The sequence below is a fragment of the Branchiostoma belcheri genome, unplaced genomic scaffold, assembly GCF_001625305.1.
Source record: "Branchiostoma belcheri isolate BF01 breed outbred unplaced genomic scaffold, Haploidv18h27 scaffold156, whole genome shotgun sequence".
Lineage (NCBI taxonomy): Eukaryota > Metazoa > Chordata > Leptocardii > Amphioxiformes > Branchiostomatidae > Branchiostoma > Branchiostoma belcheri.
The window spans coordinates 111,567-222,342 of record NW_017803002.1 but is presented as its reverse complement, the minus strand read 5'-3'; the positions used below and the strand labels follow the sequence as shown (position 1 = coordinate 222,342).

General features: G+C 41.6%; 7 protein-coding genes and 2 pseudogenes across 8 annotated transcripts in view; 6 read left to right on the top strand and 3 right to left on the bottom strand.

Moving 5' to 3' along the window:
• The window catches only part of LOC109465667 (multidrug resistance-associated protein 1-like), a 37,167-nt gene extending 12,977 nt beyond the window's left edge, over positions 1 to 24,190 (top strand). The window contains exons 8-29 of the mRNA XM_019763050.1: positions 384 to 575; positions 2,003 to 2,180; positions 2,540 to 2,797; positions 3,459 to 3,662; positions 5,431 to 5,577; positions 6,804 to 6,885; positions 7,503 to 7,569; positions 8,290 to 8,416; positions 8,837 to 9,013; positions 9,434 to 9,601; positions 9,867 to 10,073; positions 11,586 to 11,741; positions 12,715 to 12,931; positions 14,072 to 14,382; positions 15,499 to 15,698; positions 17,088 to 17,214; positions 18,437 to 18,538; positions 19,393 to 19,539; positions 19,994 to 20,152; positions 21,222 to 21,388; positions 22,475 to 22,669; positions 24,070 to 24,190. Coding sequence (XP_019618609.1) covers positions 384 to 575; positions 2,003 to 2,180; positions 2,540 to 2,797; positions 3,459 to 3,662; positions 5,431 to 5,577; positions 6,804 to 6,885; positions 7,503 to 7,569; positions 8,290 to 8,416; positions 8,837 to 9,013; positions 9,434 to 9,601; positions 9,867 to 10,073; positions 11,586 to 11,741; positions 12,715 to 12,931; positions 14,072 to 14,382; positions 15,499 to 15,698; positions 17,088 to 17,214; positions 18,437 to 18,538; positions 19,393 to 19,539; positions 19,994 to 20,152; positions 21,222 to 21,388; positions 22,475 to 22,669; positions 24,070 to 24,190 — 3,709 coding nt within the window. The remainder of the gene's footprint in view (positions 1 to 383; positions 576 to 2,002; positions 2,181 to 2,539; positions 2,798 to 3,458; positions 3,663 to 5,430; positions 5,578 to 6,803; positions 6,886 to 7,502; positions 7,570 to 8,289; positions 8,417 to 8,836; positions 9,014 to 9,433; positions 9,602 to 9,866; positions 10,074 to 11,585; positions 11,742 to 12,714; positions 12,932 to 14,071; positions 14,383 to 15,498; positions 15,699 to 17,087; positions 17,215 to 18,436; positions 18,539 to 19,392; positions 19,540 to 19,993; positions 20,153 to 21,221; positions 21,389 to 22,474; positions 22,670 to 24,069) is intronic.
• Positions 24,191 to 28,313: 4,123 nt separating this feature from the next.
• Positions 28,314 to 33,540, top strand: LOC109465681 (beta-1,3-galactosyltransferase 1-like). 2 transcript variants are annotated; one of them, XM_019763063.1, is made up of 3 exons: positions 28,314 to 28,413; positions 31,112 to 31,276; positions 32,434 to 33,540. In XM_019763063.1, exons 2-3 carry the CDS (start codon positions 31,135 to 31,137, stop codon positions 33,234 to 33,236), a joined length of 945 nt encoding a protein of 314 aa, XP_019618622.1. In that variant the 5' UTR covers positions 28,314 to 28,413; positions 31,112 to 31,134; the 3' UTR covers positions 33,237 to 33,540. The 2 variants fall into 2 exon arrangements, with proteins under 2 accessions (XP_019618622.1, XP_019618623.1); XM_019763064.1 differs by lacking the exon at positions 28,314 to 28,413 and having other exon boundaries at positions 31,062 to 31,276.
• A 2,329-nt stretch (positions 33,541 to 35,869) lies between these two features.
• LOC109465666 (tyrosine-protein kinase SRK3-like) lies at positions 35,870 to 41,202 on the bottom strand. Its single transcript, XM_019763049.1, has 7 exons — positions 41,199 to 41,202; positions 40,389 to 40,595; positions 38,463 to 38,644; positions 37,947 to 38,030; positions 37,275 to 37,492; positions 36,810 to 36,944; positions 35,870 to 36,461 (listed from the first exon to the last, which is right to left on the bottom strand). The coding sequence occupies exons 1-7, from the start codon at positions 41,200 to 41,202 to the stop codon at positions 35,870 to 35,872; spliced, it is 1,422 nt and encodes a 473-aa protein (XP_019618608.1).
• Positions 41,203 to 62,330: 21,128 nt separating this feature from the next.
• LOC109465697 (phthiocerol synthesis polyketide synthase type I PpsC-like) lies at positions 62,331 to 78,442 on the top strand. Its single transcript, XM_019763079.1, is given in 6 exon segments — positions 62,331 to 62,463; positions 67,713 to 67,857; positions 68,466 to 72,497; positions 72,500 to 75,294; positions 75,848 to 75,926; positions 77,334 to 78,442. Coding segments are annotated over 5 exon segments (7,236 nt in total). The 5' UTR covers positions 62,331 to 62,463; positions 67,713 to 67,769; the 3' UTR covers positions 77,576 to 78,442.
• Positions 78,443 to 80,008: 1,566 nt separating this feature from the next.
• On the bottom strand, positions 80,009 to 86,626 carry LOC109465665. The gene is made up of 3 exons (XM_019763048.1): positions 85,083 to 86,626; positions 80,899 to 80,959; positions 80,009 to 80,545 (listed from the first exon to the last, which is right to left on the bottom strand). Exons 1-3 carry the CDS (start codon positions 86,624 to 86,626, stop codon positions 80,009 to 80,011), a joined length of 2,142 nt encoding a protein of 713 aa, XP_019618607.1.
• Positions 86,627 to 88,370: 1,744 nt separating this feature from the next.
• On the bottom strand, positions 88,371 to 91,188 carry LOC109465676 (annotated as a pseudogene).
• Positions 91,189 to 103,764: 12,576 nt separating this feature from the next.
• On the top strand, positions 103,765 to 104,645 carry LOC109465664 (perlucin-like protein). Its single transcript, XM_019763046.1, has 2 exons — positions 103,765 to 104,168; positions 104,537 to 104,645. The coding sequence occupies exons 1-2, from the start codon at positions 103,765 to 103,767 to the stop codon at positions 104,643 to 104,645; spliced, it is 513 nt and encodes a 170-aa protein (XP_019618605.1).
• Positions 104,646 to 105,569: 924 nt separating this feature from the next.
• LOC109465663 lies at positions 105,570 to 108,517 on the top strand (annotated as a pseudogene).
• Positions 108,518 to 109,550: 1,033 nt separating this feature from the next.
• The window catches only part of LOC109465662 (C-type lectin domain family 10 member A-like), a 4,567-nt gene continuing 3,341 nt past the window's right edge, over positions 109,551 to 110,776 (top strand). Inside the window, exon 1 of the mRNA XM_019763045.1 lies at positions 109,551 to 109,737. Within this exon, the coding sequence (XP_019618604.1) occupies positions 109,551 to 109,737 (187 nt within the window). The remainder of the gene's footprint in view (positions 109,738 to 110,776) is intronic.

Here is a 110,776-nt window from a genome sequence, read left to right as displayed (position 1 = left end):
CTCCATGTAAAAAAGCCCGGTCTATAGGTAGGGTTAAATCAATCAGACCTTTATTCCACATTTCTGCCACACTTGGTTACGTACAGGTCACAACAAAACAGGATGAATGGACATGGTTAATAGATACAAAATCAACTAACTATCGTTATATAAATTCAACTTCTCCTCGCTTTACAGTTATTGTAGAAATAAACGTACAGATCTGTTTTTCGAAGAGTGGTTTGTCTAGTCGCATAAGGAATATGAATTTTTCTACAGTACTTAAGTGCATGAATAGGGGAATAGGTGCTGTACAAACATATACAGTTCATTTCTCTCTTTGCTCAAATTCTGTTACGAAATGGCGTTCGTCTTCTATTTAATAATAAGAATGTTTCCAACAGCTCACAAGACGTCCCAAGCAAAGAAGGATTCAAAGTTCCACCCAAGGACGAAGGCGACCCATCGAAAGGCAAGGCGGGCACGGTCTCTCTGTTTACGGCGTTGTTCCGCTGCTTCTGGCCGCTCGTTACCGTCACTGCTCTATTCCAGACGGTCACCATCATTCTGGGCCTCGCCGCTCCTCAGATTCTCAAGTAAGTGTAGCACCTTTTCTTGCGGACAGAATTGTTTTCTTGCTACAAGAACAGTTATTATTAGCTCTGAGTTTAAGAAATCTTTTCTTGTGTACAGAATGGCTTTCTTGCTATAAGAACAGTTATTATTAGCTCTGAGTTTAAGAAATCTTTTCTTGTGTACAGAATGGCTTTCTTGCTACAAGAACAGTTATTAGCTCTGAGTTGAAGAAATCTTTTCTTGTGGGCAGAATGGTTTTCTTGCTACAAGAACAGTTATTAGCTCTGAGTTTAAGAAATCTTTTCTTGTGTACAGAATGGCTTTCTTGCTATAAGAACAGTTATTATTAGCTCTGAGTTTAAGAAATCTTGTATTGTGTACAGAATGGTTTTCTTGCTACAAGAACAGTTATTAGTTCTGAGTTCAAGAAAACTTTTCTTGTGTACAGAGTGGTTTTCTTGCTACAAGAACAGTTAACTTATTAGCTCTGAGTTGAAGAAATCTTTTCTTGTGGGCAGAATGGTTTTCTTTCTACAAAACAGCTCTTACTTTTTTTTATTTTCTTATGCTAAAGAAGCTAGACATTATTTGTGTACGAACCTAAACTTCATATTATAAGAATAATATTCGTGGTATTGGTTCATTAGCTGTAAGAAAAAAAAATTCTTGGAATAAGAACAATGTGGGTTTCTTAAATTTTCTTGCCACAGGGGTTCTTGTTCAAAGAATAATATTCTTGCTGACAGAAAAAAATTCTTTGCACGAGAGAAAAACAGGAAAAACAAGAGAAAGCATTTTTAGAATTGATTTGATTTTGTAAAATCTCATTTGCATAATAATGAGAAATTGCTATAATTTAATATTGCTAACTACCAGGAATTTAATACTTGCCACATTTGGTAGTTTAGTGAAGGGGAATATCACTAAAAATAATTCATTTAAACCAGGACCTCATTTGCATTATGAAAAAAAAAGACCGACATTCCTCCCATTGATTACGTTTTTGTAATGAAGACAGTTATGCTAATTCTACGAAAATGACAGCGTGTTTCTATATTATTTTTCTAGGCTTTTTAAAAATAATTTTATTCAAGAAATATGAAATAATTCAAGTATTAAGAAACATGGAAGAAACACCCAAACAAAATGTAAGAACCAAGAATAACTAACATCAGTGTCAACTGAAAAAGTCTTAACAAACCACAAAAGCACTGATTTTTGGTTCAGATAAATGTACATGTATATATATCGTTGAATGATATCAAAATTTAAATTATAAATGGTGATATATGTAGTATGAGGCAAAACAAGTTATGTATAAGAAGGCAAAAATAAATAATTAATCTGAACATAAAGTTCCCCACTTACCCTGATACTTCTCTAGCTTCCCTCTCTGAGATGCAATAAGATACTCTGTCTTTTGGTAAAAAGATACTAATTTTTCTAGGCTTTTGATGGGCTTCACAAAAGACAAGGAGGAACACCAGTGGAAAGGCTATCTGTACACCGCTCTGTTAGCAGCTCTGTCAGTTGTCTATTGCCTGGCTGATACCCAGTTCCACAAGCGGTGTAAGACCCTAAACCTGCGACTCAAGACCGTTCTCACATCTGCAGTTTACAAAAAGGTGAACATAAAAACTTATGGATTTTTATGTAGATACCTATGGGGTCATGGATTGATGTTGCGCAACAGCGTTGTACAAGTGAGTTTCTATCACGTGTTGAACACGTGCGGGGCAGGACCTGTCTTAGCCAATCACAGTGTAAGCTTGATCCGCCCTAACCAATCGCAGTGCAGATCTACATGTGCTACTAAATTTGCCGCGTCTTTCAGAATTTCTCGGCCCACTCGAAAGAACCACGGTACCTTTCAATTCAGAGTCGGTTGGTTTTGTGTAGACCCATTTTTCTGATATGAATGACCACGGAGGTATGCATAAAAACCTTTTCGTACTACCCGAAATGTTTTGTTTCCTTTTGTTAGTCTTTGACAGTGACTAGTGAAGCTCGGAAGACGTTCACAGTCGGCTCCATCACGAACCTGATGTCCGTGGATGTCCAGAGGGTGGCGGACACCTGCTATGACCTTCAGTTCGCCTGGTCCGTGCCGTTCAGGATGGCGGGCTCGCTGTACTGTCTGTGGAACGTCCTGGGGATGACTGCTGCTCTGTCCGGGGCCACCGCCTGTGTGCTTCTCTTCCCCTTTTACAGCTGGATGGTCTCAAAGATGAAAGAACTAGAGGTACGGACGCTATTGTTTCTTAAAATAAAATCAGAATTATTATGAATCGAGTTTAAACTGTAATGTCCCACACTAGTAAAAATATATCATATGTACAATTTGTATGTCGTTCTGACGTAATATGACGTCATTATGACGTCATATTATGATATGGTCCGCCATCTTGGATTTTGGCCAATGACGTCATCAAATTAGCATAAATTATGCATTTTTAATTATAAAATTTACATATAATTATATGTGATGTTATTAATATTAAAAACTGTGTAACTTGACATAAAACCCATAAAATTCTGTTGTTAAAATGGAAATTATTAAATTTGGCAAAAAATGTCAGAAATCCGTTGCCATGGCAACAAGAAAAATCATAATCTTATTCCACTGATACAGATTTGTTGCCAACAATATTTTAGGAAAAGTCACCAAGTTTGGCGGTTCTAGCTCTAGCCGTTCAGACGCTATGTGACATCAAAGTTGCCGCGGGCACTTTTAGCCCCCCCCGGTCTAGATAGGGTTAAAACTAGGTATGAAATACTGATTAAAATGTGCTAATGTGACAATATCATAAAGATTGCCTTATTCAATTCAGAATATTTCTAGTTTTGCTGATCTGAAATCGCACTGGATGAATTACCTTTGATTTGCTATGTCATCTACGCAGAGAACACTCATGGAGCACAAGGACTCCCGGATCAAGCTGATGAACGAGGTTCTGAACGGCATCAAGGTGCTGAAGCTGTACGCCTGGGAACTGTCCTTCAAGGCCAAGATTGACGACATCAGGGCGAAGGAACTGAAGGCGATACAACGTTTAGGCTACACGCACGCCGGACTCGCCTTCACATGGAACGTCACAACTCCCCTGGTATGTAAATGTGGCTATTATTTAAGGGTTTATGACCCGCCCGAGGTGAATATGGTGTGATAAAGCCTTGTCAGTTGCTATAACCACAGAATAAAGCCATCGAGTGAGCACAGCGAATGAGGTGGCTTTATGAGGTGGTTATAGCAACTGACAAGGCTTTATCACACCATATTCACCGAGAAATGACAACGCTATTATCATATAGCTTACACGATAGCCTAATCCAGACTGATGAAGTGAAAAGTGACACAATGTACAATTTACCCCTTGCACATGCTAAATAGAACATAGAACATTGTTCCATCTGGAGTCACCTGAGGACACGGTAGGGTTCACGTTCTAACTGGGTCACGGGCAGGGAACAGGTGTTCTTATGGGAGTCACCCGAGGTAATTGGAACACAACTCAAGTTATTTTTTCATTTTTCAGAACTAGAGCTGTGTTCTATTGAGTCACCTGAGGTCATATGCGGGTGATTATTGGGTTGTTTAATGTATGGATTGTTTGGGATGAATAAATACCCGGTTTTGACTCTATTTGTGACATTACGGCGTCATAAGGAATGTGGAATGGAGCCTTCTGATTGGTCAACGTCACCCGGCTATATGATAAAGTGAAACAACCGAACACTACTTTCTACATTGTAAACTTTATTCTAGTAAAAGAAGTACTCTGTTATCATCTCTCTCCAACATAGTAGAGCTACAGCATCTCAATGACAGTTCCCTATGTTCCTTACTACTTCGAGGGTCCACATCACTCTCACACCTACAAAACTGTAATGTGCTTGATGTGGTTCAAAACTTCATTTACTGTACGGGTAGATTCTCGTAATTGATAGATCACCATCTTGTCTTTGTTGTATTTATCTTGTAACTATGCATGTATCTTGTAAATGTGTTTTGAGTAGAAGGTGTTATATTTTATTAAGCATATTTTGCTTTTTGCCCAATACTCAATAAATATATTATGTGAAAAAAAAAAGGCTCACCTGGTAAGGACGTAGATTCCTCATCACTCAGTTCACCAAAATTGACCTTCCTCTTCCCAACCTCATCCTACCTACCAAATATCATTCAGATACATTCATTACACCCCAAGTTATAACCGATAACAAAAAAAAGCAACCCCTGTGTATGATGTAATGAGAGTATTGAAGATGAATTTCACTTTGTTATGACTTGTCCCACCTATAGAAAAGAAAGAGATACATTGTTACAGACTATTACCACTAAGACAAAGTTCACCCTATCTAGTACACAGTACGATACATTCCATGAATTATTGTCATGTCCAACTACCATATCTGCTTACACAGGCCAATTTCTGTACACTTTATTTCAGAGAGACCATATCATCAATACATGACCATATTGTAACTCATATACTGTAGAGATAGTAGTTTATAGTAAGGAATGTAATAAGATAGTTATGTTTACCGAAGGAAAACCTATTGTTTTTGCTCTGTTTCTTCCTCTTCTTCTTCTCCAAACAGTGACCTCTGATCTGACCAATGACATGATTTGTTGACGTTAGTCACCATGGTGACTGGTGTTGGGTTATATAATGTTGCAATTTCATGGTCTTCTCTGCTCCTGTCACCATTTGCCAGTAGTACATGTTTGTGAATGTGTTTGAGTAAGAATTAACAGAGCAGACCATATCGGAAGGTAAACATTATGCATTTGCTTTGCAAATGTTACCTTTCTAGTTTAGCTTTGTAGTATTGTTGTCGAGCAATAAAATTCATTCGTTTCTTTCCTGTCAGGTTTCGTTTGCGATCTTTGCTGCGTACGTTCTGAGCGACGAGAAAAACGTCCTGGACGCGGAGATTGCGTTTGTGGTCCACTCCCTCATGGAAGGTCTGCAGTTCGCATTCGCCGTCCTTCCACACTTGTACAACAACATTCTACAGGCAAGTAGTACTCTGTAGTAGTTTCATTTAGTGTTTCTCTCTTATTTTAACTCATACCAATTATTATCATTATCATTATTGCACTGTATTTATAACTTATATTACCTTATTTCATTGCCATTAACTTATACCGTACATTGTTTGATTATCCTATTATTGTATTATTTCCATTTTCTAATGTATTTTTTCCATTTCTTGATTATATTTAATTTTGTATAGTTTAGAGGAGGGCCTAGTATAAGCATTCCATGCTTCTCCCCTCCTCCTGCACCTGTTTTTATCCTTGTTTTGTATTATTATTGTCTATTTATTAATGTGCAAACTTAATAAATTAAAAAAAAATCAAATAAAGTACACAATCATTTTTGGACGTAAATTCCCTATCTGATAATTCTTTAGAACATCTTTTACTTTACGGATCATCCTTTAGTAGTTTTGAGACTAGTTGTAAAATTATGAGCTTTACTCAGAATTTCATCATCAAAAATGGTCGTTTTGTATCTGATTGATCTTTTCGACTTTAATTATTCTACTCATGTCAGTAATTCTAAGAGATAGGGGTTGGGACTTCTTTTTTTTATTTACTTCAGAATTCACCTCTTACTACTTGCGCTAGCCTGTTGAATTTCACTAAACCCCAATTAGCTTGTTTCGATTTTGTATATTTGTTTATTTATCTATGTAAGTAGTATATCTCTGTTTAATCATTTTGCGTAGATGGCGCCGTTAATATATTAGGTTCCATGGAACTTGAGTTCGATGCCATCTTGTATGTTTTTATGCTTTTGTTGTTTTAATAAAAAAAAGCGCACAAACAATCATTTTGTTAGAATGGGGACAGGAGGCGGTACCGACTTCCGACGACATTTGACCTTGTACTGACGTAGCATTTGCGGAAAAATTATGTATCTACGGCACTTGTGTCAAATAGATGCACTTTGTAACTAGGCTATCTTCACTTATAACTTTATCATTTGCCGTACATTGTACTCGTGACAATCGTTGTGCAATAAACTTTGAATTTGACTTATAACGATTGGTAAAGTACCAATCAATCATCGTATTTGAACTGTTGTTATTTAAATAAATGAATAAAAAATATATAGTTTCATTGTTTCACAAGTACAATTGTGGCCAACTTTATATGCAACCTATAAAGGAAAGCATGAAAGTAACAGAAGATTAATATAGATATAATTTTGATGATTTTTATTATCTTTTCGCAGGCGAAAGTCTCTCTGAGCCGTATAGAAGATTTTCTTGGACAGGATGAATTGAATCCTGATAATGTGCAAAGAGCCGAGCCAGGTAAAGGCGATTTACATTGTACAAGTAGACTGGGCTTGTGCCTTGTTGCCTTAGGCCACAGCAAGTAATTTTTATGGATGACATAAGCGCGCGCATTAATTTTCGCCTGATTTTGGTAAAAAAACAACAAGAAAGTTTGTTGCCTTCTGACAGTGGTCAACATGCCGAAAATGGGCAAAGATGTCTGTTGCCATGCTGGAAGGTGGGTGTCAGATAACTATGGAGAGAGGAGACAAGAAAAGGCTCTGATTTAATGTTTTGTTTCTTACTTTGATGCAGTGATATGTGATGCTGCTGTATATATGTGATGTTCCCACTGAATCAAAACCATCTGTACAATGATTGAGTTAAAATTTTAAATTGTAGGAACCTTGTTTTTTTTCGTCCGCTCGCATTAAATTTGGAATCTGCGGAGGATGTCATCCATAAAATTTACGTGCTGTGGCCTTATGAGAAATTCCCATGTTTAGTTGGACCCGTGTGCCGTTATGGTTTTCAACAGTAAAGACGCCACGTCAAAACACATTATCATGCTGAATAATGAAACGCTATTTTACATATCTAACTTTAAATTTGATGCCAGCCTCGTATTAATAGATGCACGGTCTATTTTCCAGGTCCTCCAATATCGGTACAAGATGGAACGTTCAGCTGGGGTAGCAAAGAAGAACCCATCCTGAAAGAGTAAGTGGAACTCTATATGTTACTGTAAAGAAGAACCCATACTAAAAGATTACGTTCTATGTTTACTACTACTATAGGGCCCTTAACGTTATGCTCAAAATCAACATATGCATATTTGCCGCCAAGGGCCTTATTTTTTTTTAAGTCATGCTCTCCTTTTAAGAATTAGGGAAGAAATGTAACCTTTATTCAGTTTACTGACATATTTACTATAGTATAGATCTATACTATAATAGTATAGAAATGCATTTCTATCAAACAGAAACAATGTAATACGAACGTAAATAGATATTGGGACACTTTGATCTCACAGGGTGAATATGATTTATTAATAAATGGAAGATATGTAGATGTTATTCTGAGCAAAAGGTTTATTAGACTAGTGATCAGAGCATATTAATATTCATTCTGTCAAATTTCAGAACAGTTGTGATTTTTAGCCCTAATAATAATTTTTTTTTAAAAATCTATAGGGCCATATAATTATAATTATACATATTGTACGGCAAATGATAAATGATATAGAAATAACGAAGATACGATTAATCATAATCATGCCTTCAATTATCAGAGTTATCAAGCAAGGATTGATGTTTTTTTTTAAATCTATTGTACAGTGGTACTGTCTTTAACCAAGTACAGGAGAACCATCATAAATAGACAGGTTTTATGTGTTACCTTTAACAACGTCTAAACTTGGCTATTTTTGGTTTCCTGTAGTATCAACCTGAGCATCCCCGAAGGTGCGCTGGTGGCTGTGATTGGTCAGATCGGTTCGGGAAAGTCCTCCCTTCTGTCAGCTCTGCTGGGAGAGATGGAGAAGACAAATGGACGCGTTTCTGTCAAGGTATTGTAATAAAAAGACTACTCGTCCTTTTAAAGGGGCATTGTTTAACATTTTTACAGCCTACAGGAGGTGCGTGCTGTGTTTCCAACTTTAAAGCACAATATTAAGGCGTCATCTCCATTTCCTGAATGACACATATCTTCATCAATGCAGTCAGGTTGATTTAACTAACGTTTTTAATATCCGCCACCCAAAGCAACACTTCCGAACGTATGCCCTGAAGAAAGGAAAAGAAATAAAGAAGGAAGGAAGTTAGAGAAAGAATGAAAGGGAGAAAGAATAAAAGACGGAAAGAAAGAAAAAGAAAGAAAGAAATGAAGAAAAGGAGTCTATTACAGTGGTACTAGTAGTTAACAAAAAGATTAATCCTCTTCATCAGTATAAAATAATATTATCTCAATGCATGTTTTTTTTAATCAGGGAAGCACTGCTTACGTATCGCAACAACCGTGGATCCAAAACGCCACCTTGCGGGACAACATCCTGTTTGACAGCCCCATGAACAGGTGCCGGTATGACGAGGTCCTGGACTCCTGTGCGCTGGGACCGGATCTGGAGATGCTGTCGGGAGGAGACCTGACAGAGATTGGGGAGAAGGTAAGGAGAACTGTCAGTACCATCCTGTGTTGCGCTGTTTACGTTACTTTAGTAGTTTTCGACTGACTGACAGAGGGCGAGAGAGGGGGGGGGGGAGAGGGAGAGGGGGAGAGAGGGAGGGACAGAAAGATCGGGGGAGAGGGGAGAGAGGGAGATAGAGAGAGGGGGGTGAGAGAGGGACGAGAAACTTAAACGTTAAAACGCCAGCAAGAAAGTATTTTCATGTGATGCCAGTGGTGCTGGTGTACGTAATTACCTGCCTGCTTACCTGCCAAGTTTGCTAGTGGTTGTGAGTAGGTCGTAAGTCGTCGTGGTATGCTTGGGGTACAAACATCTAGTAACATTGCTCTAGTAACATTTCTCTTGTGTATATCATTACCTGAATGTCTAACCATCATCTATGCCACGATGTACCGTTAGGGTATTAACCTCAGCGGCGGGCAGAAGCAGCGGGTGAGCCTGGCCCGTGCGGTGTACAGCGGCGCGGATGTGTACTACCTGGATGACCCGCTCAGCGCCGTGGATCCTCACGTAGGACGCCACATCTTCGACCACGTCGTCGGTCCTAACGGCTTGCTGAAAAATAAGGTTAATTGATATTACCAAGACTATTATTATTATTGCTGGTAGAAAGTAAGAGGCATGGCTTTGTACAGGTGTTAATTGAGTTAACCCAATCAAATCCCAACAGCCAATCAGCAAGAAGAATAGAGGAAAGCTGTATGCCTATTGGCTGCTTGCTAAATGCCATTCTGATGACTCAAGACCGAATATGGTAACACACTGCTAAAGTACATTTTCTATTACACAGCTAAAAAGATAAAATGAAAATTGTTATGTTGTAACGTTTCAGACTAGACTGTTGGTGACCCACGGTACCAGCTTCCTGCCGCAGTGTGACCGGGTCATCGTCCTACAGGACGGCAGGATATGGCTCATGGGGGACTTCAAGACCCTAGTGGACCAGAACAGGGAGTTTGCTGAATATATCCGTACCTACACCAACATGGCGGAGGGAGAGTCCTACACCAACATGGCGGAGGGAGAGTCCTACACCAACATGGCGGAGGGAGACTCCTACACCAACATGGCGGAGGGAGAGTCCTACCCCAACATGGCGGAGGGAGAGTCCTACACCAACATGGCGGAGGGAGAGTCCTACACCAACATGGCGGAGGGAGAGTCCTACACCAACATGGCGGAAGGAGAGTCCCAGTCAAATGGTCAGTAGAAGAGTTTTGAGATACTGTATACAGTGTTGCATTCCAACACGTACTTCGCGAAAACATGTTTTAGAATGCAACATAGCAAGTAGAATCCATCTGTCTTTCAAAATGTGGTCTATTTCAAATCATATTTTGGAATAACACGAAGTGGGAGGCGTTGTTATTCCAAAATATGGTTTAAAATAGACCACGTTTTGGTACGAAATAACCAGCATTAGTGCCAATGCTTCCCATCATAACATTGACAGTGAATTTCGTTCTTGCAGAAAGGAACAAGAGGAAAGTAGAGGAGGGCCCGGTCATACCTGTAAACAAGAAGTGGTGCGACTCAAATGGGAATGTTAAAGATTTGACCAGGTAAGAGTTAGCCTCCTGTGCATTTTTTTGTGTGTGTGGTCGTCAGCCGCACCTGGAAGGTATGTACAGTAGGCTAGAGAGCACGATCACTTTTTTTTTATGTCCGTAGATTTTTGTAACCCCTTTAAAAACATATTGCTGGATTGATATGTTATCTTGTCCATATGTAGATTACCGATAATTCTTTAAACTTTCAGGGACCCCGAAGCAATATAATCAAAGACTGGATATTCTACTATTACTTTTTAGCTTTCCTACTAAAAATAAACATGTGAATAAAATCGTTTTTGTGCTTTGACTTTCGTCATTTTTCGTATATTTTTTTCATCCACATTTAACTAGCAGTAGAAGTCAAAACCTTAAGGCCCGAGTAATGGTCAAAATTTGAAACTATTTTCCGTTGTGTTTGCTTGAATTGATATAGATATCAAATTTAAAATTGACCGTCTCTGTTTAAGCATTTTAGAATATGTCAAAACATACTTGGAAAAGCCTAGTAGCTACACACTAGCAGGCAAAAGTGTGTATGATGTTGTATTAAAGCTCTAAGATAAAGATGATATGTTGTTAGGTGCGACCTGGAAGGCAGTGTTTAATGTCAAACTTAAGTGGAGCGGTCACGGCAAAAATAAAACAGCCATCAAAATTTACAGTAATTTTTACTGGCCTGTTTGGGCAGGTCATTTATTGATTGAAAAAATGTGATTTTTATTTTGGCACATTGTTTAGATGGATTGCCAAAATGATGGCTTTTTATTTTCTTATTTTTACCGACATTTTGGAAAAAATAATTTTAGATAAAATTATACCTTTATGAACACATAATACGTGCAGCATAGATTTGAAATAACTATGACGTATGAGGGTTTATCTCAAGAAAGGAGTTTTGGGCCAGAGGATTTCGGGAAAAGCTTAAAAATAAATTGTATCGACGTTTTCTCAGGCAAAACAGTTGGCTAACCAAACGTCTTTCCCTTCCCAGCACCAACGGACTTCGAAGGCGACTACAAGGTGAGAGCAAAGATCTAGGTCAAGACCAAAATGGCGGTCAAGATCAAAGTCAGCAAACACCAGTGGAGGAGCAGAGGAAGGAAAGTAAACTCATGCAGGAGGAGGAAGACGACGATATCGGTGGGCTTGGTGGGGTAAGTCCATGTGTACTAGTAGTAAATGGTTTATTGATAAACAAATAACAAATCGACCTTGCAGCAATAGCTGAATTGCGCCGAAGTTGACAATCATCAAGTACAGTAAATCAATAAAAAGTATATATTATTATACATCTATATACAAAGTTCAAATATTATCAACGTCATTAAAGATACTACAGATATAACGTGGTGGTTGATACTTAGTATCCCTGTGTTCAAAAGTGCTACTGCAATAACGGAAGTATCGTTTTGGGAGGCTCTGGGGTTTTTATGTTTGGCCTGCGCACAGAGTAGGGTATTAACTATTCTGTACCAAGGAAATGCTTCAGTCGTTCTAAAATCTAATATTTTCTAGATATTTTAACCAAAGTTCATGGCAATCCATCCGCGTCTTATGCAGCAAGTTTAAACTGTAATTTCCAACACAACAAATTGGACTCACCCAAATTTTTCAACTGTACAACTCCAGTCTTTGTCAAGGAATGAACAATCCACCGCTTCCGTGACGTCACGCAGATAACACACGTGACTCCGTGAGCAGTAGATCATAGGTTGCAGAAAGTCTGTGGCGCCCTCCGTCTCTGTTGAGGGATGGTTGTAATGCCCTGATGTAGATGGCCTCTTTAATCCCTCGTGCAAAGAAATCCAGTTCTGAGTCCAAGATTCTTGTAGTTGGAAATTACAGTTGTTGGAAATTACAGTTTAAGCTTGCTGCAAAATGACTTATACCAACACAGATGAACTTTCAAGATACCATCCACATCTTCATGAGTTATCTTTAGGCGTATACGATGCTAAATTACGAACAGTCAACCACCACGAACATCCAAACGCTACCAAAAACATATAAAACTGATAAGATCAACGAACCATCTCCTATATTGGTTAAGCCGTTGCTTTTAAGTATTTCAAGGCAACGGATTAAACATTAAAATGTTTTTTTTTTATCTTTTTCTACCGTTTTTAGATAAAGTTGTCAGTGCTTAGAGACTACATCAAATCCTTCGGTGTCGGCTTGTTCACCTGCTTGTGTCTGCTGAACTGTGGCCACCTCATCGCAAACAAGTACTCCGTCATATGGCTGAGTGACTGGACCAACGACAGCGCCACCAACGACACCCTGTCAATCAACCGGAACTATCTTCTACTGGGTGGTTATGCCGCACTTGGCCTGATGCAAGGTAGTGTGAACTCGGTAACACTGTTAGTAAGGCCACAGCAAGTAATTTTTATGGATGACATCAGCGCGCGCATTAATTTTCGCCTGATTTTGGGAAAAAAAACAAGAAATTTTGTTGCCTTCTGACAGTGGTCACCATGCCAAAAATGGGCAAAGATGTCTGTTGCCATGCCGGAAGGTGGATGGCAGATAACTATATGAAGAGAGGAGACAAGAAAAGGCTCTGATCTAATGTTTTGCTTCTTACTTTGATGCAGTGATATGTGATACTGGCTTGTATATGTAATGTTCTTACTGAATCAAAACCATTTGTACAATGATTGAGTCAAAATTTTAAAATGTAGAACCTTGTTTGTTTTTTTTCGGCTCGCCTTGTTTTTTTTCGCCCGCTCGCATTAGATTTGTATTCTGTGGAGGATGTCATCCATAGAATTTACTTGCTGTGGCCTAAACTGTAAAGACATTTATAATTCATTGATAGATATTCTGCTGGTGAATAGTTTCATTTGGTTGGTAAGTCATACAATAAAGAGATACGTTGTGTATCTCTAAGTAGATGCTTGCTTAGTTTGGGTGCCATAAGCGATAGATTTTTGATGGGGAGCAACCCTAATGTCCGCTGACAAGAGCATCTGCCCAAGCCATTTATCCATCACGATAATTAGAGCCAGGTTGCCTAATCGGTGAAAATTTGTTTGTTTGTTTCGCATAACCGGTAAACGGCCTCAAGGCATAAGCTGCGTAAGGCCGGACTGTAAGGTTTGAGCCACTCACACCGGGAAGGTCCCCTACTCTTTCGATAAGTGCGGTGGGTTCTTTAACGTGCGTGGGGTGTGGCTCTCCCCAAACACGGGACCTCCATTTAACGTCTTATCCGTGGGACGTCCCTAACCGAAGCTAGGTACTCATTTCCACCTGTGTGAAGTGTGGAAAGCCGTGTAAAGTGCCTTTTCCAAGGGCACAATATCGTTGACATGATTTTCCTCGATGTTTTGTCTCCAGGAGCCTGTGCGATGTTGAAACATGTGTGTGTATCTGAGGGTCCAGATTTGTCCTTGATGTTTTGTCTCCAGGAGCCTGTGCGATGTTGAAACATGTGTGTGTATCTGAGGGTCCAGATTTGTCCTTGATGTTTTGTCTGCAGGAGCCTGTGCGCTGTTGAAACATGTGTGTGTGTCTGAGGGCGCTGTCCTTGCCGCCAAGCGCGTCCACGACAAGGCCTTACACCACCTCCTCCGTGGACCGCTCCAGTTCTTCGACGTTACCCCGCTGGGTCGGATCATCAACCGGTTTTCTCAGGAGGTGGAGCGCGTGGACAGGGGGATTGGCGGGATGATCATGCACGGCATCTTTTGCGTCCTGTTGTCCTTCAGCACCTTGTTCATAGTCAGCTTCTCCACGCCACTTTTCGTCGTGATGCTACTGCCGATAGCTCATCTCTACTTCTACATGCAGGTACGGTACTTTTTTTTTGAATTTACAATTCGACATGGATAATATAAGACACGGTGGTGAGGTACTCTAGCTGTAGCTAATTTTAACCTCACCACCAGACATACAAGTATACAGCGACAAAAAAATGACAAAAAAAAACAGGGAACAGCAAATGGGTGGAAATGGCAACACGGTGATTATGGTAATGAATAATAATGAATGGTAAGGAAGAACATGTTTTGTAGGCTATGTAGGAGTTATATAATCTAATACAAACAGTTTAGTATCAATAACGTAAGTTTGGGTGATTGTCAAAATGATACAGTTTGTATCTGAGTGTAAATCGGGTGATCCTCTATGTAAAATGTTACATAAGAATTGTAAATCGTCGTGCGGCCATGTACATGTGTATGGCTCATTCTTATTAAAATGTACAAAATTCTGGTAACGGAGGTTACAACATCGCAACAAAAAAGCTACAGTTTTTAGCTTCATCTTTTAGGAGCAAGTGGTAACGAGTACGGTCCAAGCATTCAAAAGCTTGGCGACTTTGGTATACCGGTTTAAGTTTAATACTGACATAAAAAGTAACAAACAACCTTTACGGAGGTTATGTAACAGTCATTACTGTAAACATTTTGTGCACCAAGGCTGGCTACAAATGGCAGCAAACACTCATGTCTTATTTCTTTTGTCATATCGATTCTCGCGTCAGTATATTTATCATAATGACATGTCAATCCTTGTTCTATGTGGGTCCTCTATGTTGGTGGCGGTATAAGAATAAAAAGTTGAACTAGAGAAGTTGAAAGCAAATGCTTAATGTTTACCTTCGGACATTGTCTGCTCTGTCAATTTTTACTTTACAAACACATTCACACACATGTACTACTAGTATATGGTGACAGGAGCAGAGCAGACCAGGAAATTGCAACATTATGTAACCCAACACCAGTCACTATGGTGACATACGTAAACAAATTATGTCATTGTTCAGGTCAGAGGTCACTGTTTGGAGAAGAAGAAGAGGAAGAAACTGAGTAAAAACAATATGTTTAAAAAAATTACTGTGTCTTCACCACGTCTTTTGTTTACACATGCTGGAATTAAAAAAAAAAATATTCTTTTTCTTCTCAGCGATACTTCAACGCAACAATCCAGCAGCTGAGGAGATTCCAGTCCAAGAGCAGCACCCTGATCCACACCCACTTCAGCGAGACGCTGCAGGGGGTCAGCACCATCCGGGCCTTCAACCGCTGCACACAGTTCGTGCAACAAAACCGGGCAAGGGTGGACGAACACCAGACGGCATTTCACTCTAGCGGCAACGCAGAACTGTAAGTGTCAGAGAGAGGGGCGTATGCATATTACACTGCTGTACCTGTACTTGGTGCTAAAAAAACATCCACACTAGCGCTGCTGTCCCTGTCCTTGGTGCTAAAAAACATCCACACTAACACTGCTTTCCCTTTCCTTGGTGCTAAACAGTATCCACACTAACACTGCTTTCCCTGTCCTTGGTGCTAAAACAGTATCCACACTAACACTGCTGTCCCTCTCATTGGTGCTAAACAGCATCCACACTAACACTGCTGTCCCTGTCCTTGGTGCTAAACAACATCCACACTAACACTGCTTTCCCTGTCCTTGGTGCTAAACAGCATCCACACTAACACTGCTGTCCCTGTCCTTGGTGTTAAACAACATCCACACTAACACTGCTGTCCCTGTCCGTTGGTGTTAAACAAAATCCACACTAACATTGCTTTCCCTGTCCTTGGTGCTAAACAGCATACACACTAACACTGCTGTCCCTGTCCTTGGTGCTAAACAACACCCACACTAACACCGCTGCCTCTGTCCTTGGTGCTAAACAACATCGACACTAACACTGCTGTCACTGTCATTGGTGCTAAACAACATCGACACTAACACTGTTGTCACTGTCCTTGGTGCTAAACAACATTCACACTAACGCATTACATGTATTACGCAATCTGGTAGAAACGGCGATTCTATAGTTAGAGATCCCAGAGTACGGAGTCTCTGTAAACAGAAACTCCAATCAGGATGTCTGCCGATAGAATCACCGATTTTACAGAGATGCCGATTCCGTTAATAGTTTCCTCAGGTTGGTAAGACACTGAGTGACATTTATCAAATGTGAAAGATATTCTATGTGATGAGTGTTATTCAACTGAAAATATCAACAATCGGCATTTCTGAGTCAAGAGACTCTTTTTACGCAACCAAGTCTTTTATTCAGCCGACGTTTCGGTGCCCGTCTGTCACCTTCCTCGGGGCAATTCTGACTGGCTCACATTGCATTGCAGCACAGGTGTCGCTGCTATAGGTGCATTCCCAATGTACAATATTTACATATCTACACATATGCGTGATTGGATTACAGGGTAATGTATCTACAATGCGTTCTCAAACGTGCGGAAGTTGAATATATATACACATAATGGTGGACAGTTATTTAACAGTTACAGAAAACTAGGAACAGAATCCATAAAGCGGTTCCAAATTTACAGAAGTGTCATAATTACATGGTAGTCATAAAAATGTTCTAGCACCCCCTCCAACCCATTTTGTTACCAAAAGGTTATTCATCTATTTTCCTTTTGGTAAAAAAAAATGTGCAAGCACCCCATCTAACCCATTTCGTACTCAACCCAAAGCATGAACACTAAAAAGTGCTTTCCTTGCATTTCCGCCCACAGCTGGCTGAAGGTAGGACTGGACATGGCTGGAAGTGCCGCCACCTTGTTCGCTGCCCTGTTCGTAGTACTCGGACGGGAGAGTCTCAGCCCAGGAACTGTGGGATTATCTATATCATCCGTACTTCATGTGAGAATTCTCACCTTTTTTTCCTTCTTTGTCTATAATTTATGCAGCTTTTCGTATCCCTTCGCTATATGATGCTAATTTATTTGTTGCACTTAAAATTAACTTTCCATAAGTTTACAATAGATACGTAGATATGATCATGATTAGCGCTTTTATATTCCGTAAATTACGGATGATTGACTCATGGGCAATCAACTACAACACATGACTTTAGAACTACGCCTTTCTTAGCATGAAAGTTCATCTGTGTTGGTACAAATCATTAAGAAATAAAGACTAAGCTTTAACTTCCAACACTTAGATACAAAATTGGGACTTACCCCAAATTTTTGGTTGACTCCATCAACCTTGTTTACGGAATGGACCTGTCTACTCTTGGAACGTGACGTCAGAGACACGTGACCGTAGTAGTGGTGAACAGAGAACCCTAAACAGAGACGGGGGCGACACAAGTTATCTGGCACGTATGACCCGCTACTACGGTCACGTGTCTCTGACGCCACGTTCCAAATTTGGGAAAGTCCCAATTCTGTATGTATCTAAGTGTTGGAAGTTAAAGCTTAGTCTTTATTTCATACGCCTTTCTTGGTGAATAAGATTTTACAATAGTTGTAGGTTAGTTACAACTCCATCGTCAGATGCATGATCCGCCGCTCTGTGGTACCTGAAAGCAACCCTTTTGTCATTTGCAGTACATGAAAACTTGAAAAATATTAAAAAGTTATTTCTATTTTTGCAGCATTCAGCATTTAGGAAACTCGTGACTTGTTTTAACAGCAGAATGATGAGTTAACAATACATTTCCCTATCTGATAATTCTTTAGAACATCTTTAACTTTACGGATCATCATTTTGCAGTTTTGAGACTAATTGTAAAATTATGAGCTTTACTCAGAATTTCATCACCAAAAGTGGTCGTTTTGTATCTAATTGATCTTTTCGAATTCAATTATTCTACTCGTGTCCTATCAGTAATTCTAAGGGATAGGGGTTGGGAATTGTGCTCGTTGAATTCCACTTACTAAACCCCAATTAGTTTGTTTCGATTTTGTATATTTGTTTTTTTTTCATGTAATCAGTATATCTTTGTTTAATCATTTTGTGTAGATGGCTCCATTAATATAAGTTCCATGGAACTTGAGTGCGATGTCATCTTGTACGTATTTAGGTTTTTGCTGTTTTGATAAAAAAACAATACATTTTGTACTACTTCACATTACAGATTGACGGGATATTGACGGCGATAATTCACATCATAGGACGGATGGAGAGGAACATGGTGGCCTTCATGAGGATGGAGGAATACGCAGAGACACCTGCAGAGGTAAGGTTATGTTTTCTTACTTTATTTACTTTACTTAGGCCATTCGCCCCTCCCAGGGCATAGGCCACCGGTTATGTTCTTCCACTGCACTCGTCTCTGGGCCTTCTTTCTCAGGTCCTGCCAGCTGGTACTGATACTCTCATCTCCTCCTCCGTGTCCCTTCTCCAGCTGTTCTTGGGTCTACCCCTCTTTCTCTTACCCTGTGGATTCCAGGTCAGGGCCTGCTGAGTGATACTAGTGTTGGCCTTCCTCAGCGTGTGTCCTATCGAGGACCATTTTCTCTTTAGAATCTGTTCTCTGATGGGTTGTTGTAGACAAAGGGAAAGCACTCTCTTTGGAAAGAGTGCCACAAAGTGGTAGCTGCTATACTTCACTGTCCGATTTATTCAAGTGTTAATTAGCTTCTTCATTAGTTTATTTTGCTATAATTTTGTTTTTAACTGTATAATGGTTACCTACGTACGATTTGTTTATATTTATTTCTTCATTTGCCTTGATTTTCATTTAAGTATTTCAGTTCAATTATGATTGTTTTGTAGTTCTTTTATACATGTAATCTATTTAATTTGTGGCAGGAAGAACATAAAGAGATACCAATTATGTAAATTATTACCTAATTTGCATAATCAATGTGAAAATTCTGTGACTCATTGGTGAATGATGGGAATTTTATCATAAGGCCAAGAGGTTGTATAAGCCTTTAAGGCTTCATCTCCTCCTGCACAGTGTTTTTAATTTAATTTAATTTACTTCACCTTGTATCTAGTTTTTTTGTGCGAAATAAATAAATGAATGATAAAAAATCAAAATAGATAGTTTGGGTAAGTGGACTAAGTCCAGCTTCTGTTCTGCAGGCTGACTGGATTGTTGAGGACCACAGACCACCCGACCACTGGCCGACTGAAGGGAAGATCAGCCTAAGTTCGTACCAGACTCGCTACCGCGAGGGGCTGGACCTGGTCATCAAGGACATTACAGTCAACATCAACAGTGGCGAAAAGGTATATTCATGTAATTTTTTTGTATATTTGTTTATTGCTATAAGCTAGACCACAATATAATCGACTACAAGTGTACAAAGTTGCCTTCTGACAGTGGTCACCATGCCGAAAATGGGCAAAGATGTCTGTTGCCATGCCGGAACGTGGATGACAGATATATATGAAGAGAGGAGACAAGAAAAAGACTCTGATTTAATGTTTGGTTTCTTACTTTGATGCAGTGATATGTGATGCTGGCTGTCTATATGTGATTTTCCCACTGAATCAAAACCATTTGTACAATGATTGAGTCAAAATTTAAAAATGCAGGAACCTTGTTTTTTTCGGCCCGCTTTGTTTTTTTTTTCGCCCGCTCGCATTAGATATGGAGTCTGCGGAGGATGTCATCCATGAAATTAACAAATTTACTTGCTGTGGCCTAAGTTGTCTAATGAAAAGTGTTTTTTTTTTACAGATAGGGATCGTGGGTAGAACCGGAGCTGGGAAGTCGTCCCTCGTGTTGGCCCTCTTCCGCATCATTGAAGCAGCAGGAGGAGAAATCGTCATCGACGGGGTGAACATTTCTGACATCGGGCTGCACGACCTGCGATCACGCATCACCGTTATTCCACAGGTGAGTTAATATCACTACGGTAATTATGAAGCAAGCTTTAACTGCAATTTCCAACATAAAAAATTCAGTCTCATTTGACAAAATAAGAATCTTGGACTCAGAACCGGACTTCTCTGCACGAGGGATGTAACAGGCCATCTACATCAGGGCATTACAACAACCATCCCTCAACAGAGACGGGGGGCGCCACAGACTTTCTGCAACCTATGATCCACTGCTCACAGAGTCACGTGTGTTATCTGCGTGATTAAACTGAAGCTCATTTCTTGACAAAGACTGGAGTTGTACAGTCTAAAATTTGGGTGAGTCCAATTTGTTGTGTTGGAAATTACAGTTCAAACTTGCTTCATAATGACTTCTACCTACACAGATTAACTTTCAAGATATCACTACGGTAACTTTAGGCCCTGTTCAGACGAAACCGCGCGCTGAAAGCGAATTCGATCCACATTCCACAGAAGCAGGATTAACTCAGAAGTCCTGTCTGTACTGTATACCTTTGCATCTGTTTACCTGTACTGATAATAACTCGATAGGGCATGCATGTACAACAAAGGTTATCTTTATTGACAATCTAGATATGCAAAAAGCGATCACAAAATTAAGAATTTGTTGTCATAAATTAAACATAGAAATGGGTCGATACAAGAAAATACCAAATGCCCAAAGGTTCTGTCCATTTTGTCCAAACATGATCGAAAATGAGCACCATTTTATAATGGATTGTACACTATACAATGATAAGCGCTTATTGCTGTTCACCTTTCTTTCCGCTTGTTCAACCGATTTCAATACGTTAGATCCTATAGAAAAATTCAATTATATTATTGGGGGAGATAACCAATACAGTGATCAAATAGGAAAATACATGACCACATGTTAGAGAATAGTTAAACCTTTATTGTTACCACATACATATACTCTGTACGTAAGATGACGTTATCCACACATGTATTTAGCTTTGTTAGATCTTTAGTTGTAGACCATACAAAAGTCCCTCTACTTTTTTGTTGTGTCAATAAAGAATCTGTTTATTTCTTATAACACTTCACTCATCTATGCTACGCAGGACCCCGTTGTGTTCTCGGGCACACTTCGCGTGAACCTGGACCCGTTTGAGAAGCACACAGACGCGGAGATCTGGCGCGCGCTGGACCTGTCTCATCTCAAGGACTTCGTCACCGGCCTGGACAAACAGCTGGATCATCAAGTCAGCGAGGGGGGAACAAATCTCAGGTCAGTTACAGGACCAAACCATCGTGTGGCGTAGCGGCAGAGTACTCGACTCGGAACCCAGAGGTTCGAGTCCTGACATGCCACCGATCTTGTGCACTTTACACGAAAAGGCACTTTACACGACTTTCCTCACTTCGCTCAGGTATTGTATTGAGCATATATATTGATTGTATGGTACACCAAAATGAGTATTGTTGGTGGCGGCATCAATATAAGTTGAAAATAACTTGAGTGTGCCGTCACCACGTCTTGTGATTACTTGTTGTGATTACATGTTGGGATATACTGTATATATAAAAACATCGTGGGGTCGTGTGGCGCAGTCGGTAGCGCGTCTGGCTCACACCCAAGAGGTTGCGGGTTCGAATCCTGCCCATGTCACCTATCTTGTGCCCTTGGGAAAGGCACTTTACATGACTTGGGTAGAAATGAGTACCTAGCTTCGGTTAGGGACGTCCCTCGGATAGGACGTTAAATGGAGATCCCGTGTTTGGGGAGAGCCACACCCCATGCACGTTAAAAACACACAGAGTACAAATACAGGAGAGGAGAATACTCATTTTCATTTAAGTTGTTGCATTTGTCGCAAAAACTGAATGTATTGCTAAAAGTAAATATTTGCTCCACTGAGAATAGGCTGCGTCAATTCGACCGATGTTTTAACGTGAACTCCCACCTTTTATCATAAAATGATTTGGCCAATATGTCATTACAATATCTAATCTGGACGTTTCTAGGAGTCAATCTGAAACCCTCCTCATGTCAGAAATGCAAACACTCTGTGTGTTTAAGACTGCATTTTCATCACTTTGCAGTTAATATGATTTCTTTGTTAATTTTTGCTTTTTGTACATAAACATTGATATGCAAATTCAGATCCATTATCAATATCATTTACGTTAATTATCATATTTTTTTTAGTTTATTTTCTGTACCTTATTAATTTGTCCTGTTTCTTTTATTATCACGACGATTATGATTGCACCTAAGTTAGTTCTTTTACTTTTTCTGTTATTAAATATTGTTTCTGTGAAATGAAATGCAACGATTTCATTAATCTTGTTTTCCCCCATCTATATTGCACAGTGTTGGGCAGAGACAGTTAGTTTGCCTGGCTCGTGCCTTGTTGAGGAAGTCCAAGCTGCTGGTTCTTGACGAGGCTACTGCGTCTGTGGACCCTGAGACAGACGCCCTGATCCAGGCTACCATCCGGGCACAGTTCGCCGACTGTACAGTGCTGACCATCGCGCACAGGCTCAACACTATCATGGACAGCACCAGGTTTGACAGCTGTTTTATTTTATTCTATACATCTAGACGTTCCATACGTTCCAGTTATGGACATGCTAGGGTCATGAATTTTGGATGGTAGGTAGCTTTTGTTCTCTGGTTGCTTTTTCTAAAACTGCAAGACGGTTTCTTTAAAAATCTTCGAGAGAGGATAACTACAGTGGTACAGTGCTAACCATCGCTCACGGGCTCAACACTATCATGGACAGCACCAGGTTTGACAGCTATTCTATTTTGTGTTGGGCCACACCGAAATTTTGGATGGTAGGTAGCTCTTGTGCTCGGAAAGACGACACGTGAGTTTGGGTCCCCTACAGTAGTAGCTTGTTCTAAAACTGCAATATGGTTTCTTTAAAAATCTTTGAGAATGGATAACTAGAGAAACCGGTTGACTGTACAGTGCTGACCATCGCTCACAGGCTCAACACTATCATGGACAGCAACAGGTTTGACAGCTATTTTATTTTGTGTTAGGCCACACCGACTTAATTTTATGAATGACATCCTCTGAAGACCCCCAAACTAGTCAGCGCGGGCGAGTGAAAAAAAAGTTCCGCCCCCCCCCCCAAAAAATGCTACTAAACCACAGGAATACAAAGCTGGTATTGTGGTAAGTACATAGCGACGTATATTACAAGCCGGTACATGCTGGCTTTTTGCGGAGTCGTGGAGCTTCGGTAGCATGGGTGCCGTCCTCCAGAGTTACCGCCGGATCCGTATTGTCGCTAGCTACTCAGCCTAGAGCCAGTCCAGAGCCTCGGTAGACGTGATTTTTTTAGAACAGGTGAAAATCAATGCGAGGACGGATGTTATCCATAAAATTAAGTCAGTGTGGCCTTACCTTGAGTTATCCTATATGTAATACTCCTGTACTTTAGAACGAGCTAATAGGGAGCCCAAACTCATGCAACTTCTTTCGGACGACAAGGGCTATCTACCCTAGCATGTCCAGATCACAAGATACCAATTTCCCTGCAGCCAACTATAACAAGCCACGAGGGGCCAAAAATTTAAAAAAAAATATTTAAGCCTTCTCGTGTTATCCTGTTCAGTCACACGCACACACACACACACACACACACACACACATACACACACACACACACACACACACACACACACACACACACACACACACACACACACACACACACACACACACACACACACACACACACACACACAGGTGCACACACATACACATACCCACAGACACACACACACAGAGGTGCACACACACACACAAACACACACAAACAAACACATACATATACATACACACAGGCGCACACACACACACACACACTTATGAGAGATCTGTATATTTTGTTTGTTTTGTCTAGTTTGTCTGTTTATTCGTTATTTCTACACTTTATGTTTGTTCTGTGCAGGATCCTGGTGCTTGATGGCGGGAAGGTAGCGGAGTTTGACACGCCAGAGAATCTAATCAGTTCTAAGGGAATCTTCAGTAGTATGGTCCAAGATGCCGGTCTGGCAAAAGCGGAGTGTTAATGTAACAATTACGGAACTAAAAGCAAGGGTGCAACAAACTGCCCCCCTTTAATTGCACTACTTTGTATATGTGGGTTTGTGTGGTTCGTGTGGCGTAACGGCTCGACTCGGAACCAAAAGGTACCAGGTTCGACTCCTTAAATGGCACCGATTTTGTGCCCTTGTGAAAGGCAATTTACATGGCTTTCCTCACTTGACTCAAGTGAAAATGAGTATTGTCCTGTCCTGCATTTGTGCTATGTGCCTATATGTATTATGCCGCCGTTAGTGGCGGCATAAAATAAGTTGAAATAAGTTTGTCGTCACCATGTCTAGTCATAAAATGTAAAAAAAAAAATGTTGCTGTAACAAAAGTTACCTTGAATTTTACCTTGTAGGTACTTGCTACATAAGTGGAAAATACGAAATGTATCAGGAAATATTTACAGGGATGTTTTTGGAGTGTCGTAGATTAGACAACTTCTGGAGTAGGATAGAAAATGAAACACACATTGTTATTAATGATCAAGAAGTATTACTGGTGAGAAGTAGTAGTGCAAATCTCATAACTGTTGCTAGATACGCAATATTTATTTCCTGGTTAGAATGGAAATACGATTATAGAAAGAAAGATGAATGTATTCCTAATTTTTCTGAAATTGTGTCAAACTTATGTTTGATCTCCAGTTACATTGTAATGTATGATATGTATATGATTTAAGGGTTTTGATGTTCATTAGCAAGTACGTATACTCAGAGTATCGTAGATTAGACAACTTCTGGAAAAATGAAACACACATTGTTATTAATGATCATAACTGTTGCTAAATACGCAATATCTATTTCCTGGCTAGAATGTAAAGGAAAGAACAGTTACAGTTACTCAAGCAACTGGATATGATTTTGAAAACGTCAGACGTTTCAGCTAGTATCCACTAGCTTTCGTCAGTGACTGAGAGACCAGAGGGGGAAGCAGGTTTATATACACAACCTGTTGATTGATATGCAAATAAAGTGAAGTCGAAAAAGGAACAAAAGTCAGACAAGTCAAGACAAGATGATGCAAATTAGTCTGAAAGCTCCTGTTATACAGGACAGGAGCTTATTAAGTGTTGTCTGTCCTCGGGGCTGGGAGTGCCAAAAGATGATGTATTCCTAATTTTTCTGAACTTGTGTCAAACTTATGTCTGATCTTCAGTTACATTGTAGGTTCATATATGATATGTATATAATTTAAGGGCTTTGAAGAATAAAATCGTTAAAAAAACGAAAGTTACTATGTCAGTCCGTAGAATCAGACATCCCAACCAGAGCTAGTCTCTTTCGATGTAAATGTTACTGATATGCGACTCATGTCGATGTCAATCATATCTTAAAATGGTAATGATATGCAAATATCACTTATCTGTGACTAAAACTGATACTAGTAGGTCACTGATATATGCGGATGGTTGTGTTACGTAAATATGACCAATAGTAATGATGTAAATTTCATGTTATATGTAAATGCAGTGTTATATAAAGTAAGAAATAACTAAACGGATATATAAATAAGCTGATGTATATGTCACCGACTTAAAAAAGCTTAGAAACACTTTTACCTAATAATGTAGTATTTGGCTAGAAATCTTTTAAAATAAATTTCGTCTCTGGCAGCCAAATGATAGTAATGTGCTGTTCATTTTTTAACTTTCAAATTTTCAACTATTTCATGTTAGTAACTACAGTTATAAAAAGGGTTGCCATGCCAACGGGGTTCGACAAGTAAGTTTTGCAAAATATAGTAAATTCCGTTACAATAAATCTATGATGGAATATTAATGTCTGCTAATACTTACGTTGCCCTTGGCAACAACACTGACGTCAAAATGCCGTCATAAAATGACGTCATGCATAATTAATGTTGGTTGGCCTCAAATGCCCCCCTACCCCACCCCCGCCCCGTCTGAATAGGGTTAAGGCGACTCGAGAAAAAACGAGGCATGTCATATTTTGAAACCTGACCATTTCCAGGTCCAGTCTGGATCCGACAAAAGAGTAGACTAAGTGCAAAACAGCTCATCTCATGCTTTACTTAGTGGTCGTCACGTAACACGGCCGTTAGGCCACTTCAAGGTGAACGGTGATACCACCTAAATGGTATCACCACTCACCTGGGTTACGGGTTACCGAGTAGAACTGTAACAGCAACTCTTCTCCCTGAGTCAGAAACATCATGATTGAGACCAGCCCAATTTCTCACAAGTAGTGAGGACCAACTGACCCAATTGGAGAAGCAGGGGTTACGAGGCCGGTCGGGAAAATTCCCTACCCCATTTTAGACCATAATGGTTTGTTCCACTTCCACTCACGTGGCTTACCTAAACCGTGACATGTGATTGCGACACTTGGCATAGTTTCGGTCCTTGCCCCTGTCCGAGGCCGCAGAAACTGTGGACTTCGCCCGGGTTTATAGGCTCTACTGGGAAATGTTGACCCAACAACGGCTGTGTTAATAGACAGCGCCTGGATTTCGTATTTGTTTACCTTCAAGTCCACTTCCAAAGTACAAAGTAAGTACAAATATTGAATAAGTGTAGGTGTCTGTGTCTACATGCATGTGTATGTGTCCGTGTGTATGCCTATGTATGTATGCCTGTGTGTGTGTGTGTACATGTTTGTAGTTATGTATGTGCGCGCGTTTGTGTGTGTGTGCATGTATGTGCGAGCGTGTGTGTATTTTCTTGTTACTTATCACTTATATCCTTGAACTTATATCTTTGAACCAAAGAAAAATACTGAGTTCATCAAACTCTTTAATGGACGGATAGATTTTCCGGTAAAAACTGTCAACAATCTCAGTATGTGTGCTGTGTGACCATGTACCAGGATTTTTTTTAGGTAATGCTAAATTGTTTCACCACAAAGCTCTTTTCCACGAACATATGGCTGTCAGTCGATGGCGGCATTGACCGTTGGGGTTTTGACATGTTGTCTCACCCGTATCTACCTGTGCTGATGTCACAGCGATCTCGACCCCCAGTGAGCTCGCCCTCCCCGGGGCGAAATCTCTAGAGGTTTTGTCCTACCCGGGTCAAGGTCTCTAGCGATTTCGCCCTCCCCGCTAGTGATTCCCCCTAGCTCGCTCTCCTTTAGCGATTTCACCCCAATAAAAAAATCAGTTATTTCTCGAAAACTTCCATTTAAGCATGCCCATTTACACAGATTTAATACTAGTAAATAATTCTAATGATAGTATTTCGTTGTATTTTTGGAATCATGTTACATGTAAACACCCTCAAAACTATTTTACCAATGATCAGCTCATATCCTGTGTTGTTGAGATGCTGTTGGGCATAGAAATAGAGAATATTTCAACCAAGGAGGTTACTTTCTTGCTTCAACTGAACCCGTGACAATGTCGTTAGAATTGTTAATCAAATTTGTGTACCTGCCATACCTGCGGTACGGTGTAAAAGAGTAGACTAACTAAGGAACGGGAGGGGGGGGGCGAGATCTACGGAGGCGGGGCGAAATCGCTAGCAATCTCACCTCCACTGGAGGGTGAAATCGCTGGGGGACAAGATATCGCTGTGACACCGGAATGTTAACCTGATCTGGCGTTGTTTGTACTCGTCAACGTGGACTCTGCACGGGCGATTAGGCAGTGGCAACATGCTTTCCTGCTTTGTCACTGTTTGAGTGCGCTGCCACTCTCGTCTGCTCTGTTATCAGTTGTATGTTCTTGCCTGAACGAAGTAAGACCACCGTCCATGTTTCTATGAATGTGTGGATGCTTGATTTCCCCTTGTTTCAACCAAGCTTTGTGATAACACCGCGGTTAAATGTTATCTTCAAATATGATGTAAAGATCACGAATTGTTGGTGGACGCAGTAGCCAGTGTGTTGTAGCCAAGTTTTTTTTTTTTTTTTATTCCAACATGTAATCACCAGACGTGGTGACAACTTATATTAATGCCGCCACCAACACAGGGGACAAATACATGACAGGACAATACTCATTTACACCTGAGCTAAGTGAGGAAAGCCGTGTAAAGTGCATTTCCCAAGGGCACAAGATCGGTGGCATGTCAGGACTCGAACTCGGGACTCAAAATTCCGAGTCGCGCACTCTGCCGCTACGCCACACGACCCCACATAGCCAAGTTGCCCCCGACTGTTGGTCGTTTCCGTGTTCCACCGCTCGCCTCCATGAGGCTTTCACTGAATAATCTCCAAAGAGACGTGCAGTAAAATCTCCTCAGGTAAGTTTGCATGTTCTATTCTATTCTATTCTATTCTATTCTATTCTATTCTATTTCATACGGTACTGGGCAAAACCATGACTAGGGCAAATTCCCGCCCAGGGTGCACAGCTATTGCGGCCGGTTGGGTGCGGTGAATAAAAATGTGCATGACAACAAAATAGAACATACGTCGATAAAGGTTAGACATCCAGGTAAGACGATACGCCCAAAAGCAGTTACTCAAGGAGAGGAAACCAGAGGGGAAATGCAGGTTTATAAGCACAGACTATTGTCTTGACTTGTCTGACTTTTGTTCCTTTTTCGACTTCCAGGAATTTGTCTTCACTTTATTTGCATATCAATCAATAGGTTGTGCTTATAACCTGCATTTCCCCTCTGGTCTCTCAGTCACTGACGAAAGCTAGTGGATACTAGCTGAAACGTCTGACGTTTTCAAAATCATATCCAGTTGCTTGAGTAACTGCTTTTTGGAGAACAGAACATAAATTTGTGCGTTTGGTGCATGGGCGCAACGTAGCAATATCCGACTTACATCTGTGAGACGGGGTGGCCCAGGTGCAGGGCCAACCCCGTCTTGAATGTGTTAACAGATTGTTGTGTTACTAGGTGTTCGGGTAGTGCGTTCCACTCTGTGATGGTTCTCGGAAAGTAGCTGGACCTGAATATGTTGGTTTTGCAGCTGAGTGTTATTTATCGGAGGGGGTGGCGCCTTGTAGTGTTTAGCTAATCTCCAAGCAGATCTTTTGGTGGGGCTAAGACAGTATCAAATTGGCCAGTCTGTATCCATTTCCCCACCCAAGTGGGTGTATCCATTTCCCCACCCAGTCTGTATCCATTTCCCACCAAGTGGGGAAATGGATACAGACTGGCCAATTTGATACTGTCTTAGCCCCACCAAAAGATCTGCTTGGAGATTAGTGTTAAATAGCCTTGTTCATGTGAAGTCACCCAAACCGCGATTCGGGTAACTCGCATTCCGCACATCTGGTCCACGTGCCACACATTCCTTTGAAACAGTGTCCGATCACAATTCGCTTGAGCTACATTTATTGTTGTTTGATGAAAACACGCAAGGTAGCGTGTTATTAATGTCAGAGGTCAACGGCCTGCTTGATGATGCCCCCCTCCCAGCGTATCTCGGCCGAATGCCGACGTGGTCCCGCCAGAGGTGGTGAAGCTCGCCCTAGAACGGACACATTATTTGATCATTACTGCTCTTTAAGTTGCTGCCACGTAAAATGTGGTATTGCATATGAATAAAGAAATATCACTCCGTAATCCATGACCAGGCTAAGTCACATTGAAATCACATTGCGTTCAGACGCAAATCGCGATGAGGGAAAACCGACTCGAAACCACCTCTAGAAGTGGTTTGGGATCGAGGCGCTTTCAATGTGATTTGGAGCGTTCAGATGGAGCCACTTGAAACCGGCTTCGGGGTAAACCACATGTAAAGCGCCCTCAGTGACTTCACATGAACACGACCTATGTGATGTAGTCTTGTGTAGGTATGGCTACTACACTGTGTACGGCCTTGTAGAATAAGACCAGGCGTGCCTGTTTTCTTCTCTTCAATGCTGTTTGTACCCGTAATTAGCAATATGCACGATGGTCAGATTTGGGCCCAAAAGTCCCAGTCCGCTACTATGGAGATCGAATCCCCCGAACCCGCGAATCTTGTTCGATATGACGTCATTCGAATAGAGCGGGCGTTCGATCTGGGGTTACCCGCGGTCATTTACAGTAAAGCCGCTACAACCGGCTACTTCAAGCCCTTTTTACTTGGGAACCAAGGAACAGGAAAAATCCACCTTTCCACAAATATGAACCGTTTTCAAACATTACATCTATGCCGTGATTTTATTGTGGATATGTAACATGTAACGAAGCTACTGCCGTCATCGTGGGTGACCTTGAAGGTCAGAATTCTTGTTGACGCTGTTATAAAATCCAGGTCCCCATATCCAAGTGTCATAGCACGCGTGCAAACATGGTATTTTAACCATTCCCAAAAATCGCTCAAATTACCTCATTGAGGTCTTGTTTGGAAGAGCAACGATTTCCGCAGATTTCTGTCTTAGGGATTTTTTAAATATGGCCGCGATTATGAATTATCGGTATTTAAAGTTAAAACACTGCGTTTTTAGCTCTTCTTTTGACTGTAAGTCGAGTTTTAGTTAAAAATAAAAAAATCCTAAGACAGAAAGTTTAAATTTACTGTAATATTTCTAAAAATCCAAAAATCTAACCTTATTTTTAATTTTCGGGGCCTCTTAAAATCAGTTGTTTGGTTCTCGTGAACCCTTTTTGAAATCCGAAATTGATCTCATTTGGAAGCAAATTCACACAAAGTTGAGCAAAGACAGTGGAAGAATAACATTTAAGGTTAACATAATCACTTGTTACATTTTATTTTGACGAGTATTTACTCTCCAATTACTTTTGTTTATTTTCAAATTTTACCCGTTGCCCCCGGGCCGGCCCGGGACTCCCGCGCGGCCACGTTCGAACACGTTCTGTAACCCGATACCTCCCTAGTAATGCGACTTTAGCCTAGCAACCGACCGCCGTGATGAATGAATGAATGACTTTATTTCAACATAAATCTACAGAAACACTAAACATACAACAATTCATACACATTTTTAAAATACGTATTTCTGCACTTTGCTGTAACACTCTTCTCACCTTCCAGACCCGTGAACAGCAGTTATCAGCATGGTGCGCGTGAAGCTTCGACTCATACCGAAGACATTTGTCGTCCTGTGCATCATCACAGGTTCTGTGTATATCATCTGGTTACGGCAAAGCTTGCATCGCTGTCGGTCCTTGATTCAAAAGCATCGGAAGTCTTTAGAAGGTACATAAGCCTACTTGTAGCCTACTCAGGAGGCTCTTAGGTCTGGCCCTTCGGGGTTATAATGTGCTTTTTGTCACATAATCGGCATGCATTATGTCCCTTAAAGTCCGACCTGTAGGGCCTGCTAAGAAGGCTAGTACATACAGTCATTTGAATTGAAATTCGTTTCTACGACCGCTAATCACATACATTGTACCAAGACAAGTACACAAAACCACGCTGTAGTACCGTGGGAAAACGACAGGTGATTTTTATGGCTTCACCACTATGTGTTAACTCCATTAACAGCTGCACATAGCCATACCATATTGGAAGTAGGTACTGCATTGAAGTTTTTTGGTAGGTACATGTTTGTCAAACTTTCCTGCTCAAGCATTGGAATGTGGGGCATTAACGCTTTTTATCTTGCAAATGAACAGTTTGCATTATGCAAATAAAAATCCTAATCAATAGTGTAGGGGACAGCTATCTAACTGTTAGATTCTTAGTTATTTGTCACTTCACACCATATATTATATCGATGTAAAACATTGTTTCCCTTGTATTCTCCTTCTTTTCCTGCCATGTCGTAAAATGTGGTGAAGCCATGCTGAATTTGCTCCAAAGCAAATGTCGGCCTTTCTAGTTTTAAATCTATGTTTACACAACCACTAGTTACCTACACGTACAAATATCTTGAAGATCCATCCACAGCTTCTCAAGTTATACTGTTGACATGACTACAGACACACACCACAGCCACTCCAACATTGCCTAACCGAAAACATTATTACCCTTTTGACAATGGCAATGGTGGCATTAAAATAATTCAAGCGACTCGATAATTCTTCGAAAAGACCGCCATATCAATGACTGAGAACATTTTGATTCATTCAGTCTATAAATGAAAGTCATCTCATTAAAGAAAGTGGAATGCTATTTTAAAACGCTGCTGAATGTTCAGAGAATCTTTCCAGTTCTACAATTCCACTTGCATTACGTAATGCTCCATCTGATTTCTAGTAGGGTTCTTCGACCTTTCTCTAAATGATCGAAAATCATTAAGATAGAGAAATTGCAATTATCGCGTCAAAAGCATCTTAATAGAGACTCGAATTATTTATTCATCTATTCATTTATTTATTTATTCTTCCATTCTTCCATTCACTCATTCACAGTTGTCATCAATCCACATATTTACACATTCGTCATCAACAGTCCCGGAAAATGCAGCGGTTCAGACGTGTTTATGGTCGTCATGGTAACCTCCGCGCCGCATAACCACGCCCAGAGACACGCCATCCGTCACACCTGGGGCAACGAGAGTAACATTCCCGGAACTGGCATTAAAACTGTCTTCGCTGTGGGGACAACAAACGACGCTTCCACACAACAAGGACTACACTACGAAAACAAGATCCACAAAGACATTATCCAGGAGGACTTTCTCGATTCGTATAAGAATCTAACTCTTAAGACTGTCATGTGTCTAAAGTGGGCTTCAGAATTCTGTCCCAATGCCAAGTTCGTTCTAAAAGCTGACGATGACACGTTCGTCAATATATTTAGCTTAGTACGATATCTAAGGGAGTTAGATTCAGCGGCGGCGAAGCGGTTTGTGACAGGGTATGTTTACAGCGGCGCGCGGCCGATTAGAAGGTCCAATAGTCGGTGGTACCTCAGTACGGAAGTCTACCCCAGAAAATCGTTTCCCGAATACCCTGCTGGATTTGCTTACGTCATTTCTAATGACATCACGGGCCTGATCTACAAGGTTTCGATGACCTTGAAGTATATATTTCTCGAAGACGTGTTTTTGGGACTTTGTTTAGAAAGACTAAACGTGAACGTTCTGCACGACAAACGCTTCAACCCTTGGACGGGATCGCCGTCCTGCAAGACCGGTAAAGAACTGGCGTCTCATTGGGTCAAAACCCATGATGCTATGGTTAGGGCGTGGCATAACGTCACTAAATGCTAGGCAACGTAACTGTTGAAACTGAAATGGGATCGCTATTTTTAATACCAAGAAAGATGTGACTGTCTATGTGTAATATTTGAGAACGTGGCCGATGCATATTTTTAAAAATCCATTCATCGTTTTCTTTAACCTCCGTGGACGGAAGTATTGTGTTCGGAATGTTTGTCTTCTAGTGTGTTCCTAGTTATTTAGATACAACAAAGTAACAATGAGCATTGTATCCAGAACCGTGCATATCTAGTTTTATGCCTGATTGTGCTAGCGAGAGGACCAGGCACGGTTTTGTATAGCGTCTCCATATCCAAGAACGTAGATCTGCCTCTTGGCATGGTTCCAGATATGCGTGGACTATCCAGGACCGTGCTTGAGCATGTAACGTATCTCCGGTTTTCATATTCCGTGTTATGTTTTTGGCGACGTCTCAGGGAGGAGCCTAATGGTACAGTATTGTGTGCAGTTTGCAAGAATCCTAGGAATGGTACAGGCATTTTGTCCACAGGAATAGAATGTCCACGGGTATGTCTCTGACCCACATCTATGCCCACATTCCTGGAAACCATTGGGAAGACCTCTCTGCCCCGGATGGCCCTACTTTCTGTGACCCCAGGTCGTTCACTATACACTCAGGGGAGGAGTGCACTGTATCTGTCTAGACTTAACAGGTACAAAGTCTTCCTCAAAATCATACAATGATGGCAGTGCCATGCAAACAATAACCCTAACAGCAACCACCGTCTCCATGGCAATGTATGTTTTCATTGCCAGTCTTGTTAATTTTAGATAGCAGGGTCTCCTAGCTGGAACTGCAAGTGGAGCGTTTCCGCTAAAATAATATGTTAAGAATAATCAGCCAGAGTTGGTTAGAGTTCGTAGGCAAGTCTGTTGCATATTAGGACGGGTAAGGCTTTTACCTTTGACGGCTTACCATGTACGAGTAGTGTTGGTTGACCAGGTGACAATGGTGACAGCGCTAGAATCAATATTGCAAATCCCTGGAATGACACCCTGTACCCACTGGCCCAAAATTTGCGCCCAAATGGAAAAGGCGCTTTAAAGGAATTCACTCGTCTGCAGGTAAAAAAAATGCGTACCTGATTTCTAATAGCACGTTGAATTGAGGTGTTGTGTACGGGAAGAGCCACACGTCCACACTTCGAGCACGTTAAATGAAAAGTTTATTGCAAATTCGTGCCCGGAGGCTAATTGCAAATTACAAAACATAAAAGAACAATAAAACAGAGTATAAAATAACTATAGTCTACATGGTAAAGGTAGCTGTCTAGAACTATAACTATGTCTAAAACTATGTCTGGAGGGTTTGACTTCTCTTCTGTAAGCCATGGAAGACGTAATGCCCCACCTTTTCCAAAATTTGCTTATAATGATCAAGGCTAATATATACATGTAAGATTGGTCTCATCTATGTAAATATGCACTATATAGAGTTCTTTGGTGCAAGTTCATGCCCGAGGGCCAATTGCAAAAACACACATTGACGACAACAATGAGTACAGAATAAAACTGTCTGCTAACACGAAGTTCTACGTATACGATATACTTATTTAAACTACTACTAGTATGTCTACTTAGATCTAATAACGCTGGTAAATACGATAAACAAAACAGTGCCTCTTGTAGAACAGCCGTTCTATGGCATTTCTAGAATGTGTTGTCTCAAGCAATGTTTTAAAGGTTCTAATACTGTAACAAAGTACAGTAGGCGCATCATCACTAGACTGTTAGCTTGAAACAATGTTTAGAGTTGCATAGGTGTAACGAGTCATTCGGTGTAGCTGCCACCACGCCGCGTGCATGCGAAGTTGTGTGTTATACACCGAGGGGCGGTAATACCGGCCGTACAGATACAGATACCCAGACTGGACACTGCACTCAGATACTGTAAGATCTGCAACATACTCAAATAAAAAATATTATAAAATCTTAATCTAGCAGATAACCGTTTATATCATATCGTTCTTAGCTTTAGAAACAGAATCTATCTTAATATACAATATTATATACATCAACTTGATGTAGAAACTGTTACAGTAGTACATGCATAAGGTGTCTATATCCTTGCGATATACCAGATAGCTATCCTGAAGACACGTGGACTACTTCTATGCACAGTCTGATCTATTCTTACACGGCTCCGTGGCATCTTACCTTAAACTAGTGGAAAAGAAAACACCAAATTATGCAAATTAAGATTCTGTAATAAAAGGGGACCAAACATCTACAGAAAGATCCGACAGCCTGGAAAGTCCCATTAGAAGACAAACCTCTTGGATAAAATACAGAAAGAAATGTCTACATTAGGTTAAAAAAAATTAAAATTGAAATTAATACAACGGCCTCTATGTTATATCTGATTTGAAATAGCACGTTTTTCAATGTACAACACCAAAATACTTTGAAACTGACATATTCACTACATAATTAATCATGACTAGCATTAAACACTGATTAATACACTTCAATGGTACTAACTTACAACGAGAAAATGTAACCAGCCGTTCTATATGTACAGGACAATATTCAAACTCTGGATAAAGATTCCTTTTCTATTGTTTATAAATGCCTTCACAAAACAGTACTACATCCTGTAGATAGAACTGACTTCAAATAAGCCATTAGAAATAATGCACAATTTCTTCTGTTGTTGGAGGCATTTCTTCTTCAGCATCACCGGAGATGTCCTCAATTGTACCCGGGGTTTCATTTTTCTGTGCATTCGTTGTCTCTGGCAGCTCGGAGTCGGTGGAACTGTCGTATCCATAATTACTGCACCCGGTGGGATGGAGGATTCCACTTGTAATTAATTGGTCGTGGTCTTTACTTTCCGAGAAGGTATCTTGCTGCGTGGCCTTGCACTTGTTATCTGCTGTATGAGTATCATTGCCAGTGTCCACATCCTTCTCTATTGTCGCGGAACTGGCTGCTGCATTGGAGGACGCGAGTGAGTCGACCTCATCACGATCTTCGCTGTTGTAGACGTCTGCAGTGACGTGGAGTTGCATCCCCATCCGGCCCGACTTTGGGACGTCGTACGAGGTTTCAAGAGCTTCTGCTGCCTCATTCTGACCCCCCACTGGGGAGCCGGAACCGGGTTTGACGTAATCCTTGGCCATCAATTCTACCACAGCGTCCAGCTCATCGTAAAGCTCCTCAAACTCCGGGCGATCGTCTTCCTCCCATTGCCAGCACCGCAGCATCATGTCGTACCTATTGGGTATTTATATGTGTAAGTCATCGGTGATTGACAATGTTATAATTTTGTAAATGGAGTAGACCAAAGACGCAGGGTTGTTATCACCATTTTACATGTCTATCGTCTCTTAGTACACTACTAAACTTTATCTAACTTGTTGTATTTGTACACGTTTCAACATTTGTCTTTGAAATGGTTTTTCTTTAAAATTTGTAAACTCATTATGACCACTGTTATTGATCTTACTCTTACATGTGAAGAGGGACGTTATAAACCATCATGAATTATGAATTATGAATTATGAATTATTCTCAAGAAACAAATGTGAATGAAATAAAAAAACAATATTCTCCTTCACGTACAGTTCTTGTTTGAGGCCAGGCGGTCGTGGTTCGCGGTACCCTGTGCGGAGTTCCTCCAGGAGCGTGCGTTCCCGACCCGGATACGGCACGTTCCCGAGCGTAGCGATCTCGTACAGCACAACACCGAAGGACCAACTGGGCGTGAAAATTAGATTTGATCATGAATTATGCTAAAAAGACGTACCATATCATGATTTGCCTGTAATTATTGAGAAAATCAAAACACGCAAAATGAAGCTAGCTGCACACTGCGTCAGACATCCTCACATTGTAGCATCCAAGCTTGTCCTTTGGGAGCCTACAAAAGGCCAAAGAAGCCGGGGGAGAATATTGGTATAGTAGTAACTACATCGACAACCTCAGATTAGACACCAGCTTGTTCATGCTTTCAAGTCTGTTTTTTTCCAGGCTATAGTTAGTATACGACCCTAAATCTAGGACAAAACCAAAGCAATAACTACTCACACGTCACTCTTGCCTGTGTATCGGCCCTCTCGCATTAGCCTTTCCGGCGCCATCCACCTCAGGGGGATCTTCTGCTCCGCGTCCTGCCGCTGGTAGCCTCGCTCGTAGATGTCTGTTGTCAGGCCGAAGTCTGCGATCTTCACCACCAGGTCCTCTCCTACCAGCACGTTCCGGGCGGCCAGATCACCGTGCACGTAACCAGCCTGGGAAATGTAAGTCTGATTCGAGAGAGCAGAAAACATACAATTCAAAAAGTACAAACGTCATGTGTGAAATGGATGTACATGTATTCTGTCAACAAACATAAACAAATAAAAATGGAAGTTCATCTATGATTGTTACATGTTTAAAGTTAAAACTTGATCCAATTGCAACACAAAGAAATCATCTCAACTAGAGCTTTCGACCAGTCACGCTGGTCTTCCTCAGTAAACATCTAAACGCCATCTCACAACAATTGTAATTGGCATCTATTGCTAACAAACAATGAGGCTAATCTTGCCTATAAAGTGTGCAGTATGGGATGAGAATGTTCATTTGCAGTTCATGATAGAATTCAGAGCATTTAAGCGTATGATATAAGCTCATTCTGTTTACAAGGCTGTGTCTTATAAATACAGTATACATGCGTGTGTTCTCAGTGTTAATATTGTGTGTGGACTGTCTGCTTACCATTCCGTTTGCTATCTGCCGTGCTACCTGGTACATCTTCATGTCGTCAAAGTCATACAAGCTGTCTTGGAGCCTCTCATTCAACTGTAGATTTGCATAAAAAGAGTCAGCATGAATATAACTTGGCTTCATCATAAGGTATTATAATGGCTGACATAACACACCCACCAAGGGGACATTTAATTTTCAGACACTAACTTTTGGTAACTGCGAAATCGCAAATGATTGCTTGATGGGTTGCATAGCAAGCAAAACAATGAAATACATTAAGTAAAATGGGCCAACAGTTTCTAGATCTATCGAGCCATACACACAAGTTGAAATGTTGAAATGGGTGGCTGAAAACAACAAATTTGGCATATAACTTTACAAGTAGTTTCTTTAAACTTCAGTTACACATCATTATGGTTATTCATCAAACAAAATAGAGAGAGCAGCTTTTTGATAGTTTAACCATTACTGGCAGAATAAGAACACATTTAAAGATATCTACCTTAAAGTTACGTATACATGTACCTTCCTGCACTTGAGTAGGAAGTTCTTGAGGTCTCCATACGGCATGTACTCCGTCACCAGGTAGGGAGGGTAGGACAGTGTGCAACAGCCCACCAGACCGAGCAGGTTGATGTGGCCCCTCAGGGTGATGGCGGTGTCGACCTCTTGTATAAAATTCTGTATCTCCTCTTCTCTCGCGTTCTCTGCAAATTTAACAAAAACCTTTCAACAGTGTCCAGTTTAATTCCGGAATTCCAGTTTAATTCCGGACTAATTCCCATATCTCAGCAACCTTACGTCTAGATGGGCTAATATTCTAAGATATAGGTAAAAATGATGTAAGAAATACGTAATAGCCATCGGTGACCCTTTGGGAATTAACCCAATTCTGCAGAATTCTGCAGAATTCTGGGAACTGGGAATTCTGCAGAATTCTGGGAACTGGAGCCAGAATTCTGCAGAATTCTGCAGAATTGGGTTAATTCCCAAGGGGTCACCAATTGCTATTACGTATTTCTTACATCATTTTTACCTATATCGTAGAATATTAGCCCATCTAGACGTAAGGTTGGTAAGATATGGGAATTAGTCCGGAATTAAACTGGAATTCCGGAATTAAACTGGACACTGTTTTTCATTGTTGATACAGTTAGTGAAGCTTCACCGGTGCAATAGCTCAGGGGGTAGAGTGCTTGTTTTGCATTCGGGCCAGATCATACCAAAGGCTAACTTTCTCTGCTTAAGTGCTGTGTGCCATGCTTTCAGCCATTATTCAATTCAATTCAATTCTTTATTACCTTCGCCAAGAAGGTTATGTTTTCAGTAGCGTTTGTCCGTCTGTCTGTTTGTTTGTTTGTGAACAGCATAACTCAAGAAGCTTAGTATGCATTGTCATGAAACTTAATAGGTGGGTAGGTCTTGATGAGACCTAGAAATGATTAGATTTTGGGCCTCCTGGTGGCTTTTGTTGGTACTGCAGCAGAACTTCCGGTTTTGATATCTCACGATCTGTACATGCTAGGGTCACGAATTTTGGTTAGTAGATAGCTCTTGAGGTAGGAAAAAAGTGACATGAGTTTGGGCTCCCTAGCGGCTTGTTCTGGAACTGCAGGAGCATTTGTTAAAAAATTTTCGAAGGATGATAACTAAAGAACCGGTTGACGGATTGTCGTGATTTTTGGTATGTAGGTAGCTGAAGTGATGTTTGACATAATCAAACGGCAATTATGCAAATCAGGAGCTAACTCGCATAATTAATTTGGAAATTCTATAAATCTGCTTTGTTCGATAATAGGACTATGAAACACTTGTGACATGTATTTGAGAATGAAAAAACATTTGAGGATATAGATTATGTAAATGAAGACCTAATTTGCATAATTAATGGAAAGTTTTATAATTTCATAGTTGTAACTGCTGGGAATTTCATACTTGCCACATTTGAAAGAAGGCGAACAGCAATAAACATAATTTATTCAAATCATGACCTCATTTGCATAATGCATGAGGATGTGCTATACTAGTAATAGCCTTTTTATTAAGATAAAACTGTCATTGGGTGCAGAATATGATCACCCGATATAACCCATGCAAATGAGGATCTTATTTGCAAATCAATTATATTAATTTAATAATCAAAATTGTATAATTCCTTAACCGCAAGGGTTGACATCATTTGGCGAAGGTATGAGATCGTGGAAGTCTTGTTCAGATATCAAACATAACAAACATGACATACTATGTCGCCTGAATGGCGTTGGTATTTACAAGATAAAATGTAAAAAAAATTATATATTTACAGCAACTATAAAAACAGTACAGTAGGTGCACTAACTTTCTCCACTTAAGTGTCTTTCAGCCATTAAAGACGTGTGGCAAAATAAATCAACGAAGCTCGTAGCGTTAGTGAAGATATAGTATCTTAATAACTAGCTGACGTTGACTTACCACGGACAGTTTTGGCCACCACTGTTTGTTCCGTGAGAAGACCATCAACAGCTCTCTTTAAAGTCGCGAGGAAGACGATACCGAAGGCCCCTCTGCCGATCTGTTCATTCAGTCGCAGATCAGTCGGGTTTACCTCGTACTCCAGGAACTGTGGCCGAGCCGGCACAGGCGGGGGTGGTGGTTTGTCCAAATTTGTTAATTTTTTATCTGGGAACAAAAGCAGTGAAGCAACATTATGAGTGTCTTCAATAGGGCTCACGGTGTAATATAACACACGGCGGTCAATTTCTAGGGTAAAGTTTCCAATTCTACGAGGGGGTATCAGGTTACCGGGGTTCCACGCGCGGCTTCCGTGGAGCCAGTCTCAGCAGTAAACATTTTGTTAAGCAATAATTAACAGTTTCACGGGGACTGCCTTGTCCAAATGTGATAAAATCAGCACTGCATATACCTCACATGATGTTGTTTTTATTACAATGCTTAAATGTGTGTGAAATCACTCTCAACGCGTCGAATGCTTATTCTAGAACAATCGACGTCGATATTCAAACAACTGATTTAAACCGACCCCAAATCTTCCAGAAAATCCCCTATTTTTGCATTTTAGTGAACAGTATAACAAAATTAAGATTTGAGTCGGACAGTTTTCTTTATTTCAAAGTTAACTTCCAAGACCGATAATTCCAGAACGCCGCCATCCTTAAAAAATCCGTCCGACACAGGTCGAGATTTTTGTCTTACCTACAATTTAAAACATTTTTTAGGTAAATTGAACTTGTTTTTGTTGCGGTTTAAATACCATGTTTGCACCCATGTCAGACCGTGTGAGTAAGTGCAGGGGGTAACTTATATCCCCGTAAACAACAATTACGATCATCAAGGTCACACAGGATGACGGCAGTAGCTTCGTTACATGTTACATATCCACTATAAAACAGGGCATAGATATACTGGCCCGAAATCGGTTTATATTTGTGAAAAGGTGGATTTTTTACTGTTAGGCAGTACCCGTGTAAAAACGAGCTTGAAGCCGCGGGTTTACTGTAAATGACCGCGGGTAACCCCGGATCGAACGAACGTTCGGTTCGATTGACGTCATATCGAACATGATTCGATTCGAATGACGCCATATCGAACATGATTCTGTTCGATATAAAGGTTGGAATATTTGGGCCCAAATTTGACCATCGTGACAGTATTCATCATCGATATACCCACCTTTCGAAAAGTGGGTATATCGAAAATGCAAAACATATGCATTTGTACTATCATGAAAGTTCATCTGTGTTGGTAGTTACATGTTTAAAGTTAAAACTTTCGATCCAACAAACACTGAGGAAGACCAGAGTGACTGGTCGAAAGCTCTAGGTGAGAGATTTCTTTGTGTTGGCTTAAAAGTTTTAACTTTAAACATATGCATTTGTATTAATGGAAAACTTGCAGAATAGGTGAAATCAGTGAAGCTTTTAGCAACGCAACTTCTTATTGGTTGATACATACATGACTATTTACTCATTAGTTTTTTTGCGCATTGGTACCGAATAATAAAATGGCAAAACTGCAAGTATGTCATGATATCATATACCTAGAACATCTGGATGAAAGTCAAACTCTTCTAATTCAAGGTCGTCGTTTTGTCTCTTTCTGCCGCGCCGGTATCCCAGAATTCCCGCTACTACTCCCAGTACAAGTAGTACCACAGATGGCACCACGGCAATCATCACCACGTGTAAGGTGGACAGTCCCGCTGTTTCAGCTGAATCAGCTACTGGAAATACTGTACATGGAAGTAAGTATTCATGTGTTTAAAGTTAAAACATTTTTATCCAAAGCAAAGACATATCCTCACCTAGAACTTTAGACGAGCCACTTAGGTCTTCCTCAGTAAAATGACCCAGTGAGATTTGCCACGTGGCTTCACTTAAGTGTGACGTCAACACTGGGTCAAAGGAATCCTATAAACAAGTCAAACCTAGAAAAGCCACGTCTCACTTGGTTAGTCTATTGAAGAAAACCAGAGTGAAGGGTCAAAAGGTCTAGGTGAGAGGATTTCTTTGTGTTGGATCATATGTTTTGACTTTAAACATGAAACTAGTAGTAATTAGTAACAGGTACGCATTATTTCTATATTAGGGAAACTCAGAGACACCACTTAGATACGTTGTAACAGTCTGTCAAAAATATTAGAACTATACTTCACTTTGGAAAAATCTGAAAACTTAACGAAACATAATCATGGGAAACAAAAGAAAACACCCACGGGCGCATGTTGGCTGAGTGCCGCTCCAGGTCTGGTCCGACTGGCAAGTTCGTTCTTTATCGCCGCTGATCTCGTATCCAGCGTCACAGTAATACGTAACGACGTCCCCATAAGAACTACCGCCGCTGAAGTTGCCATTAGAAGGTGCCATCAGTGGCTGACAGAGTTTTCCTGTAACACAGTTAAAACGGCGTCAGGGCAATTAACTTTTTTTATTGGACAATGATGATAGCAAGTAGATTTGAAATATGTTTGTCTCCAGCATTGCGATATCTAAAGAAGGAGCAAGACATAGTTGAAACGTATCGTACTGTATATTCCAAACTAATTATCAATCACATTACAATATCACAATATTAAAAGCTGTCACCTACTGGAGCAAATAGGCTGCACACTGGACCAGCTCTGGTTGGTCTGGCAAGTTCTGTTTTCAGAACCGATCAGTTCGTAGCCTTCATTACAGGAAAAGGTGACTGTGTCTCCGTAAAGACGACCTTCTGTCCTGTTGCCGTTGGTTGGATGCGGTAGCTCTGGGCAGGGTTTTCCTAAGAGAGGGCGTAGGATGCTGGGTAGTTTTAGTTAGAAAAGGCTACTTGCAGTCACCATGCTGCAGAGGCCACAGAGACATCAACTAAGCACACCAAACCAAAGAGAAATGACTGAACTACTTTAATTGGGAAAACATGAAAACGCAACGAAACACAATCATGTGAAACAAAAAAAAACAACCCACGGACGCATGTAGGCTGAGTGCCGCTCCAGGTCTGGTCCGACTGGCAAGTTCGTTCTTCATCGCCGCTGATCTCGTATCCAGCGTCACAGTAATACGTAACGACGTCCCCATAAGAACTACCGCCGCTGAAGTTGCCGTTAGAAGGTGCCATCAGTTGTTGGCAGAGTTTTCCTGTAACACAGACGTCAGGGCAATGAACATATTTTATTGTATGATGATAGCAACAAATTGCTACTACGTCGATGAAGGTTAGACATCCAGGTAATACGATACGCCAAAAAGCAATTACTTAAGCAACTGGATATGGTTTTGAAAATATCAGACGTTTCAGCTAGTATCCACTAGCTTTCGTCAGTGACTGAGAGACCAGAGGGGAAAGCAGGTTTATAAGCACAACTATTGATTAATATGCAAATAAAGTGAAGACAAATTTTTGGAAGTCGAAAAAGAAACAAAAGTCAGACAAGTCAAGACAAGATTATGCAAATTAGTCTGAAAGCTCCTGTTATACAGAACAGGAGCTTAAGTGTTGTCTGTCCTCGGGGCTGGGAGTGCCAAATCCCAAGTGCCCGAAAGATCGACCCGTAGCCCCCCTTCCCTGTTGAGGGTGGGGTTGTACATTCTTTCATAGATTGGTACACCCTAAGGACCGACCTCACAAAGGTACCAAGGCGAATGTTATTTACAGACTCAAATGTGAGGAGCCCAATTGTAGCAACACCTACATCGGAGAGACAAGTCGACCACTCAAAGTAAGATACAAAGAACATTGCCGACCTAGTGCCAACGGCTACTCCTCAGCTATTTTCCACCACCTACAACACAACCAGGGTCACTCTTTCAAACTCGAGTCCACGGAAATCTTAGACCGCGAAACACGCTGGTGGGAACGGGGTGTTAAAGAGGCAGTCTGACTTTTGTTCCTTTTTCGACTTCCAAAAATTTGTCTTCACTTTATTTGCATATCAATCAATATGTTGTGCTTATAAACCTGCTTTCCCCTCTGGTCTCTCAGTCACTGACGAAAGCTAGTGGATACTAGCTGAAACGTCTGATGTTTTCAAAACCATATCCAGTTGCTTGAGTAATTGCTTTTTGGCAAATTGCTACTAGAATGTGTAAATTGATTTTCATGACAGGGTACTTGCAGATATTTTTGTCACCATCATTACAAATCAGGAGCAGGACATAGTTACAACGTATTGTACTGTATATTGCAAACTGATTATCAATTTGTCGATGAAGGTTAGACATCCAGGTAATAAGATTCGCCAAAAAGCAGTTAATCAAGCAACTGGATATGATTTTGGAAACGGTCAGACGTTTCAGGTATACCTTTCTTCAGTGACTCTAAGAGACCAGAGGAGAAATTTTGTTCCCTTTTCAAGACATCATCCTTGTCTTGACGTCTGACCGTTTCCAAAATCTTATCCATTTGCTTGAGTAACTGCTTTTTGATTATCAATTCCAATACACAATTACAATACAATAATGTTAAAAGCTGCCACCTACTGGAGCAAATAGGCTGCACACCGGACCAGCTCTGGTTGGTCTGGCAAGTTCTGTTTTCAGAACCGATCAGTTCGTAGCCTTCATTACAGGAAAAGGTGACTGTGTCTCCGTAAAGATGACCTTCTGTCCTGTTGCCGTTGGGAGGAAGCGGTAACTCTGGGCAGTCTAATTGTAAAGATAACACAAGATATATAGTATCTCTAGGTAGGAAATGGTACAATTACTATGAGAGAAAACCAGTTCTTCCTTGCAGTTCTAGAAAAGGCTGCTAAGGGGACCAAGCTTGAACGAATATTTTCCAGAAGACAACGAAATTCGTGACCCTAGCATGTCCAGATCAAGAGATATCAGAATCGATAAGCCATGTACTCATAACCAACCTACCAAATATCAAGACAATCCATGTAAGCCTTCTGGAGTTATTGTTGACACAGGTGGACGAACACACACACACACACAATCACACACACACAATCGCTACCAAAAAGATAACCTTAATGGCGAATGTATGATACATGATACTTACCGACACAGTTGGCAGTAACCGACCAGACGACTTGCGACTGATCCCCGTCCCTCAGTACCCACGGTGACATGATCTGGTCAGGTGTCATGGCGCAGTTCCGGACATAAGCGACGCCGCTGTTTTGTCCGATCGTGGAACCTACCATCCATCTCACGTCGTCTTCGACAAAGTAGAGAAAGTCTCGGTTATCTGTGTCACTAACGTAGACAGGTCTGCCGCCACTGGTCTGGTCTGTTCTGGTGTAGGTCGTCATGCGGGAGGGTTGGTAGTCGGCACCGCCGTGCAGACGGACCCTCGTACAGTTTGTAGCGCCCCCTACCGATTGCGAAACTGCTACGCCAGCTGGGACCTCATCTGAAATGAACAAGGATAGAAATGCAGACTCTATATGGCCGCGATTGTAAGCTTAAACGGAATGTTGCAAAAAGGTTCTATATATGACTGGTTTATTATAGCAAAGACATACATAATACAGCAAATTAAAAGCTTTTAGTCGGACGCTTTTTTCAAATTAAGCAGCTTTTGCAATTACTAGTGTATACACAAATAAAAATGTATCGCTCAGCATATACATAACATCGGTTATGCACCAACTAATACAGATTTTATGTTAAAATTTACAACAATTACATTGATATAACTTAACAATGATAGGATAATGTTACATAGTATACAGAAAAGATAAAACGTATAAACTATGTGCTTATAGGGTATTCAGAATATTTAACATATTATATATTCATATATTCTAGGCAACCCCGATTTAAAATGAAAAGAAATTGCTATCTCACGGTTAGATCGTCCTTTCATGTTTCTCTATCTTATAAAAAAAGCTAAATTTTACATATTAGCACGTAAATGTTGGGGATCAGGCGTTGTCGGATCCATTTGCATGTGGTCATCAAATATGGTTGGTGTTACGAACCAGAGCAGGCGATCTTCACATCCGGGTTCTCTATCCACTCCTTGCGGATATACAGACGGAACGTCCCGTTGATCTGGTCAGCGTAGAGGGCGGAGTCCCGGACACGCAGGCCCCTGCGGTCAAACTGTGGTCCCACGAACCACTCCATGGTAGGCTTGTAGTACAGGTAGCTGCAAGTGACGCTGCTGTAGTACACGGGCCGGTCACCGTGGGTAACTCCCGTCATGGTGTAAGACGTCATCAAACCGGCCCACGGAGTGTCGGAGTCGCCATATAGGACAACCGTGGGGCATCCTGACACAGACAGATAGTAGTAAAATAAGTGAAGTGACAGGTTAATGAATTACCATAAAATTGGCCTGATCTGCATACATTACATACGTATACATTTTTTCAACATGTGTCCAAGGTATCCCCATATAGAATTTCAGCTCATTCGGATTTAATACTAACTACAGGGCTCCAGATCCCAAAATGTAATTTTTTGCCTGAAAATGGCCTGAAAACCCAGATAAAACAATGATTTCAAAGGCCTGTTTCTATAAAATGAAAAAAAAACTGTCTGGGGGTATTCTATCTTCATGACAAATTTTAGCTCATACTGCACACCCGGTGGCGTCGAGTGGAGTAGTGGTTTATAGAGTAATCGACTGTGAACCGGGAGACCCGGGTTCGATTCCGAATCGTACCCGGGACATGTCTAAACATGCGCCCGACGTTGTGCCCTTGGGAAAGGCACTTTACACGAATTTCCTCACTCCACCCAGGTGTGAATGGGTACCTAACTTCGATTGGGGAAAGTCGTATTGAGGTCACCTTGTGGCGCCGAATGGCAGCCGCACAGACCCTTGCGAAAGTTCCACAAAAAAATGATTGTGGAACAAATATATGTGTATCATTTGTATTATTTGATTGTTGTAAGTGCTGTGATTTGTATTGATTATTATGTAATACCCTGCATCAATTCAGCCGTATAAAGGCTGCGACTGCACGGATACTGTTTGGACAATAAAAACCATTTATTATTATTATTATTACAACACAGAAACGAATATGTTACAAATGCAAAAGCACCGAACTATCTTTGTTTGTAAAGCAGTAGAGGAGAGAAGGATAAAATACTGCACATTCAGTTCTGTTCGGACGCGTTAGTATTTGTAAAGAGATTTTTGCGGTGTTTTAAGTTCGCTCTTGAAATTATGCACAAACAGAAGATTCAGACGATAATGATAAGGATAACTTTTATGACCAATTGCAAGATGTGTTGAATGATATCCCAAACCATGATGTCAAGATTCTTATGGGAGACTTCAATGCAAAAATAGGTGCACAAAGAGCAGGACTGGAGAGCACTGTAGGTCCACATGGATCAGCAAAGAAAACAAACGATAATGGAGAACGTCTACTGTCCTTCTGCAGTGAGAATGGGTTGTGTGTGGGGAACACATTCTTCAAACATAAAAATATCCACAAAAAAACATGGCGATCCCCAGATGGAAAAACAACAAATGAAATTGACTATATCTGTATTAGTAAACGATGGCAAAGTGCCATCCAGGATGTGTGCAGCTTCAGAGGGGCTGATGTAGGCTCAGATCATTACCTGGTAAGGGCAAAGATAAAGTTGAAATTGAAAAAGACCAGGAAACAGAACACAACAAAACCATTTGATATTGACAAACTCAGTAAAGATGAGATATGTCAAGAATTTACCCTGCAAGTTAACAACCGCTTCCAAGCCCTAGAAGACAAAGACGAACCAGAAACACAATGGAAAGACCTACATGAAACAATTACACAAGCTGCGAAGGTTGTTATTGGAAGGAAAAGAGGAACAAAGAAAGAGAGCTGGATTACACCAGACACACGGAAACGCATTGATACTAGAAGGGAAATTAAGAAAAAGAGAGATAGTGCAAAGACACAGAGAGAGCAAAAACAAAGGAATAAAGAGTACAGGAAGATAAACAAAGAGGTAAGAACACTGTAAAATAGACAAAAACACCTGGCTAGAGAACAAAGCCACAGAAGCACAAAAGGCAGCTGACAGAAACGATACAAGAACACTCTACAGGATTGCCAGAGACCTCAGTGGTTCCAACAGTGGCACTGGAGTCCCCATAAAGGACAAGAATGGAAAAACCCTACTGTCAGAGGAAGAACAAAACCAGCGTTGGGCAGAACACTTCAAAGAGACACTAAACCAACCTGAACCACAGGAGGTGTACACCTTCCCAGATGTTGACGGAAACGAGTTGGATGTAGATTGTGACAACATCACAGAAGATGAGGTTGCAAATGCAATCAAAAACCTGAAGAATCATAAAGCTGCAGGAATAGACCAGATCCCAGCTGAACTCCTGAAGAAAGGGGGGGATATCATGCTGAAGAAACTCACCAAGCTTTGCAACACATGTTGGGAATTAGGAAAGACACCCCTTGATTGGAGAAAAAGGCGCCATAGTGAAGTTACCTAAAAAGGGCGACCTAAGCGACTGTGGAAATTGGAGAGGGATCACCTTACTTTCAATACCAGGAAAGGTATTCTGTTCTGTATTGTTAAATAGACTAAGAAAGGCAGTAGATAAAGAACTCAGAGAGGAACAAGCCGGCTTTCGACCCAGCAGATCCTGCATGGACCAGATACTTACCTTGCGCAACATCATTGAACAGAGTATTGAATTCCAGAAGCCTGTATGGATAAATTTTATCGATTTTAAAAAAGCATTCGATAGTGTACATAGAGACTCGATCTGGAAAATACTTAAGGTGTATGGTGTTCCTGGAAAATTCATACAAGCCTTTAAAAGCCTGTACGAGGGATCCACCTGTTGTGTAAAGGTAGACGCAGGGTACACCGACAGCTTTGACATCGTCACCGGAGTGCGACAAGGATGCGTCTTATCTCCCCTACTGTTCACTGTCACCATAGACTTTGTAATGCGCAGGGCAATGGGTAGAAGTGACTTTGGAATACCCTGGGAGGGGGACAGACGCCTCACGGACCTAGACTTCGCCGATGACATTGCTTTGACAGCAGAGTCTCAGCCGACTCTTCAGGACATGACAACATCAGCAGAAACAGAAGCGGGGAAAGTGGGTCTAAGGATCAGCTGCCAGAAGACCAAAGTTATGCAGGTGGGAGATCAACAAACGAACACAAACCTGCACATCAGTGGAGAGCCTGTTGAAAACGTAAGGCAGTTCACATACCTCGGAAGCACCATGACAGCAGAAGGGGACACAGACACAGACATCAGTGCCCGCATAGGTAAGGCAGCATCAGTCTTCAGAAGGATGAACCCAGTGTGGAACAGTGGGAAGATATCAAGAGTGCTGAAAACCAAGCTGCTACAGTCAGTAGTAATACCAACTGCACTCTATGCATGTGAAACATGGAAGATAACAACAAGAATGCGGAACAAGCTGGATGCCTTCCAACAACGATGCCTCCGCAAAATTTTACACATAACATACAGAGACAGGATTACCAACGAGGAGGTATACCACAGAACTGGTACAAAACCACTCAGCATCACCATCACCGAGAGGAGGATGAGATATGCTGGACATGTCCTCAGGATGACCTCAGACCGACACGCCAAAACATCTGTGTTTTGGAAACCAGAGGGCAAAAGGAAAAGAGGGAGGCCTAAACTAACATGGCGACGTACCCTTCAAAAAGATCTGGAAAGCGGGGGGATAACATTGAAGGATGCCGAGTCCCTCGCCGAAGACAGAGCAGAGTGGAGAAGACTTGCTGCCCAATGTGCCTTGCACGGGAGGAACTAAGTCTAAGTAAGTCTTGAAATTAAGCATGGTAGTACATTTACAGTGGCATCAGAGCGTTTATTCTTGGTTACACTGTGCCTCTTATTGTTGGCATTGCAAGGTCACGGAAAAAATAGTACACAACTGTATAGCGGCCACTGGCCAGTATGCCTCTATCTCGGTTGGGTTAAGGCAGCCTATGGCATACTATGAGTAGTATTTCATACATATACCTGTAACTTTTGATAGCTTGGTCGCACCACAACTAAACTTCACGCAGTTCTAGTAGTACTTGAAACACATTGAATAAAGGTTATTTTGTTTTTACTACTTCTGAATTTTTGGGTTAAAAATCAACATTTTGGTTAAAAAAAGCTGTTTACTTCATGGCTTTACGCGCAAGCGGTAACAACACCTTTCATCATGATATTTTACAAGTAGAAAGCCAACCCCCTATTTATTATTTTTGTCCGAGGCTATTTTGTTTTAAATGACAGTTACATTGTTTCTTTTGGGCCAAAAACGACAGAAACAGCTATTTTTCTGTCATTTTTCGTTAAAAAATCGCCACAGTTAAAAAATATCGACTTATATGCAAAATAGCCTCGGACAATTTTGATAAAAAAGTGATAATACGTAAACATGGATTACTCTAAAGATCAATTATGCTGTTTTCAGCTGCGCGTAAAGCCGTTAAGTCATACTCCGTGAATAAAATGCGTAACAAATGACCGCAGGTAACCCCGAATTCGAAGACGCGTTCTATTCGAATGACGTCATATCGAACATGGTGGAACATGATTCGGGTTCGAAACATGTCTGTGGCCATCGTGCAGACACACGCCCGAACTCGAACATGAGTATCAGCCTAGGCCGCCTTAACCCAACCGAGATAGATACACGTCTTCTCCTATTGTTGTAACAGGCCAATTACTGCATTAGACAGTCTGGGGTCACGTGGCGAGAGCACGTGACCCAGACACGTCATTGGCCAAATCCTGACCACGCCTCCGCCATGCAGATGTCGCTCCGCCCTTCCGCGCGCACTATAAAATAGCGGGACTCGCCCTAGATCCAAGTTCTTCGCCTCTCGGAAGCTCCGTCCCAGCACACCGGTTTAGGTTAGTAGTAGTTTAGTCTAGTAGTTTTCCCTGCAACACACTCGACTGTACAGGTAATTGGTTTCCGTTCTCAGTCTTTGCCTACTTTTAGTATTGTGTTTCACTCTGTAACTGTTCCGTTGTATAACTTTGTATTTATAGCTCCATTATATGTTGCATTGCTTTGTATCTTATACCGCCGTTAGTCAATAAAGTCACATCAAATATAAATCGACCTGGCTTTGGCGTTACTTAGAGTGAGAGTCTAGTAACTTGTTCCTTAGGGTGAGAGTCTAAGGATTGTAATCGTAACTGTAATCGTAACTGTAATCGTAACTGTAATCGTAATTGTAGCCCAAATCCTACCTACACAGAAAGACCGTTTGTTACATTGTCTTGTCTAATTTCCTTCGCTATGAATGATATGTTTTCAATGGCCTTCGTGTGTGTGTAATTGTGTGTTTGTGTACGTGTGTGTGTGTGTGAGTGTTTGTAAGCAGTCAATAAGATATGTTGCCAACTTCAAATATCTGGGGTCCATGATGGCCTCTAGCAGCTATGAGATGGCCAAGAGGAAATCACTTGCATGGACTGCTTTTTGGAAGCTGGAGAAGATCTGGAGAAGTCCATCAATCTCCACATCCACTAAACTCAAGCTTTTCAACAGGTGAGAGGTATATTTTATGTTGTAACATTTTACTTCCTAATGTTGCGTTACGTTTCATTCATATACTAGTGATTAAAATCAGATCTAGTAAATGTTGCGGTTGTAAGCCATGTGTTTCTGGTTCACTACATGTCTGTTCTATGGTTGGTATTCTCCAGCTCCGTCTTGTCAAAACGACGTCTGCACTCTCTACATTTCTGTTGCCAAATAATGTAGCATTTTTGAAAATTATGGTTCTAAATGGGTCACAAAGAGTCATGATCGAGGAGTTGGCCATGTATCACAGATTACGATAATGTCAACAGTAATTTCCCCATAATGCCAACGTTATTGTGATCTTGGCAAATGGGCCTCAGAGTAGAAGAATTCTTTTCGTCTTTATTGAATACAATTTTGAGAGGCAAATCATTGTTCTGAGAATGTTTGTCAGTCCTTCGGATGTTTTCATATTTTTACATAAGATTTTTGTCAGTTTTGTCTGTCAAGGTTGACGGATTGGTTTTAAAAAATCGTCACACTCCCCAAAGTTCCGGTGGTGCTGGCTAGAACCGAAAGGACGACCGAACCGTTCGACTAGAACCGAAGGGACGATCCACGAAACGTGAAAAGCCTTATAAGCTTCCTTTTAAGCACCTAAGCTATAGTGGTGTCTGCTCTTTTGTTGTGAGGATGAGCATGTACCATGACCGACTCGCAAAACTCTAAACAAATATGAAAATGAAGAGAAGAAAATCTTTTAAATACGCAAGTTTGATTTCTTATCTAGAGATAATTGCCACAACAGGTGATGCACAAAAAGGACCGAAGATGCAACTAAAACTAGATTCACCTCTGTCTACACTGACATGTGTCATTTTTCGCTCAGTGGAACGTATGATCCTCACGTATGGGTAAATACTTTCATATAGCGGACATTCCGTACTTCTGTACTGTACAATAACAGACTTATTCGGTCCACGAAACGAGAAAAGCTTCTTTTTCAGCACTTGATCCATATAGTGACGTCTGCTCTTTTGTTCTGAGGATGAGCATGTACCATGACCGAATCGCGAAACGCTAGACAATATGAAAATGAAAAAAAAATCCTTTAAATACGCAAGATTTGCTCCTTCTATTAAGCACTTCATCCATGGTGAAAGCACTTTATCAATGGGACTTGCAGATATTTTTGTCACCATCATTGCATCATTACGTAACAAATCAGGAGCAGGACAAAGTTATAACGTATTGTACTGTATATTGCAAACTGATTATCAATTTGTCGGTGAAGGTTAGACATCCAGGTAATAAGATACGCCAAAAAGCAGTTAATCAAGATTAGAAACTGGATATGATTTTGGAAACGGTCAGACGTTTCAGGTATACCTTTCTTCAGTGACTCTAGGAGACCAGAGGAGAAATTTTGTTCCCTTTTCAAGACATCATCCTTGTCTTGACGTCTGACCGTTTCCAAAATAATATCCATTTGCTTGAGTAACTGCTTTTTGATTATCAATTCCAATACACAATTACAATACAATAATGTTAAAAGCTGCCACCTACTGGAGCAAATAGGCTGCACACCGGACCAGCTGTGGTTGGTCTGGCAAGTTCTGTTTTCAGAACCGATCAGTTCGTAGCCTTCATTACAGGAAAAGGTGACTGTGTCTCCGTAAAGATGACCTTCTGTCCTGTTGCCGTTGAGTGGAAGCGGTAACTCTGGGCAGTCTAATTGTATGTCTAGGTAGGAAATGGTACAATTAGTATGAGAGAAAACCAGTTCTTCCTTGCAGTTCTAGAAAAGGCTGCTAAGAGGACCCAGCTTGAACGAATTTTTTTCCAGAAGACAACGAAATTCATGACCCTAGCATGTCCAGATCAAGAGATATCAGAACCGAAAAGCCATGTACTCATAACCAACCTACCAAATATCAAGACAATCCATGTAAGCCTTCTGGAGTTATTGTTGACACAGGCGGACAAACACACACACAAACACACACACACAAACACACACACAATCGCTACCGAAAAGATAACCTTAATGGCGAATGTATGATACATGATACTTACCGACACAGTTGGCAGTAACCGACCAGACGACCTGCCATTGATCCCCGTCCGACAGTAACCACGGTGACATGATCTGGTCAGGTGTCATGGCGCAGTTCTGGACATAAGCGACGCCGCTGCGTTCTCCGATCGTGGGACCCACCCACCATTGCTTGAAGTCTTCGACAAAGTAAAGAAAGTTTTGGCTGTCTGTGTCACTAACGTAGACAAGTCTGTCCCCACTGGTCTGGTCTGTTCTGGTGTAGGTCGTCATGAGGGAGGGTTGGTAGTCGGCACCGCCGTGCAGACGGACCCTCGTACAGTTTGTAGCGCCCCCTACCGATTGTGAAAGTACCGCGCCAGCTGGGACGTCATCTGGAATAAAAATGCAGGCTTTATATAGCCGCGATTGTAAGATTTAAAAGAATGTTGCAAAAAGGTTCTGGGCAACCAGGATTGAAAATAAAAAGAAATTTGGATTGGTTGCACAGAGGCAATGTTGATTGCAGAAGGACAATTTTTGGAATAGCCTTACCATTTCATCATTTTATGGTTGAAATGGTAAGGCAATGAAAAAAGGTAAAATTTCACATATTAACACGTAAATGTAGGGGATAATAAGTTGTCGGATCCATTTGCATGTGGTCATCAAAATATGGCAGATTCTACTAACCAGAGCAGGCGATCTTCACATCCGGGTTCTCTACCCACCCCCCGCCGTTAACGTTTAACAGAAGGAACGTCCCGTCGATCTGGTCAGCGTAGAGGGCGGAGTCAATGACACGTACGCTCCTGCGGTTGAACTGCGGTCCCACGCGCCACCCCATGGCAAGCTTGCTGTAATACAGGTAGTTGCAGGTGACGCTGCTGTAGTACACGGGCCGATCATTTTGGGTGTCTCCCGTCATGGTGTAGGACGTCATCCTACCGGCCTGCACAGTGTCGGAGCCGCCATATAGGACAACTGTAGGGCATCCTGACACACACAGATAATAGTATTAAATAAGTGAAGTGACAGGTTAATGAGTTACCATAAAATTGGCCTGCTCTGCATAAATAACATACGTATACATTTTTTCAACATGTGCCCATACCGAATTTCAGCTCATTCGGATTTAATACTAACTACAGGGCTCCAGATCCCAAAATGTAATTTTTTGCCTGAAAATGGCCAGAAAACCCAAATAAAACAATGATTTCAAAGGCCTGTTTCTATAAAATGAAAAAAAAACTGTCTGGGGGTATTCTACATTCAAGACAAATTTTAGCTCATACCGCACAACACAGAAACGAATATATTACAAATGCAAAAGCATCGCACTATCTTTGTTTGAAAAGCAGTAGGGGAGAGAAGGGTGAAGTACTGCAAGTTCAGTTTTGTTCGGACGCGTTAGTATTTGTAAAGAGATTTTTGCGGTGTTTTAAGTTCGCTCTTGAAATTAAGCATGGTAGTACATTTACAGTGGCATCGGAGCGTTTATTCTTGGTTACACTGTGCCTCTTATTGTTGGCATTGCAAGGTTACGGACAAAATAGTACGCAACTGTATATAGCGGCCACTGGCCAGTATGCCTCAGTCTATAGATACACGTCTTCTCCTATTGTCTTGTTTAATTACCTTCGCTATGAATGATATGTTTTCAATGGCGTTCGTGTGTGTGTAATTGTGTATTTGTGTGCGTGTGTGTGTGTGTGTGTGTGTGTGTTTGTGAGCAGCCAATAAGATATGTTGCCAACTTCAAATATCTGGGGTCCATAATGACCTCTACGTCTGCACTCTCTACATTTCTGTCGCCAAATAATCTAGCATTTTTGAAAGATTTATAAACTCGTTCTTGGAGTTCTTGTTCATTGTGGTTCTAAATGGGTCACAAAGAATCATGATCGACGAGTTGGCCATGTATCACAGATTACGATAACGTCAACAGTAATTTCCCCATAATGTCAACGTTATTGTGATCTTGGCAAATGGGCCTCAGAGTAGAAGAATTCTTTTCGTCTTTGTTGAATACAATTTTGGGAGGCAAATCATTGTTCTGAGAATGTTTGTCAGTCCTTCGGATGTTTTCATATTTTTACCTAAGATTTTTGTTAGTTTTGTCTGTCAAGGTTGACGGATTGGTTTTAAAAAATTCGTCACACTCCCCAAAGTTCCGGTGGTGCTGGCTAAACCGAAAGGACGACCGAACCGTTGGACTAGAACCGAAGGGACGATCCACGAAACGTGAAAAGCCTTATAAGCTTCCTTTTAAGCACCTAAGCTATAGTGGTAAGCTATAGTGGTGTCTGTTCTTTTGTTGTGAGGATGAGCATGTACCATCTCAAAACTCTAAACAAATATTAAAATGAAGGGAAAAAATCCTTTAAATACGCAAGTTTCGTTTCTTATCTAGAGATAATTGCCACAACAGGTGATGCACAAAAAGGACCGAAGACGCACCTAAAACTAGATTCACCTCTGTCTACACTGACATGTGTCATTTTTCGCTCAGTGGAACGTATGATCCTCACGTATGGGTAAATACTTTCGTATAGCGGACATTCCGTACTTCTGTACTGTACAATAACAGACTTATTCGGTCCACGAAACGTGAAAAGCTTCTTTTTCAGCACTTGATCCATATAGTGACGTCTGCTCTTTTGTTGTGAGGATGTACCATGACCGAATCGCGAAACGCTAATATACAATATGAAAATGAAAAAAGAAAATCCTTTAAATACGCAAGATTTGCTTCTTCTATTAAGTACTTCATCCATGGTGAAAGCACTTTTTCAATGGGAACGTTAGTTCTTTTGTTGTGAGGATGAGCATGTACCATGACCGAATCGCGAAACAATATGAAAATGAAATAAAAGAAAATCCTTCAAATACGCAAGATTTGCTTCTTCTATAAAGCACTTCATCCATGGTGAAAGCACTTTATCAATGGTAACGTCAGTTCTTTTGTTGTGAGGATGAACATGGCCGAATCGGGAAATACAAAACTACATTTAAATAAGAACAGAAAAAAACATTTTAATCTCATTATCCTTTTAGGTAAACATTACATATTTAAATATCGCCAGAAAAGGTTAGACTTGCAAGGTTTTATTTCTTACATTTCTTACTTTCAAAAATTGGAATACATATTTGCAAAAAGACAAGATAAGATTCAGAAACATATTGGGAAGTGGGGTAAACTTTATAGTGTCCTTTCAACTTAGTTTCTTTAATAGTTTGTGATTTCTAGGGTTCCTCATCACTTATATTATTTTCTTTTAATGATCATACACCATTGTCTCCTGATTTTGTGTTTTACTTTTGTGGTTTACACATGTGTTTCTTTATTTTGTATACATGCCATACTTTCTGTCCAATATATATGTGAAAATATCAATAAAAAGAAAGTAGTTTTAAAAAAAACATTTTCAATACGCAAGATTTGCTTCTTATCTAGAGATTATTACAACAGGTGATGCACAAAAAGGACCGTTTAGTAAATTGACCAAAGACCGTATCTAGTACTTGACGCATCTAAATCTTGTTTTACCTCTGTCTACCCTGATATCTGTTCTTCTCTTTTTTTCTCACTGGCACGTATAAACCTCTCATAAAGCGGTATGTACATTCTGTACTTCAGCTAAAATAACAGACTTATTCGATCCAGGATAAACGTGTAAAGCCCTATAAGCTTTTTTTAAACTAATCGATCCATAGTGACGTCTTCTCTTTTGTTTTGAGGATGAACATGACCGAATTGGAAAATGCCAAACAACTTCACAATAAAGAGAAGAAAAAAAAACTTTAAATACGCAAGAATTGCTTCTTATCTAGAGATTGCCAAAAAAGGTGATGCACAAAATGTACCGTACCCCACACGTGTCATGAATTTTTTTGTTTGCTACCTCTCGGCTCGTTTCCCTTTGACAGTTTGCTTTGCCGGGCTGATTTTCTGCCGCCTTATGTGTTGTTGGTTCGCACCCCCAAATTGAGCACAGTCCCTTCGCTGGTTCGAATGGTTCAAACAAACGATCACGAAACAGTAAAGTTATAACTCATGCCCGTAGCCAGAAGAACGACCCCACAAGGCTCAAAGGTCCACATTTTGGTCCAATTTTATGTAAAGGTCCACTTTTTGGTCCAGGTTTTATGTAAAGGTCCAATATTTTTCTTGAAAAGATGGACTGGAATCTTAGAAAAACTGCTCCCTTTGTCATTGAATACAAATTTATCTCTGATTTTTTCTTGTAAATCCTCTCAAAAATGCATGAAATGCCATTTTAGAAGGTTCATTTTTCAAAATTTTCCGGGGGAGCATGCCCCCGGACCCCCCTAGGAACCTCGCACCTTCGGTGCTCGCCTCGCGCCTGCGGCGCTCCAGGTCCCCTCAAGCAATGGGAAGAACCCGCCCATTCAAAATCCTGGCTACGGCCATGTAACTGCATGTCATTCTACCACCAGGCAAACATCTTACCTGTCTGTCCACGACTCTCCCAAATCCACAGAAAAAACAGGACAACGCAGAAAGGACTTCTTACTCCCGCCATTTCCTTCACTTACGTTATCTTATGTGCAAGGTACTGCCAGGTGCGGGCTTTGTCTTTATTTGGTTCGAGTCATTTCCTGTTCCTATTCTTCCACGAAACGCAGAGCATACGGCGTAAATCCTGACTGTGGGAATAATGGTTAGGAATAATTGAAAATGTCCTTTTTGTAAAAACGCCAGTGGGCAGAACCAAATATTCAACCCATGTGAAGAATGGAACATTAGAAACGTTAGAGATGTCGCGAACATGAAGTCAACCATCGTCTCCTTGAAATACCAGTCATACCTGGGCCGTGATGACATTCGATGTCGACCAAAAATAAAAATGCTACTAAACCACAGGAGTACAAAGCTGGTATTGTGAATTTTGGGCAGTACATAGCGACGTACCGGCACATGCTGGCCTTTTGCGGAATTTATGAATCGGCACTGTACGTAGGTAGAGCTTCGGCAGCCAGAGTTACCACCGGCTCCGTCTTGTCGCTAACTACCATGGATTACCCAGGCCTAGAGCCAGACCAGAGCCTCGGAGGACGTGAGCTCGGAGGATGTGATCTTTTTTTTTTAGAACAGGCGAAAATCAATGCGCGCGTGGATGTCATCCATAAAATTAAGTCGGTGTGGCCTAACTAGCCGTATCACACGGGGTTCTAACGGTTATCACACAGGCTTCCAAAAGTTCCATAGGCATGGGTATGTCTAGCATGTGGTACCTCAAGCAAAGCTTAGGCCACAGCATGTAAATTTTATGGATGACATCCTCCGCAGGCTCAAAATATAATGCGAGAGGGCGAAAAAAAGGCGGGCCATAAAAAACAAGATACCTATATTTTCAAATTTCGACATCATGAACCCTGTTTAACAAGAGATGATACCTATATTGTGCTAACTTTACCGTTAACTATCACAACATGCATTTATCACTGAAACAACTTTGAAAAAGGAAAGTTTTCAATCATTGTACAAATGGTTTTGATTCAATGGGAACATATAAAAGAAATGAAATACATCACTGCATCAGATTTAAAAGTCAAAACAATAAATCAGAGCCTTGTCTTGTCTCCTCTCTTCATGTTTATCTAATATACACGTTCCAGCATGGCAAGGCATGCCATTTTGCCCATTTTCGGCATGTTGACCACTGACAAAGGGCAACAAAATTTATTGTTTTTTCCACCCAAAATCAGGCAAAAATCAATGCGAGCCCTGATGTCATCCATAAAAATTACTTGCTGTGGCCTTACAGTAACTGTACCCATAATGATAACAGTGGACTCAGATAGTTTTAAGATCTCCAACTTTATTCTTACTCCAAGATGACCCAAAGTTGCTATCATATCCTTGTCGGCTTCAGAAAGAGGAGCTATTTTACATATGCACATCAACTAGAGGAGGTAGAAACTGTAGTACTGCACATGTATGAGGTTCTATAGCCTTGCAATGTACATACTAGTAACAGACACCAGCTATTAGGACAGAGAGGCAACCCCAGGATTCGGCCACCCAAAACAATACATCCGTACCCTAAAGTTGTGATCAAATATTTCATACCAAAGATGCAAATTGTTGTTAAGTCTGCAAAGTTGCATTTGCTGTACATGTTCTAAGCTATTTTTTGACACACTAGACTTTCCCTGTCACCAACTCAATCATTTTAGGAAGGTCCTAAGTCCATCACTGACAGTGCACGTGTCTTGTCCGCAGCTCTTCTTGTGTCCGATGAGCCAGTGTTGTTTCTGACAGTCTCGGCTGCAGTACCGGGTCAGCTTGCACTGGGCACACAGCTTCAGGGTGAACCTGGAGAGGAGGGAACAGTCGCACTAAAGCTGTTCTGGACTACGATAGAATTCAGAAAACTGACCATTGTAGGCTGTACAAAGACGGGGACACAAGAATCAAACACAAGAGGTAACAAGTACACACACATAGTCTCCAAGCAAATCCCTCTCGTGGCAAAAAGACAACAGTATCAAATTGGCCAGGCAGTATCCATTAGCCAGAGAAGCTTCGCGGCCACAGAACAGAAAAAAACGGCCATATATAAAAAGGCAACGATCATTCCCCACAACCTCTGCTTGGAGAGTAAAGTCTGGCACGACTTTGTGGGGGCCACTTTGTCTTTTGTTCTAGTTAATCACGCATCACAATAACTGTTCCCAGCAGTTTCACGCACAAATGCTATTAGGATAGCATGAAAGTCTTGTAAAGTTGTCATGTGTCTCTTTGTATATATTATGTACACCGGCGCACCGGCACCCACGCGCTCGGCGTAGTTTCCCTTACGCAAGAAGCGATGAATTCGGCCAACCGGGAACTGGAGACCCGCACGGGAAGAGCGGCTCTTGGCCTTGGCGCGTGCCTTGCCTCCTTTACCACGTCGATTGATTAGCGTCAAACGGCAGAGAAAGAATGAATGAAAAGCACAATCGTCTGCCCAACCAATTTGTACCCCGCTGCTGGATCGACAGCGAACCAATAGGACGAGCTTACTGCCGCGAGTTCATTTCTACCACGTCCGCACCTTGGACTTGGCGGCTTTTCCACTTGGCGGCATGACGATATTCTTGGCGATTTAGACAGCAAAGAATAACTGCACCCGTACCGGCTTTGCCTTTATATCGGGGAAGAATGCAAATTGTTGGATTGTCTAGTCTTGTCAAGGCGCGGACGTGGTAGAAATTAGTATGTATAGTTTGTCAATGCTGTATCCTTTTCCTTGTCTATTCATGACCTGTACTTAGCTTGTTAGAGCACAAACGTACAATAAAGGTCTTTCATTCATTCATTCATTTATTCATTCATTCATTCATTATTATATTAAGCATGCATAAATATCAGTTTTCGTGCAGTACTGCAGGCGCAATTTCAGGGAGGATGAAACCCAGTGGTGTTTACATGGTTAAAACAGTGTTTTGGGGTTACTCACCCCAACAACAAGGGTACTGTACCCTTGCATTGTTTCTATGTAAATACAGTGGTGTAAAACCAATTTCACACCCAAGTCATAAAAAAGAAAGAAGGGGTGAAAAACGGGTTATAGAGGTATGTGTGAAACGCTTCCTTGCCGCCTGGGCCATGGGCGGGTGCGTAAATCGGCTCTCCGGGTGCTTGTCATTCTGTCATTTTTTTGTATTGTACTAGGCCAATAATGCCCTTGACTAGACTTTTAAGTCTATCAAACCTCCCTGTATGTAAAAAAAATCGAGTCTATGGACTGAAACATATTCAGTAACGTTCCTACCGTAAACAATGCACGTGTTTCACACTTCCTAGCTGAGGTGTTACATGCAAATGTTAAAATTGGGTACTTTTCCATTGTGTTCTGTTGCAAAACAAACACTTGGAATTAACCCCAAAATCGCATAATAAGCACAGAATAGAACAATAGATACGGTGTCGGTCACTCCAGTTTGTGGAGTGAGTAACCCCCAAACACTGTCTTACACCCCAAAAATAGTTGGTAGTGACAGGACAACAAGGATGTGATCATGAGACGGAACTCGAAGCTTTATCTTTTCAAACATACAGACGAGGGCCTGCATGGGGGTGTAGTGATTACGAATTACGCAAAATTTTCGCCGCGGCGCCGATTACGAATCACGTTAAAGTCTCAAAGCTGATTACGACTTTACGCTTGTGGCTATTGTACTATTACGTTGATTTTTGGGAGCCTGCCTACGGATTACGAAGACTAAAAAAGCCTGATTACGAAAAAGGGCTTGCAGGCCCTCGCAGACGGCGTCCCTGAAGAGCCCGAAGTCGCCAAGTAGCAGTACCTAGTAAGTGATTATGGGATACGAATTCAAACGGACCAATGGGAACGGTCCTGGGAATCACGTGAAGTCAAGCTGGTGTTACACCGAAGGGCGGTTATACCGGTTATACCAGGACCATACAGATACAGACACAGATACAGATTTTACACGTTGACACGTTGACGTGTTTCTTGTACGTTGCAGTCAGTCTGAGTCTTACCTGCCTACAGCGCGCTGTCGTGAGAAGAAAGACCACGAGTCAACATGGGGTAAGTTTATTCTTCCCTCGTCATGTTTGAGAGCTTGGGAACTCCATTTTCAGAAGGATTTCGTCCGTACGTAGAGTAAGTTCGTCCGTAACTAGAGTGAAAACTGATCGAGAAATTACTATTTCGGTTACTCGTATCAGTCTAAGTCCACTAACAAACTTACATCTATACTCTGAGTTTGAGGGGAAATGTAGACATCTGTCGAGGTACGGTGTTTATCGAATTACTGCCAAAACCTCTCTGACCTTTGATGAGCAGGAGTTTGACTTTTGAACCATGAGCTCACCCATCAAGAATTTGTGTATTGTCTGAAACAGACAGGTGCCTTAGGGGACGATTAGAGGAGCGTGGGAACCCACGACCCTTTTCGCACTAGGGTACTGTAAGTCTTGAAATGATCGTGGTGGTTTTATTTTCGCGGTATTCACGATGACCGCTCCATCGCGAAGTCATGAGATCGCGAATGTGATCTGCTTTATGTAGTACAACAGCTGGATAACCAGTCTTTTGGCGCCTAGCTCTCATGGGCATGAATGTGCAAATACTAGTGAACATCATTGTCATTGTTTATACTGGCTGCGATGGTGTCAGTGGAATGCACACCTGGCGCGGACATTTGTTTACTGGTAAACCCAGATGAAATTACACAATGTACTTGCTTTACTATAAACACGCTGTTTGATCCTTCTTCTCGATGTTTCCACAACAAGAACTGCGCTGTCCTGCATTTCAAATGAGACAAGACAAAAGTAGAAGACCTTCATCGATAGCGGCATACAGGCCAAAATTGTGTACCATACAATATACTGTATATATAATACAATGCCACAATAAGAGGCATATTTTAACCAAGAGTTAAGGCACTGACGCCACTGTAAATGTACTCCCGTGCTTAAGTATTGTTTCAACCGTGAACTTTAAACATCGCAAAAATATTCTTTCCTTTCCTAACGCGAAATTTATCCCCTGCGAACATAACTGAACTTACAGTATTTTTACCGCATCGTATCGTTTCGAGTACGGGAGGGCTGGGACCAAGGGTGATGCGGAATACACCGTGTTGTATCTTATTTATGCCATACCCACCCAAGAAAACACGCCTTTCATGCGAAATGAGCGAAAATTTGGTGTCCCTAAACCCAACAAGACTGGCAATGAAAACATACATTGCCATGGCGACGGAGGTTGTTGACACTGTCATGATTTTTATTTAGGCCAAACCGACATAATTTTATGGATGACATCCTCTGAAGACCCCCAAACTAGTGCGTGCGGGCGAATAAAATAAAAACCTGGCCAAAAATAAAAATGCTACTAAACCATGATAGTAATACAAAGGCAAAGCTTGTATTGTGAATTTGCGGCAGAACATGGCGACATATACGACAAGCCGGCACATGCTGGCTTTTTGTGGAATTTATGAATCGGCACGAGTTCTTGCCGTCGTTCGGTAGCCTGGGTGCCGTCCAATCCAGAGTTACAACCGGCTCCGTATTGTCACTAAATACCAGGCCTAGAGCCTCGGAGGACGTGATCTTTTTTTTTTTTAGAACAGGCGAAAATCAATGCGCGCGCGGATGTCATCCATAAAATTAAGTCGGTGTGGCCTTACATAAAGCAGTAGGGACAAGTCGTGGCCACGCCCCCTCCCTAAGGCAGCATGCGAACACTATATTATTGACCTTAAAAGATACTAGGTGGACATGTTTTTTACTTGCATTGATCTATTATTCGGAAATTGAACAATGAAACATTTGCCTCGGGCGTGTTTTAAATGCTACTCGAACCGTTTTTCGTGTCGTCACTACGCAAGGGCGATTTTGAAATGGAAACAAATGCCAGGTGGTGAATTGTTTTTAATCGACATCGCCGGGGATGTGAAATACAGGGCTGAATACTAGCCTCCACAGCATGCCAAAAACTGTTGTTGTTTTTTTTTTGGAGGTACGTATTCAGGGTCTTTGGGATCTTTTATGTGCTATTTTCTGATTGCATATAGACAACATAGCCGGCCTGGTTGAATTCCCCCCGTTTTTAGAACTGGACTAATCAGAAAACAGCGAAGATCACCAAACCCCCCAGTTCTCAGATAAGCCTGCTACGGAGGCCAGCTGAATACAAAGCTACCGGCGGGGTGGTTCAAAAGACCCAGCGGTCGCGTGTACGCACGCTAGTTCCCAGGTATACAAACACAAACTCGCCCTCACGATATATAACATGCAGATAATCACGGGAACTGTACCGTCGGTTGATTACATTATCCAAAGTAACTTCTCTTTTTTCTTTTCTTTTTACTGTCACGTCCAACAGAATTCTTCCCTCTCAGCTCTAACATTGCAAAGCTGCTAAGATCATATCATTGATATGCTTTTCTAAAGGCATCCAGGGCGAAAATTTCAGGGCGGCACAAGAAAAAAAATTCAGGATGGAGACATATTTCCTGATATCCACCAGTTTCCCATCCCCAGAATGCAGCGCGAAAACGTGGGGGTAACCTTCATTTGCATAGGACAGGAAGGCATCGGAATGATCCTGTTGACGTTAAACAGCTTGTTTTTCACCGTGTTTTGAAGTGTTGGGGCATTTTAAGCTCAACATTAATTGAATTACTATATATGGGCCGAATCTGACAACAAATAGAGAATGAAGTTTTAGTGTTCTTCTCAACATGGAACATGTGGTTTGTTACGTTACAGCATCAGTATAGCGTTACCACTATAACGTTACAAACCACATATTCCAAAAAGTTCATTCTCTATTAGTTTTCAGATTCAACCCATAGTAATTCAATTAATGTTGAGCATAACATGCCCCAACACCTCAAAACACAGTGAAAAGCAAGCTGTTAAACGTCAACAGGATCATTCGATTCCTTCCAGTCCTATGCAAATGAGGGTTTTATAACATGAATAATAGTGCACTTTCCCCACACAGTTCCCAAGAGACCTCAGTGAAAAGGAATCCGACAGGTGCAGTCATGTCAGCCAGGTCATAAAAATACACAATACAGACAATAGCAGACAGTTCGGCACCCGAAACATTCGGCGGAACGGGGGACAACAACGTTGATTTTCACTTCCTTACTTTGATCATTCGTCTTGGCCTGTGCGAATAAAAGGGACGGTCGAGTTCCAAAGAAAGCTCATAAAACCGACTTTTGTCATGCATTTTGGACAAAAATCACAAACTAGCCACAACATTACACTAGAAGGAAACTCCCGCAACACATTTTTCTTAACATAAACGTTCCTTCATTGTGGATCGCCCTTTTGAACTTGAATGTCGGTAGTTTTTAGACCAAGGCTCTAGTTTTACAGCTAGCATTAGCATGGTGTGACCTCTTTTTACAAAAAAGGTCCCCGGGCTATAAAAGAATTGCGGTGGGAAAAATCTGTACCTTTTTTCCACACAAATCGATTTCGCACGAGTCTGCTAGGACACTGTCTTTACTACTTTTGTTAAGTCAGTAGTCCTATCCACATGCACACGGTAACGGTAACCAACCCTGTCCTGCTACCCAAAACGTCACCTCCCGCATTGTTTAATATCGAAAAAAAACACACATCTGCGCGCACTTCTTGTATAGAACTTCGATAACATGCCATCTGCATTCCACCTACTAAGCGTTACCTTCGACAAGACAAGTTTATACCTTCGACAAGAAGGTTGTGTTTTCCATATTTTCTATGGTGGAGTGCCGTGGTCTGAGTCTGTGTATGTATGTCAACAGCATCACTCGAAAGGCTGTGGATGACCCATTTGGTAGGTGTGTAATGGTTGTAAAAAAGGAAGATTAATATTATTCACCTGGCGTTTTCGTACGGTACTGTGTATGCTCGTGTGTTTGTAGAACTCTTAGTTTTTGTATGATTTGATTCAACCCAGGGATAGCGACGGATACGTTTGCCCGATTGTAAGTTTCTGAGTCTTCCCGTTGTAAAATTAATGGCTTTCCCTGTCACCTTAACTTAACACCCAATGCACTTTGTTGGACCAAACACCTCCCCGTGTGAAATGAATAGCCTCAGTATAATTATCTGATGGTTAATTGTAGACTTAATATTTGTCCGAAAAACGAGAGCAGTTATTGGCATGGCTAAGCATACATTATAACACCTCGCACTCTGCGACTGTTGGTGTCCATTGAATAGAGGGTATTGTTGTATTATAGTAACAAGGCAGGGGACTGACCCAGCAATTTTCTAATACCTCAATCATGTCATGTGGGCTAATTTGGACTCTATAGTTAACAAAGCAACATTCATGTAGGGGGGCGGTCCGGTATGTGAAATGGCCGGACTAATTGGGCATGGCGTCTGTGTGATGGACTCGTTCTCAGGGTAGTACTGATCAGGAGCGGGTCATCAAAGGGAACGAGAACGACTTCCATGGCGTTTTGTTCTGTGTGGAAATTGTAGGTTGCAGAGAAAATAGTTACTCGAACATCTGGATAGATTTTGAAAACGTACTGTCTGACGTTTCAAGTAGCATCAACTGCTTTTTTGTCCAGTGACTAACTTTAATCGAAATTGTACGTTATTCTTATAAATGTACTGCAACAAGATTATAACTCCAGGAGGAATAGTGTATTATATGGATATGTTCACAAATGGGGATCTGTCGAACAAACACATAAACATACACTAGCTACTTACTATAAATTGCATGATAGCTGATCGGGGGAATGAAGTATCTGTTGGCCTATATTTATCTATGAAACTTTACTGCCTTTGTGAAAGGATTGACATAACAGGTGACTATCACCTCTTCAAGATGTCAAACCTGAGATCAGACTGTAAGGTTTGAACCACTCACACCAGGAAGGTCCCCTACTCTTTTGGATAAACATGGTGGGATTTTTAACTTGCTTTTAAGCATTTAAAAATGCTTTTGTCAATTTTGTATTAAATGCTTTTGAAAATTGTTTTCATACGAGTAAAAGGTATTGTGAATTCAAATGGTAATGTTTTGTCTTATGAAGAATTTCCCACAAAATATGGAACTATTTGTAACCATTTCAAATGCACACAGTTGATTTCTGCAATTCCAAGCAAGTGGAAATCAATTTTGTGTAAGAATTTCTCAGATCACGTATGTATACCTGTTTGGATAGTCATATCCTGGAACACTGTCGATTTATAAAATTTTCTCGTTTATTTAATGCAAATTCGACCTATATTGTAGGGTCAAAATAATATCTACAAAATCGTCACAACTGTCTAAAGTATTACTGCTATCTTCCTGAACAGGTTGGCATCAGATATGAGCGGTTCTCCACTGGCGATGTCTTCAGTGCGCCGTTAGACATGGACGAGCAGGGAATGAAGCATGGGCCAGGCGCCCAGCAAGACCAAGAACACCCGAATCACGTCCCCATCGCCATCGTTGGGATAGGTGAGATTTACTACCTTCTCCATGACGGTTATTACCATCATCAAGAAGGTTATGCTTTTGGTAGAGTCTCTCTCTGTGTGTATGTGTGTGTGTGTGTGTGTGTGTGTGCGCGCGCGCGCGTGTGTGTGTGTGTGAATGGGCGTGCGCGATAACTCAAGAAGCTATAGCTGGATTGTAATGAAACTTGGTCGGATCCAGATAGTTCTGGAACTACAGGGACGTTTAGCATAACTCAAGAACTGATTGAAGTATCGTTGTGATTTTTCGTATGTAGGTAACTAGCTAACAGTTAGATAACATCATTCTTTGTTAAGGTATGGTTTTTACGATTTTATATATATTAAGTTAAACCTTTATATTTTGCACCATGATAATACAGTACACATTCCTAGCGACCGCAACTTACTATACAGAGCATACCGGCTCACAACATTGTTAATCAATTAAAACCCAATCTCCGCCCCAATATCTTCCATACCTTTGTTTGGCTTAACTTACTTAACGACACGTGTATTATACGAACCTCTATTATAAAATCAGTACCGCCCAAATCATTACTTCTGTCCCGGAAGTAAGAACAAATTTATCGAGTCTCTGTCTACCTGTAGGCTGCAGGATGCCTGGTGGAACCACCGGCCCGGCCAAGTTCTGGGACGTCATCAGTGAAGGGAGAAACGTCATCACCGAGATTCCTCCGGACAGATGGTCCCTAGATGTGTACTACAGCGAAGATCCGCAGAAGTCAGGCACACACGTGACGTGCAGGGCGGGGTTTGTGGACGACATCGACATGTTCGACCACACCTTCTTCAAGATCTCACCTCGTGAGGCCGCCATGATGGACCCCCAGCAACGTCACCTGCTGGAAGTGTCCTACGAGGCATTTGAAGATGCAGGTATCGTGCCCGAGAGTGTGTCTGAGTCATGTGGTGTGTTTATTGGCATCGGAATGTTCGATTACCATATGGGTTTAGCCCCCGACAGGCACCTGTTCAATTGCTATGCCAACACAGGTCTTGAACATAGCTTGGCTGCAAACAGAATCTCCTTTGCCTTTAACCTCAAGGGACCTAGTCTCGCCGTGGACACTGCGTGCGCGTCGTCCCTGACCGCGCTGCACCTCGCCTGTTCCTCCTTGAGGAATAAGGAGTGTCACGTAGCTCTGGTTGGTGGCTGCAACATATTGCTTAAACCAGAGGTAACAGTGGGCTTTAGCGCATTGGGGGCGTTGTCGCCAGATGGACTCAGCCGTCCATTTGACGTATTAGCCAACGGATATGTTCGCAGCGAAGGATTTGGCACCATTCTACTCAAGCCACTAACAGATGCTGTAAAAGATGGAGATCATATATACAGCGTCATAAAAGGAAGTGCCATAGCGGATAACGGCTTTAGTCAAAGCATTACAATGCCTTCATCCAGTGCACAGGGGACACTAATGAAGAACACGTACGCCCGCTTCGGTGTGCCCTTATCAAGTGTATCGTACATCGAAGCTCATGGGACGAGTACACCCGTTGGAGATCCCATTGAAGCTTTAGCAATTGGCAATACCTTTGGGCCACATCGTGTGTCACCACTGAGGATCGGGTCCAGCAAGAGCAATTTTGGACACATGGAGTGCGCATCAGGCTTAGTGGGTGTTATCAAGACAGCGCTAATGATGGACAGACGTACCCTGTGTCCATCGATCAACTACACATCTCCCAATCCCGAGATCGACGTTAAAGCGTTAAAGTTAGAAGTGCAGACGAATTTGGAGCCGTTTTCAATAGATCAGAAGATGACCGCTGGAGTCAACGGCTTTGGATTTGGGGGAGCCCTTGCCCACGTCATCATGGAAGAGCACATTGCAGTAGTAACAGACCAAGATCCTTCCCGCCCTCGGAGTGGATGGCAGTTCGGCCCAAATGATGAAGAAGGGGATTACGTCATTCTTCCAATCAGTGCCAAGTCACAAGACGCACTGACCGACCTTGCCACGAAGTGGCTTGAGTTCGAGGACGCAAAAGACGCGATCTGCGTCTCTTCGTGGGCCGCAACACGACGAAGCCATCACCCAACCAGGCTTGCTGTCATTACCAACTCGGGGACTCGGATGAGAGAGTCCTTACAGTGCTACATCAACAAGACGTCCACTTTTGACGTCATTACCGGGGAAATGCAAATGTCCCGACCCAATATTTGTTTTGTCTTTCCTGGTCAAGGCCAGCAATGGAACGACATGGGTAGAGTGCTGTACCAGAGCGAGCCAATTTTCAGAGGAGCCGTCAATGCCTGCGACAATATATTCAAAGGAATCAGTGGCTGGTCTCTCCTGAAGAAATCTGGATTATTTGCCGGAACCGACGGCGTGCGAGAGGCACCGCTTGACAGTTTGAGAGCTTCCCAACCGGCTATATTGTTTATGCAGGTTGGCCTCTTTGCCTTACTAAAGCATTGGGGAGTCCATCCCAATGCCATTCTTGGTCACAGCCTTGGTGAAATTGCTGCAGCTTACGCATGTGGTGGGTTGACTTTGGCGGAGGCCATCCGAGTCGTCTACCACAGAAGCACGGAGCAAGAAAAGCTCGCGGGAACGGGGAGGATGGCGGCCGTACGGGCATCGATGGTGGAGGCTAGACAACTTGTCACTAGATTCCAAGACGTGCACGTAGTTTGCGACAACTCCCCAACTTCTGTCACAGTATCAGGAGCTACTGAGGCTGTTGAGGCGTTGCAAGAAGAAAACCCAGACAAAATAAAAGTATTGCGTGTTTCCTGTGCGTTCCACACCCACCACATGGATCCTCTTAAGACGTCCTTCCTTAAGGCAATGTCCTCCTTTGAGCCAGAAGGAGACGGTAAAAACTGCATACCGTTCTACTCAACAGTAACAGGAGACCGTTACACTGGGAAGTTTGATGCCTGCTATTGGTGGAATAACATCAGGGAAACCGTTCTCTACACGTCTGCAACCAGGTCAGTTATCAGAGATCACAACCCCGACATCTACATCGAACTCGGTGCTTCAGCTACACTCTTATCTTCCATTGTTCAAACGCTGAAACATGACGACCACCTGGTGGAAGTGACGGTGCCATGTGGGCAGCGACATCAGAATGACCGGAGATGTCTTTTACGAGCCGTGGGTACACTATACGTCCACGGGGTGGACATCAACTGGTCAAACGTAACTTCAGACACAGCCGTCTGGACATCAATCCCGACGTACGCCTGGCAGCATCAGCGTCACTGGCAAGAAGCTGATGCATCACGCAAGAAGAGGCTTGGTCTTGAAGATCGTACTTTCAAAGGTCAAAACGGAAACATCACACTTGAGATGTTCCCTTTCCTTTCAGATCACATGGTTAATGACAGGCTTGTGTTTCCTGGCGCCGCATATGTTGAATTCATCGCTCAGTTGACCTTTGGTGACCTTGAAAATCCCTTCTTAGAAGATATACGCTTTAAACAAGTCCTAGTCTGGCCAGAGGTTAGTGGTGACAGCAAGGCCAAGGCGATATTGCAGCTTGCACTAAATAGGGACGGGAAGAAAGTGGAGATTGTCACAGACACGGTACATGCGGAAGGTTGCGTTGCTAAGCCAGAAAACGTATCTTCAATTAGCGTACCCGACATTAAGGTGACAAAGGCATTAGATACAGTCACCTCCGCAACATTCTACCAGAGAATGGATGGCTTGGGTCTTCAGTATGGTCCCGCGTTCCAAGTTGTGGAAAAAGCTGTCATTGGGGACTGGGAGGCAGTGGGTTATCTAAGGCCAGCAAATGATACGCAACAACGGATACAGATAACACTGTTAGACGGCTGCTTTCAGGTTGCTATTGCCGCTATTGGCCCCAGCTCCACCCTGTATCTACCAACGCGTATCGCCAGCTTTAAGATGTACGTCCCTTCCCTCCCACTAGGGGAACCGCTTGTCGCCCATGCTACCATCGTCGACCGTGACAGCGTGCTCTTCAAAGCGGACATAACCTTGACCACCACCCAGGGGAAAGTATTAACCCATATTGTCGGTTTCGAGATGCGTGACGTTCAGAGCACCAGTACCGATGTGACGCCAGACAGCTGCCTGTACGAAACCAAATGGCAGCCTATCCATTCCTGTTTGCCCAAGACAAACATTTTCTACAACGTATTTGACACAACCCATCTTTGGAGACAGTTTGAAGATGACATGAAAATCATTCAGGCAGTAGAAGCGGTTATCCCTACACTAAAACGTGTGACAGTATCCTACAGTCGCCATGCTCTTGCTGCGGTCACGGGAGAGGAAGTCAATGCAATGAACGCACGGTACATGGAAAGACTCAAGCATATCATTACTGAAGAGTCAGGAATCGCCACCCTTTCGCTTAATGAGATTCATCAACACTTAGATGAGATGGCGCATAATGTACCAGCGTTTGAGCTCGACTTGAACACATTACGACGCCTCGGAGACCTACTGCCCTTTGTTCTTTTAGACCCATCAGTAGCTATGCCAACGCTTTTTGATGAAGGAACCCTAGCTGAGTACTTCATGTCTTCACAGAGCATCAAGCTTTACTACCACGCCTGTACAGAGGCCATTGAGAAGGTCGTAGAGGCTGCACTAACATGCAAGCAGATTGTCCGGATCCTTGAAATAGGTGGTCGGTCGGGGGACTCGCACAAATACTTTTGAAACATGTCAGGCGTTTCGCAGAGGCAGGCTCCCTGGAGTATGTATTCACAGGTCTCGACGCCACCTTCTTTGCCCAAGCAAGTCAGGCTCTTCAGGATTTTCCATTTGTCAAACGTAAACAGCTCGACATTGAGAAGCCAGTGCGGTCACAGGACTTCGTCCCTGGAACGTTCGACATTGTTATCTGCACGGACACCCTTCACACAACCGTGGACGCCATGGCTGGACTGAAAAACGTGCAGAGTCTCCTCTGTCCTGGTGGATGGCTTGTTATGCTGGAGCCTACCAATACTTTTTACATGTTCGAAATGATTTTTGGGTCTTTGGAGCTGTGCTGGGCATATGATGACGAGTACAGAAGAGATTCATGTTGGCTTTCCAAGGAAGATTGGTGCAACCTCTTCGTGAGCGGGGGAATGACCGATGTCGTAGGTGTGTCGTCTCCAAATGAATTTTTCCATTCAGCAATTGTTGGCAGGAAAGGAGAATCACCAACAGCTGTCGCAACCATGTCGATGCCTAACAACCATGAAAAGTGGATTCTTGTTGGTAAAGAAGACAGCCCACTCACCAAAACGCTGCTTACCGTCCTGCCCGAAGACACATTGATATGTCATATTGGAGACAACGTAAACATATCTACTCAGGGCCAATGCCTTAATGTCGTCTACATCTGGCCAGAGGACGATACGTATTTGAGGCACACATTAGCTTTGATAAAATCTGTCAGTGAGGCGTCAGAAATGGTGCATTGCATGTGGGTGTTTACAGCAGGCGGTAGCGTAGACTGTTCGAGGCCGGCGACATCTATTGTGACAGGCTTTTTCCGAGTTGTCAACAATGAGGTTAAGGATCTGCCAATCTACACGGTCGATTTGCCCTCAACGACTTGTGCATCAGGACTGGCAGAGTTGACTGGTACTTTGGCCACACTGTTGTCTGAACCACCAGCCGAGAGAGAGCTAGCGATCCGGAATGGCACTGTTTTAGCTCCAAGGCTAACCGGAATACCTCTTGCAAAGACTGTCTACCCAAATCTTTACCAGCGCTGGGTTCTTGATGCCGCTGGAGGTAAGGCCAAAACCGTGGAAGACGTCGAGTTTTACGAACTGCCATCTGGATGTCTTTCACGTGATCAAGTTAAAGTCCAAGTTCATGCGGCAGGTGTTAATTTCAAGGATGTGATGATGGTGCTTGGACTCCTTGATGGTCTTACCCTGCAAACCCAGTTTGGTCTAGAGTGTTCTGGAACGGTGGTGGAGGTTGGTAGTTCTGTGGAACATGTCAAAGTGGGAGATGAAGTCATTGCCTTTGGGGATCACTGCTTTGCATCTCATGTTGATTGCGACAAGCGCTTTGTTGTGAAGAAGCCGCCAAACGTCAACTGGACCGACGCTGCCGGCTTTAGCATGGTGTTTCTCACTGCTTACTATGCGCTGGTTGAGAGGGCGTGTCTTCGTTCGGGCCAGTCAGTGCTGATCCATTCTGCATGTGGAGGGGTAGGACAGGCAGCCATCCAGATAGCGCGTGTAGTCGGTGCCCGTATAATCTGCACTGCTGGATCTGAGGAAAAACGAAACTTTCTCAGGCAGGAGTTGGGAATAACACATGTTTCTGACTCAAGATCTACAAGATTCCACCACGATGTCCTGCAATGGACAGATGGCGAAGGAGTGGACGTTGCCCTCAGCGCCTTATACGGCAACCTTCAAACTACAACTCTTAAGGCTCTAAGCCCTGGCGGCATTATCTGCGAAATCGGAAAGCGATCAATGCTCGAAAACTGGAAAATGGACATCGGACATTTGCTGGAAAACAAAAACTTTCTCTCGGTTCAACTGGATTTATTGATGAAGAAGAAGCCTGCAGAGATCCAAACGTTAATGAAGACCGTCAGCAACCTTTTGCAAGATGGTATCATCCATCCAGTCAAGACCACAGTCAAAGACATCAGCGACTACAAAGACACGTTGAGATGGATTTCGACGGGTCAACATATAGGAAAGGTTGTGTTCGAGGTGCCGTCTATGTTCAGGCCAGAGATGATAAAACCGCCCCTGCAAACCTTTGATGCGCACGGCACCTACCTCATAACCGGTGGATTCGGCGGCATCGGACAGGCTCTCGCCTGTTGGATGGTTGATCATGGGGCTAGGCACATTGCTCTTCTGTCAAGGAGCGGATGCAAAACTGCAGAGAACAGGCGAACAGTTGCCTATATGGAAAGCAGAGGGGCTAAAGTGCACACGTTTACAGTTGACGTGAGAAAGAAGACATCACTTGAGAAGATGCTTAATCATCTCCGAGAGAACCCCTTGGTTCCAGCATTGAAGGGCGTCTTCCACTTGGCTGCTGTCATTGATGATTCAAATGTTCTTGACGTCAACGAAGGTCAGTTGGAAAGAGCCTTGGCGGCAAAGGCGTGGGGTGCACTCCACCTGCATGAGCTAATGCAACAGGACGAGCTGGACATCTTCTTCTTGCTGTCATCGGTGTCTGCGACGTGGGGCAATCCAGAACAGTGCGGATACGTGGCTGCCAACAGCTTCCTTGACGCTCTTGCAGCACACCGACAACTACAAGGTCTTCCAGCTCTCTCCCTACAGCTGGGTGCAGTCAGAGGGGTCGGCTTCCTCGAGGGGAAGAAGAAAGCTACGGAAATCGTCAAAGGAAAGGGCTCCCTGACACTCCACATTAACAATGTTCTGCAGATGATGCCACGTCTCTTACAGGCCCGAGACATCCCTGTCATCACACTTGCAAACACGGTGCGTATCGCAGTTTCTGAAACTTCCTTCTGGGCAAATAATTTGTTGTATCTTAAAATGGACTGTTATTTGTAATGTATTGCAATAGTCTATAATTCTAAATTACCCATATCATTGCCACTAGGTTATTTATCTTTTTACACCGTTAGATATTAGATTAACTTTGCCAATTTGGCAATTACCTTTATTAGGAAAATCAATCACATAGGAAATCAATCAATTGGTAAAAAAATTCACAATTCTTTTTCCCCCAAAAAAATATCAACCACTCACATGTAACTTTGTTCTTGTGTCATGGAAACAAAGTCTACATGAGATAGCCTATGTGCCGTAACTATTTTTATTAGAATCTAATACAATATAGAGCACAATGTAACTTCTATAAAATGTTTTTTTTTGTTTCGACTATAATCAGTGATCTGTATGATTGATTCTCCAGCAAATGAAAATATATAGACAATATATTCTCCAAATGAAAATATATAGACACTTTCTTTTGAGATTACATCACTTTATAGTAGCATAAATATACAATGAATTGTTTTTTGTACAGGACTGGTGCAGGATCATGCAATTCTCATATCCAACTTCCATGAAGTATCGTCATCATGTGCAAGTAAAGGAGAAGCCTGGTAAGCAAAGCTGCAAAACTGAATTCTTAGATACAACCAGAAGTGAGCTTTATTCAAACTCTTTAAAAGCGACATCTGTCATTACCTCCATGAAAAATTGAGGTATTGTTTTTGGCGTGTCTGTGTCTGTGTGTGTGTGTGTGTGTGTCTGTCTGTCTGTCTGTCTGTGTGTCTGTCTGTCTTTGTTTCCGCAACATTGTAGTCAGCATAACTTCATAACGCCTTCATGGATTGTGATGATATTTGGTATGCTGATAAGTCTTATGAAGACAAAGGTGAAGGTCAAATATGGGCCTCCTGTTAGCTGACCTTGGTACTGCAGCATAACCGGTTTTTGTATCTTCTGTCCTGAACATGCTATGGTCTTGACTTTTTGGTGACAGATCCAGTTAGGCATAATTGGTGTGGGTTTAGTCCCCCTAGCAGCTTATCCAGATAGGAACAACGTATTTTCATCATATTTGGTGTGCAGGTAGCTAAGAGAGAGTTGTACATAATAAAATGCAAATTATGCAAATGAGGACTTAATTTGCATAATTAATGAGGAAATTCTATAATTACAGTGTTTATATAATAGTTCTTGTATACATGTAATCTATTTAATCTGTGGCAAGAGGAACATCAACAGATACCAATTATGCTAATGATGGCCTAACTTGCATAATTAATGTGAAAATTCTTTGACTCCTTATTGGTGATTGATGGGATATTTATACCTCGTGACATGTGTAAGTTACTTAAAGGTTAATACCGCTATACATATATTATGTTAACGTAGATGTCATTTGCATAATTAATGTGGACATGTTGAAATGAATTACTAGTATGACAAAGCATACCATATTTAATGGAGGTATGAGATCTCGTTCTTTGTTTGAATTGTTAACCCTTTTTTACATTTCACCCATACTAGTATGGGTGAAATGTATTGTTTTCCCTCCTGTTTTTCTTCTCCTTCCCCTCTTGCCATTTCGTTAAATGGATTTAATGTCTTCATTTTGGGGATAAGTGACCTGAAATTTGGTATGGAGGTAAAGTGGTCAAATACCCTCAGGCATGTTTTTTTTTTTAATTTTTGGATAGGCTTTTACAATGGTTTTATTAGGGTTTTACCATATTTGGCAAAAGTGGCATGCATGACCATATTTGGCACACATGACCTACTTTCTCATCAGGTGGGAGTAGTTTTTCCTTGTTGATATTGGCTGCTGGGATAATGTGATCAAATTTCACATAATCAAACAGATGGAGGGTTCCATGGAAAGATAACCCCCAAGCAAATACAGGGTGGTATGAATTGCATGGTGAATGGAAACATTTTGAATGGGGAAGAAGAATGGGTGAAATGTACTGTATTTGCTCTTGTGCAAATGCTGGCCTTTCTAGTTACATTCTTGTCTATAACAGCTGACAATGTCCAAAGTCCGGATGAGCTGAGGGGACGGCTGCTAGACCACCTCGGACAGCTCCTGGACATGTCTCCAGACCAGATCGACCTTGACCAGCCAATGACCAACTACGGCGTGGATTCCCTGATGGCCATCGATATTGTCAACTGGATGAACAAAACTTTCAATCGCAGTGTCTCTCAACTTGACATCTTAAGTGGGATGACCGCAAGCACACTAATCGGCAAAATCACGGTTTAAAAGATATTCTTTTTTTCCATATAATACATTAGGGTAGTGTATTAGTATACGCGTACGAGGTTGCACAATGAGTCAGTTCTGAATACAATATGAAGTATTAATCAAGAAAAATGATTTTAGGGGCACTTATATATAATCATAATTGGTGTAAGACATACTGTTTTAAAATATTAATTGGGAAAATATTCACCTAATTTTAAACCTGTGATTTTAACAGTTGACTTAAACAATTCCTGAGGATAGGTCCAGTAACATTTAGAATAAAGTAAAAAATTCCGAGTAAATGTGTATGTTTGACCATTGGCTATATGTTTGACTATTGCATATATTCATATTAACATATAAGAAACAAACAATACCTCATTGTAGAGCAGCCTGTAAAAAATTGAATTTTTAATTACGCGATATGTTGTTTCCAAACAGCGACATATAAAACATTTCTTTGTATCGTGAGTATTGCTACTATCCTCCTAAGCAGTATCAGCTTACAGCTCGTCATGTACTCATAGAACAGAAGGGACAGTCGACATGGGGATGGCAATGTTTAGTGTCGTTCGGACAGTACTAGACCTGAACTTTATTTCTGGTTTAATATGTTAGTTAATGTTTTTACATGTATATATACGTGCATAATTATTTCAGTTATAAGTTATATGATTAACGTTACTTCTACTGTTATCACTTTATTTATTATCATCATTATTGTTATTATTTGTATTATTTCATTTAATATGTATTTTGTTCTACACTTTTGCTATTGTAAATCTAGATCAATCAAGCTCAAAGGGAATAGTCAAAGCAAGGTTTTAACCCATACTAAATGACAAATCTTAGAATAACTCTCATAACATTTAATGTAAGAGGAATCAATAACTACTTCAAAAGAAGGAAAATATTCAGGTGGTTACATGGTAGAAATGCAGACATAGTCTTTCTACAAGAAACCTTTTCAACAAAAGAAAATGAGAAGCAATGGGCTACAGAATAGGGAGGGAATATACTCTATAGCCATGGCACATCACACATCAAGGGAGCTATAATACTATTTAATTCAAAATTAGACATAAGAGTTGAAAACACAAAAAGTAGATAAAAATGGGAGATACATAATTGCAAACACCAAAATAAATGACACAGATTTATGTTGAATGAATTTATACTCACCAAACAAGGGGAAAGATCAAGAAATCTTCTTTAAAGAGGTAAACAACCTATTACAAGAACATGGAAGTGGAACAATCATAGTTGGTGGTGACTGCAATATATCTCTGACAGAGCTAGACAAAACAGGTGGAAGACCCATCAGTTATAAAGATACTGCAATCAAAGAAATAACTTCAACACTTAATACTCTGAACCTCACTGATATTTGGAGACAAAAGAATCTAAATACCAGACAGTACACATGGCAAAATGAGTCAGCAGCTGTAAAGTGTAGATTAGACTACTGATTTATACCAAACAACCTTGTACAAACAAGTGAATGTAAAATTTGCACAGCACCAGTACCAGACCACAGAGCAGTCTGCATGACTATTATGACTCCAAACTACCAAAAAAGAGGACCAGGTTTTTGGCGTTTTAACAACAGTTTAATTTCAGATGAAAACTTCACGACAGCTATGATAGACACCATAACAAAGGTAAAAGAAAAGCTAAAAGACATACAAGATCCTGGTCTTCGATGGAACTCATAAAAATGGAGATAAGAACCTTCAGTATAGTACCAAATCCCTTGCCACTCTGCTCTCTGTCCGGGTTAAGATGTGGGGTGGAACGCTGGGGCCAGAGGCCAGGGCCCGAGACAGAGATGTATCACTAGCTTTGCTTTCTTTTTCTTTCTTTCTTCCTTTCTTTTTCTCTTTTTTTTATTTCTTTCCTTCGCCCCCTTTCCTCCCCTCCTGGAGGGCCTGTGGGCTGCTCACCCCCTTCCTCTCCCTGCAACCCGACGGACTGACGAGTTGGTATCATCTTACCCCCTCCTCCGCGCAAAGCAGCTCGAGATAGTACCAAATCCCTTGCCACTCTGCTCTCTGTCCGGGTTAAGATGTGGGGTGGAACGCTGGGGCTCCCATGCTTAAACCCCCTTACATAGCGTTATCCTCCCCCCAGGTTGCTGATTTCCCCCTCGACCCTCACCCATCCTCAAATCCACCTCTCATTCCTTATCTTCTCATCTATAAGATACTACTGTCCCTCCCTTGCTTCCTGCTGGTTCTCACTCGGTGAAAAAATTACTCCTAGGAGACAACTATGCAACTATTCAATCTGTTTTATTTGAAAACCGCCTTGTCGTGATGGCTCCCCCCTTGCTCGCACAAGCCGATAATCCCTCATTTATTTTCGGTGATATTCTCTCTTGTTTACTCTATATCACTCAGACGTCTATATCAAGTTCGTCTGATCTCTTATTGTCAATGTCAGTGTTCAAGCTTACTCGAAGACGGGTCTGAGCCTCCCGTAGTTCCTGCTGCTATAGAATGGGCCCGCTCCCGTTTGCTCTTGTCCATCCTTTTTGGGCTCTTTCGATACTTCATCGTGCAGGATTGCTGCCGGGGAATTTTCGTGACACACCCTGTCGAGCCGCAGGTAGCGCTCGGCCGTGGATTTACTCTTCCACCCGACGTGTGTCATCAGGGACGCGGCGTCTGCCCCTCCCAACGCCATGGTTATGGCGCTGGCTGTGCGTACGCCGTGAAGTGTGTCGCCGTTGTACTCTCCTATTTCCCTTAAGTATGCTCTGAAGCGATACTGTGCGGCGTCGTACGTGAATGGTTCATTCAGGATCTTGCTGTCTTTGCTTACCGTCCTGAACAGGTATCCTTTTTCAAAGGAGATACCGAGGGCTCGCGCTATCCTTATGTACACTTGCAAGGCTCTGACCGGGCATGTGGCGTTGTCCTTCCCCGCGAGGATCGGGAAAGCGTTTGCCGAGCCGCCCCGTAGGGTTTTCCCGAATGTATGATTAAACTAGAAAAGTAACATTTGCAAAGCAAATGCATAATGTTTACCTTCGCATATGGTCTGCTCTGTTAATTCTTACTCAAATACATGCACATATATGGTGACAGGAGTCTAAATCCCTCCTACTATAAAATTGCGACATGATGTAACCCAACACCAGTTACCATGGTGAGAGACAGTCTAGTTCAGTCAGGTCAGAGGTCACTTTTTGGAGAAGAAGAAGAGGAGGAGGAAACGTAGCAAAAACAATATGTTTCCCTTCGGTAAACATAATCACAGGACTTCACATTTTTCCAAGTTGTCACGTGAGCACCATCTGGCTATTCGGCTGTTACGGGCTGTACATCACCGTCACCGACCATTCCGGATATGGCCTGCCCTTCAACTTCCGGTCTCCTGAGTTCCACGACTTCCACCACTCTAGGTAAGTAAGATTAGAAAAGTTTATAAACCTTCGATGAGAGAAATTTCCAAGCAGATTTCTTCGGGGCAGGGGAAGATCATTTGCCACTTTGATCGTACCCTGCACCCCCCCCAAACCCCAAAAAAATCTAATACAGAGAGCAAAGAGTTCAATAAAGTTTGGGCATCGACGTATATCTCTACCATGATGTCTACCCGTCTTCAACGTAACTGGTAAATAATGACGGTATGTCATAGACAGACAAAATCGTTAAACTGTCTACAGAACTGACTCAAGTTGTTTTGTTTACCTTCGCAGAAGGAAAACGTATTGTTTTTGCTCTGTTTCCTCTTCCTCTTCTTATCAAAACAAATAAGGTCAATGACCTGAACCAGACGTCTGTCATCATGGTAAATACTGTTGGGTTACATCATGTTGCAATTTTAAAGCAGGAGGGATTTAGACTCCTGTCACTATATACATTGAGTGTGTTCGAGTAAGAAATAACATAGCAGACCGTATGCTAAGGTAAACATTATTGCATTTGCTTTGCAAATGTTACCTTTCTAGTTATGTTAAAATTTAATTGTCTTTCCTCCCAGGTTCAATTCTAACTTCGGTGTCTACGGTTTGCTGGACGGCCTGTTGGGGACCGACTCCGCCTACCGACAGTCCAAGGCAGCGGCGCGTCACAAAACCCCAAATGGTATCACTCCGCCCTCGAACTCAATCCCAAATGGCAAGAAACGAAAGTAGTCCATGATTATAACAACAATAACAATGAGAAAGAAGGATGGTAGGGTGTAAAACTACCCATGCCAAATATTAATTTATTTTAGAAAACAGAATATCCATATATGGAATACATCTAAATAATTGTTTGGCAACATAACTATGATGTAACAATTGAAACATTCTGAATATTACAACAGAAGTGAGGGAATTGCACTTGAGTCAATTTATCATTCCCTCATTTAAATCTATCGTTTCTTTGATATAGATGAACGCAAAGGACAAATAGTTCTCCATTTTAAGAACTGTCATAAGATATCGTTGAAGAGATTCATCAGTCACGTATAGTACAAGTTCCGCAGAGGGGGGCAGAAGATCCACGCAAGTCTCGTTCTAGTCTCGCGTTATCCTGCGAGACTAGGATTATTCCGTGACCAAGACGAACTGACTAGTCGTCGAAAATTCGGAGGTATGTACCTTAGGATTTAATAGTCACTGATTGAAAGAATTATCTTACTGAACTTGTCATAAGATAACTGTTAAGAGGGTAATTTCTTATTTTCAAACGTATCTTTTTTCACACCTGTGTTCCACTATCCTTAAATCATAACTTCTCATGAAAACATTCGTCTAGATTACTTTTCTCTCAAGTAGTTATTATCTACATACAAAATATTTTTGATTAAACATATCTTAAAATTTACGTATTTGTGATGTCTGTGTGAGTGGAATAAGATATCAAAGATATGATGATGAGATGGAAAAGAAGAATGGGTAACGTTATTATCGTCTTTGTCAAAATTGTTATGTTAGTAAAACTTATCACAACCATTATCATCATCATAACCATCTTTACAACTACTATTATGTTTAACGTTACCTTCGCAGAGGTAAACATATTGTTTTTGCTCAGTTTCTTCTTCCTCGTCCTCTTCCCCTTCTCCGTCTCCAACCATGTAAAAACAACTACAGGTCGTTAACACGTGACATTTGGAATGTTGGTACATAAGAAATTGAACAATGGTCATTTTGTCCCACATAGACACCAAAAATTGTTTTATCGCAAAAAATGGACCAAAAAGTTGCATTTTAAGACCGAACTTTAGAATCCGTTTCGAATTTTAGAACCACATTCGAAATCCGGAGTCGACCCCGGGTGAATGACCGCGCGGCTTTGGGAACACGCCATCCAGGCGGGGGGTTGGGGGTGAGGGAAGAATATAACCTATACAAAGGAGTAAGCTAGAGAAGGAGAATCTTTATTCCAGATACGGTCGCTATTTTGGGTTGTTTTATTACTACATCAATACCTTGGCTTATTAAGAAGCTAGTTTGATATGACACATCAGACGTTCTACACAATGTGGCATCCTAGGCAGGTACCGTTACATACCAAATTGCTCCATAATCATGTAATAAACTTTATTCAAGTTGATGACACTCTGTCCTCCTCTGTCTGTTTAACTGTAATAATATATAGTAAATAGAGTAAAAGTAAGATAGTAAATGCGATAGATTCTACTTATAATTAGTTCAAGTAGTAAAAGTATGTTGTACATATGTATTGAGATAGATCATGGTCTCCAGCGTTGATCATTATTTACACAATATGATACCAAATCTGTCTGAGTAATGATCACAAAGTCCTTGCATTATATTAGGATTCCCAACTGAACACGAAGGGTCTATTGTTACGTGAGGTAAGAAAGGTTCTTAAACTGAAACTTTGGCGGAGACCGTAGCTTATTAAGAAGCATATTTGAAAGAGATATTAAATCGGGAACGTGTACGCGTGCACTTGCCTCAGCTCTGTCGTCAATGTTGAGGACATGGTCGTCCTGGGAAGTCGTAGACAAAGGAATTTTGTTTAAGACATCTAGTCCTTTCTCCAGATGTTTGATTGCTTTCTTCGTGTCGGAAAAGTGTACATGATACCTGAGGCCGAGTTTGCAGTGAAGCATTCCCACTAGCACTCCGGTCTCTTTCAGATATGTCCGTATCTGTAGCTCCACCTCCCAAACGTTTATAGCCTCCTGAATTTCATTCAGACTAGCAAAAACGTCCCCAACCAAAGATAGCAGGCCCGCGTCCTCACGCCCAGGTTCTATGGCTGTACGCTCCCTGCGATTTTTGAGCTGGGCAAGCCCCAGAAATGCAGTACCCAGTGCAGCCTTCTCGTCCCCGATATCACATTGTAGTATTGATAGCCGGTAAAGCAAGCCGATATGACTTGACCAATGGTGGGTGTCGGTGTGTTGGCACGATTTCAAATGGCAGAAGGCCAATCGGAGATGTTGTACTATTTGCAATGGGCGTTGTCTCTTCCTCAGCATCTCGGCAGCTAGTATGCACGGTTCAGCCTTGCGACACAAAAACTCCGAAGAGTCGATCTGGCTTGTGAAAGGACACGTCTCAAGCTTAGGTAGTGTCTCTGCCAAGAACACGTCCAAGTCGTCGTGACGTTGCTGCTTGTCGAGTAACCGCGCGTACATGCAGATGAACCCTGCCAAGCCCACGGCATCAACTGAGGAACGCCCGTCTTCTATCTCTAGCTTCATCTCTTCAAGACTGTCAGCTAAACTGGACGCATCTTCCTCTTGAGGATTCAATACCTTCCACCACCATTCTATGTCCGTGAAATATGGCGTGGCTTTAAACCAACTGAAGAGCTTCTTCTGAGTGCTTTTAGATTTCCTATGCATGCCCTGCTGTCTGTGCGCTAGTGCAAGTGCCAGTTTTGCAGCAGTGATTTCAGTTGCTTGGCTGTCAGATCCGTAGAGACGACTATGTATCTCTAGCGACTCGTTTAAGAACTGCATGGCTGTGCTCTGTTCTTTCAGTTGCAGAGCAGTGAAACCGACCTTCAACTTGCACCAAGCGAGAATGGACGACTCACGTGCACGGCCTGTCGTCATTTCCGTCATTCTATCTGCACCAGTTTTGGCAAGATGCAGATATTTAAGTCCGAGGTCGTGCTTTCCTATACGACAGTAATGTTGCGCGATTTCGCAGAGGAGATTGACAGAGCAGTTGTCATCGGAATCGCTGTGCTGAGATAGAATTGGCGAAAGTTCATCGTAAGCTTTCAATACGTCATTGACTGCTGCCACATTTCCGATAGTTGAATTCAGCCCTATCAGTTTACTCCATGCCCTGAATAGCTCGTGTCGCACAGAGGGAACGTCCGAGGCTTCGGGAGAAGACGTTTTGAGGCAGTCTCCAAGCTTACTCGCGGTATCACGCAACACGTCTATCGCTTCACTCTGTTTTCCGTTGATTAGAAGTGTCCCGGCGAAGTCCAGGGCTATCCTGCATTTTGACATTGTGTCAGCAGGCTGTGCCATAGCTACTCTGTAACAGTTATCTGCCTCTGCATTTTCTTGTAGTATACTGTGTACCATGGCTTGCCTCGATGGTTCATCTTCGTACAGCTCTGATTTTCGTAGCTTATGGAATAAGTTTGAAACGACAGACAGGGCCTTTTCCTTCGTCAAGTGTGCAGTATCCGGCCTGTGGATGATTTCGAACTCTTTGTATTGCTCTTCATGGTGAACTGAAGTCGTCAAGAAAGACTGCAGGGCGAATGTAGTCTTGAAAAAACGGTGCATGGCTCCTGATTCGATGTCTCGGAAGATTGGCGCGCCTGCGTAGTCGGTAACGGGAGATGTGGGCCAGAAAGAGGCGAGTTCCTTTTGACCACCGTTGGCAATATAGGTGCGCATGCGCGTTTCGTCAGCTATCGCGGCAGCCACCTGCAGGTGGTGACCGTTGACTTTGTGGATTATCGTCTGATTCGTCATCTCCGACAAAATGGCGGCAGCTGTTTTCTCATCAGAACCAACCAACAGCCCCAAGCTGTCTACCACCAAACTGGTCAGGCGGTACACGAACTTCTTCACACTGAACGGTTCCGCCCTCCTTGGGATCCTGTGGATGTTGAACGTTTCCATGTCGGTGCAGAGAGTGCGCAGTGCCCGCTCCGTACGTACAGACAAGCCCTTGACATGAGAGGGTGAATCCAGATACTGATTCACCAATCTTTCATACTGGTTCACCAGGCGCTGGTCTCCTGTTATCAGACACACTTTACGCAGTACATCCGCCACGTGGTCTTCCTCCTCTTTCTGGAGCTCTGCCATTCCGCCGGGAGTCCTGATGTATTCTAGTGCTGGTTTGTTTTTATACGGTCCCCTGCCTATGGCCGTTTTACAGGCCCAGGGCATGGCGCCGTCAAAGGCAAATCCTTGCGGCATCACCGAGTCGTAAAACCAGTTCTCCGCGGGGTCCCCCGAAACAAAGTTGTTCAGAGATCTGATCGCCATGGCGGGGAGAATCGTCTCTTGAAGATTGAGGATCTTGAGATGAAGTAGATAAGTCAGTACCCTGAAGTACCGAGCGTTGCTCTTTTCTTCTTTACTTTCATCGACGAGGATGGCGAATTCGAAATCGGAAAATGGCGTCATTTCTTCTCTTGCCATGGAACCCAGGCCAATAACGGCATACGGGCATGGCGGGTCGCCGAGCAAGCCAAAACATTCTTGCAGGAGGTCAGAAATGAACTGTTTTATCTTAATAGTGGTATCATGGTAAAGTCGTCTTACCGCAACTGCCCTTCTTCTCTCCGCCGCTAGGGTTTCCTCGCTTTTCTGATCCCCTTGGTCGTAGTTACACAGCTTTTGTATCTCCTGTAAGCGAGTATCGCATTCTGACCTGATGTCCTGGAGTTGCGACTTGTGGGTGAGGTCTGCTTCTACTATAGACGACACGGCTTCCTTCACTCCACCCACCTTCTCCAGAAAAACCTTCTCCGTGCGTTTGATACGGTGTAGGAGGGCCTGGGTGTTGTCTGGGTCCTGACAGCGCACCAGAGCTGAATTATACAGGGCTGAAGCCTTTGTAAAGTCGCTCCCATTCCTACTCACAGTACCCCTGTCTAGGTACACGTCACCCATGCTTTTCAATACGGCGATTTCAAGTTCTTTGTCTCCGCCCTCCATCGCCTCTTTCAGCGCACCTGCGTACGTCAACTCGGCATTTAAGTTGTCTCCTTCCCGATACACCCGGTCTGCCCCCGCAAGACGGTCACACAGTCGCAACATGGTCGGCAATATGTCTCCGTTGGCTTAATTTTTCTAAGAGTACACGCAAATCGTCCCCACGCGATGTCTAGTCTTGGCGTCGGGACAAATTTTAAGGTCATGTAAGGGATTGTGTCAAATGCTTTAGTCTCATTGCTGTACGAGATTAAACTTCTGTAAAATAGTTGACTCTCGTTTGCTCATTATATTTACCTTCGCAGAGGTAAACATCTTGTTTTTGGTCAGTTCCTTCTTTTTCTTTCTCTTCCTCTTCTTCTTTACGTTTGCTTTCATTGTATTTACTACGTGACAAGTGATGTTACACAAATTTTGACACAACCGTAAATTTTCACATTCTTTTACGAGTACATAATACAAAAACATCATTTATCATGTATATGAATTCTACTTTCAAAGAACAAACATGTTATAGAAGTTGGTAAATTCGTCTTCTACTGCCTCAAAGTCAGTGAAAGAAGTAAAACCCAACAAAACTGGCTTGATATATATATTAGTTTGCATAATGCAGTAAAAACTGTACCGTAGGAATATATGTTCACTCTATGTCATTCCTATCTGACCTATCAGACCAATTCCACAATGTATTTAAAGGCATTGTCTAGAGCAGACGCTAGTATCATGTTCTAAGAGAAACCATTTCTGTTTTTACAAAATCAACCAAATTTGTGAAATCTAGTTTACTGAAGACCTAGAAACGCGATGTGACAAGAACAGAGACTTTGTATGCAAGCGGAATTATTGTCGTATCCTGATTTTTAATAGTCAGAACGTTAATTCATACCTATGATATTTTTTATGTAACAAATGCAATCTTTCAAAAAATAAATGATACATAACGAATACCGCCCGAATATATAATTTTTTTAGGTAAAAATAATAACAATACGTGTAGTCTATTTTTAAATACATTTAGTCTATATGAAAACGTTTAAACCACATTCTGTCATATGTTTCTTCTGTAAAGAAACAGACTGCCTGAATACATTTGTACTAGTCTGTTATTTGGAAACACAAAAATGAGTTACTGTGTGGGTACAATCCAGAGAGAACCCCTGCCCAGCCTGCTCACCCTGGAACGCAGTTACGTAATGCGGCGCATTTTTATACAAACAGGAAAATCTTCACATCCAAAAACCCAGTCACCATGTCTATATATAGATATTTTGTGTGTTTAATGCTGAATGGAACTACAATCGACAACGTACAATATATACGTACAATACAGTAACATAGTACATTATATACATTAGGCCATGTTGATTTTATTACGTGGGTACCGGGTGACATCCGCAAGCGCATGAATTTTCGTCCGTTTAAAAAAAGCAGGTAATGAGAAAATTTTTGCCGTAAAATGCAATATTAAAATGATCATATTCCCCACTCAATGACAGAAAAATTTCCTCAATGGCCTATGTGTATGGAAAGTCAGAACAATCAGGTAAAGTGAAGTGACTCTTGTTTATTACAATGCTGAAATGGTTTCCACGCCCCCTCCCTTCAATCGAGGGAAAGAATACTATGGAGTCGACATTAGACAAATCTGTACAAAATCGGGTACTTGTCTTGGTACACATCGCCTCCTAGCGACATTAGCTCATCACTGCACCCTCTGCAAAACACGCCGGCAAGTTCTCCCCGATGGGAGAAGTATTGACTGTAAAAAAAAAGAAAAAAAGGTAACTTTGTAGCAATAGACGCACAATGACGAGACAAAAACCTTCTCGGTTATAAAAGTTGAAACATGCAGATATAGATAATGACACAGACATGTTATATCTATTTCCAAACTCATTCCTGAATGTTAAGGAGGTAGAAAAATCTAGTCAAAATACATTATATAAAACTTAAAGAATCACCGAAATTTTCAACCAGATAGGGGGTGGGGGCTTCCAAGTAACGTCAACTTTTATTGTAGCTATGCGGAGGTCATGTGAACTGCAGCCGACGCACAGTGCTTGTGTTGTGTATGCGACCAAATATCTAACTTTTACAGCCTCAAATCTGAGGTATTCCTCTACCATTCAATACAGTTTCCAACTCGTTACTGTACAGAGGAATCTGCAGCTTTCCAAATCATTCTGCCACACTACTATACTTTGAGCCCGAGCTACTGTTGACTACGGGGTTCGCCCGTACCTTAAAATATTCATTGACTCATTGTATTTTAATTTGCTTCTTGCCAAACGTATTTCATCGTTTGATTAAATTATTGATTCACTGTATTGTTTCATTTAGTTGTTGCTAAGTTCCATTAATTCACTGATTCATTTAATGTAAGATTATATCGGACAAGCCATTATGGCTTTTTTCTCCACCCTAACTACTTTTCCTATGTTTTGTAATCATTGTTTTTATTACATATGAGCAAATAAATAAAATAAAATCAAAATCAAAACATGGACCAAGAAAATACAACCACGACAAATATTACCAGCTCCAGCCGCCCCTGGCTGTCAATACGGCCGGTGGTTATACCATATCGCCGTTTCCTTTCTTCGTCCGTGTCACAAGCCGGCCGTACTCGTCCAAATCTACCCTGGTCTGTGAGTGGAGCATCAAAACAACGTGTGTCAGTCATCCGTAAATAATCCGTGACAAGACTTTTGATAATTTCTATTTGGGACTGTGATAGCTCAGTACGTATTGTTAACAAATTTTATATTATATATAGAAACACTTTACATTTGGAACCGCATATGTCCCTATGATGTAACATTGCATAGTATGTATGTCGCAATTGCACTACGTTCGGAAATGCATTGATAACAGTAAAAACTAGTGTAAGTGCACTGTGCACTATGTAACACCTTTAGTGCACTATGCAAGTAACATCTAGCGTCAGTAACATTTTTTCTACCAGTCAGAATAACCCTGATGAAGATGACAGAAGGTCATTGAAACGTCGGCTCGTGAAAAATAAATGGTTGTGATCAAAGAACTTTGCTATTCAACGTGTGTCAGTATAGCGCGAATACTAGTATGAGATCCTTCTGTATATAATTTTATGAACATAACACAATCTGTAACTGGGCTCCTTACACTCGCTTCCCAAAATGTTTTCAAACAAAAGCATAATTGGGGGCCTGCATGCCCTTTTTCGTAAAGCGTAATCAGGCCTTTTTAGTCTTCATAATCCGTAGGCAGCCACCCAAAATAGCGTTAAGTCGTAATCAGCTCTAAGAATTTAACTTAATTCGTAATCAGCCGCGACAATTTCGTGTAATTTGTAATCACTACCCCCCATGCAGACCCTCATAATTATTTACCTCCATGTGGCCAAAACCCTCCATGTGGACTTTCTGTGGCTGGCCAATAGTAAGAGTCATGTCACTGGTCTTTGCTGCTGATGGTACTGCCGGTAGGTAATTGGTTTCCGTTGACGATGTACTCTTCTATAGGGCTGATTTTGAACAACTTTACCATCATGCGGCCGAACCAAGACAAACCTGTCGAATCAATAAACAAACAAACAGATGAATGAATAAATAATAACATTTAATACACTTCCTGAATACAATTGAGTGACGAACTGCCCCCAACCCTGCATGGTTAGGAGTAGGTTGGGATTAAGGTCGGCTGTGGTCGGACTGGTGTTCGGGCGAGGTCGGCCGAGTATTCTGGCTGTGCCAGCCTATTGTTCAAAATGCTTAGACCAGTCGGGAGTGTTCGACCATGGTTGCCTGGTGGTTGTCTCAGGTGTTCGGGATTAGGTCAGCAGTGTTGGAGGGGTTTTTTGGGGGGCCAAATTTGACTCAAAGTTAACTCAAATTCGATTCAACTTGTATACAAAAGTAAGTCTGGCCTAAGCTGGTTAAGATTGCTTCCGAACTTCAGCCGACCTTGGTTGGTGGTCGCGGGGAGGTTTAGTAGTTAGTTAGGAATGTGTGTTGCCAACACAAAGTTTCGAGTGGACGGTAGTTTTGATACTGCGGTATCCGGCCGTTGTTTTGCCAGAGAGAACGACTTATACCGCCAGAGAAGGTTTTGGCGGGAGAGGGGTTGGTTATACCCGCCAAGGCAGCATCAAAACTCCCGCCCACTCGGAAGCCTGCACTGAGGAGCAAAAGTACCGAAGTATTAAACGGGTTCCTTTCAGCACTCGGTATACAGAGGTGAGGCGGCTTCCGTCCTAGATCTCCAGTGCAGAAGGTACGTCAACACTTGGAGCACTGGAAACTGGTAATCGGCAAACCAAACTTTGTCTTTAAAAAGGGTACCGAGATGCTGCCTTTGAACTGGGTGGCCAGTGAGGAACCTGTTACTTCGGTACCCTTGTTGCACAGGATTGGCTATAAAGACCGTGTAACTCCTTGGTGGTTGTACCTACCGTGGTCACGAAGAAACTCATCATAGTTTTCGTTCTTGGAGTGGTCCTGTCTCCACCGACCAGTTAGCAGGGCAATATCCTTCTCCATGTTTGACGTTTTTTTACCCGGAAATGACTGAAGCCCTGGCGACCTCCTGCTGCGCAAGGCTGGAAATGCCTGAATGGTTGGAGGTCACAGGTCAACCTTTGTTTACTACACGTGATCGTGACGTCACCAGGTGTTTTGGTTTCGATTGTGTGACGCCTTATGGTGTCACTGACTATTACGAAGGATTGAACCTCCTTGCTGAGAATTTTTAACCTCCTTGATCTTAGGAAGACAAGGGTAAAGGTCAAATATGGGCCTCCTGGTGGCTGACCTTGGTACTGAAGAAGAACTACTGGTTTTAGTATATTTTGTCCAGGACATGATATGGTCGTTTTTTTTTTTTTTTTTGTGGCAGGTAGTTGTTGTCATGCCGGGAATATGGACCCTAACAATAAATCTTAGTCATTAAGTCTAAGACTAAAACTACTATAACACAACATTTCCAAACTGTGGTTTATTTTAGCAACAAATGGAATGCTTAGCAATGATATGAATGGGGCAACAAGATTGTGTATAACTATTATGTTATAATATCATATAGGCTACTAGACCACCTTACCCTTAGAATGACCAACCCTGTGTCCCTTATGCACATTTCAGATTTTTCCAGGTTTTCAAGATATTCTTGAGAAGACCTGTTTTTTTTTTATGTGGAGATCTTAGTTCTTGGTAAAATCATAAGAATTAAAGTTACACATAATGAAGTTGAATCTAAGTGATGCAATCATCTGCTGTTTCTTCCAATACATTCCAACACCCTTGCAGTAGCAAATTGTACATTATGTGGACACCAAAACGTTTAGATTGTATTCTGAATAGAATACTCACTTGTTTCACACGTACAGTATGTTGTATACATTGTGTGGTGCAATTAGCCCTCTGGCATGAATTTTCAAAATAAAATAAACTTCTATAAAATTTCCCCAACTCCCTAGCCTTCTCTAAAATGTAAAGTGTCTTTGTAATTAACAATACTAATATTACTAGAGTTCCACGATCTCATACCTTCGCCAAATGAGGTTAGCCTTTATGGCTAAGAAATTATAGATTAATTCCCCTGATTGTGCAAATAGGATCCTATATTGCATCAATTATATCTGTTGATCATATTCTACACCAGAAGACAGTCTTATCTTATCAAAGAATGCCACTATAGTATTTCCTCATAAATTATGCAAATGAGGTCCTTATTTGAATAAGTTATGTTTAATTATGTTCACCTTTACATAAGGTTCCGGGTCGGAGTTTAATTCTGACCAGAGTCTAAGTAAGTGCGCAGTAAATCGCCGGAAACGTGACTTTGTATGGTATGTTTTGGCCGCGATATCCCTGAAATCGTAATATCTGTGTACATATCTTTGTATTTTCTGAAAAGCCTGTTAGTTGTAGCCTTTATAGGTGGCGTAATGTTGGTGGTCCAGCTAAGACTTCCTGGTATTCGTCCGCGCGGATGGTTATGTGGCCCTTTCGCCTGACCGCCGGGATGGTACGTTCTATATGCGTTCTGGGTGTGTTCGGGCCATCGAAGATAGCGATAAACTTATCGCATCGATTTTAATTAAATTCAAATTTTGGAAACATTAGGTTCTGAGCTTCTTCGAGTACTAAGCCGTTACCCTGGGAAAATTCGTTTTTTCCATGCAGCCATGGTTAAAAATGACGAAAAAAATGACCCCTTTTTTCAAAATGTACTTTGATGTGCCTCATTTACCCCTAAATAAATTGGGCGCAGAAAATATCAATCAAGTGTATTGATAAGCGGCACGGCACCCCTTTCCACCAAAAGAGTGAAAAATTCCGACCCGCGTTTAGTACAGAAATGACAGCCCGTCGGGCTGAGGGTGTCAAATTGCTCGAAATACGGAGGGAAACTCCGGTCCGAGACCATAACTTTCAAATATCCCAAGTATGAAATTCCAGGCAGTTACCACTATGTAATTATAACATTTTCTCATTAATTATGCAAATTAAGTCCTCATTTGCATAATTGATATCTGCCTGTATTTCTGCCGTTCTCAATTACGTATGACACAAGCTTGAATAGTCCTATCATGGAATGCAGCTGATTTATAGACTTTCCTCATTAATTATGCAAATTACATTAATATTTGCATAATTGTAATATCATTATGTCAAGCATCACTTCAGCTACCTACATGCCAAAAATCACGACGATCCATCCACCAGTTCTTAACTTATCAGCCTTTAAACATTTTTCAACTAACGCCCCTGCAGTTCCAGTTAGCAGGGCAATATCCTTCTCCATGTTTGACGTTTTTTTTACCCGGAAATGACTGAAGCCCTGGCGACCTCCTGCTGCGCAAGGCTGGAAATGCCTGAATGGTTGGAGGTCACAGGTCAACCTTTGTTTACTACACGTGATCGTGACGTCACCAGGTGTTTTGGTTTCGATTGTGTGACGCCTTATGGTGTCACTGACTATTACGAAGGATTGAACCTCCTTGCTGAGAATTTTTAACCTCCTTGATCTTAGGAAGACAAGGGTAAAGGTCAAATATGGGCCTCCTGGTGGGTGACCTTGGTACTGAAGTAGAACTACTGGTTTTATTCCTATCATGGAATGCAGCTGATTTATAGACTTTCCTCATTAATTATGCAAATTACATTAATATTTGCATAATTGTAATATCATTATGTCAAGCATCACTTCAGCTACCTACATGCCAAAAATCACGACGATCCATCCACCAGTTCTTGACTTATCAGCCTTTAAACATTTTTCAACTAACGCCCCTGCAGTTCCAGAGCAGCTAGGGGGCCCGAAGTCACGTCACTTCTTCCTCAGCACGAGAGCTACCTACCATCTAAATTTCGTCACCCTAGCATGTCTGGATCATGAGATATCAAAACCGGAAGTTCAGCTGCAGTACCATAGCAAGCCGCCAGGGGGCCCAAAATCTAATCAGTTCGAGCTCTTATCAAGACCTACCCACCTACCAAATATCAAGATAATCCATCTAAGCTTTCTCGAGTTATGCTGTTGACAGACACACACACAGACACACACACAGACACACAGACACACGGCCAGGAAAACATAACCTTCTCCAATTCTTGGCGAAGGTAATAATACCCCTCTCTCTTTGGGCAGCCAGGCGAGCTCCCCCGATTTGGACCTTCCCAAGTCTGATGCCCTATCGGCTGCAAAGAATAAAACTTTGAAGAACGCCTGGTCCCGCGCCAGCGCGAACAAAGTAGTACTTCTTACCGTTGAGTCTTTCATCTTCTCGCCTATGTGTTCACTGACTTTCCTGGTTTGTCGAAGAAGACTGGTTGGGCTTGCGACGGCTGGATGAGGGCGTTTGCTTGCTCCGCCTTCATTATCCGCAGGTACACTACCAAAAATGCTTTTTCTTGTTTTTCTTATTTTCTCATGGGAAGAAAATTTTTCTTTGGGGGAGAATAATAAGAAAAAAATAAATTTTCTGTATACCTACATTCTTGCACCAAGAACAATTTTCTCATTTTTCTTGAGTGGAGATAATTTTTCTAAAATAGGCTTCTTTAAATCTTGATTTTTCTTCGGTGAAGAAATATTTCTAGAGGAGATTCTAACTTACAAGATTAGAATTCTTGTAATCTTGAAATTTCTTTAGTAAAGACAATATTTCTAGGGAAGATTCTAAGTTACAAGATTAAAATTCTTTTAATCTTAAAATTCCCTCAGAATTAGTTAAATTTTCTTATTTAATCTCCATGGAAGATTTCTTTCTTACCTGATATCAAAGTGGTCAGATTTAAGATTTTTTTTCTTGTGTTTGTCAAAAAAATTTCTAGTTCATGTTACCGAGAATGATTGAAAAGGGCCATTCTTGTTTTTCTTAGCAATGTTTAAGAAAATACAAGAATGGTTCTTGTCTTTCTTGGGAAACACTGATTGAAAAAGCAAGAAATTTGATTATCGAAATCTATTATTAGAATAAAGCTCTGCTTAGTGTTTCTTTCTTAAGGTTTCTTGTTTTTCTTGACTAGAAAGCTTAAGAAAGATCATTCTTGTTTTTCTTGGCAACATTTAAGAAAATACAAGAATTAAGTTCTTATCTTTCTTGACAAATACTGATAAGAAAAAAAAGAAAGTCTAATATAAAATTGATCTTTGATTAGGCTGAAGATATGGCTAGCATTATATTCTTAAACATTCTTGATTTTCTTCCCTAGAAAGTTTAAGAAAGACCATTCTTGTTTTTCTTAGCGACATTTAAGAAAATACCAGAAAGTTTAAGAAAGATGATTCTTATTTTGCCTGGTAATGTTCAAGATGATGTAAGAACTTTTTTCTAGTTTTTTCTTGTCATGTGACCTTTTCTAAACCCCTGATTGGTTGATTCAAATCCCAGAATGCAGTTAGGGGGCTTTGAACATAAGTCAGATGTGGGAGCCGCGCTGGTTACTTATTTTTGTCAGTTACTGACTCATGTCAGATTTGAAGTCAAAATGAAATCAAAAAGGAACTTGTGTACATGTGAAGCAATGGTGATCGTGGTCAGCTTGCTGAAGAAACCAACTTTGCAACAGAAAAAGCATGAAACCAAACAGATTGAAGGTAAGTGCGCCCCCCTCCCACCTATAAGATCTGTTTGACATTGTTTTTAGACTTCATATCCCAAATATTGTTACAACGCCATTGGGGTTGATTTCAAAGTCAAATCATATATCTCTGGTGTATTGTATAGTAAAGTTTATTACAGTGCTTTATGATATAATTCTAAATTGTTTACTCCAAGTAATAAAAATAGTATTTTAGCATCCTCTTTTGACTTGTTGCCTTCAGTGCTCGCATGCAAACTAACACAGGTCTTTCTTGTTGTTTTTCAGGTTTCCAAAGGGTGTGACTTTGCCAATTCTATAATGCGAAAACTGCAGTTTTTGCTGAATATGCTTCTGATCAGAATGTAATACGATCTGTATTCTGAAATCATAATGGCTTGTTAGTTACATCGTATAATATTTTGAAAGTTACTGTTAAACTGTTTCCATTCCAAGAATGTTGATGGACTGATTTTATATTTTTAATTAGATACATTGTACAAAAATCAATGTGATAATAAACATCTCTATACTGTCCAAATGCTTTTCAAAATAACATTTTGTTGCTATACATTATTGTCTGTTTTATATTTAGGTAGCACTATATACATTGTATTTCTTTTCTTGTGGGCAGAATGGTTTTCTTGCTACAAGAACAGAGTCAGCTCTTATTTCAAGAAATCTTTTCTTGTGTACAGAATGGTTTTCTTGCTACAAGAACAGTTAGCTCTTAGTTCAAGAAATCTCTTCTAGAATGGTTTTCTTGCTACAAGCACAGTTAGCTCATAGTTCAAGAAATCTTTCCTTGTGTACAGAATGGTTTTCTTGCCACAAGAACAGTTAGATGTTAGTTCAAGAAGTCTTTTCTTGTGGGGAGAATGGTTTTCTTCCTACAAGAACAGTTAGATCTTAGTTCAAGAAATATTTCTTTGCGTGGAGAATGGTTTTCTTGCCACAAGAAGAGTTAGATAATAGTTCAAGAAACCTTTTCTTGTGGGGAGAATGGTTTTCTTGCTACAAGAACAGTTAGCTCATAGTTCAAATAATCTTTTCTTGTGTACAGAATGGTTTTCTTGCCATAAGAAGAGTTAGATCTTAGTTCAATAAATCTCTTCTTGTGGGCAGAATGGTTTTCTTGCTACAAGAACAGTTAGCTCTTAGTTCAAGAAATCTTTTCTTGTGGGGAGAATATTTTTCTTGCTACAAGAAGAGTTAGATCTTAGTTCAAGAAATCTTTTCTTGTGTACAGAATTGTTTTCTAGAAAACTTAGAAATTCTTACTGCAAGAATAATATTCTAAGGATATTTAGTTCAAGATACATAAGAAAAGAAATCTTACCACAAGAAAAATATGCTAAAATGCAGTTTCTTGAAATTCTTGTCTCATGGACAAGATTTTTTTCTTGGGTGAAGAATAATTTTCTCAGTGGAAGAAAAGTTTTCTTCTCTGAAGAAAAACAAGATTGGCATTTTTGGTAGTGTATTGTTTCACTCTTGAGGCGGCTGCCGGGTTACCCGCGTGTACGGCATCATCCCAGTCACTCCCTCTGCCTATGTTGCTAAATATAGCGCGTAACTGTCCTATCATTGAGTCCACCGTGCCTGCTGCGAGGCGGCGTGGGCAGCCGCAGTCCGCTCTCCTTTTATGGCCGAAATTTTTGCAATTTGTGTTGTGTACTACGGTTTTGCCTCCCTTATCCTTCCACACGAGAAACGCACAAACGTTGTCTGGTGAAGCTATTACAAGGTCTTTGGGTGGGGAGATGTTTCCCAAGAAATCAAGTAGCTCTTGCTCTAGGGCTGCCTTCTTCTTCCCGTAGTCTGTCTGTGTGGCCATGGTTCGTACCTCATCTAACCGCTCTTGTATTTTCTGCTCGTCTATGTCCAGTGTCTTCTTCGGGGGCTGGAAGGGCTTCCTTTGGTATCCGCACATCTGGCAGTGTCTGAACTCGTTGTCGTTTGGGTGGTGACATTTGGGGCAGGCCACTGATGGAGTCCAGTGTCGGGGGACCGTGGGTACAGGCTGTAGGGGAAGGTGAGAGTATCAGGGATTAGATTATGACCCCCAGATTAGAAAGTCTGCCTGTACTGTTGTCTTATCCTTAAACTGGGTGAACCTTTTATCTTTTCTCCAGCCTGAATGCCCACAGTTCATATTTGAATACTTTCCCGGGTTTGAAACCCGCTCTAGTAGGGAAGTAGATTGCGGATGATGACTCTGCTTCTGCAATTTTGAGGGCTCTTACCGCCGTTCTTGCAAGAGTCGGCCACCAGATAGGGATTGGGGACAACTTGGGAACTACTACTGTAACCTCGGCTCTGTGTTGAATCAAAAAGTTGACTACGGCGCTGATCATACCTATCGGTGGGAAGACATAGGCGTTTTCTTTGTTGCCTTCAGGGGACTTCGAAGGATCGAAACGGAACATGTTTATGCCCGCAGAATCTGGAGTGGGGTAAGGGGTGTAGTGTCTCAGCGGGGAGCCAAAACGATCTTTCTGTGTGTTTGAGTCTAGAGCCATCAGGTCAACTGTGTGGCCTGTCCTACCGCCAAATTCTGCTTGGAGGCGCTTCCACAGGTGGGGTGCTAGCATGCAATCTGCTTTGGACAGCTGTCTCGACGGGTGGTCGGCTTGGTTGTCGTGTGTGCTGATGTGTGCCATGGAGAGATCTATGTTTAACTGGATTGTTGTCTCGAATATGCCTTTAATTTCGTCGTTTAAGGTCAGCGACCGTGCTCCCCCTCCTTGCCATGCATCGACCACAGCCTTGTTATCCACTCTCATCAACACCCGAGTGTTACTCACCCAATTCCTCGCCGCACGCAGGGTGAAAGCGACGGCCTTTGCTTCCTTACAGTTTATGTCTTTCTCGTAGTCGCTTTCCTGGAAGTAATCCCCTAGGCTTACGCATGTTTGTGGGCTCTGGGGTGTGTGTATTACTGCTCCCCATCTGTAGCCCGAGGCGTCGGAAGAGATCTTGATTGATGTGTGCTTCTCTTCTCTTCTACTGGTTTGAGGGATTCGTCGACGAAGCGCCAATGTTCGATCTCCGTGCGCGCACCCGGGGACAGTTTTGTGTGCGTTTTGTCTTGCTTCACGGAATTTTCGCCAAGTCTTTCCTAAATTTTCCCTCATCGAATCTTTTGAAGATTCTTGTAGATATGTATTTCGGCGGTGGTCTTACTACCAAAATCTGTATACCTCCAGTAAATGTGATCCAACAAGAAAAGAATTTAATTGTTTTTTTTTTAAATGAAGGGATTAAAAGATTAAATGAAGAAGATAAGATTAAATGTGAAGGAAAGATCACTAAATTTGAATTAGATAAAGCTCTCAAACAACTACACAAAAACAAAAATAAAGCGCCCGGTTGCGACGGACTCACAGTAGAATTTTATGTCAAGTTTTGGGATTTGCTTAAAGATCAACTTGTTGATGCCACAAATCATGCTTTTGAATTAGGTACACTACCAATATCCCAAAGACGTGGAGTTATAAGACTTATCCCCAAAAAATATTCAAACCTTAGTACTCTAGACAACTGGCGCCCAATTAGTCTCCTAAACGTTGACTCTAAAATCATCAGTAAAGCCCTAACTATGCGAATAGAACCTTTACTCCCCTCCATAATCCATGAAGATCAAACTGGCTTCATAAAACAAAGATACATAGGAAGCAATATCAGACGCATATGGGATACCATAGAATACTGTGATAAAGAAAACACCCCTGGAGTAATCTTGTTTTTAGATTTTAAAAAAGCATATGATAGTGTAGAACCATCCTTTATAATTAAAGCTTTAGAAACCATGAACTTTGGAAAAGACATGATAAAATGGGTAAAATTACTGTACAACTAGAAAGGCCAATATTTGCTTTGGAGCAAATATAGCGATGGGTTCACCACATTTTACCACATGGCAGGGAAAGAATGAGAAACACAAGGGAAAACAATGCTTTACATTGATATAACTATAGTATGAAGTAACATACAACTAAGACTACAACAGTTGGATAGCTATTCCCTACATTATTGGTTAGGATTGCATAATGCAAACTGTTGATTTTCAAGATAAAAAGAAGCGTTCATAGCCCGCATTCCAATGCTGGAGCAGGAAAGCTTAAAATACCTACCAAAACACTTGAATACAGACATACTGTCAGTATGGCATGGCTCTGTGCAGGTGTAAATGAAGTTAAGCCAGTTAAATCCCAACAGCCAATCAGCAAGGAGAATAGAGGAAAGCTGCATGCCTATTGGTTGATGCCTTGCATGCCATTGTGATGACTCATGTCCAAATGTGGTAAACACTGCACACTTACACAGTAATACATTAGCTATTACACAGCCAAAAAACTCAAATAAAACCATTCTAAAAGCCTGTATCACAATAATTTAAAAAACGCCTAGGGGTATTTGCCCACTGTACCTCCATACCAAATTTCAGGACCTTAGGCCCTAAAATGAAGAAGCTGAATCCCATTTAAAGATATGGCAGGAGGAGGAGGAGGAGGAGAAGAAGGAGAAGAAACATCAGAAAAAGCAATATGGTTTCACCACACCACTTCGTGGTGTGGTGAACCCATAATAATATAAACAGCTGCGTTATCAACAATGGTTACAGCTCGTCATGGTTAAATGTACAAAGAGGAGTTAGACAAGGGGATCCTCCATCCTCCAGCTTGTTCATTATTGGCCTAGAAATAGTAGCAACTAAAATTATAACAGATACAAACATTAGAGGACTAGAAGTATATAATAAAACTCACAAATTATCCATGTATGCAGATGATATGACATCCCTGTTACTAGACATAACCTCTGCAAACAAAGTACCAGATACACTAAACCTGTTCAGAAAATGCAGTGGATTAGAACTAAATAAAGGAAAAACTGAAGCTTTGTGGATAGGATCAGACAAGAATAGACAAGATCAGCCCCTACCTGTACGGTGGCCCCAAACCCCCATCAAGGCATTAGGTACACACTTTGGACAAAACCATTCTAAATGTTACAATGAGAACTTTGACAAAAACTTTGAAAACATGAAAAAGTTATGTGATGTATGGAGAAGTAGAAATTTAACCATGATAGGAAGAATTTTAATAATTAAAGCCCTGGGTATTTCTAAGATGGTATATAACTGCTCAGTACTACATGCCCCATCATATCTTCTGAAACAAGTAAATGAATATATATTCCAATACCTTTGGCAAAAGAAACCTCCCAAGGTAAAAATGAAAACATTGATTGGCCAAAAATCCCAAGGAGGCCTTAAAATGGTTGATTTCACAATAATGAACAAGGCACTGAAAGCCACATGGATAAAAAGACTTATTATTGATCCATTAAAAGAAAAAGAATCATTATTTTCCAAATGGGGAGGCTATCTTCTGTTCAAATGTAAGGCCATGTTGATTTGGTTATATGGATGACATCCTCCGGGAGCCCCAAAACTGATGCGCGCGTGCGAATAAAAAAAAGTTTTGCAAAAAAAAAGTTCTTTTCATTATGAAATCTACGTGGTCATGAGGGTTGAGCAAATGGCACAGAATATGGTTTGGCGAATAATCTAGTCTTCAAGTTCATTTCTTTACAATTTCGTCTTTTTTCGTTTGATTTTGGCATTCTACGACATTGGTATAGGTTTTATTAATTTTTTTGTAACTTATGGTATATTTTTTGCTCATTTTGCAACTGTTTTGTACGGTTTACAGTATGGTTGAAAACTTTTTTTTTGGAAACGGCCGAAAATTCATGCGCGCGCGGATGTCATCCATATAATCAAATCAACATGGCCTAATTATTCTACCAAGTTATTGAATATGGAAAGAGACATCATAATAGCCTGGGAAGAAGTCATACAACATAAACCATTATCACACAGGCAGATTGTTTCTCAAGTCTTGTGGAATAATAGATTTATTGTGATTGGGAATACTTCTGTATACTTCAAATCTTGGGCCGTGGCTGGAATTACTTACATCCATGACCTATTACATGAAGATGGTACCTTTATGACAATGAATGACCTGTACAATGAATATGGTATAGAGAATAGTCCATGTCAAGTAATGAATTACAACCCACTCAAGACAGCAATACTTAGGAAATGGAAAGAAATAGTTAAAAACGAAAGACGAAAATGTACACCCGAAAACATCATACAATACTCAGATAAGATAGACCCAAACAAATTAACATGCAAATTAATATATGATATAATAATGAAAAAACAATTTGAAATATCATGTCAACAGAATAATATCATACAAAAATTAGACTTCCAAGATCTCATACCTTCGCCAAATGATGTCAGCCTTTATGACTAAGAAATTATAGATCAATCCCCCTGATTGCGCAAATAGGATCCTCAATTGCATCAATTATATCAGTTGATCATATTCCACTGCCTTTTACCTACCAAAACGAAGTCAAGTACCCAATGGCTATTTTACACTTGGGTGGAGTGAGGAAAGTCGCGTGAGGTGCCTGTCCGAATGACACGCGTGTAGTGAGAAATGCCAGGAATGGAACCCTCGACCTCTCGGTCTCGTGTCTGATAGTCTTACCATTCGGTCATTCGAGACAACCAACAGGGGATACTTCAAAGAGTTGATATCAGAGCTTTTGAACATATCAACAGCTGTATTACTTGCTTGTTGCACAACATATTGTACTGGAACTTTTTTCTCTGCATGAGAAGAGTGATGACAAATTTTATCTTTAATATATTTGTCTGACCCTTACCTCTTCCCTCATGACCTCAATGAAAGGTAGTTTGCACGCCGATTTGAGCTTTGATAAATAATGAAAATAAATAATGGTTCAAACAAAATCAAACAAAGACCTATGGCATACCACGTGGTCAGTATTGACGACGTTGCTGACGTAGAGCAGGTTGGTCCACCAGTTGGACCTGCAGAGGGGGTCTAAGTCTTCTCCCGGCCAGACGGGGCCAATGAACATGTACGGGTACACACACAGCCACATCATCAGGACAAACGCGTAGGGCATCGTCAGTCTGCCAGAGAAAACAAACAAACAATCAAGGACATAGAACGGTATTCAAGAGGCCATCTACGGGGATGCCACAAACTTTCTGCAACCTATTATCGACCACAGAGCATGAAACGTGTCGTGGCAAACCAAGGATTGGCAAACCAACAGTATGAAACTTCTTACCTCCAGTATTTGTGGACGTACATCATCCAGTACGGGATCGACTCTCCCTTGTCTCTGCTCTTCTGTATCCGCTTCAAGAGGAGGAAAGCCATCAGCAGGCCACTGGAAGGGCAGATCGAGATTACGGCTTGGTGTCATACTGTTTCCAAGGCCTGCACAGGCTCATAGCTCATGTTGTGTCCCAAACCGTGGCTGGGCGGGCACAGAACGGGACACAGCCTGACTGTTCATGATCAGAACCGTGTCCGGAAGTGCTGTCAATCATAGTGATTGGCGGGACCAGACACGGTTTGGGACAAGGCCATCGCGTGTCCCGAACTATGCTCAGTCCCCAGGCACGGTTTGGGACACGCACCGAGTGTTCCAGACCATGCCCAGGCAAGGTTTGGGACAAGGCACAGTTTGGGACACAACACACTCTTGAGTTAAATCCTTTAAAATAGGACACTGAAGGTCGTCAGGGTCTAACTCAGGGGTGTCTGTGGTACAATTATCTTTGGGGCAAGCTGGCCCTGAAACAGACATTCGATATATTTGTCCAACAAAAACTAGCCCTTGACAAGATTTAAAGACTTCGTGTTAAGTATGATTAAGATGTAGAAACAGGTGCATGTATGAACCAGCCAACTTATTCAAAAGGAGCTAAACCAACATGAAAAGTGTGGACAATGACAAGTACCTGAAATATCTTGAAAGTAGTTATTACTTCAATCTAGCAGTTCAAAGCTTTGGATTTTGATCCTTGTTAAAGGTCAAGTCGATCACTTCAAAATTAGTGGAAAAAAAACAAAATTGCACAGAAGAGACTGTGTATTCTACAGTCAATGTGATGTATGTGTCATGTCTCTGAAGACCAGACATTTCCTGTTTTTAGTGACCTGTCCAGACGGTTACGAGAAGTATCTTGAAGTCTGCTACAAAGCCTTTAAGGCCTTGAAGACCTTCTCCAAATCGGCCAAGACCTGTCGGGCTGACGGAGGCACCCTCGCCATGCCCCGCGACGCCGGTATCCACGACTTCCTCTTCTCCCTGATGAAACCGCTACTACCGCTACCGCTATTCGATTTTTGGATCGGCTTACATGATGAGCGACAAGAAGGCAAGTGGGAGTGGATAGACGGCACCGCTCTGGGGACAGGCTATAACCGCTGGAAGAACGGTCAACCCGACAACTATGGGGGGAATCAGGACTGCGCTTTCTATAGCTACTGGGGATCGGGCAGGTCTCCCTCGTCGGCCTTTTGGTATGATGAGCCTTGTAACAGAAGCAACCGTTTCATCTGTCAAGTCCTGCCGTCAGGTGCGTATTATTTTACAAACTGATATGACAGTTTATAAATAATGCAGACATGTCGAGTTAACAGATACAAGTACTGAGTATACAAACCTTAATGTTCTTTTTTCAAAGGACTATCAGTGCGTATCTGGTAGAACTGTCGTGTAAAATCAATAATTTGTACTAAATTATACATCATTCCACAATAATAAAGAATGGCAAATGAAACATAAATGCTAATTCATGATGCTGAAATAAAGTAAGCAGACAGGAATAGAGAAAATACTGAAAACAGCCCTCTGCTAATCACAAATCTTTTATTCATCTTCCCTTTAGCTGCTCCAGGCAAGTAACCGGACGCCCATGTATGGGAAGCGGCCCCGGCTACAGTCGTGAAACGTGGGTCCCGACATCCGGGTGTGAAGACGACTTAGAAGTGACCTAGGCGTCACATGTAGAAACAGCCATCATTCTAGGCTGAGGCAGGTTTAATTCCACCGACAGCACTACGGCTCTAGTCTGCTTACGTAAATAAGGATTTGATGTCTTGAGATGACATAACAGTTCACAATTGAAGCACTGTTTTAGTTTTTGCCTTTACATGTTTTGTGATGACAAAAAATACATGTAACAACAGTGACCGGAGCAATAACTAAAGAAGATACAGCGTTAGTTCGCCTTGCATTCAGGAGATCGACGATTCATAACAATGTCTTCTAAGTTCTAGAATGATTTCATTTTTCAGCGGTTCTGCCCAGTGCAGTACCATATAGGCTTAGTGTTGTGGAGGACAAGATACGAGGGGTCAATACATGTATAAACGTAAAATTTCGTAAGAGTTGTATGCAAGTTGCGGAGCGTATAATGAAAAGATGAAACGGTGGGTAAAGTACAATGGCAGAGTGAATCAATTGCTTTATCATCATTGTTAAAACAATAAAAATGACACATGCTGAAAGAAAGATGAAAGGCCTGCCTCGACCCTTGGTTTGTCAATAAAATATTGTTGACACTGAGGACATGGGTGAGGCGACACCACCCTGAGCGCTTGCGCAAAATAGAATAGTAAGGATGATAGCGGCTAAACATGACCTTTGCAAAGAAAAAACATGTAAAAGTGCTGTGAGCTTAATTGGTCTGCGAGTGTTGCGAGTGGTTCTTGGAACGTCACTGTTTGATACGCATATGGATGGAAGGGAGACGAGACTTTCTTCGCGCGTCTTTCTGTGTTGATTCAATTCATGTAATCTTCAGTGCCAACGTCATAAACAGACAATCATTGTGGGTGTAATAAAATAACAGAGAACGTTTGAAGCGCTACATTTCGGGTAAACAAGTTGGTGGCAAGAAGACGACTGCCTGCGCTGCGATGGAAGAAAACGTCTACAAGGAGGCCTGTAACGTCAGCAGTTCCTACAACGAGGATGCCAGCAATGACTACGAAGAGGCCTGTACAGTTTCTCCGTCGAGGGTTTCGACTAGAAAGAGGACCTTTGGCCTGAACCTCGAAACGGGAGCCTCAGACTTAGCAAAAGAACCAGGTAAGGTTCTGTAAAGATCAGGAATATCTCAGAAGCGCCAAACATTCTTACTGCTACATACGAACTCACACGTTTAGCACGTTACAGATAAAAATTTGATCGTCACCTGTTATGTCAAAATGTAGTACAATCTAATAAGCAAGGGTTCCAAGACTAAACTGTAGAAATTTTGCCAATTATGCAAATTAGGTCTTCTTTGATAAGATAAGACTGTCATTTGGGTTTATAATATGATCAACTGATTCAGAAGTTGTTTATACAGATGAGGAAATTATTTGCATGATTGATGAGAAAAATTTATGATTTACAATATAAAGGCACACCACGAAGCCATAATAAGTCATAGATCTTAAAATTATCGAGCAAAGGTATAGTGTCTCTAGTTTTATCTGTATTGTCATTTTGGTTGAAGTCATTATGAAACAAGTTTGAACTGTAATGGCCAATTTTATAATAATGGTAAATTTGGGTGAGTCCGATCTATTGTGTTTGTCATTACAGTTCAAACCTGTTTCATAGTGTCTCTAGTTGCTAGGATTTACCCCAGAAGCAGAAACGTGACGTATTGAATATTGTACATTCCTCAGGTTCGTCTGGGTCTCTGTCTCAGCGCCAAGCCGCCGACCCCGGACCTGCCTCTGCTGAGACCGCTGGGTACATCCCTGGGGTTGGTCTGAGGGGCCCTGGTCAGTCCCGAGTCTGGACCAGCGCCATGTTGAAAACCTACGCTGTGGTGACAATGATCCTGATTTGCTGTCTGCTGGGAGTTACCATCTCTCTGGGTAAATAAATGAGCAATGTATTTTTCTTAGAATATTGTTAGTAAAAATGAGTAAAAACTGAACATTAATTGTAATTGCCTGTCCTCTTTCCTACATTATTCGGTGTTCTTGTCCATTTATACAGCTATGAAGATGTCTGACCTGAGGTTGACAGTCCGAAATCTTGACCGGGAGACAAAGGGTGATCTGAAAGACCTGAAGCTGTCAGTCAACAAGCTCGACAAGAAGACAACTGATGATCTGTCGGATCTGAAGCTGTCGGTCATCGAGCTGGACACGAAGACAGCCGAGATCCACGTCTCTTGGTCGAATTATCGCCAGCAGGTATGAAGAAAATTCTTTTTGTAAAACATATCAGGGCCTAGATGACATATTGGAGAGTCAATGAGTTTTAATCGATGTGTTAGTAATTTTAACAGTGAAATCCAATATCATCAAATGACATACTACCACTAAGATGGCGAGTTAACGTACCACAAATATTACTAAGCTATATCCGTTGGTTCCATCCATTGCGAAACATGACTGTAAATCAGGGCATTTGATTTACAGGAAATGAAAGAGGACCTGTCGGCAAAGCTGGTGGAAAATGAGAAAGCTGTGAACAACGTCGCAGCCAGCGTGACACATCTGACCAAGTCAGGGCTGCTGGAGAAGGAGAAGATACTGCACCGTCTGGAGAATCTGGAGGACAACATGAAGAACAAACAAGACGAACCGGAGAAAGAGCGCGCTCCGATACGCCTGCCAGGTAGGAAGGGTTTTCAATATGGTGACTTAAATCATTACATCATTCCCTTTGTCGGTTAAGCACAAAGAAATGACTTAACGATAACTCCTGACCCAAAACCTGAAGAAAACCGAATTTGTCAAACAAAAACTAGCATTTAAACTAGCATTTTTGACAAGCATTAAAAGACTTCAATTTAAATAGGATTAAGATGTAGAAACAGATGTAAGATGTATGAACCAGCCAACTTCTTTAAAAAAAAGATAAACATAGAAGTGTAAACGACGATGAAAAGCACCTGAAATGTTTGGAAAGTAGCTATTACTTGCATTGGACAATCCAAACTTTTTTAAACGTCAAGTCCATCTTTTTAAAGATGAAAGACAAAAGACAGAATTGCAAAGACTAGAATTTTATGTAGACTGCAGTTTGTGTGATATAGGTGACATGTCTCTCAACACCAGATATTACCATATTGTTCAGGGAATTGTCCTGACGGTTACAAGAAGTATCGCGAAGTCTGCTACAAAGCGTTTGACGCCAAGAAGACCTTCTCCAAATCGGCCGAGACCTGTCGGGCTGACGGAGGCACCCTCGCCATGCCCCGCGACGCCCGGGTATCCACGACTTCCTCTTCTCCCTGCAGAAACCGGTATGTAGGATCTGCGGCTTTTGGATCGGCTTACATGATAAGCATCAAGAAGGCAAGTGGGAGTGGATAGACGGCACCGCTCTAGGGACCGGCTACAACCGGTGGAGTTACAAAGAACCCGACAACGCTGGGGGGAATCAGCACTGCGCTTTGTACTGGGGATCGGGCAGGTCTCCCTCGTCGGTCTTTTGGCATGATGAGGATTGTAACGACAGATACCGTTTCATCTGCCAAGTCCTGCCGTCAGGTTCGTATCATTTCACAAACTGGCGTGATATTTCATGAATAATGCAGGCATGTCGAGTTAAAAGATACAAGTACTGAGCATAGAAACTTTTTTAATTAAATCCTTTTTTTTCGAAGTACTATCAGTCCGTAGCTAGTAGCATTGACTTGTCAAAATCAATACTTTGTACATGATTATAAATCGTGGGAACATGCATGTAGGATAAGATCATCCAACAATGATAAAGAATGGCAAATGAGACATAAATGCCAATTTTTAATGCTGAAATAAAGTAAGCAGACAGGAAGAGAGAAAATACTGAGAACAGCCCTTTGCTAATCACAAATCTTTTATTCATGTTCCCTTCAGCTGCTCCAGGCAAGTAACCGGACGCCCATATATGGGAAGCGGCCCCGGCTACAGTCGTGAAACGTGGGTCCCGACATCCGGGTGTGAAGACGACTTAGAAGTGACGTAGGCGTCACGTGTAGAAACAGCCAATATTTTAGTCTGAGGGAGGTTTAATTCCACGGACAGCGCTACAGCTCTAGTCTACTTACGTAACTAATTAAGGCTTTGATGTCTTGAGATGACATAACAGTTCACAATTTTTGCACTGTTTTAGTTTTAGTTTTTGCCTTTAAATGTTTTGTGATAACAAAAAATACATGTAACAACAGTGACCGGAGCAGTAACTAAAGAAGATACAGCGTTAGTTCGCCTTGCATTCAGGAGATTGACGATTCATTACAATGTCCTCTAGAATGGATTTCATTTTTCAGCGGTTCTGCCCAGTGCAGTACCATATAGGCTTAGAGTTGTGGAGGACAAGATACGAGGGGTCAATATATGGAATCCATGTATAAACGTAGAATTAGTGAAAATGCACTGTATACAAGTTGTAACACGTATCAAGAAAAAATGACACCGTGGGTAAAGTACGTAATCAGTTAGCCTTTGTACAATCTGGATTTTGCTCCGCAACGCTCGAAAAAAATCACATTTTTTCAAGAATTACAGAGTGCAAATCCGAAAAGTACAATGGCAGAAGGACTTCATTGCGTTATCATCGTGCATCTAACACGAGAAAAAAAAAAACATGACTTTTCACATTTACTGCGGCATTGTGCACTTAATTGATCTGCAGGTGACGCTAGTGGCAATGGGAACATGATTGTTTGGTACGGATGTGAGGGAAGTCATTGAATTTTTAAGGCCTCTGAACAGCTCCCTTTTAAGTTGGATTTTTTTCCTTCGCACATATTTTTCTCTGCTGATTTAATTCATGTAATACTCTGTCAACGTCAGAACCAGACAATTATAGTGGGCATGACTGAGAAAAACAAGTAGTGTTTAACGTTTGACACGCTACGTTTTGGGTAAACAAGCCGGTTGTGAGAAGACGACCGCCTGCCTGCGATGGAAGAAAACGTCTACAAGGAGGCCTGCAGGGTCTTCAGCTCCTGCGACGATCTCGGGGAGGCCAGCAACGACTACGAGGAGGCCTGCACGGCCTGCTCTCCGCCGAAGATGCCGGCTACGAAGATAGGGAGGGCTCCTGGCCTGAACCCAGCACCTGGAACGTCAGACGTTTCCGGAGAGCCAGGTAAGGTTCTCTGCAGTTTTAAAGTAATCCAGAATCAAAGGGGATTTAATAAGTACAGGTCCCAGAGACGACAAGAGGTCAAGCCTGCATAAATATAATATAATAAAACAATGCATTGATTTTGTTGACTCTAATATAATAGTGCAGCACGTTAGAAATCTGTCCCGATTGGTCTACGTTTTCCTCACGTTTTGATCTGTATTTTGCGTTTCTCTGTTCGTCTCAGTATTTCCTTAAGATACTGACTACATTCTTCAGGTTCGTCCGGGTCTAAGTCTAACAACAAGCGCCAAGCCGCCGACCCCACACCTGCCTCTGCTGAGACCGCTGGCGACATGAAGATGTCGGTTAGGAGGATAGGGAAGGCTCCTGGCCCGAACCCAGCACCAAGCATGTCAGGCGTTTCAGGAGAGCCAGGTAAGGTTCTCTGTATTGTCAAAATAATCCAAAAGGAGGGGAAAATCATTACAGGTCCGAGAGACGGTAAGAGATTAAGTCTGCATAATATAAAACAAGGCAGTAATTTTGTCGACTTTCCTATTCCATAAGCGATACTAAATCATCAGATCAACACATGACCATATTGAATGAATGAAACCTTTATTGTACGTTTGTGCTCTAACAAGCTAGTAAGTACAAGTCACGAATAAACAGGGGAAAAGAATACGGCAATAACACTTAAACTATACATAGAAATGTGGTCTGCTATTTACAGGTTCAAGTTCTTCTCGCTTCTTCAGGCAGTTATAGATGTAAGAACAGATTGGGCTCATGATACATTGTTATATTTTGTAACTAATATATTGTATCGAAAGTAGTTCGTAGTAAGGGTTGTAAGATAGTTTACGTTTACTGTATAGTTGTCTTACTGCCACACATTGTATCATGTACGATTGTCAAGCAATAAAGTTCATTCATTAATTAATATTCATTCATACAATAGTGCTACGTGTGAGAAATCTGCCAGGATTGCTCCTCGTTTCTCTGTTCGTCTCAGTATTTCTCTGTTCAAACCCAGCAAGATACTGTACATCCTTTA

Bases quoted from the DNA above. Each gene is read 5' to 3' on its own strand.
- LOC109465681 (XM_019763063.1), top strand. From the start codon at position 31,135: ATGGTGCGCGTGAAGCTTCGACTCATACCGAAGACATTTGTCGTCCTG. The intron at 31,277-32,433 runs GTACATAAGCCT...ACTCATTCACAG, and splicing joins GCATCGGAAGTCTTTAGAAG to TTGTCATCAATCCACATATT.
- LOC109465666 (XM_019763049.1), bottom strand. The intron at 38,645-40,388 runs GTAAGTCAACGT...TTAAATTTGCAG, and splicing joins GGTGGCCAAAACTGTCCGTG to AGAACGCGAGAGAAGAGGAG. The intron at 37,493-37,946 runs GTAAGCAGACAG...CTCTCGAATCAG, and splicing joins GGCAGATAGCAAACGGAATG to ACTTACATTTCCCAGGCTGG.
- LOC109465664 (XM_019763046.1), top strand. From the start codon at position 103,765: ATGTCTCTGAAGACCAGACATTTCCTGTTTTTAGTGACCTGTCCAGAC. The intron at 104,169-104,536 runs GTATGATGAGCC...TCTTCCCTTTAG, and splicing joins TCTCCCTCGTCGGCCTTTTG to CTGCTCCAGGCAAGTAACCG.
- LOC109465665 (XM_019763048.1), bottom strand. From the start codon at position 86,626: ATGGGTGACGTGTACCTAGACAGGGGTACTGTGAGTAGGAATGGGAGC. The intron at 80,960-85,082 runs GCAAGCCATGGT...TTACTTACCTAG, and splicing joins TACGAAGATGAACCATCGAG to AGTGGTGGAAGTCGTGGAAC. The intron at 80,546-80,898 runs GTCGGTGACGGT...TTACTTTTCTAG, and splicing joins GGCAGGCCATATCCGGAATG to TTTAATCATACATTCGGGAA.